The sequence below is a fragment of the Rattus norvegicus genome, chromosome 1 (assembly GCF_021556685.1).
Source record: "Rattus norvegicus strain SHRSP/BbbUtx chromosome 1, alternate assembly SHRSP_T2T, whole genome shotgun sequence".
Classification (NCBI taxonomy): domain Eukaryota; kingdom Metazoa; phylum Chordata; class Mammalia; order Rodentia; family Muridae; genus Rattus; species Rattus norvegicus.
In genome coordinates this window covers 105,717,630-105,837,500 of record NC_141534.1, presented here as the reverse complement: position 1 = coordinate 105,837,500, position 119,871 = coordinate 105,717,630, and the positions used below count along the sequence as shown (strand labels likewise).

At 48.1% G+C, this 119,871-nt stretch overlaps 3 protein-coding genes, 2 long non-coding RNA genes and 4 pseudogenes across 10 annotated transcripts; 2 read left to right on the top strand and 7 right to left on the bottom strand.

The window, feature by feature from the left end:
* Positions 1 to 19,490: 19,490 nt before the first annotated feature.
* On the bottom strand, positions 19,491 to 26,569 carry Klk5l-ps2 (kallikrein related-peptidase 5 like, pseudogene 2; annotated as a pseudogene).
* Positions 26,570 to 30,728: 4,159 nt separating this feature from the next.
* Klk1c9 (kallikrein 1-related peptidase C9) lies at positions 30,729 to 34,626 on the bottom strand. Its single transcript, NM_175759.3, has 5 exons — positions 34,539 to 34,626; positions 32,675 to 32,828; positions 31,528 to 31,814; positions 31,295 to 31,431; positions 30,729 to 30,930 (listed from the first exon to the last, which is right to left on the bottom strand). The coding sequence occupies exons 1-5, from the start codon at positions 34,582 to 34,584 to the stop codon at positions 30,775 to 30,777; spliced, it is 780 nt and encodes a 259-aa protein (NP_786935.1). The 5' UTR covers positions 34,585 to 34,626; the 3' UTR covers positions 30,729 to 30,774.
* On the top strand, positions 33,195 to 76,693 carry LOC147996793 (uncharacterized). The gene is made up of 4 exons (XR_015651120.1): positions 33,195 to 33,772; positions 44,948 to 45,173; positions 59,619 to 59,764; positions 76,303 to 76,693. It is a non-coding gene; the product is annotated as an uncharacterized LOC147996793 (long non-coding RNA).
* Positions 37,687 to 43,955, bottom strand: Klk15-ps2 (kallikrein-related peptidase 15, pseudogene 2; annotated as a pseudogene).
* Positions 63,007 to 74,007, bottom strand: Klk5l1 (kallikrein related-peptidase 5 like 1). The gene is made up of 5 exons (XM_087607187.1): positions 73,962 to 74,007; positions 73,196 to 73,333; positions 64,952 to 65,268; positions 64,723 to 64,845; positions 63,007 to 63,084 (listed from the first exon to the last, which is right to left on the bottom strand). The coding sequence occupies exons 1-5, from the start codon at positions 74,005 to 74,007 to the stop codon at positions 63,007 to 63,009; spliced, it is 702 nt and encodes a 233-aa protein (XP_087463313.1).
* A 175-nt stretch (positions 76,694 to 76,868) lies between the features above and the next one.
* Positions 76,869 to 84,971, top strand: LOC147996792 (uncharacterized). Of its 4 annotated transcripts, none has more exons than XR_015651094.1 (7): positions 76,869 to 77,083; positions 78,494 to 78,550; positions 79,041 to 79,120; positions 79,375 to 79,581; positions 80,284 to 80,315; positions 82,674 to 82,721; positions 84,274 to 84,971. It is a non-coding gene; the product is annotated as an uncharacterized LOC147996792 (long non-coding RNA). The 4 variants fall into 4 exon arrangements; XR_015651103.1 differs by having other exon boundaries at positions 76,869 to 77,053; positions 84,274 to 84,920; XR_015651098.1 differs by lacking the exon at positions 82,674 to 82,721 and having other exon boundaries at positions 79,378 to 79,581.
* Positions 80,345 to 84,225, bottom strand: Klk1c8 (kallikrein 1-related peptidase C8). 3 transcript variants are annotated; one of them, XM_087654487.1, is made up of 5 exons: positions 84,118 to 84,225; positions 82,374 to 82,570; positions 81,133 to 81,419; positions 80,908 to 81,044; positions 80,345 to 80,544 (listed from the first exon to the last, which is right to left on the bottom strand). In XM_087654487.1, the coding sequence occupies exons 1-5, from the start codon at positions 84,181 to 84,183 to the stop codon at positions 80,389 to 80,391; spliced, it is 843 nt and encodes a 280-aa protein (XP_087510613.1). In that variant the 5' UTR covers positions 84,184 to 84,225; the 3' UTR covers positions 80,345 to 80,388. The 3 variants fall into 3 exon arrangements, with proteins under 3 accessions (XP_087510613.1, NP_001013085.2, XP_087510620.1); NM_001013067.3 differs by having other exon boundaries at positions 82,374 to 82,533; positions 84,138 to 84,210; XM_087654494.1 differs by lacking the exon at positions 82,374 to 82,570 and having other exon boundaries at positions 84,138 to 84,225.
* A 1,219-nt stretch (positions 84,972 to 86,190) lies between the features above and the next one.
* Klk15-ps1 (kallikrein-related peptidase 15, pseudogene 1) lies at positions 86,191 to 98,091 on the bottom strand (annotated as a pseudogene).
* A 1,837-nt stretch (positions 98,092 to 99,928) lies between these two features.
* LOC120098457 (kallikrein-2-like) lies at positions 99,929 to 113,832 on the bottom strand (annotated as a pseudogene).
* Between the last annotated feature and the right edge of the window lie 6,039 nt (positions 113,833 to 119,871).

Sequence of the window (119,871 nt, the reverse complement as noted above, 5' to 3'; positions counted from 1 at the left end):
ACTATAGAGAGGACAGTTGTATAGCACGATGCTTGACTGAGAGATCTACTTTTACTGATCTGCCTTCTGTCTCCCGCAGGCTCCACCTGTTTTCCCTCCTGGTCACTATCTCTGGAGGGTCCTCTGTGCCTTCCAGAATTGACAGACCCCAGTGTTATTCAATAGCCTCTGGGTCCCTCTCTCATTCCTAAGGCCCTGGATCAGGACCTGATCCAGCTTCCCATGGGTCCTCTTTAATGTAGTACTCCTGTAGTCTTCCCAATGCACAAATCCCTAGAGAGCTTACCTCCCTCCTTCCCTTCTTTCTTCCCTCTCTTCTGTTTGAAACTGGATAACTGCACTGAGCCACACATACCACTTGCTCCTTCCTGGTGGATTCTAGAAATGCTCCCTACAACCAAGCTACATGCCCACCTCTCTTATTACTATTCATTTTGTTCCAGGTCTCACTAATTACCCAGGTTAGCCTTGAACTCTCCACCTTCATGCCTTAGATCTCAGGTGTTGAGTGACAGGCTTTCACTACCCCATCTGCCTTCTCCAGGGTCTTTCTACAGAAGAGATGAGCACTCCTTTCTCCTGTCAAGCCTCCCATGGACTTCTGATAGCCCCTAAATAAAGTCCCATGTCCTCAGCAGGAGTTAGAAAGGATGAACTTCCTCCTCCTCTTCCAACCTGCCCAGCTGGGTCTCTGTGACCTTGCCCTAGGCATAGCCAGTGCTGGACTTCAGCCTGCAGTTTCACACACAGACTGCTTATCTTGCCCCAATTCTTGACCTTCTCTTTCCCCCCCTCAATCCCCAGACTCTCTGTGGTGTCTCCTCATCAGACTGAGAACTCCTTCTAAACAGATGCCACCAGACTGACCCTACATTCCCAGGTTCCACACAGTGTTAGAGTCTGGCCCATGGATTGACCTCAGGAAGTTTGGGGAGTGAGTTCAAGTCCTTCTCATCTTGCTATTTCAACTCATCCTGAAAGACTATGCAAGCCTTGGAAGACCAAGACATGGTAATCCAGAGGCGATGTCATCAAGATTCTATGGCGTCTGTCCTGCCCCTGCATGGTAGCAGTGACTGCAGATACTGAGACCTGGATGCTCCCCACTGCTTATCCCTGAGGAGGATGGAGTCAGGTCAGACCCCCCAGTCCGCAGTCTGCCCAGCGTGGGACACATTAGGGAGGTGGTTCTGACCTGACTTGACCTGGATAACTGCTGACCATGTTCTTGGATCCATGGCAAGCACCTCCCAGTTTCCTCTGTCCTTCCTCCCACTTCAGCCTAGGCTTTTCTAGAAGATTCAAGACATTTTCTTGGTTCAAATTCAATTCGAAGTGACAGGAAAAGAACACAGACGACCCAAATTTCTTAACAACTGATCTCCAGAGTAGTATTTGCCTCCTGGACACCACGGCATTTTTAGGGTCCCCTGTGTGCTCCCACCCATTGTCCCATGTTATCTGTCAAAGATCTCACCCCTTACGGGTCTTCCAGTGACATCCAGGGCAGCTAGCATGCTAGAAGAAAAGCAGACATCCAACAGCTTGAATATAAGCTCCTAGCCCAGCCTGGGTCTCGGGGTGGGGCTGCGTAGAGTGGAGAATGAGAGGCAGTGGATGGTCAGGTTTACAGGCTGGACGCCATGGTGACTGGTGGGATGTGGGACTAGGTCCTTCTAATGAGCATTTATTAGTCTGAAGCCTTTTCTGTGTCTGTAATGAGAAATTCCACCCAGGGGCAGTTCCCTCAGAGGGAGGGGACAGGAGAGAAAGAGCAGAAACCAGAGGACAGTGTAGCACAGAGCCGGAACTTTTTGGTAGCTGTGGACGCTGACTGTTAACGTCGTGCTTCTCAGACCCGGGAGAGACTTTTGGAGTTTTGGTTCTTCCTGTTATTATGAGACGGGGTCTTGCTCATCTGAGTCTGGACTTGAGATCCTTCTGCCTCAGCCTCCCAAAGGCTGGGATGACAGGTGTGTGCCACCATGCCACCTTGCATGTGGATTTCTGTTAGCAAATGGTCTGGGAAGGTCTTTGATCCGGTTGTCATGAGATTATCTCTTCTTTGTCATATCTTCTTTTTATTCTTTTATTTTCACTAACCTCTTCCCTCTTGTGGTTCACCCAGCCCAGCCTTTTCCTGCTAGCCTCTCCCTTGGCCAGGTCCCCACATTTCTGCTCTCTCCATCTGGCTTCACATTCTAATCTTTTACTGCTGTCACTGCGCCCTCCTCCCTGCCTTCTCACCCTGCAGTCTGTCCACTCCGTTCATCCCCACTTGGTCACCACACCCCCCTGGGCTCACATCCCTTCTGTGATGTTTCTATCAGCTCTGGACAAGGGCCCTGACTTATAGTCTGGAGGTGCAGGCTTTGGAGGAGTCTCTGCTGGAGACAATACCTGTGAGTCCTGGTGCTCAGGGAAAGCAGATGTCTCAACTGAGGGAACCTGACCTCCCAACCCCCGCTCTTCACCTGTTCATTCAAGAATGCATTCAGAGATTCAACATGGAGTTCGAGCCTAGCTCAGCTTCCATCCTGTTAGCTTAGTTAGTTTCTAGTATCAGTGGTGTGTATGTATTGCAGGATATTTTATTGCATTGTGAACCCCAAGATTTTATTAGTTACTGAAAAGCCCTGATTCTAGTTGTGGTGCGGCTCAGCCCTCTGGCTGGAATTTAGACACACCCTTAATGCAAACTTGTAATCTCAAACAATGAAGTCAAGTGGATTTGTAGAAGGAAACACACATGTTTGAAAGGATGTCTAATTGAGTGGCAGACAAAGTGACCAGTCAGAGAAAGATTTGACAGAATAGGACTTCTCCAACTCTCAGAAGAAGAGAGAGTATAGGAAAGCTAATTAAGAGAACACACACACACACACACACACACACACACACACACACACAGAGAGAGAGAGAGAGAGAGAGAGAGAGAGAGAGAGAGAGAGAGAGAGAGATAGCAGACTTTTTAGTATGTAGAGGAATTTTGAGTCAGAACAGCTGAGTTGAACCAGCCAATCGGAGTTCAGCATGAACAAGAAAAAGTGAGCATTTTCAGCAGGAAGTCTCAGAGGCTGAAAACTTTCTAGACCTCGGTAAGATTGTATGGAGATTATAAGCTTGCAGGACTAGGGCTAAGTTAGGAGACTGAGGCAATAAACTTCAGTGACAACCATTACAACAGAAGAAAAGATTTATTTACACATGTGTGTGTCTATATGCATGTGCAAGAGTCTGTGTGTATGTTCATGTGAGTGTACTCATCTTTCCCTCTCTCCCTCCCTCTCTCCCTCCCTCCCTCCTTCCCTTCCTCCCTTCTTCCCTCTTATCCCTCTAAGTGTGTGTGTGTGTGTGTGTGTGTGTGTGCGCGCACGTGCGCGTGTCTGCATGCGTGCGAGTGCACAGATGGTAGTTTTTTTCTGAAACGCTAAGTAACATTTTGTTTGCATAACAAGTGACAGTGTTAGACTCATCATGCACAAACAGGCAGATCAGGAGAAGACTGGTCCAGTCTCCAAGCTATAGACAGAGGCTAAGATTTTGGTTCCAGGGTTGCTCCTTGGGTGTGAAGCAGTCTTGCTTGGCTGTGAGAGTCTTAGCTGGGCTGATGGGAAGGTACAGAACTCACTGGGGTACAGTGAGGTAATGTCTGTGAAGTATGTGTGAAAAACAGGCTAATGCTTAAAACCCAGCTAGGATACATGATTCAGGCATTTGATCTGGAACAAGGTGCTGAGTTTAAATCCTGCCCAGACAAATAATGCTTCCTGCCTTTGGGCATATCACTCAGTCTTTCTGTGCCGTGTTTTCCTCATTTAAGAGGCAGGAACAATAAGTCCCCTCTCCAGCAACATTGGTGGCTGGGTTCCTGCTGGCTGGGAGTCAGTGCTGAGTTACAGTATCTGGGCACAGAGCTCATGGGAGTGGAGTCAGTGGAAGAAGACATTTTGTTTTTGAGTCATACTTTCTTTTTGTTTTTTCCACACAAGGATGTTCTGTGTAGCCCTGGCTGTCCTGGAACTCAGTCTGTAGACCAGGCTGACCCCAACTCAGAAATCTGCCTCCCTCTCCCTGTCTCCCAAATGCTGGGATTAAAGATGCTCACCACCATCCCTGGCTGTTTCTTTTCAATCTGACAGACATGACATCCTGTTCTTTATCCCTAAAGCCTCTCGACCATAACCCTGTTTACAGTTGAGGAACTGGAGGGATGGGAGAAGTGAGTGAGTGTGGGAGGCCCCAGTGTGAAGCAGCACCACAGAGCCAAGAACAGGGCTTCTGTTGCACTATGCAAAGTGGAAAAAAGTCTGTTTTGTACTTAGAGGGATTAGCCACTAGGTGGCACCAGGGAGACTTTTCCTCTATCTGAGGGAAGAGGGAGCTGCTTTGACCCTTGTGTCAGAGGAACAAGTGTTGGAAATTGTCCTGTGTCTGAGGGAAATGGCTGAAGTCCGGTTCCATGATTCTCAGTAGTAGAACTGGGGTCTAGGTCTCTGGGTCTAAGGGATTAGGTATTGTGTGTGGACCCCTGGGATTGAGAGAGAGGATCCTGGGTCTGGAGTTTTGGTTCTGAGGGATTGAGGGCTGGGGTCTGCACTCCAGGGTTGCTGAAGGAAGGATAATCTTGTGCAAAAATTCGAAGAGCATTTGAAGGTGTAGGCTAGGTACAAGCGCCTGTCTGCCCCAGGATCCAAGACCATGGGCTCTTGTCTTCCCCAATGCTTCCCAGCAGTGAGGACTTCCTGCTGTGAGTGCCTTATGCCAGTATGCAGAGCCTGCTTTCTACTGCAGGAGCTGCAGTCCCCAGAGAGCATTCAGGAGGGGACATGTTTGAGGTGCGTGAGGTTCAAGCTGTCAAGGTCCAGGAGGTCACCTTCTAGACTGGGCATGGGACCCAGGGGCTACAGTCCTTAGAAATGTGTCACCATCCATGAGAGCAGGGTCCTCCTCAGCATTTCCCCTCTCCATGATCTGTCCTACAGGCATTGATGGCTTCTGTCCCCTCCTTTCCATACTGGCTAGTTTAACTTGACACAAACTGGGGTCATCTGAGAGGTTTGGTCGTGGTCTTTCATCACAGCCATAATAACTCTAACCAGGACAGCATGGCTGTGACCATAGGAGCTGAGGATCCATGGGCACAGCTAGCATATCACTGTGGATGACAGCTGTGCTCACAGTGTAGCTTCAATAACCACAACACGTATGTTCATATGCACATATTAATATGCAACATTGAGACATCTTTGGATGTAAAGTTAGATCTAACTCAGTCTCCAGTATAAACTTGGATGTCTCATGTCCCATAAGCAAATATTTGCACATAGAGTCTGGATGTGCAAGGAAAGAGTCTCAAAAAGTTTGCACGTGAAGGTGGGGGGATATGCTGACATATACTGAGGCCACAACTCTGTGTCTCAGAGTCAGTTGGAATGTGATCTAATGTGTCCTTAGATGTTGGATCTCTGGGGCTGAGTCTGCAATTCCAAATCTCCATGAAAGGGCTTTGTGGATCTCAAGAGCTTTGTGGGTGTGTGACAGAATTATTTATCAAAATATGGTCTGCCGCACAACAAGTTCATACCAATTTGACCCTCTGCCGTTCAACAGGTCATTTCTCATTCTTTGAAGAATTTCTTTGTTCACACTGTTCTACTTAATCTGTGAGATGCCCATTGTTTTTAAGGGTACAGGGAATTGTGTGTGAATGATAATCTCCAAAATACAGGAGCTCCTCTGTGAAAGTGATTATTTTTATCAAGGGAAAATTATATATTTAAGATTCATAGGGTTAGGGGTTGGGGATTTGGCTCAGTGGTAGAGCGCTTGCCTAGCAAGGGCAAGGCCCTGGGTTCAGTCGCCAGCTCCGGAAAAAAAAGATTCATAGGGTTAGTCACCGTGTGTGTGTGTGTGTGTGTGTGTGTGTGTGTGTGTGTGTGTGTGTGTATATGAGTGTGTATTTAGACATATTCACAGAGCTAGAAGAGAGAGTCCAGGTTCATCCAGTCATCTAAAAAAAAAAAACAAAAAAAAACAAAAACCAAAAAACAAACAAACCAAAAAAAAAAAAAAAACAAAAAAAAACCTCCAGTGTAGAGATTCAGAATTGCAGACCCAGACAGTAGAGACCCAATATTCATACACCAACCTGCTAGATCAGATTCTTTAGAAGGTGAGAGTTGGAGAAGATGTAAGACGAGAGTCAGGTGGAGGCTGAGACTCTCACTCACAGGACTGAACCTTAGAGACCGTGGCAGACAGTGATGGAGACAAGGGGCCAGGCAGAGAGGATCAGAGAAGGTTAATCTGTGTTCAGTGGTATCCTGGTGGGACCATCACAGAGTCTGACTCCAGACACCATGATGTTCATCTTCATTGGACAGGGCCTTCCTGTCTCCCTGTGTCTCTGGACACCCTGCATAGTTTCACAGCTCCTATTACCCCCTTTAGCCCAGACGCCCCATGTTTCTGCTGCTCTGTCTTGAATGGATCATTGTCCCTATTTGCTGCACACTGTCCTCATTGCTGTGAAGAGTACACCGAAAACATCTGGAAGATTCCAGTTTGCTGCTGGTATGACCATTGTCACAAGGATTTTCATGAAATTATGTGTCTGTGGAGGGTAGACTGTAATGGATGCTGATAGCCTGTGCCTGGTCAGTGTAACAGGTCAAGTATTTTCCAGGGATGGGGCCAGCTCACACATGGAGCTCCCTGGAGTGCCTTCTGATCTGAAATCAGACAGTTGCAAATAACCAATTGTGTGGCATTTCTTCTTTTCTTTCTTCCCTCTTTTCTGCTTCTCCCCCCTCCTGTCCCTCCTCCTGTCCTTCCTCCTTTCTCTCTGCTTTCTTCTCCTCCTCATTCCCCTTTCTTCTCTTCCCCCTCTTCTCTCTCTCTCTCTCTCTCTCTCTCTCTCTCTCTCTCTCTCTCTCTCTCTCTCTCTCTCTGTGTGTGTGTGTGTGTGTGTGAAAATCTCTCACTGATTCAGCCAGAGTGACTGGCTAACAAGCTCCAGGAATCTGTCTCCCAACCCCAGGAGACAGGCATTGTCCTACCTGGCTTTCATGTGCATTCTGGGGATGCCTACTCGGGTCCTTGCACTTGCACACTGATCACTTTAGTGACTGAGTCATTGATCTAGCCTAGATCTTCACATTCTGAAAATTTTCTTTCTTTAAGTGCATTCAAATCTTCCTCCCTAGTTTTTTTCCAGCCTTGCTTAATGCTTTCATGTTCAATATTGTTAATATCTTGCCTTATCTCCTTCAGTCTATTTATTAGCACATTCCTTTTTTAAAAAGATTTTTTTAAAAATGATTTATTTATTGTCATTTTAGGTGCATTGGTCTTTTTCCTGAATCTGTTTTGGATCCCCTGGAAGTGGAATTACAGGCAGTTGTGAGCTGACATGTAGGTGCTAGGAATTGAACCTAGGTCCTTTGGAAGAGCAACCAGTGATCTTAATGCTTAAGTCATCTCTCCAGCCCTTTAATAGAACATTTCTAACTCAACCTGGAATTCAACTTAAATATTTTTAGTCACCAAATGACCCTTCACATGCTTATGGTACAGTCATCAAGACCTGGTGCTGGATTCCCCCTGGCTCCCCATGCCCTGTGATCTCCATCAAAAATAATTCATCTGAGGAACAGAGAGCTTTATGTAGAAGACGGGAGCTTATTGCAGAGCAAAACACTCAAGGGTGAGCATGGACTATATCCTGGTCTACACTTTAGGCAGGCTTCACCCTACTCGCAAAGCCTCTAGAAGAGGCAGCCTTTCCTGTGGGACTTGGTTTTGTTGGTGTGACTCACAGGCCCATTTGGATGGGGGAGTGGAGCATCCATGTTGTTTCTCAGCCTCCTTGTAGGGTATGATCTCACCAGACTTCAGTTCCTGGAGTAGCTCAGGCACCACCTCCTATCCCAGGGCCATAGCCGTGACTCAGACCCTGTCCTCCTGACCAGTAATTAAAGTCCTGAAGCCCATGCACTGGGTTCCATAGGTTGCTGACTGTGAGGGAGGGATCCAGTTGCACTCTGTGTCCTCAACAACAGCCTCTGTCTCAAAGTCTGTCACCAGGAGGCCTCAAGGCCTCAGGGCCCCACCCTAAGGAAGGCTCTCAACCTAGCTTCTTTCTCCATCAGTGGGATCACCAGCAGTATCTCACAAAGTCCTCATATTCTGCCAGCTTTCGGGATGTTGATGCCACAATTCCATTCTCCCTAGGAGAACGGGAGTTCACTAAGCTGTGTCACTCCTCAGCTTGATTCTGCTTACAGTCCTGTGTGGTTCCATGTGCCCAGCCATGCCCTACTCCTCAGCTATGGTCTCTCTATATCCCTATGACACACTCTATGGTCTCCAATGTCCAATATGGAATGCTGGGTACCCCTGTATCCTTAGGACCTAGGGTGAGATTCTTTCTTGCACAAGGCTGGGAAGAAAAAGCAATGTAGTGACCACCAAGTCCCCAGTGAGTGTGGGTCTGTTCCCATACCTGCACTTTCTGTCTCGTTCTGAAGGACAGTCAACGAGGGTGCAGAGGGTACCTGGAAGAGATTGGGGGACAAGAGATGCAAAGGAGGACGCCAAGACAAGAGTCTGATCAAGGCGACAATTTTAGTTTTTCCCAAGGCTGAATTTATACCATAACAGGGGTAACAGAGGGAGGGGGGAGTGTGAAATATTTACACAGGCCAAGGACATAGTTCTTGTGGTCATCAATCCGCTGACGTCAACAGGATGTCAGAAAGGTCACTGGTTTGTCATATCATTAGTCAGCAGGATGTTTGTTTTTCAGAAGGGTTGCAGGTCATCACATTGGGCATCCTGATATCAGATATATTTCTCAGCAAGATCATAACTTTATATCATTATTCATCCTGACCACCAGATTTGTATTAGTCTTCTGCAGCTGGTTGGGAAATTTCCATGAACCCAGTCATATTTAACTCTAACTATACTATTAACATCTATAATGGAGGGTTTTAAGAGCATCGCTCCCAACATCTCCCCTTTCCTTTTAATCAAATAAAAAGGTGACCAAATGGCCATGCTGTCCTGGAATTAGCCCCTCGGGAACTGCTTCTGTCTTAGGTTGGTGCACATTTGTCACATGGCCAACAGAATCTCGTGGCCAGGGTCCATCATGGGATAAGGCAGCAGGTAATGGCAGCCCTCTTGTCTTAGGCCCTTTATTCATGAATATATCACTCTCTTACCCATCATTGACTGTCCAGTTTAGCATGCAGGGGTGAGGATTTGATGATGTTCCAGCAAAGGCATCAGGACAGCAGGCAGAAAAGAATGTTCTCCTCATTTGGCTGAAGGACAAAAAGGTCCTTGCCTGGGTTGGGAGGAGATGTGTAGGTGAGCTTGGCCATCATCAAAGGCATCCTCCATAGGTAGCCTATGATAATATACCAAAATAGGTTTTGCTGCTATATTATCTACCTGTTGTTTAATAAAGCTGTTTCAATAATTAAATGCCCGAGGGCCAAAAGATATAAGCAAAAGAAGGCCTACTAGGGGACCCAACAGGGAGGGAAGCAGGATGGACAACCAAGAGGAAGTGGAGAACCAATTTTGACACCAGCTCTCAGCCTTTTCTCTTTCTTGTTTTCTCTTTTCTAAGACTTCTCTGACCTTTTTCATGCTCTCTTTAACTATTCCTGTCTTATCAGCATAGAAGCAACATTCTTCTTTGAGTGCTGTACAGAGTCCTCCCTGTTGTAAAAAGAGTATATCAAGTCCTCTGAGATTCTGAAGGACCATTTCTGCGAGGGATGAGAGGGAGTCAGAGAGTTCATCAGCCCCTATTTGGAGCCTCTGGACATCAGCGTCAATGGTGGCACTAAGTTCTTGATATCTGGCGTTAGATAAGATCAGGGAAGAAATGCCTGTTCCTACACTCACCACCCCCAAACCGAGGAGTGCAGAGATGGTGAGCGCTGAGATGGGTTCTCTGTGCTGTCTAGTCAGCACAGTGGGTGGAGACTTGAATGACTGGTCCCACAAGTGGAAAAATTCTTCAGAATGATAATAATATGCAAGACAGGGAACCAATTGAACCAATACACAAAAATCAGAACTATCAGTGAAAAAAGCCTCAGTAGTCAAACGGGGTGAGACCATCAAGGCAAATCCACCAGGTATCAGTTTGAGGTAATAAATCCTGAGAATATTTATCAGGGGCTATGGTTTGATGACAAAGGTGGGAATACATAGTGCAGAGATGAGATCTCCCAACACTAAGCCCCAGTCCTGACACTTGGGACAGGGACAAACCATTCCATTCCCCTGGTTGCCATCTGCAATGGCAGGAATCATTTATGGGGATAACGTCTACAACCACAGCTATTCCTTCATGAAAAGGGGGTTGGGAGTGATAGCAAAGCCAACCATTTTCAACTAACTTAGGATCTGTAAGTTTTAAGATAAAAAAGTTTGATTGATCAAGGTGAAAATCAAGTTTTGGTATTGGGAGGGTTAATCTTTGGGGGACTAAGGGGGCCCGAGGGAAACAAACTGGGTGGACTGGAATCATTGTATATAATTGGGGCTATTGTGGGGCTCTGGAAAGTATTGGAGGGGCAGGAGGAACCAAGACTGGATTAGGGCCCAGGGGACTGGGGAGGAGGGATATAAGGCTCTTTTTAACAATTTTATGGTAAATATAATGCCTGTATTGGCACCTGATTGAAACATTCTAAGGAGCCAAGTATATCCTGGTGTCCAATCCTGGTTTCTACCTGCGGAGGTAAATTTAATATTTAGGGGGATGCACTATCCCCTTGTTTTAGAATTAGGACCTTCACAACGGGAATCTGGGACATGCATATTAGTGGGGGGGGGAGGTGTTATAAGTCACTGTGATAAAGTCCCAGGAAGAGGTGGGATGCCAGTAGGCATCACCAGTGGTCTCACAGCCCCATGAATGGCAGTAAAGATCATCAAGAACGCCACACTAATGCAAAAAGGAATGATCCCGATGAAGGCCAGGGCAAACATAAAAATCATGAGACCCCAGAATATTGCGCTGATAGCGATTATCCCAGCCCAGATCATAGAGTTTTGGAGCTCTCTGGGCCAGCCCCTAAGGGGACATGGCAGAAAAGGAAGTACTAGGTAGATTATCTTCAGGAGCCTGAGTCAAGCCAAACTTATCTTCCAAGCCCCAAGGGGCAGCCAAGCCCTGGGCAAGTGTGCACAAATCTGGGGTCAGATTGGGGAGGCCACCATGGTGTGGTGGAAATCTTAGAGGTGGTCCAAACTGGGTCATGTCTATCAGAAAGGACAACCCAGGTATAGTTCCAGGGGAAATGCCTACTGACAGTAGGCTTAGGGAGAGGCAATGATGGCTTGGTGGTCACGATAGTCCAGGCAGGGGTCATCAGGAGCAATTGGAGGAGCAACATCTGCAAGAGAAAAAGAAGTCTCAGGAGGAGATGACTGTTCCTTTCTGGACAAGGGTGGATTGATAACCCTCAAAAGCCTCTCTGGCAGCCATCTTGGACCAGCATTTTCTTTATCATAAACACAGGCAGATCCTCATCCCCAGATGAGGACAAGGTCTGGTCCTTTTCACTGTCCAGGGGATCCTTCCATCGCACTAATGCATGGGAATCTTGTGATCTAGGATACCACAAATGGTCAGCAGCAGACTGGCCCTCAAGATCTAGGGATAGGAAGTTAAGTACGAAGAGGGCATGACTGAGTCTATTTTGAGGTATCAAAGGAGAATAGGCATCTGTGACTGTTGTTAAATGTTGAAGCATGTTTTTCAAGGTCTGATGGGCTCGCTCTATTATGTCCTGGCCCTGAGGATTATATGGGATGCTGGTGACATGTTTAATATTAAATTGAGTACAAAAGTGTTGAAATTTAGCCCTAGTATATCCAGGGCCATTATCTGTTTTGATAACCTGTGGCTTTCCCATAGTGGACATACATTGTAAGGTGTGGGTAATGACATCTCGAGATGCCTCTCCTGTAAGGGGGGGTAGCATGAACAAATCCACTATAGGTATCAACAGTTACACGAATATATTTTGGCCTGCCAAAAGAAGGGAAATGAGTGACATCCATTTGCCATTGCTCATTAGGAACCAATCCACGTGGATTAACTCCTAGGTGAGGAGCTGGCAACAAGGTGACACATCTACCGCAGGACTTTACTATTTCTCTGGCTTGTTCCCTAGTAGTTTTAAACATTTGGTGTAAGGAGGAGTCATTTAAATGATGTAGGGCATGAGTCCACTTTGCCTGGTCTATAGGGCTCAGGAGAGTGGGGAGCACAACATGGGTGGCCTCATCTGCCAGGGCATTACCTTTTGACAAGGGGCCATCTAGGCCTGAATGGGCTCTCAAATGTCCTATAAAATGGCTCTGTCCTCTTTATAATAAGGGACTGAATTTCTGTAAATAATTTGGAGGCTGTGGAAGCAGGCTTAATACATGGGATTGTCTCTAGCATGGGGATGGAATGGGCCACATAGGCACTATCAGTGTAAAGATTAAAGGGGGTAGTTGCCAAAAGCTTAAAAACTTGTAATATTGCAAGTAATTCAACCAATTGGGCAGAGACATAAGGGGACTGAATGGTGGTGGCCTGATCCTGTATAACATAGGCAGCCTTACCAGTTGAAGAACCATCTGTAAAGACTAAAATGCCTTCCTTTAGAGGAACTCTAGAGGTAACCTCAGGGAAGGTTAATGACTGTATCTTAACAAATTGTATGAGAGGATCAATTGGATAATGATTACCTATAACGCCTGCAAAAGAGGCACAGGCTATGGCCCAATCATTACTAGTTTGGCATAACCAATCAACCTGCTCAGAGGTATAAGGTACTATAATAATATCTGGATCTTTTCCAAGATATTGTCTAGCCAGCTTTCTCCCCTTAAGTAAAAGGGCGGTGGCTAATGAATAATAAGTGGCCAGAACCTTGCTAGGACTGGAGGATAAATAAACCCAAAATAGAGGGTGGCCCTTCTCTCTGGGGGCCCGGGGTTGTTGCCAAAAACCTTCCACTGGAGTATGGGTGGTGGCACAAACTATAAAATATAAAGGGGAAGCATAGGATATCTGAAATGAGGTCTGAGAGGAAATGGCTTGACCTATCTGTTTTAAGGCCAAAGTAGCTTGAGAGGTAAGGCTCTGAGGTGACAAGGGATGAGAGTCACCCGAAAGAAGTTCATTAAGAGGAACTAAAGCTTCAGGGGGAATCTTAAGGGTGAATGAAGGTTTCCTAACAACCGTTGGAAATCATGTAAGGTTTTAAGAGATGACAGCTGTAATTCTATCTTAGGAGTACGAATTTGTCCTAAAGCCAGCTTGTAGCCCAAATAAGAATAGGGTTCACGTATCTGAAGTTTTTCAGGGGCAATCTTAAGATCCCGTGACTCAAGTGCTTCTCGAAGTTGTTGAAAGCAAGCAAAGGCATATGATTTCTCAGGGGCACCTAATAGAATATCATCCATATAATGTAGGAAATAAGCCTGCGACCAGGATCTCATTACAGGCAGTATCACCCAAACCACAAACTTTTGAGCCAGGGTGGGACTATTGGCCATACCCTGGGGTAAAACCTTCCAATGAAAATGATCCATGTGTCCTTGAAAATTGAACTGGGGAACACTAAAGGCAAGATGATAACAATCATCTGGATGTAGGGGAATAGTAAAAAAGCAGTCCTTTTAATCAATAATAATTTTAGCAAATTCAGCTGGGATAACTGTAGGGGAAGGGAGACCAGGTTGTAAGGCCCCCATTGGGACCATCACCTTATTCACTGCTCTGAGGTCTTTTTTTTTTTTTTTTTTTTTTTTGGAGCTGGGGACCGAACCCAGGGCCTTGCGCTTCCTAGGCAAGCGCTCTACCACTGAGCTAAATCCCCAATCCCTCTCTGAGGTCTTGTAACAGATTCCGTTTACCAGACTTTTTCCTTAATCACAAATATGGGTGTATTCCATGGAGACGAGGAAGGCTCAATATGTCCTCTTACCAGTTGTTCCTGCAGTAACTGTCTGGTGGCAGTCAATTTCTCCTGAGATAGCAGCCACTGATCATTCCAAACCGTGGACTCTGTTTTCCAAGATATCTTTTCTGTGTGGTAAGGGATCTGGGGAGCAGGCATGATTGTGGCTGCTAGGGAAAATATGGGGGCAAAGACCCCAAGCCTCTTCGGTCTAATTTTTGTGACACAGATAATGGTTCTTTAATGCCTTGGGCATGCCTGTCTAATCCTTGGCCTGGTAAAAATCCCTGGGCTAACATCTGTTTGGTAACTGCTACATTGGGGTTGCATATAATCACATTCATCTGGGAAGGAACATCTCTCCCCCAGAGATTAATAGGTAAATCTGGTATAACATAAGGAATGACAGTTCCTGAATTGCCTTCATAATCTGTCCAATTTAGGGTCTGAGCACTGACCTGAGGATTTTTAGAATGTCCTATGCCCTGGAGATGGGTGGCAGAATCAGTCAATGGCCATGTAACTGGCCAAAATTTGCTTGAAATGACCGTGGCATCGGCCCCAGAGTCTAACAGGCCTTAAAACGACTTTCCATTCAACTTAAGAATAAGCATGGGGCAAGAGGCAGAAATCCTTTGGGCCCAAAAATCCTCAGATATTCCATGTTTTTTTGGTTTTCTGGAATCTTTGTAATAGGGATTGTTAATGAAATTTTGGGAAGTAAAACTAAATGAGCAATGGCCTGTTGAGTGGATAGAAGGAGGCCCTGGCCAGGACCTGGATTTCCTCATTTTGTTCTGTGTCTATTATTCCTGGAGTAATCTGAAGCCCTTTAATGAAAGAAGCACGGCTCAATATCAGACCCAAAGTTCCTGGGGGTAAGGGACCGTAAACACTTGTTTGAAGAGTCTGAATGCCTTCCGCTTGTGGCCCACCAGAGATTGGCGATGGAGCGAACTGGGGAACATTGGAAACCTGAGGAACAAACTCTATTGCCCCGCGGCCTGTCTGTGGGAAGGTGCCGGAGGCTGCCCCGGTAGGAAGTTTCCCGACTGGCAAGGGAGCAGAGGGAGTCCCTGACTGTCAGTCTTGGTCCTGCATTCTTTTGCCCAGTGGCGTCCACAATAGCAATGGGGACATAGGGTTGTAGGGCTAGGGCGTGTGGATGGAGCAACGTCCATCTCTCTCTGTCCCATCAAATTAGTTTTTTCTCTTTGATTCATCTTGGGATAAGGGCATTCTTGAATGAAATGGCCCACCTGTTTACAATTAAAGCAGGTCTTGAGGGTGTTTGACACCACAGCCCGCTGTAGGGCAGCGCCAATTTCTAGTCCGATAGCATGACTAGTCCCCGTGCCAGCACATAGGTGAACATATTCAGCAAAGGGCTTAGAACGGTGGTGTTTTAAAACATCTTGGCAGGCTGGGTTGGCGTTCTCATAAGCAAGTTGTTTTATAAAGGGATTCTCAGGCTCTTGTATGCCAAACAGCCGTTCAGCCATTTCAGCCAGTCGGCTGATGAAGGCACTGTATGGCTCACCAGGTACCTGAAGGACCTTAGTCAAAATGGCAGAAGCGCCGTTCTTTGGAGGAAGTTTTTTCCAGGTAGCCAAACAGGCCTGACGGACCTGGGCTAACAGGCCTGAGGGGAACAACATTTGCGTCTCAAGGGTATGATATGGTGGTTCCCCTAAAAGTTTCGTTGCAGTCCAAGAATGGGAGCTGATGTGAGAGCGATTTTTGGTTTCGATTTCTTTGCTGCTTCGGCCATTTCAGATTTCCATAAAACAAAGTCTTCTCTGCTCAAGGTGGCTCTGGCTAATTGGGAAAATTTCCGTGGGGTGAGCCACCCTTCTGTACTGGACTCAAGCAAGGCCAAGGTAAAAGGAGTGACTGGTCCATAATTGGAAACAGCAGCCTCAAGTTTTTCTAAGACCTTAAGATCTAGGGTCCTATAAAGATAACCAGACAGGCCCTCTGGGGCCGGATCAGTGGTGGTGGCTTCCTCCACGGGGAAATTTTGGGTCTCAGGTTCTGGTTCTTCCTCAGAACCTTCCCCTGGCTCAGAAAGATTACTAGGTATAGCAGGGCGATTTGGAATGCACTAGCCACTATGTAGTGACAAAGGGAAGGCTAAAACGAGGAGACTAGGCTTTGGTTTCTGTTTTCTGGTGGCCGAGCCATGCGGAGGACCGGCGACTGGGAAGGAAAGATCAGACAATTCAGCCTCCAATTCCTGAAGATCCTGCAATAGTTGGACCTGTTCTTTCCTAGTCTAAACTGTATGTCGTACGGAAGTAACGTCCCTTGTCACTCGCTGCTGTGCCACGGCCATGGGAGGTGGGGCAAAGACTGAATCTAAAGCACCATATGGTGGGGGCGGAACAAAGGGAGTCAGAGGTTCACCACTCTTAAGTCTCAGGGCTGGGAGAGTTCTAGGAGGATTGGAATAATGATCTCTCTCATCGGCAGCTACCTCAGCTACCAAGTCAGCCTCCTCTCCTGGGGACAACAGACCATCACAGGGGGCTGTCAGGGATGGATATAAGGCCTCACAGAGAGGGGACGAGGGATACGAGGGGGGTTAGTTGGCAGTGTGTCAGGTTTATTAGAGCCACAATCTTTACCTCCTTCAAAAGTAGCCTTCCCCATCTCAATAACAACCGAGGTACATGAAGAAGGCTGAGGAGGCTCAGTCGTAGATGAGTGAGACGCCACCTGAGGGCTCTTTCTCTAGTCAGAAATAGATCTTGTAAATCTGGCCACTGTGGGGAGGTCCTAAGAACATCATTAATTAAGTACCAATAACAAAAGGCAGTAACAGGAACACTTTCAGTACCAAAAGTCTCATAATAATCTTTAAAACAATCACCAACTCTTCACCAGTGTTTTTCATCAATTGTACCCTCTAATGGGAACCAAGGGCAAGTATATCCTACAAATTCTATACATTTTCTAAGGTCTTTATGTTTAACCCGAATTCCTCGAGTCTTGAGAGATTCCTTAAGACCAGACACAAAAAGGTCCTGTGTTGAGAGTGCTTGTTACGTCACTCACCACTGAGATCTGTGTCTTCCGGGGAGAAACACACCAAGCAGATGAACCAAGGTCGGGTGGCCTACAGTAGAAAGGGAGGGAGCAAAGACTCTGAGGAAGAAGGAAGACAGGCCTGTCTGTTCAAGGGGGATGACATTCTCCACCAGGAGACTTCCAAACAGCCCCACGATGGGTGCCAGTTGTCTCGTCCTGCAGGACACTCAACAAGGGTGCAGAGGGTACCTGGAAGAGAATGGGGGACAAGAGACACAAAGGAGGATGCCAAGAGCCTGATCAAGGTGACAATTTTATTTTTTCCCAAAGCTGAATTTATACCATAACAGGGGTAACAGAGGGAAGGGGGAAGTGTGAAACATTTGTGCAGGCCAAGGACACAGATCTTGTGGTCAGGAAATCAGCTGACAACAACAGGATGTCAGTAAGGTCACAGGTTTGTCATATCTATTAGTCAGCAGGATGTTGGTTTTTCAGAAAGGTCACAGGTCATCACATTGGGCATCCTGACATCAGATGTATTTCTCAGCAAGGTCACAACTTTATCATATCATTATTCATCCTGACCACCAGATTTGTATTAATCTTCTGAAGCTGGCTGGGTATTTTCCATGAACCCAGTCATACTTAACTCTAACTATACTATTAACATCAATAATGGAGGGTTTTAAGAGCATCGCTCCCAACAACTTTCTTCTGCATGCCCCTCCATGGTCAACAGACCACAGGATATCACCAGGCCTGCTGTTTTCCTTAACCCTCCCCCTTCTCTTCCTTCCCACTGCTTTCTTTCCTCTCTCCTCTCCTTCCCCTCCTTTCCCCTCTCTCCTCCTCTTCCTCAGTCTTTCTTTCTTCATCTCTTGGACGGTAGGAGATTCCCTAGAAGGCAACGGCACTCAACCTTGAGAAAACACTGACTTGAGTCCCTCCTGGGACAATGTTGGATGCCTCAGACTTTCCTGACTGAGGGAGTCTCAGTCCACTGGAGGCCTGGACATCAGTAGCAGTTTGTGCTGAGAGCGTGGCTTTAAGTGTGAATGTGGATTTGGGTATCTGGTGTCCCGGGCTATGTCCTGCAGACACTGGAGATGGACAGCACATCAGTCATGTTACCCCTCTGAGTACAGAGCAGAGGAGACAGGGCCCAATGAGCACCCTGAGCACCAGGCTTGCTGAGCTGCTGTTGATGGAAGCCCTCTGGACGTGTCCTCACACACCGCTGCCCATAGGAGCCTCTGACAGGGGGTGGGAGTGGTAAGGTTTGCCTCTCCACCCCACAGGTCACCTGCGAGTCTGCCTCTGGATCCCTCTCTGCTCCCTGCCATGGTCTTCACCTGTAGGGAGTGGTGCGGCGAAGTAAAGATGGCGCCGTCCGAATGTGAATAACTTACCGCGCATGCGCAGACTTGCCCCCTTGTCAGGGCAGCTGTATGATAATGAGGTGAATCTGGCGCCCTCCTGTGGTGAGCAACAGTACTGCGCATGTGTGGGGTTTTGCACCTGACGTCAGCCTGGCTGGGGTGGTACTATGCTAATAGAAGTTCGTGCCGCGCCAATCTCTGGAGGACAAGTAGCTGGGATGACAGTGGGGTGACTCGTGCCCCACCAATCCCTGAAAGAATATTAGCATACTGTTGTGTATATAAGGCGAGCGGCTTTGCCGCTCGGAGCGGTAACATTTGAAGCTGTAACACTTGGAGCTGTAACACTTTTGGAGCTGTAACACTTAGGGCTGGCTGCTTCCGCCACCGCCTCCCTGTATCAAGAATGAAGGTGTCCTGCAGTAAAGGCTGTTGAGAAGAATCCAACTGTGTTGCGTCTTCCTTGCCGGCCGAGGTGGGCGCGACATTCACCCATGACACACCCTAGCTCCACATCAGTGACTGAAAGTCCCTCTGTTAATTGCAGCTTGTTGTCACCAACACCCACAAAGTGAATGAGCTTCCACACTCTGTTGTTTCCATCCCTTGCCCCAGCTTTGTGATATGGAGTGACCTCCTATCTCTGCACCGGTTTTCCTTAGGCATCCTGTCATTTCCAGGAAAAATGAGGGTGACATTTAGCACCATCCCACCATATACCCAGTTGCATGGGGCTTGGATTTTGCTCAGGGATCCATGGACTTGTCACTGTGTGCCTGTGTCCTGCCTCCCAGGTGACCCCCTTCCTTCATCTCTGCAACACAGATGCCAAGGCCACCACCACCTTCTTCTGCTTGAGCAGTTTGCAGACCTGCCATGCTTCTTAAGTTGGGAGAGGCATAGGGAACCCATCTGAGACCTCCAGAACCAAGTGTCTCTGCTCGTTCTTCCTGCTAAGCACCTGAGTTGGAAGATTCAGGAGGCTTTGTATTCTGCCAGCTGAGTCATAGGCCCTCCGATGCCTATAGGTCATAAAAAGGGAAATTGTAGAACATGAAATAGATGGTTGTCAGATTACTAGGGAAGGCTCGGGACCTCATGTGATCTGTAGGTTGGCCTTGATCCAGCTCATGCGTTTTGACACTTTGGTGAATATGCTAGGCTTCTTAGGATAGGCACAGGGGTTACCACCCCATGATGTAATCCCTTGGAGCATCCTATCACAGAGGAGTGTGGTTCCAGAGTCACCCTGAGAGAAGAAGGCACGGAGGCAGAGTGAGAGAACATCCCACTTTCTGTCTAGGTGCCCCACCTCTCATCCTTAGCCACCAACAGATTACTGATCGAAACTTTGCAGTTTGCCTGCCAGGAAAATGCAGGATAGCATCCCAAAGGGAACACAGCCTGAAGCCCCGGGCAGAGGGGAAGGCAAACAGATGCAGCTCCTGTACTGAAGGCAGTGTCTCCGTGTCAGTGTGGGGAACAGAAGGCAGGGTCCCCAGGTCAGCAGTAGGGGAACAGAGGTGACATTTCCTCCAGTGTCATCTGGCTTCATTCCCCTGAACTTTTTCTAAGACAGACACCTCATATCCAAGGGGCTGGGAAAGGCCAGCTCTGACACTAGAAGGGTAGTTTGGAGGTAATGCAGCAGGAGAGACTGTGGCAAACACCTGCGAGGGAGGGGGTGGGGTGAGATCAGATGAGGATAAAGATCTGGTTGGAGTCCTCATCCAGCTCAAGCCCTAGACAAGCCCTCCCCCTTCAGCCTTCCTGCAGCCTCATCTCATGACCACCAGAGGGCGCCTGAGAGCAGAGTCAGCTTGTCCCAGCTCAGTCCAGCACCACCCAGAGCCAGCTTCCAGCACACCAGAGAGTAAAGTGTCTCATGTGGCCCAGCTGAGGCCCTGCTGAAAGCAACCCCTCGTGTGCTCTGAGCCCCGTTCACACTCTGTCTGCTGACATTAATTTAGTCACAAGTTCCTTGGTTACCCCCAAGCCCTCTAGCTCCTCCCCTGGGGACCTGGTACCTGCCTCCCCCTCTGCTCCCTCCCTAGTTCCAAGTACCCTGCACCCTTGTGTCAGGTGCTGCCTCTTCTAACCTTGCACACAAAATCCCCTCCTACCACAGTGACCCTCCCAGCATCTCAGGCCTCTTGTCTGCCCCGTGACCCCACCACCTTATGACATTCTACCCCATCCGCCTGAGTTGTTCTTGGTGCTTATGGCTGCCCCCTTTTCTGGATCTGTGTTCTCCACATCCAAACCCCCCTCCTGGCATGAGCATGGGGATCAGGAGGCCCCTCAGGACAGGAGAGTCTTGAGGGGAACGGCTTGAGCTGTGCAGGCGACTCAGGAGATACAGCTTTCCTAAGAGCTATCCTGGGGCAGGCTCTTTGATGATGCAGTTGCCTTCCGTGCTCCTGAGGCTAATCTAACAACTCATGAGCTCGCCACGATGGATGACCTGGTGTGTTGTCTTCTCTGTCTGTGGAGTAGAAATGCTGGCCCAGGAAGAACAATGCAGCATTCCCCACACCCCACAACTGTGCTCTGGGTGGGTGGGGCTGCACTAGGCTCACTGTTGGCTGCCCAGGGTCTAGGATGGTCATAGGCACCATGGAGATCCATAAGAAAAGGTGTTCACAGACTGAGAAGCCTGGATGTGGAAGAGTCATAGACATAGGGTCACTTGGGAAGGAGAAGGGACAGGACTGGAGCAGAGGAGGGTGTGAGACACTGCAGGGCATGGTGCTGATGGGCTAAGGTGCCTAAGCATCTGAGGAGCTGCTGGCTGGGCCTCAGGCAAGAATCAGTTTCTTTCACTCTGGTTGTCTTCTTGTCTTGTCTCAGTGACCTGGGGTGTGGGGCTGCTCACTATGCAGGTATCTTTGCTGCCTTCCTGGTGTCCAGCACACAGCATGAGTTCTGTCACCCTCTGTGAATAAGCGTCCTTAGAGACATCAGTGGACATGAGGGTGAGGTCCACACACTGCAGCATCTTTGTACTTAGAGGTGTGGGCCGAGAGAACACAACCATGACAGCAACACAGGAGCTTAGTTGCCTGGCCTGTTCCTCCAGAACCGTACTTCCTGGTCCAGGTTACAGGATCTAACCCAGGCATACACTTATCTGGCCTGGTGCTGCCCCAGTCGGATGCCAGGCAGCGGCTCCCCAGCTTAGGATCTTCAGTGGGCAGACCCTTCACTCAGCTGAAGCAGCATCAGGTCGTGGCTGTTGTCAGCATCTGGACTGAGAAACATGGGCATTCGGAGGCTCATGTTGTAGAGTGGGTGTGGGTTGGAATGTCAGACAGGGACGTACTGGCCAGTGTCTTCATCAGCATTCAGGCTGTGTTGTCCCAGCCTTACCTTGCTTTTGCTAGGGAGGAAGCTGTGATGAGGGATAAGGAGTGGGCATGGGATCTGGACAGAAGGGAGAATGAGAGGAGAAATGGATGGGGAAAGAGAGTGTGGACAGCAGAGAGAGCAGGAAAGTACAGGAAGGAGAGGGAGTGAAGCCAGACAGAGAATGGAAAAGGCAGGGACAGCAGGGTGTGAGAAGGCTCAGTGGGTAACAAGCTTACTGCACTAGTGTGAGCACCTGACTTTGACCTTGGGAACTCAGATGCCAATCAGGCTGAAGGGCACATGCCTGAAATTCCTGGGCTGAGGACACAGGGACATGGTGATCTCTAGTGTTGCCTGGGACCCCGCTATGCTGAATATTTGAGCTCCTGTCTCAAAAAATATGGGCAGAAGATGGCTAGACAGATGGTGGCTCAGTGGTTAAGAGCACTGACTGCTTTTTCAGAGGACCTGGGTTCAATTCCCAGCACAAACCTGCTGGCTCACAAGTGTCTGTAACTCTAGTTCATAGTGCACAGACACACATAGAAGCAAAACACTCATATACAGGATTTTTTATTAAGGTGATTAAAGAATAAAGATACAGTCAGTGAAGCATCTCAGTTGGTAGGGGAATTTGCAGTCAAGCATCATGACCCGAGTTCAATTCCACGTCTTCCATGGTGGAGGGAGGGAACTTACTCTTGCAGGCTGTCTTGTGACCTACTAGCTCACGCACTGTCATACGTGCTCCAACAAACACACACACACACACTCACACATACAAAACAAATAAACTTGATCGTTAAAGTTACAAAACACAAGCTCGAGAGTGAGAGAGAGAGGAAGACAGCTGACATCTGCTCCTGACCTCCATACACACATGCCTGTGCACACACTCTCCAACGGTACGCACACATACACCACTCACATATGATTAAAACAAGAGAGCTACCAATTTAATGGAGGGAAGGGGCAGCATGGAGTGGCATGGGGAAGGCCGTGGGGAGCAGCAAGTACATGGGAGAGAAGAGACTGGGGATGGACGAAAGGCTGTGTCAAATAGAGGAAGTGGGCAGTGAGGCAGGAAGTAAAGAGAGAAGGGGAAATGGAACAGGGAAAGGGCAGGCCTGAGAGCCACTCAGGTGCACGGGGCTAGCCTGAGCTAGCCTGGCTCCCAAGACACGGTCACAGCTGAAGCTTTGAGCCCACTTCCTCCCAGTACCCTGCCCTCTCTCTGTACCCATCCAGCTGCCCTGTCCCAGCCCAGCCCATCCTCTCATTGTGTGCCCCCCAGAGTGGACATGATCCTACAATGCCAGGTTGATCTGGAGAGGCTGAGGACTTCCCTCACACGTGCATATGGACCCCCTTCCTGCTTACTAGGGTCCAGAGAACCCAGTTCTTCAGTGTGTTCAGTAGAGATGGGGGATGGAGAGAGAGACCCAGACCCAGAGAGAGTTGGACAGAGATCTGGACGGGGGGACCAAGAGTGACAGATGGTCATAGAGGCACCCAAAGGAGGACAGAGATAGGACAGATGCATAGGCATGGAGTCAGGGAAAGAGGAGAGACAAAAATACAGTTTCACAAAGTCACACAAAGAGCAGGATCGCAAAGACAGTGAGACAGGAACATGGGGAGACACGAGGAGAGACTCAGGTGCTCATGGCCCACTCACCACTCTGCCCTTCTGACCCAGTGCCAACCTTCATCCCTTAGACCTATACCTCCCATGAGGTCTTCCAAGGAAGAGGGTGTCATGTTTTTCCTTGAAGAAGAGGAGCTTCCTCACCCCAATTGTCCTCCTACTAATGTGATTGGGAGGTGGATCCCAGGGACCCTAGCTTGTCAGGCAAGTGCTCTGGCCACTGCTACCCTTAAGCCCATCCTACCTGGGATGCACTGGGCAATTGTGAGTCCCCACCTGGGTAGGACCAGGATGCCCCCCGTCCCTGACAGCCTTGTCACGGTGATACACAGGCACCTGCTAGGTTTGGGAATGTCTCTCACACTCCTAGCCTCCAATGATCCTGGACTGGACGAGGGGAAATGTTCCTCAATTCCAGATTGTAGAGGGCAGAGCTATTGCTGGTCTTGACTAGATCTCTTAGTCATATGATAGAACAGGGTGTGTCATGGGAATCTATGTTCCCAGCAAAAGAAGTGGGAGACAGAAGTCACAGTGGAGGGCCAAGGGTGATAGTTGAGTGTGTGTGAGAATGACAAGAATGTTCTGGTTAAGCTAAGGGGTGCTGGAAGGCAGAGTGATGTTTTTTAGTGAAGAATTCTGAATCCAGCCACGACAGACAGAGATGACCCAGGATCTGTGCCTGAGGTAAATTGGCTGGAGGCAGGGTGTGGACTAAAAGAGATGTTCTAGGACGTCAATGTAGAGAAAAGGAGCAGGAACATCTATGCAGCATGGTAGGGCTGAGAAAGGGTGTCAGGGTGGCACCACAAGAAATAAAAACACCCTTTCCTCATCCTAGGAACACCATGGGGTGGAGAATGATACTGTGAGAGGGAAGACTTATGGGAAATAAGGGAGGAGTCTGGTCCCCTTTTCTTCCTGTGGAACTCTCAACTTCTTACCATATTCCCCTAGAGACAGCATGAGGCACAGAACCAGGAACCACATGGCAGCAGGGTGTTAGCTTTGAGCTGAGGTCTCTTGGTCTCTCTACAAGGCCTTAGAAAGCCTTCACCCCTTCACAATCCTGCCCCGCCTGCCGGCACACAGGAGATATATGATTCAAGCCTCTTAGTCTGTGAGCTGTACACTTGCACTAAGCACAGTGGCTGAGCATGAGAACCCATATCTTCTAGTTCTGCGGACACTGGATGGATTCCTGGGGACTGGGATCTAATTTGGGAAGGGCCCATGGGCAGGGCAGCTTGATCAAAGAAGCTGAAAGTTCAGGAAAGGGTGACAAGAACAGGGGTATGACTGGCACTCAATCAAAGTTTCCTTATCTAGACCCCAATAAAAACCTCACTTCCAAGTCTCAGTGGTCAATACAATCTATGCCAATGGTCCCTTTGCCGCTCTGAGGTCAAGACCATCTCTCTAACAACTCTGAATATTTACGTGTTTTTTTTTAGTCTCTCTCTCTCTCTCTCTCTCTCTCTCTCTCTCTCTCTCTCTCTGTGTGTGTGTGTGTGTGTGTGTGTGTGTGAATGTATCTGCTGGTACAGGCATCTGTGTCAGGCATGGAGGGCAGGGGAGGACAGGATGTCCCCCACTGTCAGTGTCCCCCTTACTCTTTTGAGACAAGGTCTCTCTGAATCAGGAGCTCAGATGGTGGTCAGCAAGCCTAAGCAACCATGCTGTCCTCACACCACTCATCAATGGTGGTTTCAGGTGTGTGTGTGTGACAGGTGGAGTTCTTAGGATTGGGACTCAGATCTTTCTGCTTGCGTCCCCAGCACTTTCCTCACAGCCCGAGTCCAGGCTCTAATGAAGCTGAAACGGTCTCAGCACTCAGAACCTCTGACTCCACCCTCACACATGCAGATGTGCACTCCCTTGTCACAGGGCTGCTCCTCATGGCTCACAGATGCTCCTGTCCAGCACCCTCCCATCAGGAGAAGGACCCTCCATGACTGAGCCTGTAGCATGTGAGAGTGCAGCTCCTGTGGAGGATGTGGGGTTCACTGAGTTCCCTAAGCACCCTCCGTTCCCATGCATTCTCCACAGATGGCCATATTCTCTCAGGCCAAGAGAGAATACCAAATATAGGAAACCCCGTGTCTTCTCAAAGACCTGGAGCTCATATGTGGTTGGATTGAAAATTGCATTGATGTCTCACAGGAGAATCAGAGCGAAAGCCTGGCCACTGACCGGGTGAGCTCTCCCCAACTGTGCCCTAGTCCTCCATTCTCTCTGATCTCCATCCTCTGTGCTCAGTATTTGAACTGCTCAGAGGAACGCCAAACCAGCATATCCTGATGCTCAAATGGACCCCACATTTGTCACCTGAGTCCCTCTCAGTTAGGACTGCAGAGGAGTCCCTGCCCCCAACTCCACTCTGACACATAAGTTCCTGTGTGCCAAGCGCCCTGACTAGTCCTTATTCTAGACATGGCTGAGGTCCTTGGTTATCAGCACAGTTCAACATCTCTCAGTGACCTGAAAGGCCAGTGGAAGGAGACGATGCCTCTAAAGGCAGGCCTTTCCTGATACTACCCAGTAGCCATCACTGAAAGCCTGGCCTACCTCATCCTCCTTTCAACCAGCTTCCCTTGCCTCACAGGATGCTCGTCTGACCCAGGTTCCAGGGAGCATCACACAAGCTGTCCCTAGAAATGGACATGAGTGAGCACACAGTGTGACCCTGGCCTGGGAACTGGGTGAAGGTCATGGCATGGCAGATCATGGCAGTAGACTTCAGATCCTGGTTTCTGGGTGAGGTGAGATAACCCCGCAAACCCCTAGGGCTTCTCAAAAGGCTCACTGTGCTATCTCTGGAGCACCCTGCAGAGGCATGGGAAGAAGAAGAGACCATGGCAGGGGCAGAACATCTTTCTCCATCTCTTTGGAAACCTGGAGGTCCCATGCTCTTCCCTGACAACCTGGACCAATTGTCCCTGCCTCTAAGGGACATGTTGCTCCCAGACACACACAACTGGAACTCAGCCTCTTGGCTTCCAGATTTTCCTCCAAGGATATGGGACTCCTGGACACCATGTGACATTCCCATCTCAGTATTGATGAGATGGTGTCTCTCCAGTCTGCCCCTCAGGAGCCTCAGGGGCCAGACCTAAGCCCTCCTCACCCAAGCCCAACCTCACCCTCTTCCTCTTCCAGAACCCAGCCATCCCGCCCTTCCACTCCCACCCAGGGTCTCCACTCAGCCAATCCCCACAGACTCTAACCCTGCCTTTCTTCTCTACTGACAGCAGGCTGCTGAAGACAGTGAGGACCTGGACCTGCAGCGTTGGCTGCCAAGGAGATGAGGAATGTAGCTGACAGTATTTCCTGACACACTGCTGAGGTGCCCTGCAGCTGGGAGAGGCCAGAGCAACACTGTGAGGAGACACGAGTCTGCTGTGTCTCTTCCAGCCAGGCCCTCTCTCCTGTCCCTTCCCAGGCTGCCCTTCATGGATGTTTGCCCAGCAGGCAGCCTGGGGAGATGGCATCTCTGGAGATCTGCTTTGCTTGCTGTCCTAGCAGTGAATGTACTGTCCCTCTTTGCAACCAACTTCTTTACTGCTTAGGACAGTAAATAAAAAGTCTGTGGTTGTGGACCTGTTTCAGCCTAGGCTAATAAAAATAACATGGCCACAGAAACAAAGACTGTTCTTCCACAGGACCCCTATGTGTACTTAGGAGTATTGTTTTTATTTTAGGGTTTGGACTGGGAGAGTTCATTCAGCATGGGTTGTTACAGAGAAGAAGAAATACTTAGCCTTTGATACCTAGCTGCTGTTGCAGGTTTCAGACTGACCCCCTGTCATTGAGCATCTAGACTATTTCAACTGTCATGGCAACTATCACATTTGACCTGGGTGTATGCATGTGTGCATTATAAGCTCCAACATAGGCAGGCTAGTCCGAATCCAGGCTAACTGAGGAGGTGATCATTTATCCACCAAGTTCTCCTTGTGTCCTAGGCCTCTGTGCCCATGTTGTTCTGGAAACTACACTGTTCTTTGCTCTAAAGGATGAGACAGGAAGCATGCATTCGTGCACTCGTGAGTTCATTCATGTACTCATCCAGTCATGCATGCATCATCAGTCAGCTGGAGTTTGAGATAGGTGTACTGTGTCACAGGAGGCCAGTGGGAATGGGAAGAGTTGACCTGGTGTTGGAGATGAGCTGCAGACACTTCCCCAGGGAACTGGTTGTAGATGAGAGGGTGGAATGGAAATGAGGATGAGGATGAAGGTTGGCAGTGAGAGCTTGGAGAGAAGACCCAGGTCCCTAGAACTTTCTCCCTCCCCAGCTGACCTGCTCTGTTCCTTGGTGGAGGACCAAAATTTGGTTCTACAGGCCTGGTCCCTCGTCTTCATCTTCCTCAAAACTTTGTCGGTGTTCAGTGTGGTGGATGGTCCGATGGTCTATGTGTATTGTCCATACACTGGCTTCATCAGCTTCTGGATTGACTACAGGAGGCCAACGTGGGCCAATTCACTGGTCAGTGTATACATAGACTGTGGGTCCTGATAATGGGTGCTAGAGGTGACTATGGGGTGGGCCATGTGCGCTTTCCCAGGAGTCTCTTTTGGGGAGTAGGTAAGAGCTCACAGTAGGGGCACTGTTGGTGGTGGTATGTAACTCTGTGAGTGGTAGTAGGATTACTTTAGACATTCTACATAGTCATTTTGGTAATGTGAGTGGAGGTGACGCTTTTTCTTCTTTTTGGGGGTGGGATCGGTGTTTGCTGAAGTTAGAACCCAGAGCCTTACACTCCACAGTGGCTCTACCACTGAGCCATGTCCTCAGAACAACCTCATTGGAGGATTCTAGGCAGGTGCTCTACCTCTGAAGTAAGCCCCAGACCCTCACTGGCTGATTCTAGACAGGTGCTGAGCTATATTCCCATTCTCTGCCTTTTTTGGGACAGGGTCTCATGTAGCCCAGGCTGGCCTCCAGGCCAATGAGTAGCTGTGGCTAACCTTGAATTTCTGATCCTCCTTCCAAGGGCGGGGATCCCCTGAGTGTGCTACCACCTCAGTTCAGCACAGTGCTGAGGCTGGAGTGTAGGACTTCACACATGCTAGGCAAGCATTCCACCAATGAAGCCACAGCCCCAGGACTCCTGGACTGCTTATACTTTGTATTCTGAGACAGATAAGGTCTAGGTGTCTCTAAACTACTCAGGCTGGCCTTGAGATGGCTCTCCATCCCCGCTGCTGGAGTAATTAGGTTGGATTCCTTATGGTGTGAGAAGAAGGACAGACAACTCCCCTCCCATACACAAGCGTGCGCACACACACACACAGAGAAACAGAGACAGAAAGAGAGACAGAGACAGAGACAGAGAGACAGAGAGCAACAATGAGGAGGGGGTAACTGTAGCCATCTCTCTGAGTCTCCTCCACACTGTACATTCACATGAGCAAGCGCTTCATATTTCTGGCCCTGGCACTATGCCTCATTCTCCTGTCCACCATGTTCCTTTCCTCCTGACCAGTCTGCCCCTGACTGAACAAGATAGACTTCATGTTCAGTTTCCTCAGCATTGGCATCGGTAAGAGTTGGCAAGGAGAGGGGTGACTGGGATTCCCCACCCAAGCCCAGAGATGCCTCCTACCCAGAGGTGTGGCTAGATTTGCATTTCTGCTGCTCTTAGAAAGTCTCTGTGACTTTCTAAGGCTTTCTTTGTCGCTCACACTGGCTGTGGTCTCATTCTATTCTATGCTGGCTGTGAATATACCATTGTCTTGCCTCAGCATCGTAAGTAGCTGGGATTAAAAGCCTATGCCCACTAGTTGTCACTGATGGTTTTTTCTCCCATTTTCTTTTCCCCTCTTAGTATGTATCCATTTGTACTGCGTGTGTGTGTGTTTGTGTGTGTGTATTTGTGTGTGTGTGTTTGTGTGTGTCCACTTATAGCGTGTCAGGGTGGTTGTCTCCATTTATCTCCATTTGGGGTGTGGGGTGGTGTTCCCTGTCTAGCTTTCTGTGCTTCTCCAGCCCCACCCCAGTGTAGAGCTGCTGATTCTCCTCAACCTGAATTTCTTTGTCTTCAACTGCAACAGGCTGTGCCCAATGCCACAGGTATCCTACCAGCTGGCCTTCTCCCTGTGCTGGTGCACCAAAGACTTGATACTGTGGACTTGTGATGGCTGGGTCTCACAGGGAAGGGCGAGGCCAGGGTAGGGCAGAGCAGGAGCCCAGGAAAGGGGGTCAAGCCTCCAGGACCGAGTTGGGGCTTGGGGTGGGGCTCTGAGTCGAGTGCCCACGGGGTCCCTTCCCACAAGGACTTTATCCTTCCTCAACCAAGTGCGGATGTGGAGCTACAGTACGCCTTTCATGGAGCGGAGGCTCAGCTACTTCCGTTGGGCCTCTCGACACCACTCCTTACACTTGCAGCAGCTGTCCATTTCGGCCAGAAGCTTGGCGCCCGCCCAGAAGCTGTCTACTGCAAGCAGCTTTGTGAAATACCTCGAGCCTCCCCAACAGAGGGACGACGCAACTTCTCAGGACACTGATGAGTCCCCGCAGCCTGATGCCTCTACCTCGGTCCCTGTGGCTCAGTTTCCATCAGACCTCCCTTGAGGTCCCATACTTCCTCTGAGAGCAGGTAGCACCCTGGGGACACAGGTGGCAAGCCCCATTCCCAGCTCTAGGACCCACTCCTTACTGCCTGAGTCTTGGCAGGGACCCTCCTCTGAAAGTCCTCCAATACTCTCATCTGCGGCTATGTCCCTCTGCGCACACACTGGTTTGTGGTCTAAGGCAAAGGGAGCAATGTGGCCCTTTTCCCAAGCCGGGCGATGCTCTGCCCCACAGGGCATGCCCCTAAGCCACTCTTCATCCTTTGTTACTACTAGAGACATACCCTCCATGGGTTTCAGGGGGATACTCTGTAGCCTAGCCTTGGGGGCAGAACCTACCCTTCTGTGGACCCTCCCCAGGAAGAAAAGGCTTAATTAATATAACATCCCCGCCACTCTCCTGGCTTCCAAGACTCAATAAAACCAGACCAGCAGGCTAAGTATTCAGTGTCTGACTGCTTGTCATCTCTTCTGCCTCCAGTGTAGGGTCGGGCCTAGATGGAGTTGACCTTTCAGTTGTGTCTAACTTTACTAAACTTTGAGATCTGAACATGTTCCTTGCCAGAAGAGACCCCTGTGCCATCGCTGACTTGGTCTGAGCCTTTTGTCTGCTTTTGTCTCAAGGCCATCCCTTAAGCCAACTGTACATGGACCCCTATCCCTTGTCGACCTGCTTTGGGAGTCCTGACCTTAGCTGGGTGGACTCCCAGCTCCAGACTCCAGAAGGTGAGAGAGAATCAGAACTTGAACATGTGTGCTGCATGGTGGGTTTTATTGAGACCAGGGCACAGTGTGACACTCAGGGGTTTTCCTTCATAACTTTTTTTATCCAGGAGGTGAACTTAATAAGTTTGGCATAGATTGCCGGTGTTTTGGGTTTAGCGCATGGGGTAGCGCCCCCCGATGTGAGGCCCTGGAGCACACCATCACAGATGAGGGGGCCTCCTGAGTCACCCTGAAAGAAGGAGAGGGACAGGAGTAAGGAAGGAGTTGGGAGTTGGGTTCTACTTGACATCTTGGAACTGATTTCAGAAGGAGGAAGGCAGGGGGCGTCTAAGAGGCAGCTCTGGCCCGTAGGGGACAGAACCCTGTTCTTTGGAGGACATCTCTTACAAGGAGTGAGGGGTGGACAGGCCAGTCCCTGAAGCCAAGTCAATGAGGAGGAATAGTACCAGCTGCAGGATCCTCCCCTCCCAGCTCACATCACTTCCATAGGAAGGAAACCAAGCATCTGCTTAGACAGGGTGTGGAAGTGGGAATTGAGAACCTCAGTTCCCTCTCTCAGCCCTTCACCTCACCGCAGGGAGGGGCTGTCTCACCGTGCAAGTGTCTTTGCCCCCATCCATCTCTCCTGCACACAGCGTGACATCTGTCTCAATGTTTTTGTAGGTTTCGATGCACTTCTCATTAGACAGAAGGTGGATGTTCACACACTGGAGATCATGACTTAATTTCACTGTAGATCAGGAGGCAAGAGGGTCATGAGCAGACCCCAGCCACATCGTGTCTGCCTCTCCCTCACACCCAGCTGTGTTTCCTGGCTTAGACTTACTCTCAGAGGGGTTGGTCATGCCCCAGCCTGAGGCAAGGCAGATGCTCCCCACTTTGGGCTCCTCAGTGGGCAGATCGATGACCTTCACACCACCTGTGATGTCAGCAGGCTTGCTGAGGTGGAGCAGCATCAGGTCATTGTTGTGGTCATACGCACGTTGTCGGGTGTGGTTCCTCATGAAGACTGGGATGTAGTCAGGGTGTTGGAAGCTTTGGCTGACAAGCCGGCGCTGAGCAAAGGGTTCATCTTTAACTAGGTTGTTTCGGCCCAGCAAAACACGATAATTCCTGAGGGCAGGGAAGGAGATGGATTGAATGAGAAGAGGCAATCAGGGAGATTGGGCAGAGTACAGGGAAAGGGGGAGGAGTGAGGGAGGAAAGAAGAGAGTCAGACAGAAACACACACACACACACACACACACACACACACACACACACATTTAGAGAAATAGAGACAGAGACAGAGGACAAGGGAAGAGGGGACAGGGAGGAAGGGGAAGGCCTGAGAGCTGCTCAGGTGCAGCTGAAACAGGGCTGAACTTCCCCAGTAGGTAAGGCCTGGCCCACAGCCCAAGTCTGAGCTCCCCTCCCCTAACTCCCCTCCCCCACTGCGAGCATCCTGCTCTCCCTCTGTACTCAGTTACCTCACCCAGCTCCAGCTCTGACCAGCCCTTCCCTATGTCCTGTGAATGGACAGAAGTTCCTAAAGGCCGAGCTTCTCTGACGAGAGTGAGGAATTCTCTCACATCCTACATTCAGGCTCACCCTACATTCAGGGACATGACTTTGTATCCTCAGGGGCCTTTAGGCCTGTTCTCCAGTATTGTCAGTAGTAATAAAAGAGGACACATGAGACCCAGACCCAGACTGAGATGGGCCGAGACCCAAGGAGGAATCACAGAGTGACAGACGGCCACAGAGACATTCAGATGTGAATATAGGCAGGAGACATGAAAAATAAGACAGAAAAGAAAGAGCCAGGACTCGAACACAAGCATGGAGAGAGGAGCAAAGAGACCTAGGAGGTCATGGACAGACCATGGGTCCAGCCCTGTTGGACCTCTTTAGACTTTGAGCCCGTCTCACCCTCCTGTTCTTCAGTACCCCAGCCTGGCCATGTAGTCATTCCTGTCCCCTCCCTTACTCACTTGCTATAGCAGTGGGCAGCTGTGATCACCCAGCTGGGGTCTATCAGGACACCCCCGCAGAAAGTTGTACCAATGACAGCCACTTGCCAGGGTTGGGAATTCGTCTCACAGTTATATCCTCCAACAACCCGAGACTGGCCAGGAGGTGCAGCATCTGTAACAGGTACACGGGGGTGGGGTTATGGTTGGAACAGATAGGGGGTATGGATGTAGTGTTGGGGGACACAGTTAGGCAGGGCTGGGACATGGCCAGAAGATGTGGGGAAGGGACTCAAGTATGGCTGATCTTTGTAGGGAGATCAATGTTGTGGCGACAGAAATAACTCCTGAAGGAGAAATCAGGTTACAGGATGGCAGGCAATGAGAGAGAGAGAGAGAGAGAGAGAGAGAGAGAGAGAGAGAGAGAGAGAGAGAGAGAGAGAGAGATGGGATTACAGTCCATTCTCAGTCCTGTTAGGGTCTATGGTGGAGATGATACCTATGAGGGTGGGGCTCCCTAAGAACAGAGTTTGAGCCTGGACAAGCAGTCGGAGAAGGAGACTCTGGGGGATGTGAGGGAACGGTTCTGCTTCCCACGGAGTGGGCAGGGGCAAATGGTCAGGGTGTTGGTGAGGTTCAGGGTTCTCTTGGAGGCAGCCTGAAGACAGCACAGGGGTGGAAAAGGAGGTAAACAAGTCATACCACTGTTAGGGAGAGAGGAGGACACAGTTGGTGTGGGGTGTTAGGGTTAGGTGTTCAGTCTTGGGATGTCCTGCACAGAATGGGAACTAGAGCTGTGCAGTGGGGTTCCAGCGAGACAGGACAGGAGTTGGTGGGGCTGGAAAGAACAAGGGGCCTGTGGCTGAGGGTGGGCTGCAGAGAAGGGAAGAGCAGGTCAAAGCACAGAGTTAGGAAACAGGGAATCTTGGGAATTATATATCTGTAATCCCAGCACACAGAAGGCAGAGGCAGGAGAGTGGCCACGGACCAGAGAAAAGCCTGAGTTACACCATGAGACACTAGCTCAGTGCTTATTCCCAAGAGCTGGGCAGATGGATTGGTTGCTACAGTATTGGCTGTGCAAGCATTAGGACCCGAGCTGAACTCCCCAGAACCCAGGTAAGAGGTCAGGTGTGGCAGTGTGCACCTGTAACACCAGAGGTGGAAGCAGTAGGAGTCCCCTGAGGCCTTCCAGACAGTCAATTTAGTCTAAATGGAAAATCCGCATTCAGTGAGACCCTATCCAAGTGATCATTGAAGATACTTGATGTCTATGTCTGGTTTCTGAGAACTGACTCCTCCTCCCAAAACAAGACAACCAAAAAGCCATTGAGAAGGGACATAGACTGATTCCCCACACCAGGAAGGGTCGGGGGACTTATCTGATGTCAGAAGCCAATTTGCGAAGTGAAACTGTCAATAGAAACTGAGCACCTTGAGAAGATGGGAGACCAGGATGTGGAGAGCGCAGCTGAAGGCTGACAGCTGCTGGACAGCCAAGGGCTCTAGTGTGGGATTTGGGGAAGCTCCTGACTCAGGGGTTGGAATCTTAGGCTCTAGGTAAAACAGCAAAATAGAGAGACAAGCAAGGTCCTAAGGTTCATCGGGGTTTGGAAAGATTCCTTGGAGAGACAGGAGAAGCCCAGAGATGATGAGGTGGCTAAGGAAGGAGAAAGTTCTGGAAAATGGGAGGGAACAGGTGCCTGGCATGGGAGAAAGGACTGTGAGGGACTTGGCAGGGTGCAGGGGAAGAGAAGGAGGAGCAGGTGGTGCTTTAGAATGTAGGTGGGGCGAGGGGAGAGGGGAGAGGAGAAAGGGATGTCCAGGGCCAAAAGCAGCATAACAGTCAGGGCTGTGACCCCACCAGCTTCCCACCCTGTCTCACCAATCTGTCCCAGGGACAGGGCGAGGAACAGGATCAGGAACCACATGATATCGTGTGTCCAGTAGCAGCAGGTGGTGATCTTGGAGCTGAGGAGCCTCCTTGGGGAGCCTTTAAAACTCCTAGTTCTCCCTCAGCCCCGCCCCTGCCCTGTTGGCACCCAGATGCTGGCCAAGGCCCTGCCCTTGCTGACTGAGGTGGATTCCCTGCTTTCACCCTCATGGCTGGGGGAGGGGAGGGCCCTGTTGCACCAGCTTTCCAGTAGATCCTAGGTCACCCTGAATATCTTCACTTGGCTGATATTTGGTGGGGCAGGGCCTGCTGCTCCTGGACCTGTACATGTCCTGTGGACCAAGCGAGATGGCAGGGCCAGGGGTGAGAGTGAAGGGGTATGATAGGTATGTGTTGGAGCAAGTGACCCCCAAAACACAGCTCTAAGGAAGATCTTGTACCTCAAGACCAAGAAGATCCTCAGAAGTCAGCCATTAGAACAAATTCTTTGCAATTTGACAGTCAAGAAATCTGCAAGCTCCCCACAGATACAAGTTTTCTTTTTTTGAGAATGCCAAAAATCTTGCCTTCTTTGACTTGGACTACGGATCACTGATTTTATTGTTCCTATTAGAAGTTTGGGAGCTGGGTAATGGTGAACATCTTTAATCCTAGAACTTTGAAGCCAGAGGCAGGCGGATCTCTGTGATTTTACACTCTAATAATCTGTGATGTAGACCAACCTGGTCTACATAGTGAATTCCAGGACAGCCAGGATTATATATAAAGTTGTCTCAAAACAAACCAATAAAATAAAATAAGATAAATAGAAGTTATGGTGCACATTACCACGGCCTGACCACTCTTTGGTTCTAGAATATGAGAATTCAGGTTATTCCTGGGTAGTGTCACAGGCCCTGAACTGTGTTGGAGTCACAATGACTTCTTCTTGTTTCCTATGTAAGGGGACTCAAGGTCCCATCCTTCAAAAGCCCAAAGATCTGAACTAATCACCTTCCCTGGGCAAGATTTTGCCCACAGGGCCTGCATGGTGGTCACACCTGTTACCTCAGCACTTGGGAAGTGGAGGCAGGAGGATCAGAAGTTCAAGGTCAGCTCAGCTACAGAACAAGTTCTAGGTCAGGCTACATGAGACCTTGTCTTCTTAAGGAAGTGTGTGTGGGGATGGGTGGGATTGGGATGCAGGCCAAGTGGTGGACTCATTGCCTAGAATGCAGGAAGCCTTGGGTTTGAGCCACAGTGCTGTGTATAATCAGGTGAGGTGGTGCATGCTTGTAGAACTAACATGTGTGATGTGGAGGCAGGAGGATCAGAAGTTCAAGGTCATCCTTGACTGACAGGAGGGAATAAATATATAAGTAAATATTTAGAGGCTGTCAAGGTGGCTCAGTGGGTAAGGTGTCTGCTACCAAGCCTGACGTCCTTTATATTCAATCCTGAGTGGTTGAAGGAAGCCAACTCTTGAAACATGTCCTGTGACAGCCACTCTCACCCACACAATAAAGACCTGCAATAAAAATATTATCTGAAATCTGTTGATTTCAATGATCAAAATCAAGGGTTTCAACATTCAGTGATCCTAAGAATCACAGGTTGGGCGTTGGGGATATAGCTCAGTGGTAGAGCACTTGCCTAGCAAGCACAAGGCCGTGGGTTCGATCCCCAGCTCCGAAAAAAGAAAAGAAAAGAAAAAAAAAAGAATGTATTTGTTAAAGAATCACAGGTTGGGGTCTCAGAAGAGAATCAGAAACTTGATTCCTGTATCTTTGATGATAAAGCCACAGTTTCCAACCCTGAGACCTGGATGCAATCAGCAAGGCAGCTCACCATGTCCAAGCCTGTATTGTGTGTCACCAACGCAGACAAGGCAAAGAGAACATTTCCCTTACTGGCTTGGCCACCGAGAATCCTAGAACTAATGGTGGATCTTGGAAATCTAGATTTAGGTCCTCTTACTGAGGTGCACAGCTCATGAGTGTGGACGTAGTGCCAGACACAGTTCTGATCCGCTAAGATGCACAGCTCATTTAATCCTCACAGACACCCTAGGAGACATGTGTTGTGGTCACTTAGGTCACAGATGGGAAAACCAAGGATGAGTGAGGTCATACCCCTGATCCCTGATTCCACATTGAATTCAAAAGAGCAAAGCCATATCTGAAGCCGTGTACCATCTTCCAAGGAAGGGGTCTTTGGGTAACATGCAACAGGAGACTTTGTAGCCTAGTCCTCCAGACATTTCCCATTATGCCCTGTAGGGTTTTGGCTTACTGCTGCTTATATTCAATGCTAAATTCTGTACCCCAAGACCTGGTTGATTCAAGACCAGTAGATCCTCATGTACCAACTTTTGTTGTACAAACCTTGTCCCCAAGTTATCCTTGGTTGGTTAATAAAGATGCCTACAGCCTATAGGCAGAATAGAGATAGGCAGGCCTGGAAAATCCTCGGCTTGGAGTCTCAGGCAGAGACCATGAGAAGAAAAGGGTATGGGAGAAGGAAGAAGTAGTCACTGGGTAGGTGGTTCATGATCACATGTCCACGAGGGCTAGTCCCTTGCACTAGGAGCGGTCAAGGTGGAATATGGAGCGTCACACTTTGGGGTCATTGACAGGGAGGTAGACAAAAGAGCATAGAGGGCTGATGTCTGCCCAGCGTAGTGCTTTCAGGCGTATTGTAAATATCAATGTTTTGAGACTTTTATTTGGGAACTAAATGGTCTAAGGTGATGTAGAAATCCCCAAATATTATTTACCACAATACCCTAAAGAAAGAAAGTCACACCCTTACAGAGAAAATTGGATCAGCAGTACAGATCAACACTATTTTTTTTTTCTTTTTTAACACAAGGTTTCTCTGTGTAGCCCTGGCTATCCTGGAACACTTTGTAGTCCAGGTTGGCCTCAAAGTCAGAGATCTACTTGCCTCTGATTCTTGAGTGCTGGGATCAAAGACCCACGCTACCACCCTACCAACAGTGTTTTCTTCATGCTAAGCAGGTGATACCAGGAGGGAAGAAGCCCTGGATAACAGTGTATGTTGATATGCAGAGGGACTCAGCTTTCTCAGTAGGAATGAGGGAGATTCTTAGTCAGTGTCCCAGGTGGTCCTTGAGGGACATAGGTGGTGAGCCAATGAGTCAGTTCCTTCTCATATTTTTCCATATCCACTCCATGTAGCTGCAAACTTTTGTGTAGACTCCAGGCTTGGTGGTAGTATGACAGGGGACATCACCCCAGGATACAATGCCCTGCAGGCTCCGTTGCAGATCAAGTGTCCTCCAGATTTACTCTGTGTACATGGGGAGGGGTTTTCCTCAATATTTCATTCCATGTAGTGAGAGGATGCACACCTGCTCCTCCTGTCTCAACCTCCTGAGCGCTGGGGCGACAGGTGTGCGCCGCCCTGCCTGTTGTCTGTGGTGCTGGAGATGGAGGCCAGGTAACTCTACCAACAACTGAGTTACACCCAACCCACTGTCCCCCTTACTCTAACCAACCACGACTTTTCATCAATGAAATCTTGAGTCAATTCAACCCAGGAAACTCAAACATTAGCCCAAACCACTCCTAGTATCCTCGGATTCAACACAACCCAAGAGAACTCGGTCCCCCATGTTCAGTACCCAGCCCAACTTGGTTCAAGTCAGATGCCCTCCAAAATCTAAATATCATCCTCATCCAAAGCCAAACTAAAGTTGTGTTCTTTAAACACAACCCAACTCTGATCATTGCTTATTTTTTACCCATTCCACAAATCTATGACATCCAATGCCAACCACAATATCCTCCCCATCCTGAATCAAAATAAACTCCCTGCCTCCATGCCTTCCCAGACAACAAAATCTATTCCATGCCCACATCTCTAAGCCTACTTTCAACCTCACCACGATTCTAACTGATCCTGGAACTTCATGCATAGCTAAATACAGCATTGTCTCTGTCCCAAAGCAAAGAAAATTCAAGTAACCCTACTTGTCCTATTCTGTCTGAATACAGCTTCTAAGGTGACACAGCCTAGGATTGTCTGAGGCGTCTCAATTGAGAGGTTGCCCAGATCGTGTGTGTGGGAAGTTGTCTTGATTGCTGGTCAAATGTCAGAGGATCCAGCCCACTGTGGGCACCATCCCTAGACAAATTGGCCTTGGCCATGTAAGAAATTGAGAGATGTCTCACTGATTAAGAGCACTGGGTGTTCTTGTCTAGGAACCAGGTTTGGTTCCCAGCACCCACAAAAGGTTCAGACCATCTGCAATTTCAATCTCAAGGCCATTTTCTGACCTTCATGTGCAGTATACACTTGTGATGCACAGACAGACATACATGCAGGGGAAGCACTCATTAACATTAGAGAGAGAGGGAGAGGGAGAGGGAGGGAGGAAGGAAGGGAGAGAGAGAGAGAGAGAGAGAGAGAGAGAGAGAGAGAGAGAGAGAGAGAGAGAAGAAAGACAGAGAGACAGATGTGGGGCTAGCTGAACAGGAGTCAGTGAGCAAGCCAGCGATGGTTTCTGCTGTGGTTCACCCTTGATTTTCTGCCCTGACTTCCCTCAATGTCAAAGTATAAGGTGTAATCTAAATATATTCCTTCCTCCCCAAGATGCTTTTGGTCAGAGTATTTTATCACAGCAATAGCGAATCAAGCTAGGATACATCCCATTCTCTCCTTTTACCCAGTAGTCTGTGCTACCAACCCCAACAAAGTCACACACAATGGAGGGCAGCAGGCAACCTGGGTAGTCCTTGTTGTAAGATGCCTCAGAGATAATGATGATGGTGGCACAATGCAATGTATCAGGGAGTTTCACTGAGGAGAACATTCAATCCCTTTGTTCCTTGTCCTCTCCATTCAAGAACCCCAGAGGACAGCATTGCTGGAATCCCTACACCCAGTCTCATCTTTCCACTCGCCTTGTGACTTGTGACTCCCTGTGGTTCCAGGGTTGTTGTCTGATAACAGGCCCTATCACCTGACACCGCGCAGACCTCACCAGTGAAGGGGCAACATGTGGGCAGAGCCACAGGACTCACCTGGGGTGTTAGTCCAGAGGGCTGGAAAAGTCCCAACATCATGATGCCAAGCCGATGGGTGCGAGCTGTTGTGAGAGACAGAGCACAGTTGTTCTGGGACATTGAACTTTCGAAGGTTGTGCTCGCCCATGCGCACTCTCATGAAGCTGGGTGTGAGAATAAGAGTAGACAAAGTGGTCAGAGTGGATATCCTGGGATTTCCTGAGAACTTTTTTGTTTTCTCAAGTCCTTGAAGCCAATGGCGCCAACCATGACCCTTTCAGAGCCCAGGAGTTTCTGCATGTGATGGTTCATATTTTAAACCCAACACTTCGGAGGCAGAGGCAGGTCGATTTCTCTAAATTGTGGACCAGCCTGGTCTACACTGCATTCTAGAGCAAATGAGGTTACACAGTGAGACTCTGTCTCAAAAAACCAACCAACAAACAAAATCAAAACAATGAAAGAAAGAAAACCAGGAGTCCCACATGTGGTACAAAAGTGGAACTTAGGCTCCAGGTTTGGCCCCTTTCCTTCCTTCAGAATAGAAAGTGCTCACTGCCTAGAACACTTTTCAGTCAGGGGTCCAAAAGATGGGGCATTTGCAGCCTTCTCTTTCTCCTTTAGGAACCCACAGGTGCAGAATCCACTCCCTCCCCACCCAGGGCCTTCACCTCCAGCCTATCCATCCTTCAGAATCCAAGAACTTGGGTTACTTCTCCACCAAAGCCGCAGTCTATGCATCCCAAACCTAGAAGTTTCCAGTTGTCCTCACACACCCCGGCCTCCATACCCTTCCTTTATACCGGGTTTGGCAGTGGGCAGCAGTCAACACCCAGTGTGGGGAGATGAGGAAGGTACCACAACTGAAGCGGCCGCGTTCGAAGAGGGCAACTTGCCATGGCTGCGAATGAGGGACACACTCCTCACCTTCTAGCACCTTGTCACCATCCTGCGCTGTGGAGAGATACAGGTAGAAGATCTCTCCTCATCCCTGGGCTTTTCAGGATTCCTGCCTCCTCCTCACCCTATCCTCACAGGCTTCGCCCAGGTCATTTGTTCATTAAGAAATCGCTGGGTGTGTCAGAGCTCCTGCTAGTCAAAAAAAAAAAAAAATGAAAAAATGAAAAAAAGAAAACAAAATCCCTGCTTAGATTGGCAGATGGCTCCTAAGTTAGGTGCTTGCTGACTGAAGACCAATTTTGGGTGCCTAGCAACCTGTGCGGACACATGCGCCTATGAGGTCAGAGGACAATCTCAGTGTCATTCTCAAGAACTGGGATAGATTACTCTCAGTGAACCTGTGCTCACTGACTGTGCTAGGCTGGCGGGACAGTGACCCTCAGGAACCCACTGGGTCTACCACCCCGCACCCAGTGCTGCATTATGGCTTCTGACAGGTTCTGAGGGTCAAATCCAGATCCACAAACCTGTACAGTAAGCAGCTCACTGACTGGACTCTCACTGACTGACCTGTCTCCCCAGCCAGATGTTGGACTCTTGGAGCTCGTTTTTCTCAATACTAACACGTGGGTACGGTCATGAAAATCAGAAGGGGCCTACGGGTGTCTGTGTGTGGTGAATTGTGCCTGAAGCATTCTAAGTCCTTGAAGCACTATGAATTGATTTATTCATACAGTGTTTTGAGGCAAGGTCTCACTCTGTTGCACAGCCTGGATTAAAACTTGTAACATAATTGGGGCAGTCTGAACGCCTGATAGTCTTCTCTATTCGGTCTCTCAGGTTCTGGGATTACACTTGTTACTTTAACATTTATTTATGGGGTTGTCCATGAGGATATTCAGGTTGGTGATGGTACGTATGGCTGAAGTATGACAGACATCTGTGCAGATCTAGTTACAGCATCAAACCACAATTTAAAATCTGAGGACACGACTCAGTGGGTAAAGTCCTTGCCTTCCAACCACGAGGACCCAGGTTAAATCTCTAGTAAAAAGTCAGGCATTGTGGTGCGTGCTTTTAACCCCATAAGCTACACTGCCTGAAGGCAATCAGATCCCTGGAGCTCCCTGGGCTAACTAGTGAGCATTGTGCCTCTGGCAAGGTCTGTGTCAAAATACTGAGGTGGGGCTGGAGCAATGGCTCACAGGTTAAGAGCACAGGCTGCTCTCACAGAGGATCCAGTGTCAACTTCCAGAAACCACATGGTAGCCCATGACTATCTGGAGTTCCAGTTCCAGGGGATCTGATGGCCTTTTCTGACCTCTGAGGACACCAGGCACAGACATGGTGCACATACATGAATGCCAACAAAACATTCCCACACATAAAATAATGAAATAAAACAAAGCAGGCAATGCCTGACATGCATGTGCACATACTGGGTGTGTATACATGTGCACACAAAGAAAAAAATGTGTTTTACTCACAAGTCTTTTTGTAGAACTCAGGGACCCAGATACTCACCATAGGGGGAATACTCATGTATGGACAGTTCTCCACCAACCCAGATCACATACAGATACCACCAGATACAGAGCTGAGATTTCAAGTTCCAAGACAACTAGCAGCATAGCACCGATGGGGGAATAGGACCGCTAATGTTTAAGGAAACTCTTTGAGGTTCATAAGGGGTGGGGCGACCTTGCTCCTGCCTCTGGACAGCAACACACACACACACACACACACACACACACACACACACACACACACACACACACACACACACACAGAGAGAGAGAGAGAGAGAGAGAGAGAGAGAGAGAGAGAGAGAGAGAGCCAGACACAGTTCAGATGCACAACTCATTAAATCTCACAGACACCCTAGGAGACATGTGCTATGGACACTTAGTTCACAGATGGGAAAACCAAGGATGAGTGAGAGACAGGGAGACAGAGAGAGAGACAGACTAACAGAGAGACAGAGAGAGAGACAGAGAGAGAGACGGACAGCCATAGAGACTAATATAATCAAGACACTACAGCAATGTTCTTGCCCCACTCCTCAAAGGTCAAGATCATGACAGACACCTACTCCTATGCTGGACTGATACAACCAAGCCATCTCTCTACACTCTGCCCTCTACCTTCCAAGGTCAGGAATAGAGCCAACGACCTGAGAAGCTGTAGGAGTGCTGATGTGGCAGTTGAGGGGCTTAAAGAGGAAGGGTGAGGTCGCCCTGTGGAGGAGGGCACTGGCTGAACAGCTGGGCATTGAGCTGCACCCAGCCGGTCCCAGCTGGAGGAGGGTGGAGGCTCTGGCTGGGTGCAGCACACAGCTGAGGCAGAGCCTAGGGAGAGCCCTAGGGGAGGCTTGGCCACCATGGGGGAAGGCTGAGAGCACTGGGCAGAGGTCATGTTGTGAACAGGAGGATCGTTAATGGACACCCCTCCAGATTTCTGCAGGGCAGAAAGCATCAGGTTACATTGACAATTTCCACAAGATGTGATAGTGGTTGGTCTGTGGTTGGACTGTCACCCAGGATGACCTTGCTTTAATGGCCATCCCTGCTACCAACCTGCTCCTTAGTAAATGAAGGCAATAGTGATTGTCCTTCCACAGTGTGGTTCCCAAACTCCATTATTCAGGCCTGACAGCAGGTACAATCTGTGTCATCTCAAAAGTTCTGACCTTATTTTTGGGGACAGGTTTTCTCACTAAACATGGAGCTTAGAGTTTGGCTGGACTGGATGGCCAGCAAGCACCAGTCTCCGCCTCCCAGCTCTGGAGTTTACAGGCATGCAGCTGGGCTTTCCATGTGGGTATTGGGGATGTAAACTCAGACACTCATGCTTACACAGCAAATGCTTACACAGCAAGTGCTGTATTCACTGGGCTTGCCCCAAGCCCTCTGCCTTACATGGTTGATGTGTGGGAATAGCTGTCCCTGCAGTGTCCAAATTGTCCCATCATGTTCACACACCTCATAGAGAACTACACTGGATACTTAGGGAGGATACTTGGCTCCTTCCTAGGGTAGAGAAGCTAGATTTGCAGTTTTAGGAAACTGGTAGTCCCAGGATTCAAACCTATATCCTGAGCTCTTGGTGTCTCAACCATCCTTATTGCTTATCCCATGTGTCACCTACATAATGTGATTGGGACGTCAAAATGACTGTCATAGCTATAAAGCTCTTGAGGCCCAGAGAGGTAAAAGAGTTTTCCCAAGGATACACAGCAAGAAAGATCATCCTGGGAACTCAGGTTCAAGGGCTCAGGTGGCCTAGAACTTCTGTTGACTCAGGATTGAGGATTCAGGGATATTTAACTGGTGGCTCAGAAGGAAATGAGAATAGGGGTCTGTGGGTAAGGTATGAGCTGACAGGTTCTAGGGTGCAGATACTCTGGGGAAAGGGGCACCCTCTTTCATCAGACTAGTACCTGACTTTGGTGCCCCTCACCTGCAGACACCAGCAAGATGAAAGCAAGGAGAAGTCACATTGTAGAGGAAGGTCCAGGTCTTAGAGATCTGAGGGTCATGACAAAAACTGCGGAAAGGCTGGATCCATCTGTCCTCATCACCCTTCTGTAGACAGAAGTGTATCCCCTGTGTAGACACACTTTTCTTTTGTCTTTTGTCACAATGTTTTTCTACATGTCCCAGGCTGGCCTCAAACTCATGATCCTCCAGCCTCAGCCTCCTGACTATAGAGAGGACAGTTGTATAGCACGATGCTTGACTGAGAGATCTACTTTTACTGATCTGCCTTCTGTCTCCCGCAGCCTCCACCTGTTTTCCCTCCTGGTCCCTATCTCTGGAGGGGCCTCTGTGCCTTCCAGAATTGGCAGAACACAGTGTTATTCAATAGCCTCTGTGTCTCTCTCTCATTCCCATGGCCCTTGATCAGGACTCTATCCAGTTTCCCATGAGTCCCGTTTAGTCTAATACTCTGTAGTCTGCCTCATACACAAATCCCCAGAGATCTTACCTCTCTCCTTCCCTTCTTTCTTTCCTCTCTTCTGCTCTAAACTAGGCAACTGAAATGAGCCTCACACACTCCTTGCCCCTTACTGGTGGATTCTAGAAATGCTCCCTACAACCAAGCTGCATCCCCAACTCTCTTTTTACTATTCATTTTTCTCTAGGTCTCACTAAGTTACCCAGATTAGCCTTGAACTCTCCACCTTCATGCCTTAGGCTCTCAGGTGTTGAATGACTTTCACTAGCCCATCTGCCTTTCTACAGCAGAGATGAGCAATCCTTTCTCCCATCAAGCCTCCCATGAACTTCTGATAGCCCCTAAATAAAGTCCCATGTCCTCAGCAGGAGTTAGAAAGGCTGAACTTCCTCCTCCTCTTCCAACCTGCCCAGCTGGGTCTCTGTGACCTTGCCCTAGGCATGGCCAGTGCTGGACTTCAGCCTGCAGTTTCACACCCAGACAACACAGCTTGTCCCAACTCTTGACCTTCTCTGTCACCTCTTCCCTCCCCAGACTCTCTGTTGTGTCTCCTCATCAGACTGAGAACTCCTTCTAAACAGATGCCACCAGAGTGACCCTGAATTCGAAGGTACCACCCAGTGCTGGTGTCTGGCCCATGGAGAGACCTCAGGAAGTTTGGGGGAGTGAATTCAAGTCCTTCTCATCTTGCTACTTCCTCTTTCAACTCATCCTGAAAGACTATGCACGCATTGGAAGACCAAGACATGGTAATCCAGAGGTAATGTCATCAAGATTCTATGGCGTCTGTCCTGCCCCTGCATGGTAGCAGTGACTGCAGATACTGAGACCTGGCTGCTCCCCTCTCCTTATTCCTGAGGAGGATGGAGTCAGGTCAGACCCCCCAGTCCGCAGTCTGCCCAGCGTGGGACACATTAGGGAGGTTGTTCTGAACTGACTTGACCTGGATAACTGCTGACCATGTTCTTGGATCCATGGCAAGCACCTCCCAGTTCACCCTGTCCCTTCCTTCCCCCTCAGCCTAGGCTTTTCTAGAAGCTTCAAGACATTTTCTTGGTTCAAATTCAACTTAAAGAGACAGGAAAAGAACACAGAGGACACAAATCCCGTGACAACTGGTCATCCAGGGTAGTATTTGCCTCCTGGACACCAAAGCATTTATAGGGTCCCCTCTCTGCTCACACCCACTTTTCCAAGTTTCTCAAAAACTCTCACCCCCACTGGGTCCTCCAGCGATATCCAGGGCAGCTGGGATTCCAGAAGGGGAGCAGTCAACCGAAAGCCTGCATTTATAAGCTCCTAGCCCAGCCTGGGTCTCGGGGTGGGGCTGCGTAGAGTGGAGAATGAGAGGCAGTGGATGGTCAGGTTTACAGGCTGGACGCCATGGTGACTGGTGGGATGTGGGACTAGGTCCTTCTAATGAGCATTTATTAGTCTGAAGCCTTTTCTGTGTCTGCAAGGAGAAATTCCACCCAGGGGCAGATCCCTCAGAGGGAGGGGACAGGAAAGAAAGAGTAGAAACCAGAGGACAGTGTAGCACAGAGCCGGAACTTTTTGGTAGCTGTGGAAGCTGACTGTTAACGTCATGCTTCTCAGTCCCGGGAGAGACTTTTTGAGCTTTGGTTCTTTCTATTGTTATGAGACGGGTCTTCGTGATCTGAGTCTGGACTTGAGATCCTTCTGCCTCAGCCTCCCAAAGGCTGGAAAGACACGTATCTGCACCATGCCACCGTGCATGTGGATTTATGTTAGCATATGTACTGGGAAAGTCTTGGATCTGGTTGTCATGACCTGAAGTCTCCAGTGTGAGTTTAATTCTTTTGTTTTGTTTTCAAGACAGGGTTTGTCTGTGTAGCCCTGGCTGCCCTGAAACTCACTCTGTAGACCAGGCCTGCCTCAGACTCAGAGATCTGCCTGCTTCTGCCTCGCATGTGCTAGGATTAAAGGTGTGCACCACCACCATCTGGTTGACCTTTTTCACTTTTATTCATTAAAACATATTAAATTTTCACACACACATGTCCATGTGTATGTTGAGGCCAGATATCAAGTGTGGGTTTCTCCCAAGAGTGACTTATGGAGGTTTATTCATTTTATTTTTATATTTTATGTGTTGCTTGCATATGTGAACTTGTGAACCAGTGCAGGTGCCCCTCAGGCTAGAGGCATTGGATCCCTAAGAACTAGAGTTACAGCAGGTTGTGCTGGTTGCTACCTGGTATGGGTGCTGGGAACCAGACTTAGGCTCCCTGGAAGAGCAGCTTGGATTCTGAACTTCTGAGCTTTCTCTCCAGCCTCGCCACCTTGTCTTTTGAGCAGAGTCTTTATGTCAGTGGGGCTTGGAGCTTCCTGATAGACCCAGGCTATCTGGGCAGTCAGCTCCAGAGACCCACCTGTCCCATCTTCCCAGTGCTGGATGACACTGAGCTCAGGTCCTCAGGCTTGCATGACAGGCACTTTGTTCACTGAGCCTTGTCCCTATGACAGTCTACTTTTGAAGTCTGAGGTCCAGTGCCTACAGACAGCTGCAGCCTGGGCTCAGAACTATGAATAACTTTTGCTGTCCCAGGCTTGTATTCTGCACCTTTTCCTTCTTCTGGTGTTATCTCCATGTTTTTCCTCCTCTCCTTCCTCCTCCCTCTCTTCACCCTCCTCCCCCTCTTGCACTTGATTCCATCTCTAGCACCACATAAAGCAGATAGGATAGGACAAGCCTGCAATCGCAGCTCTTTAGCTCTTTAGTGTCGCAGGAGGATCAGAAGTTCAGGACATGTTTGCCTACTTATGTGAGCTTGAAGATAGCCTAGGATACCTGAGACTTGTTTAAGATAACAACAGCAAAACAAAACAAAACAAAACAAAACAAAACAAAAATAAAACATCCCCCCTTCCAAAGAAACAAAAACCAAACCAAACAAAAAACCCCCAAAGAACAGAGTTTGCATGAGCCAGGCCGGGTATCACAAACCTTTTCTTTTTTTTTTAATTTATTTAATACTTAATAATAATTCTTTGGTTTCCGGGCAAACATCCCCCTCCCCCCTCCCCTTCCTTATGGGTGTTCCCCTCCCAACCCTCCCCCCATTGCCGCCCTCCCCCCAACAGTCTAGTTCACTGGGGGTTCAGTCTTAGCAGGACCCAGGGCTTCCCCTTCCACTGGTGCTCTTACTAGGATATTCATTGCTACCTATGAGGTCAGAGTCCAGGGTCAGTCCATGTATAGTCTTTAGGTAGTGGCTTAGTCCCTAGAAGCTCTGGTTGCTTGGCATTGTTGTACATATGGGGTCTCGAGCCCCTTCAAGCTCTTCCAGTTCTTTCTCTGATTCCTTCAACGGGGGTCCTATTCTCAGTTCAGTGGTTTGCTGCTGGCATTCGCCTCTGTATTTGCTGTATTCTGGCTGTGTCTCTCAGGAGCGATCTACATCCGGCTCCTGTCGGTCTGCACTTCTTTGCTTCATCCATCTTGTCTAATTGGGTGGCTGTATATGTATGGGCCACATGTGGGGCAGGCTCTGAATGGGTGTTCCTTCAGTCTCTGTTTTAATCTTTGCCTCTCTCTTCCCTGCCAAGGGTATTCTTGTTCCCCTTTTAGAGAAGGAGTGAAGCATTCACATTTTGATCATCCGTCTTGAGTTTCATTTGTTCTAGGCATCTAGGGTAATTCAAGCATTTGGGCTAATAGCCACTTATCAGTGAGTGCATACCATGTATGTCTTTCTGTGATTGGGTTAGCTCACTCAGGATGATATTTTCCAGTTCCAACCATTTGCCTACGAATTTCATAAAGCCGTTTTTTTTGATAGCTGAGTAATATTCCATTGTGTAGATGTACCACATTTTCTGTATCCATTCCTCTGTTGAAGGGCATCTGGGTTCTTTCCTGCTTCTGGCTATTATAAATAAGGCTGCGATGAACATAGTGGAGCACGTGTCTTTTTTATATGTTGGGGCATCTTTTGGGTATATGCCCAAGAGAGGTATAGCTGGATCCTCAGGCAGTTCAATGTCCAATTTTCTGAGGAACCTCCAGACTGATTTCCAGAATGGTTGTACCAGTCTGCAATCCCACCAACAATGGAGGAGTGTTCCTCTTTCTCTGCATCCTCGCCAGCATCTGCTGTCACCTGAGTTTTTGATCTTAGCCATTCTCACTGGTGTGAGGTGAAATCTCAGGGTTGTTTTGATTTGCATTTCCCTTATGACTAAAGATGTTGAACATTTCTTTAGGTGTTCCTCAGCCATTCAGCATTCCTCAGCTGTGAATTCTTTGTTTAGCTCTGAACCCCATTTTTTAGTAGGGTTATTTGTCTCCCTGCGGTCTAACATCTTGAGTTCTTTGTATATTTTGTATATAAGGCCTCTATCTGTTGTAAGATTGGTAAAGATCTTTTCCCAATCTGTTGGTTGCCGATTTGTCCTAACCATAGTGTCCTTTGCCTTACAGAAGCTTCGCAGTTTTATGAGATCCCATTTGTTGATTCTTGATCTTAGAGCATAAGCCATTGGTGTTTTGTTCAGGAAATTTTTTTCCAGTGCCCATGTGTTCCAGATGCTTCCCTAGTTTTTCTTCTATTAGTTTGAGTGTGTCTGGTTTGATGTGGAGGTCCTTGATCCACTTGGACTTAAGCTTTGTACAGGGTGATAAGCATGGATCGATCTGCATTCTTCTACATGTTGACCTCCAGTTGAACCAGCACCATTTGCTGAAAATGCTATCTTTTTTCCATTGGATGGTTTGGCTCCTTTGTTAAAAATCAAGTGACCATAGGTGTGTGGGTTCATTTCTGGGTCTTCAATTCTATTCCATTGGTCTATCTGTCTGTCTCTGTACCAATACCATGCAGTTTTTATCACTATTGCTCTGTAATACTGCCTGAGTTCAGGGATAGTGATTCCCCCTGAAGTCCTTTTATTGTTGAGGATAGTTTTAGCTATCCTGGGTTTTTTGTTATTCCAGATGAATTTGCAAATTGTTCTGTCTAACTCTTTGAAGAATTGGATTGTTATTTTGATGGGGATTGCATTGAATCTGTAGATCGCTTTTGGTAAAATGGCCATTTTTACTATATTAATCCCGCCAATCCATGAGCATGGGAGATCTTTCCATCTTCTGAGGTCTTCTTCAATTTCTTTCTTCAGTGTCTTGAAGTTCTTATTGTACAGATCTTTTACTTGCTTGGTTAAAGTCACACCGAGGTACTTTATATTATTTGGGTCTATTATGAAGGGTGTCGTTTCCCTAATTTCTTTCTCGGCTTGTTTCTCTTTTGTGTAGAGGAAGGCTACTGATTTATTTGAGTTAATTTTATACCCAGCCACTTTGTTGAAGTTGTTTATCAGCTTTAGTAGTTCTCTGGTGGAACTTTTGGGATCACTTAAATAAACTATCATATCATCTGCAAATAGTGATATTTTGACTTCTTCTTTTCTGATCTGTATCCCCTTGACCTCCTTTTGTTGTCTGATTGCTCTGGCTAGAACTTCAAGAACTATATTGAATAAGTAGGGAGAGAGTGGGCAGCCTTGTCTAGTCCCTGATTTTAGTGGGATTGCTTCAAGTTTCTCTCCATTTAGTTTAATGTTAGCAACTGGTTTGCTGTATATGGCTTTTACTATGTTTAGGTATGGCTCTTGAATTCCTATTCTTTCCAGGACTTTTATCATGAAGGGGTGTTGAATTTTGTCAAATGCTTTCTCAGCATCTAATGAAATGATCATGTGGTTTTGTTCTTTCAGTTTGTTTATATAATGGATCACGTTGATGGTTTTCCGTATATTAAACCATCCCTGCATGCCTGGGATGAAGCCTACTTGATCATGGTGGATGATTGTTTTGATGTGCTCTTGGATTCGGTTTGCCAGAATTTTATTGAGTATTTTTGCGTCGATATTCATAAGGGAAATTGGTCTGAAGTTCTCTTTCTTTGTTGGGTCTTTGTGTGGTTTAGGTATAAGAGTAATTGTGGCTTCATAGAAGGAATTCGGGAGTGATCCATCTGTTTCAATTTTGTGGAATAGTTTGGATAATATTGGTATGAGGTCTTCTATGAAGGTTTGATAGAATTCTGCACTAAACCCATCTGGACCTGGGCTCTTTTTGGTTGGGAGACCTTTAATGACTGCTTCTATTTCCTTAGGAGTTATGGGGTCGTTTAACTGGTTTATCTGTTCCTGATTTAACTTCGGTACCTGGTATCTGTCTAGGAAATTGTCCATTTCCTGTAGATTTTCAAGTTTTGTTGAATATAGGCTTTTATAGTAAGATCTGATGATTTTTTGAATTTCCTCTGAATCTGTAGTTATGTGTCCCTTTTCATTTCTGATTTTGTTAATTTGGACACACTCTCTGGGTCCTCTCGTTAGTCTGGCTAAGGGTTTATCTATCTTGTTGATTTTCTCCAAGAACCAACTTTTGGTTCTGTTGATTCTTTCTATGGTCCTTTTTGTTTCTACTTGGTTGATTTCAGCTCTGAGTTTGATTATTTCCTGCCTTCTACTCCTCCTGGGTGTATTTGCTTCTTTTTGTTCTAGAGCTTTTAGGTGTGCTGTCAAGCTGCTGACATATGCTCTTTCCTGTTTCTTTCTGCAGGCACTCAGCGCTATGAGTTTTCCTCTTAGCACAGCTTTCATTGTGTCCCATAAGTTTGGGTATGTTGTACCTTCATTTTCATTAAATTCTAAAAAGTTTTTAATTTCTTTCTTTATTTCTTCCTTGACCAGGTTATCATTGAGTAGAGCATTGTTCAATTTCCAAGCATATGTGGGCATTCTTCCTTGATTGTTTTGAAGACCAGTTTTAGGCCGTGGTGGTCCGATAGCACGCATGGGATTATTTCTATCTTTCTGTACCTGTTGAAGCCCGGTTTTTGACCAATTATATGGTCAATTTTGGAGAAAGTACCATGAGGAGCTGAGAAGAAGGTATATCCTTTTGCTTTAGGATACAATGTTCTATAAATATCCGTTAAGTCCATTTGGCTCATGACTTCTTAGTCTGTCTACGTCTCTGTTTAATTTCTGTTTCCATGATCTGTCCATTGATGAGAGTGGGGTGTTGAAATCTCCCACTATTATTGTGTGAGGTGCAATGTGTGTTTTGAGCTTTAGTAAGGTTTCTTTTACATATGTAGGTGCCCTTGTATTTGGGGCATAGATATTTAGGATTGAGAGTTCATCTTGGTGGTTTTTTCCTTTGATGAATATGAAGTGTCCTTCCTTATCTTTTTTGATGACTTTTAATTGAAAATTGATTTTATTTGATATTAGAATGGCTACTCCAGCTTGCTTCTTCTGACCATTTGCTTGGAAAATTGTTTTCCAGCCTTTCACTCTGAGGTAATATCTGTCTTTGTCTCTGAGGTGTGTTTCCTGTAGGCAGCAGAATGCAGGGTCCTCGTTGCGTATCCAGTTTGTTAATCTATGTCTTTTTATTGGGGAGTTGAGGCCATTGATGTTGAGAGATATTAAGGAATAGTGATTATTGCTTCCTGTTATATTCATATTTGGATGTGAGGTTATGTTTGTGTGCTTTCATTCTCTTTGTTTTGTTGCCAAGACGATTAGTTTCTTGCTTCTTCTAGGGTATAGCTTGCCTCCTTATGTTGGGCTTTACCATTTATTATCCTTTGTAGTGCTGGATTTGTAGAAAGATATTGTGTAAATTTGGTTTTGTCATGGAATATCTTGGTTTCTCCATCTATGTTAATTGAGAGTTTTGCAGGATACAGTAACCTGGGCTGACATTTGTGTTCTCTTAGGGTCTGTATGACATCAGTCCAGGATCTTCTGGCCTTCATAGTTTCTCGAGAGAAGTCTGGTGTGATTCTGATAGGTCTGCCTTTATATGTTACTTGACTTTTTTCCCTTACTGCTTTTAATATTCTTTCTTTATTTTGTGCATTTGGTGTTTTGACTATTATGTGACGGGAGGTGTTTCTTTTCTGGTCCAATCTATTTGGAGTTCTGTAGGCTTCTTGTATGCCTATGGGTATCTCTTTTTTTAGATTAGGGAAGTTTTCTTCTATGATTTTGTTGAAGATATTTACTGGTCCTTTGAGCTGGGAGTCTTCACTCTCTTCTATACCTATTATCCTTAGGTTTGATCTTCTCATTGAGTCCTGGATTTCCTGTATGTTTTGGACCAGTAGCTTTTTCTGCTTTACATTATCTTTGACAGTTGAGTCAATGATTTCTATGGAATCTTCTGCTCCTGAGATTCTCTCTTCCATCTCTTGTATTCTGTTGGTGAAGCTTGTATCTACAGCTCCTTGTCTCTTCTTTTGGTTTTCTATATCCAGGGTTGTTTCCATGTGTTCTTTCTTGATTGCTTCTATTTCCATTTTTAATTCCTTCAACTGTTTGATTGTGTTTTCCTGGAATTCTTTCAGGGATTTTTGCGATTCCTCTCTGTAGGCTTCTACTTGTTTATTAATGTTTTCCTGTGTTTCCCTAAGGGAGTTCTTCACGTCTTTCTTGAAGTCCTCCAGCATCATGATCAAATATGATTTTGAAACTAGATCTTGCTTTTCTGGTGTGTTTGGATATTCCATGTTTGTTTTTGGTGGGAGAATTGGGCTCCGATGATGCCATGTAGTCTTGGTTTCTGTTGCTTGGGTTCCTGCGCTTGCCTCTTGCCATCAGATTATCTCTAGTGTTACTTTGTTCTGCTATTTCTGACAGTGGCTAGACTGTCCTATAAGCCTGTGTGTCAGGAGTGCTGTAGACCTGTTTTCCTGTTTTCTTTCAGCCTGTTATGGGGACAGAGTGTTCTGCTTTCGGGCGTGTAGTTTTTCCTCTCTACAGGTCTTCAGCTGTTCCTGTGGGCCTGTGTCTTGAGTTCACCAGGCAGGTCATTTGCAGCAGAAAAGTTGGTCCTACCTATGGTCCCGAGGCTCAAGTTTGCTCGCAGGGTGCTGCCCACGAGCTCTCTGTGGCGGCAGCAACCAGGAAGATCTGCGCCACTCTTTCCGGGAGCTTCCGTGCACCAGGGTTCCAGATGGCGTTTGGTGTTTTCCTCTGGCGTCCGAGATGTGTGTGCAGAGTGCAGTCTCTTCTGGTTTCCGAGGCATGTCTGCCTCTCTGAAGGTTTAGCTCTCCCTCCCACGGGATTTGGGTGCAGAGAACTGTTTATCCGGTCTGTTTCCTTCAGGTTCCGGCGGTGTCTCAGGCGTAGGGGTCCTGCCGCTCCTGGGCCCTCCCCTACGGGAACCCAGAGGCCTTATACAGTTTCCTCTTGGGCCAGGGATGTGGGCAGGGGTGGGCAGTGTTGGTGGTCTCCTCCGCTCTGCAGCCTCGGGAGTGCCCACCTGACCAGGCGGTGAGGTCTCTCTCCCACGGGGTTTGGGAGCAGAGAGCTGCTGCCAAGCCTTTTCACTGTAATCCCAGCACTTAGGAAGTAGGGATGGGAAGGGATAGAAGGTTTGAGATCAGCCTGGGCTGTCCAGGCTGAAGCATGGTGAAAAGCTATCTCAGGTCAGCTTGACTTCTGACTGTGGATCACTGCAATGTAGGCTGTGGAGCACGCACTGAACAATTAGGTTTCAGGGTCTTGTTCTTTGGATTATGAGGTGGTCCTGGGATCTGGAGCTTGGCCTCTAGATTCTGTGTTTGGGTCAGGAGACATCATACAGATGATCCAAGGCTTCTGGTATTTGTGTCTGGCTCCTGGTGTCTCAGAACCCTCAGAGGGCCTTGAACAATTGCCTAGAATTCCATAATGAGAAGGTCCCTTGAGCATGTGGTACTGAGCTGAGGTCACCCAGCCAATCAGGACATCAGTTACAAGCTCTGTCCTTACCTAGGTCTGGTAAGCTGTTGGCTTTATGGGACAAACCTGTAGGGCTGGCTCAGTCCCCCTGGACATATAGGACACAAATCTTTAGATTCCAGCTTTCAAACTTTAGGATATTTTTCTACCTGTGTCCTCAGAAACCCGGGAGCCCAAGGTGTTAGAGTTGTCTGGAATTACTCTGGTACTTAAAATTGCAGGCACAAAACCCCCATTTCAGCTCTCCATCCTAGACCTACAGACACTCTGGACCCCCAAGGCTAAGTTGTTCGAGAAGTCTCCCATGTCCACTTGTCTCTTTGTCTCACGCTGAGATGTGCTTCATGTGGGTCATTTTTCTGTGGGACTCAGGCTGCTATTCCCTGCTGCCTGTCCTCAGATCCCTGTGTCTTCTTGGGAGATGGTGCCTGGGCTTCCTTAATAGAGAGAAAATGAAGCCCCAATAGGGGCAAAAGCTATGCAGAAGGCCAAGGGGAGGGAGTCCACAGTTCACATTCCCAGCTTCCAGATACCTCTTTGGAACACCCTGGTGTCCAGTAGAACACATTACTGTGAGCTGCACAGGCACATACTGCCTCTAAGACACACAAAGGGACAACCTAGGAGCTCTCACATCTTGCCAAGTACAGTCCAGGATGTGGGCTTCAGGAGTGTGATTGCCACGCCCCCTAGAGGTGATGTCATCTGCATGTCCTTCTGCCTGCCCAAAGCTGGTTGTAGCTATCCTCTTGGGAACCTTGGCCAATCCAGAAGTCCTTGAGCCTTAGGCTGGGTGTGTTGTTTTTCCTCCACCCCTGGCTCTCAAACCTGGAGTGAGAATTAATGTATCCAAGCTGATGCTGGCTGTCAGGTTTTCCTCAGGTGCCTCTCAGGTCCTGCCTATTATAGGGTCCTCAAAGCTGGAGTACCCTGCCCTTTTTCCCTATATAACCTCAGCCATTCTGGTTACCATTTTTTCACCCACTTGGCCTTTGGCTCCTGGCTCTCACCTCTCTCCTTCTCCATCTCCTCAAATGTCCCGGCTCAGTCTGCCAGCTCTGTCCTCTCTGAATCTTATGGTCCCTCATATCTACAATAAACCTTCTCTTCCACCACACTTAGGATCAATCATGCCTTTCTTTTATTTCTTTTTTCATTCACTAACTTCTTCCCCTTTGTGGTTCCCCCACCACAACCACTTACTGTTAGCTTCTCCCTCGGACAGGTCCCCACATTTCTGCTTTCTCCATCTGGCTTCACATTATAATCTTTTACTGCTCTGTAAAGATTCACCCCAGCCTTCTCTCTGCCTTCTCACTCTGCAGTCTGTCCACTCTGTTCATCACTACTTGGTCTTCATACACTCCCAGGCTCACAGCCCTTCTGTGATGTTTCTATCATCCCTGAACAAGGGCCCTGACTTATAGTTGGAGGTGCAGGCTTTGGAGGAGTCTCTGCTGGAGACAATGCCTGTGAGTCCTGGTGCTCAGGGAAAGCAGATGTCTCATTTGAGGGAACCTGACCTCCCAACCCCCGCTCTTCACCTGTTCATTCAAAGATGCATTCAGAGACTCTACCTGGATTCACAGAGCCCAGTTCAGACTCCATCCTATTAACTTAATTAGTTTCTAATATCATGGTGTGTATGTATTGCAGGATATTTGATTACACTGTGAACCCCACGATTTTATTTTTTACTGAAAATCCCTGTTTCTAGTTGTCGTGTGGCTCGGCTGTCTACTTGGAATTTAGACACACCCTTAATACAAACTTTTAATCCCAAACAATGAAGATCTAGTTAGTTTGTAGAAGGAAACACACATGTTTGAAAGGATGTCGAATAGTGTGGCAGACAAAGTGAACAGTCAGAGAAAGATTTGACAGAATAGGACGTGTCCAACTCTCACAAGAAGAGAGACTGTAGGAAAGCTAATTAAGAGAACACACAGACACACACACAGACACACACACAGACACACACACACACAGAGAGAGAGAGAGGGAGAGGGAGAGAGAGAGAGAGAGAGAGAGAGAGAGAGAGAGAGAGAGAACAGATTGGTTAGTATGGAGAGGAATTTTGAGTCAGAACAGCTGAGTTGAACCAGGCAATCAGAGTTGAGAGTGAACAAGAAAGAGTGAGCGTTTTCAGCAGGAAGTCTCAGAGGCTGAAAACATTGTAGACCTCGGTAAGATTTTATGGAGTTTAGAATCCTTCAGGACTAGGGCTAGGTTAGGAGACTGAGGCAATAAACTTTAGTGACAACAGTTACAACAGGGGAAGAAAAGATTTATTTACACATGTGTGTGTCTATATGCATGTTCGAGAGTCTGTTTGTATGTTTGTGTGTGTGTGCACTCATCTTTCCCTCCTTCCCTCCACCCTCTCTCTTTCTCTCTCTCTCCCTCTACCTCTCTCCCTCTCTCCTTCTCCCCCCTCTGTGTGTGTGTGTGTGTGTTTGTGTGTGTTTATGTGAGCATTTTTGTGCATGAGAGTGCATAGAGGGTAGTTTTTTCTGAAACGCTAAGTAACATTTCGTCTGCATAGCAAGTGACAGTGTTAGACTCATTACACACAAACAGGTGGATCAGGAGAAGACTGGTCCAGTCTCCATGCTATAGACAGAGGATAAGATATTAGTTCCAGGGTTGCTCCTTGGGTGTGAAGCAGTCTTGCTTGGCTGACAGAGACTTAGGTTGGGCTGATGGGAAGGTACGGATCTCGCTGGGGTACAGTGAGGTAATGTCTGTGAAGTATGTGTGCAAATTAGGCTAACTGTTTTTTTTTTTTTTTTTGGTTCTTTTTTTCGGAGCTGGGGACCGAACCCAGGGCCTTGCGCTTCCTAGGCAAGCGCTCTACCACTGAGCTAAATCCCCAACCCCTAGGCTAACTGTTAAAAACCAGCTTTGATATGGGATTCAGGCATTTGATCTAGAGCAAAGTACTGAGCTCAAATCCTGCCCAGACACAAAATGCTTCCTGCCTTTGGGCATATCACTCAGTGTTTCTGTGCCGTGTTTTCCTCATTTAAGAGGCAGGAACAATAAGTCCCCTCTCCAGCAACATTGGTGGCTGGGTTCCTGCTGGCTGGGAGTCAGTGCTGAGTTACAGTATCTGGGTACAGAGCTCATGGGAGTGGATAGAGTCAGTGGAAGAAGACATTTTGTTTTTGATTCTTACTTTCTTTTTTTTTTTCCGCACAAGGATTTTCTGTGTAGTCCTGGCTGTCCTGGAACTCAGTCTGTAGACCAGGCTGATGCCAACCTCAGAAATCTGCCTCCCTCTCCCTCCCTTCCAAGTGCTAGGATTAAAGATGCTCACCACCATCCCTGGCTGTTTCTTTTTAATCTGACAGACATGCCATCCTGTTCTGTATCCCTAAAGCCCCTCGACCACAACCCTGTTTACAGTTGAGGAACTAGAGGCATGGGAGAGGTGAGTGAGTGTGGGAGGTCCCAGTGTGAAGCAGCACCACAGAGCCAAGAACAGGGGTCCTATTGTGCTATGCAAAGAGGAAAAGTTGGTTTTGTACTTAGAGGGATTAACCACTAGGTGGCACCAGGAAGTCTTTTTCTCTATCTGAGGGAAGAGGGAACTGCCTTGACCCTTGTTTTTCAGGAATAAGTGCTGGAAATTGTCCTGTGTCTGAGGGAATAGGCTGACCTCTGGGTTCGTGGTTCTTGGTAGGAGAGCTGGGGTTTTGGTACCTGGGTCTAAGGGATGAGGGCTTGTGTGTGGACCCCTGGGATTGAGAGAGAGGATTCTGGGCCTGGAGCTTTGGGTGTGAGTGATGGAGGACTGGGGTCTGGACTATAGGGTTGCTGAAAGAAGGATAATCTTGTGCAAAAATAGAACATTTGAAGGTGTAGGTTGGGTACAGGCGCCTGTCTTCCCCAGGATCTAGGACTGTGGGCTCTTGTCTTCCCCAACGCTTCCCCAGCAGTAAGGATTTCCTGCTCAGAGCGCTTTATGCCAGGATGTAGAGCCTGACTTTCTACTGGAGCAACTTCAGTCCCCAGAGAGCATTCAGTAGGGGGACATGTTTGAGGTGAGTGTGGGAGTCAATCTGCCAAGGTCCAGTAGGTCACCTTCTAGGCTGGGCATGGGACCCTGGGGTTACAGTCCTCAGAAGCGTCATCATCCATGAGAACAGGGTCCTCCTTAGCATTTCCACTCTCCATGGTCTGTCCTACAGGCATTGATGACTTCTGTCCCATCCTCTCCATGCTGTCTAGTTTTAACTTGACACAAGCTAGGGTCATCTGAGAGGCTTGGTGGTGGTTTGGCCATAATAATCCTAACCAGTACAGCATGGCTGTGACCATAGCAGCTGAGGAGCCATGGGCACAGCTAGCGTACCACTGTGGACGACAACTGTGCCTCACAACTTCAAAAACCACAACATGCATATTCGTATGCACATATTAATATGCAACACTGAGACATCCTTGGATGTAAAATTGGATCTAATTCAGTCTCCAGTTTAAATTTGGATGTCTCATGTCCCATAAGCAAATATTTGCACACAGAGTCTGGATGTGCAGGGAGGGAGTCTTAAAAAGTTTGCACATGAAGTGGGGGGGGGGATGCTGACATATACTGAAGCCTCAACTCTTTGTCTCAGAGTTGGTTGGAATGTGATCTAATGTGTCCTTAGATTTTGGATCTCTGGTGCTGAGTCTGAAATTCCAAATCTCCATGAAAGGGCTTTTTGGGTGAGTGACAGAATTACTTATCAGCATGTGGGTCTGCAGCACATCAAGTCCATGCCAATCTGACCTTCTGGCATTCAACAGGTCATTTCTCACTCTTCGAAGAATTTCTTTGGCCATACTGTTCTAATTAATCTGTGAGACGACCATTGTTCTGTGTTAGTGTGTGAATGATAAAGCCTGAAATATAGGACCTCCTCTGTGAAAGTGATTATTTTTATCAAGGGAACAGGATATATTTAAAATTCATAGGGTTAGTCACTGTGTGTGTGTGTGTGTTTGTGTGTGTGTGATTCAGACATATTCACAGAGCTAGATAGAGTCCAGGGTCATCCGGTTATCCACCTCACCCCACCAAAAAGACCTTCCATTGTAGAGATTCAGAATTGCAGACCAAAACATTAGAAACCCAATATTCAAATACCAACCTGCTAGATCAGATTCCAGGAACTCTTAGTGTCATTAGAAGGTGAGAGTTGGAGAAGGTGTAATACAAGAGTCCGGTGGAGGCTGAGACTCTCACTCACAGGCTGTGGCAGACAGTGATGGAACAATGGACCACAGAGGATCAGAGAGAAGGTCAATCTGTGTTCAGTGGGATCCTGATAGGACCACCACAGAGCCCCACCCCAGACACCATGATGTTCATCTTCATTGGAGAGGGCCTTCCTGTCTCCCTGTGTCTCTGGACACCCTGCATAGCCTCACAGCTCCTCTTACTCCCTTTAGCCCAGACTCCCCATGTTTCTGCTGCTCTGTCTTGATGGTTCACAGTCCTGGGTCACTGCACACTGTCCTCATTGCTGTGAAGACCACACCACTGTCTGTGCTGTTCTCCTGGGATGAACATTATGGAAGATTCCTGTTTGCTTCAGGTATGGACCTTGTCACAGGATTTTCATGAAAACATGTGTCTGTGGAGTGTAGACTGTAAAGGATGTTGACAGTCTGTGCCTGGTCAATGTAACAAATCAAGTGTTTTGCAGGAATGGGGACAGTTCACACATGGAGCGCCTGGAGAGCCTTCTGATCTAAAATCAGACAGTTGGCATCCTACCTAGTCCATTGCAAATAACTAATTGTGTGGTATTTCTCCTCTTCTTTTATTCCCTCTTTTCTGCTTCTCCCACCTCCTCTCCTTCTTCACCCTCCTCCTCTCCCCCCTCCTCACCCTCCTCCTCTGCCTCCTCCTATCCTTCTTCCTTTCTCTCTGCATTCTTCTCCTCTTCCTTCCCCTGTTTTTTCCCCCTCTTCTTTTTGTGTGTGTTTGGGGTGGCAGGGGGCAACGTCTCTCACTGATTCAGCTAGACTGATTGGATAACAAGCACCAGGAATCTGTCTCCCATCTCCAGGAGACAGACATTGTCCTAGCCGGCTTTTAGGTGCATGCTGGGGACTCCTACTCGGGTCCTCGCACTTGCACACTGATCACTTTACTGAACAGGTCATTGATCTAGCCTAGATCCTGACAATTTCCTTTTTTAAGTATATTCAAATTTTCATCCCTAGTTTTTTTCCTGCTTTGCTTAAGGCTTTCATGTTCAATACTGTTATAATCTTGCCTTATCTTCTTCAGTATATGTATGAGGAAATTACCTTTTAAAAAGATTTTAAAAAAATTACTTATTATTATTTTAGGTTCATTGGTATTTTTCCTGTATGTGTGTCATATCCCCCGAAAATGGAATTACAGGCAGTTGTGAGCTGCCGTGTAGGTGCTGGGAATTGAACCTAGGTCCTCTGGAAGAGCAGCTAGTGATCTAACTGGCTAGGCTACAGCTCCAGGCGTTTATTAGGACATTTCTGACTCAACCTGGGATCCAGCTTAAATAGTTTAAGTCACCAAATGACTGTTCACATACTTATGGTTCAGTGACCAAAAGCTTGTGCTGAATTCCCCCTGGCTCCCCATGCCCTGTGATCTCCATTAAATAGAATTCATTTGAGGAGCAGAGAGCTTTGTTTAGAAGATGGGAGCTTATTGGAGAGTGAGGCACTCAAGGGGGAGCATGGACTATGTCCTGGTCTACACTTTAGGCAGGCTTCACCCTATTACCAAAGCCTCTAGGGCAGGCAGCTTTTCCATTGGGACTTGGTTTTGTTGGTGTGACTCACAGGCCCAGTTGGATGGGGGAGTGGAGCATCCATGTTGTGTCTCAGCTTCCTTGTAGGGTATGATCTCACCGGACTTCAGCTCCTGGAGTAGCTCAGGCACCACCTCCTCTCCCAGGGCCATAACCGTGACTCAGACCCTGTCCTCCTGACCAATAATTAAAGTTCTGAAGCCCATGCACTGGGTTTCATAGGTTGCTGACTGTGAGGGAGGGATCCAGTAGCACCCAGTGTCCTCACCAGCAGCTTCTGTCTCAAAGTCTGTCACCAGGAGGCCTCAGAGGCCTCAGAGCCCCACCCTAAGGAAGGCTCTCAACCTAGCTTCTTTCTCCATCAGTGGCCCCACCAGCAGTATCTCACAAAGTTCTCATATCCTGCCAGCCTTTGTGATGTTGATGCCACAATTCCATTCTCCCTAGCAGAACTGGAGTTCACTAAGCTGTGTCACTCCTCAGCCTGGTTCTGCTTATAGTCTTGTGTGATCCCATGTGCCCACCCATGCCCTACTCCTCAGCTATGGTCTCTCTCTATCTTTATGGTCTCTCATGTCCAGTATGAAATGCTGGGTATCCCTTTACCCTGCAGATCTAGGGTGAGATTCTTTTTTGTACAAGGGTGGGAAGAAAAAGCAATGGAGTGACCACCATGTGCCCAATGAGTATGAATTTGTCCCCATACATGCACTTTCTTCTGCATGACCTCTCCCTGGTCAACAGATCACAGGATGTCACCAGGGCTGCTGTTTTCCTAAACCCTCCCCCTTCTTTTCTTCCCCACTCCTTTCTTTCCTCTCTCCTCCCCATCCCCCCTTTCCTCTCTCCTCCTCTTCCTCAGTCTTTCTTCCTTCATCTTCTGCATGTGTGAAGATTCCCTAGAGTCAATGGCACTCAACCTTGAGAAAACGCTGACTTGAGTGCCTCCTGGGACAATTCTGAATGCCTGAGACTTTCCTGTCTGGGTAGGGTCTCAGTCCACTGGAGCCCTGGACATCAGTAGCAGTTTGTGCTGACGGCGTGATTGTAAGTGTGAATGTGGATTTTGGGTATCTGGTGTCCTGGGCTACACCCTGCAGACCCTGAAGCTGGACAGTGTGCAGTCATGTGACTCCTTTGAGTACAGAATACAGGAGACAGAGCCCAGTGAGCCCCCTGCACACAAGATTTGCTGAGCTGCAGTCGATGGAAGCCCTCTGGACATGGCCTCAAACACTGTTGTACATAGGAACCTCTGACAGGGTGTGGGAGTGGTAAGGTTTGTCTCTCCACCCCACAGGTTTCCTCTGAGTTTGACTCTGGGTCCCTCTCTGCTCCCTGTCATGGTCACCCATGGCACCCCCTAGCTCCACATCTGTGACTGAGAGTCCCTCTGTTAATTGCGGCTTGTTGTCACCAACACCCACAAAGTGAATAAGCTTCCCCACTCAGTGGTCACCCTCCTTTTCCCCAGCCTTAAGACATGCAGTGACCTCCTTCCTCTGCTCAGAAATTCCTTAGGCATCCTGTCATCTCCAGGAAAAACGAGGGTGACATTTTAGCACCACCCCACCATGTACCCAGGTGCATGGGGCATGGATCTTCCTCAGGGCTCCATGGACTTGTCACTGTGTGCCTCTGTCCTGTCTTCCCGGGTGACACCCTTCCTTCATCTCTGCAACACACACATGCCAAGGCCACCACCACCTCCTTCTGCTTGAGCAGTTTGCAGACCTGCCATGCTCTTAAGTTGGGAGAGGCATAGGGAACCCCTCTGAGACTTCCAGGACCAAGTGTCTCTGCTTGTTCTTCCTGCTAAGCACCTGAGTTGGAAGAGTCAGGAGGTTTTGGATTCTGCCAGCTGAGTCGTGGGATCCCAGATGCCTAGAGCCCATACAAAGGGATGGCGTGGACCATGAAATAGATGGTTGTCAGTTTACTAGGGAAGGCTCAGGACATCATGGCATGATCTGTATGTTGGCCTTGATCCAGCTCATGTATTTAGACACTGGTAATACTCTAGACTTCTTAGGTTAGGCACAGGGGTTACCACCCCATGATGTAATCCCTTGGAGCATCCTATCACAGATGAGTGTGGTTCCAGAGTCACCCTGAGAGAAGAAGGCACGGAGGTAGAGCGAGAGAACATCCCACTCTCTGTCTGGGTGTCCCACCTCTCATACTTAACCACCAACAGATTACTGATCGAAACTTTGCAGTTTGCCTGCCAGGAAAATGCAGGATAGCATCCCAAAGGGAACACAGCCTGAAGCCCTGGGCAGAGGGGAAGGCAAACAGATGCAGCTCCTGTACTGAAGGCAGTGTCTCCGTGTCAGTGTGGGGAACAGAAGGCAGGGTCCCCAGGTCAGCAGTAGGGGAACAGAGGTGACACTGCCTGTGGGGTCATCTCCTGACCCCATTCCCACGAACATTTTCTAGGGCAGACACCTCATAGTCAAGGGTGAGCAGGGGCTGGGAAAGGCCAGCTCTGACACTAGAAGGGTAGTTTGGAGTTAATGCAGCAGGAGAGACTGTGGAAACACCTTTCAGGAAGGGGGTGGGGTGAGACCAGATGAGGATAAAGATCTGGTTGAAGTCCTCACCCAGCTCAAGTCCTAGACAAGCCCTCCCCCTTCAGCCTTCCTGCAGCCTGATCTCATGAACACCAGAGGGCGCCGGAGAGCAGAGTCAGCTTGTTCCTGCTCAGTCCAGCACCACCCAGAGCCAGCTTCCAGCACACCAGAGAGTAAATGTATCCCCTGTCACCCTAGTGATGCCCTGCAGAAAGCAAACTCCTGTGCGCTCTGAGCCCAGATCACAGTCTGTTTGCTGACACTAATTTACTCGCAAGCTCCTTTTTCGTCCCACAAGTCCTCTAGCCCTTCTCCACTTGGGACTTGGGACCTGTTTTCCCCTCTGCTTCTTCCCTAGTTCCAAGTGCCCTGCACCCCTGTGTCAGGTGCTGCCTCTTCTGACCTTGCACACAGCATTCCCTCCTACCACAGTGACCCTCCCAGTCTCAGGCCTCTCGTCTGCCCCGTGACTCCACCACCTTACATTCTACCTCATCACTCCTGAGTTGTGCTCGGTGCTTATGGCTGCCCCTTTTTCTGGATCTGTGTTCTCCACATCCAAATCCCCCTCCTGGTGTGAGCATGGGGCTTCAGGAGGCCCCTCAGGACAGGAGAGTCTTGAGGGGAACGGCTTGAGTTGTGCAGGAGACTCAGGAGGCACAGCTTTCCTAAGTGCTATCCTGGGGCAGGCTCTTTGATAATGTAGCTGCCTTCCGTGCTCCTGAGGCTAATCTAACAACTCATGAGCTCGCCAAGATGGATGAACTGGTGTGTTGTCTTCTCTGTCTGTGGTGAGTAGAAATGTTGCCTTAAGGAAAAGCCATGCAGCATTCCCCACACCCCCATGATGTTGCTCTGGGAGGGAGGGGCTGCACTTGGCTCACTGTTGGCTGCCCAGGGTCTAGGATGGTCATAGGCACCATGGAGATCCATAAGAAAAGGTGTTCACAGGCTGAGAAGACTGGATGAGGAAAAGTGAGAGACATAGGGTGGCTTGGGAAGAGAGGGACAGGACTTGAGCAGAGGAGGCTGTGACACACTGTGGGGCAGGGTGCTGAAGGGCTATGGTGCCTGAGCATCTGAGGAGATGCTGCTGGGCCTCAGGTAAGAATCAGTTTCCTTCACTCTGGTCGTCTCCATGTCTTGTCTCAGCGACCTGGGGTTGGGGCTGCTCACCATGCAGGTGTCTCTGCTGCCTTCCTGGTGTCCAGCACACAGCATGGATTCTGTCACCCTCTGTGAATAGGCGTATGTACAGACATCACTGGACATGAGGGTGAGGTCCACACACTGCAGCATCTTTGCACTTAGAGCTGTGTTCAGAGAGAACACAGCCATGACAGGAATACAGGAGCTCAGTTGCCCGGCCTGTTCCTCCAGAACCGCACTTCCTGCTCCAGGATACAGGGTCTGACCCAGGCATACACTTATCTGGCCTGGTGCTGCCCCAGCCGGATGCCAGGCAGCGGCTCCCCAGCTTAGCCTCCTCAGTGGGCTCCTCAGTCACCCTCACAGCCTCAGTGGTGTTGGCTGGCTCCCTCAGCTGACGCAGCATCAGGTTGTGGCTGTTGTCAGCATCCGGGCTGAGAAACGTGGGCATTTGGAGGCTCCTGTTGTAGAGTGGGTGTGGGATGGAATGTCGGACAGGGACGTCCTGGCCAGTGTCTCCATCAGCGTCCAGGCTGTGCTGACCCAGCCTCACCTTGTTATGCGAGGGAGAAGCAGAGATGAGGGAGAAGGATCAAGCAGGGGATCTGGGCAGAAGGGAGAATGAGAGGAGAAATGGATGGGGAAAGAGAGTGTGGACAGCAGAGAGAGCAGGAAAGTACTGGCAGGAGAGAGAGGGAGACGCAGACACAGAATGGGAAAGGCAGGGACACCAGAGTGTGAGACGGCTCAGCAGGTAACAAGTTTACTGCACTAGTGTGAGCACCTGACTTTGGACCTTCACAATCGAGATGCCAATCATGTTGAGTGGCACGTGCCTGAAATTCCCAGCTGAGGACACAGGGACATGATGATCTCTAGTGCTGCCCGGGACCCAGCTATGCTGAATATTTGAGCTGCTGTCTCAAAACATAGGGGCAGAAGATGGCTAGACAGATGGTGCTCTTACTAGGCTATTCATTGCTACCAATGTAGTTGGAGCCCAGGGTCAGTCCATGTATAGTTTTTGGGTAGTGGCTTAGTCCCTGGAAGCTCTGGTTGGTTGACATTGTTGTTCATATGGGGTCTCGAGCCCCTTCAACCTCTTCTAGTCCTTTCTCTAAACCTTTCAATGGGGGTCCTGTTCTCAGTTCAGTGGTTTAATGATGGCATTTGCCTATGTATTTGCCGTATTCTGGCTGTGTCTCTCAGGAGAGGTCTACATCCAGTTCCTGTCAGCCTGCACTTCTTTCCTTCATCGATCTTATCTAGTTTGGTGGCTGTATATCTATGGGCAACATGTGGGGCAGGCTCTGAATGGATGTTCCTTCAGCCTCTGTTCTAAACTTTGCCTCCCTATCCCCTCCTAAGGGTATTCTTGTTCCCCTTTTAAAGAAAGAATGAAGCATTCACATTTTGGTCATTCTTCTTGAGTTTCATGTGTTCTGTGCATTTAAGGTAATTAGAGCACTTGGGCTAATATCCACTCATCAATGAGTGCATACCATGTGTGTTTTTCTGTGATTGGGTTACCTCAGTCAGGATGATATTTTCCAGTTCCAACCATTTGCCTACGAATTTCATAAAGTCATTGTTTTTGATAGCTGAGTAGTATTCCATTGTGTAGATGTACCCCATTTTCTGTACCCATTCCTCTGTTGAAGGGCATCTGGGTTCTTTCCTGCTTCTGGCTATTATAAATAAGGCTGCTATGAACATAGTGGAGTATGTGTCTTCATTATATGTTGGGGCATCTTTTGGGTATATGCCCAAGAGAGGTATAGCTGGGTCCTCAGGTAGTTCAATGTCCAATTTTCTGAGGAACCTCCAGACTGATTTCCAGAATGGTTGTACCAGTCTGCAATCCCACCAACAATGGAGGAGTGTTCCTCTTTCTCCGCATCCTCTCGAGCATTTGCTGTCACCTGAGTTTTTGATCTTAGCCATTCTGACTGGTGTGAGGTGAAATCTCAGGGTTGTTTTGATTTGTATTTCCCTTATGACTAAAGATGTTGAACATTTCTTTAGGTGCTTCTCAGCCATTCGGCATTCCTCAGCTGTGAACTCTTTGTTTAGCTCTGAACCCCATCTTTTAATAGGGTTATTTGTCTCCCTGCAGTCTAACTTCGTGAGTTCTTTGTATATTTTGGATATAAGCCCTCTGTCAGTTGTAGGATTGGTAAAGATCTTTTCCCAATCTGTTGGTTGCCGTTTTGTCCTAACAACAGTGTCCTTTGCCTTACAGAAGCTTTGCAGTTTTATGAGATCCCATTTGTCGATTGATCTTAGAGCATAAGCCATTGGTGTTTTGTTCAGGAAATTTTCTCCAGTGCCCATGTGTTCTTCCCCACTTTTTCTTCTATTAGTTTGAGTGTATCTGGTTTGATGTGGAGGTCCTTGAACCACTTGGACTTAAGCTTTGTACAGGGTGATAAGAATGGGTCGATCTGGGGGCTGGGGATTTAGCTCAGTGGTAGAGCGCTTACCTAGGAAGCGCAAGGCCCTGGGTTCGGTCCCCAGCTCCGAAAAAAAGAACCAAAAAAAAAAAAAAAAGAATGGGTCGATCTGCATTCTTCTACATGCTGACCTCCAGTTGAACCAGCACCATTTGCTGAAAATGCTATCTTTTTTCCGTAGGATGGTTTTGGCTCCTTTGTCAAAAATCAAGTGACCATAGGTGTGTGGGTTCATTTCTAGGTCTTCAATTCTATTCCATTGGTCTATCTGTCTGTCTCTGTACCAATACCATGCAGTTTTTATCGCTATTGCTCTGTAATACTGCTTGAGTTCAGGGATAGTGATTCCCCCGAAAGTCCTTTTATTGTTGAGGATAGTTTTAGCTATCCTGGGTTTTTTGTTATTCCAGATGAATTTGCAAATTGTTCTGTCTAACTCTCTGAAGAATTGGGTTGGAATTTTGATGGGGATTGCATTGAATCTGTAGATCGCTTTTGGTAAAATGACCATTTTTACTATATTAATCCTTCCAATCCATGAACATGGCATTTTCTGAGATGTTTTTCAATTTCTTTCTTCAGAGGCTTGAAGTTCTTATCATACAGATCTTTCACTTCCTTGATTAAAGTCACACCAAGGTATGTTATATTATTTGGGACTATTATGAAGGGTGTTATTTCCCTTATTTCTTTCTCAGCTTGTTTCTCTTTTGTGTAGAGGAAGGCTACTGATTTATTTGAGTTAATTTTATACCCAACCACTTTGCTGAAGCTGTTTATCAGGTTTAGCAGTTCTCTGATGGAATGTTTGGGATCACTTACGTATACAATCATATCGTCTACAAATAGTGATATTTTGACTTCTTCCTTTCCAATCTGTATCCCTTTGATCTCCTTTTGTTGTCTGATTGCTCTGTCTAGGACTTCAAGAACTATATTGAATAAGTAGTGAGAGAGTGGGCAGCCTTGTCTAGTCCCTGATTTTAGTGGGATTGCTTCAAGTTTCTCTCCATTTAGTTTAATATTAGCTACTGGTTTGCTGTATATGGCTTTTACTAAGTTTAGGTATGGGCCTTGAATTCTTGTTCTTTCTAGGACTTTTATCATGAAAGGGTGTTGAATTTTGTCAAATGCTTTCTCAGCATCTAATGAAATAATCATGTGATTTTGTTCTTCAGCTTGTTTATATAGTGGATTATGTTGATGGTTTTCTGTATATTAAACCATCGCTGCATCCCTGGAATGAAGCCTACTTGATAATGGTGGATGTTTGTTTTGATGTGCTCTTGGATTCGGTTTGCAAGAATTTTATTGAGTATCCTTGTGTCAATATTCATCAGGGGAATTGGTCTGAAGTTTTCTTTCTTTGTCAGGTCTTTGTGTGGTTTAGGTATAAGAGTAATTGTGGCTTACTTAATCGTAGCAGGAATTTGGTAGCGCTCCATCTGTTTCAATTTCGTGGAATAGTTTGGATAGTATTGGTGTGAGGTCTTCTATGAAGGTCTGATAGAATTCTGCACTGAACCCATGTGGGCCTGGGCTCTTTTTGGTTGGGAGACTTTTAATGACTGCTTCTATTTCTTTAGGAGGTATGGGGTTGTTTAAATGGTTTATTTGTTCCTGATTTAACGTTGGTACCTGATATCTGTCTAGGAAATTGTCCATTTCCTCCAGAATTTCAAGTTTTGTTGAATATAGGCTTTTGTAGTGGGATCTGATGATTTTTTTGAATTTCCTCTGACTCTGTTGTTATGTTTCCCTTTTCATTTCTGATTTTGTTAATTTGGACACACTCTCTGTGTCCTATGGTTAGTCTGGCTAAGGGTTTATCTATCCTGTTGATATTCTCAAAGAACCAGTTTTTGGTTCTGTTGATTTTTTGTATAGTCCTTTTTGTTTCTACTTGGTTGATTTCAGCTCTGCATTTTATTGTTTCCTACCTTCTACTCCTCCTGGGTGTGTTTGCTTCTTTTTGTTCTAGAGCTTTTAGGTGTGCTGTCAAGCTGCTGATAGATGCTCTCTCCTGTTTCTTTCTGCAGGCACTCAGAGCTATGAGTTTTCCTCTTAGCAAAGCTTTCATTGTGTCCCATGAACAATGAAAGGTACGTTAAACCTTCATTTTCATGAAATTATAAGAAGTCTTTAATTTCTTTCTTTATTTCTTCCTTGACCAGGTTATCATTGAGTAGAGCATTGTTCAAGTTTCATTTATATGTGGGCATTCTTTCCTTATTGTTATTGAAGACCAGCTTTATCCCGTGGTGGTCTGATAGGACGCATGGGATTATTTCTATCTTTTTGTATCTGCTGAGGCCTGTTTTATGACCGATTATATGGTCAATTTTGGAGAAAGTACCATGAGGTGGTGAGAAGAAGTTATATCCTTTTGTTTAAGGATAGAACGTTTTATAAATATCTGTTAAATCCTTTTGGTTCATGACTTCTGTTAGTCTGTCTATGTCTCTGTTTAATTTCTGTTTCCATGATCTGTCCATTGATGAGAGTGGGGTGTTGAAATCTCCTACTATTATTGTGTGAGGCGCAATGTGTGTTTTGAGCTTTAGTAAGGTTTCTTTTATGTATGTAGGTGCCCTTGCATTTGGAGCATAGATATTTTGGATTGAGAGTTCATCTTGGTGGTTTTTTCCTTTGATGAATATGAAGTGTCCTTCCTTTTCTTTTTTGATGACTTTTAGTTGAAAATTGATTTTATTCGATATTAGAATGGCTACTCCAGCTTGCTTCTTCAGACCATTTGCTTGGAAATTTTTTTCCAGACTTTTACTCTGATGTAGCGTTTGTCTTTGTCTCTGAAGTGTGTTTCCTGTAGACAGCAAAATGTTGGGTCCTCATTGCATATCCTGTTTGTTAATCTGTGTCTTTTTATTGGGGCATTGAGTCCATTGATGTTGCTAGATATTAAGGAATAGTGATTGTTGCCTCCTGTTATATTTGTGTTTGGATGTGAAATTGTGTTTGTGTGCTTGTCTTCTCTTTGTTTTGTTGCAAATCAATTAGTTTCTTGCTTTTTCTAGCTTGCCTCCTTGTCTTGGGCTTTACCATTTATTATTATTTGTAGCGCTGGATTTGTAGAAAGATATTGTGTAAATTTCGTTTTGTCATGGAATATCTTGGTTTCTTCACCTATGTTAATTGACAGTTTTTCTGGATACAGTAACCTGGGCTGGCATTTGTGTTCTCTTAGGGTCTGTATACCATCTGTCTAGGATCTTCTGGCTTTCATAGTCTCTGGTGAGAAGTCTGGTGTAATTCTGATAGGTCTGCCTTTATAAGTTACTTGACTTTTCCCCTTACTGCTTTTAATATTCTTTCTTTGTTGTGTGCATTTGGTGTTTTGACTATTATGTGACGGGAGGTGTTTCTTTTCTGGTCCAATCTATTTAGAGTTCTGTAGGCTTCTTGTATGTTTATGGGCATCTCTTTCTTTAGGTTAGGGAAGTTTTCTTCTATGATTTTGTTGAAGATATTTACTGATCCTTTGAGTTGGGAGTCTTCACTCTCTTCTATACCTATTATCCTTAGGTTTGATCTTCCCATTGTGTCCTGTATTTCCTGTATGTTTTGGACCAGTAGCTTTTTCCGTTTTACATTATCTTTGACAGTTGTGTCGATGATTTCTATGGAATCTTCTGCTCCTTAGATTCTCTCTTCTATCTCTTGCATTCTGTTGGTGATGCTTGTATCTACAACTCCTTGTCTCTTCCTTGGGTTTTCTATATCCAGGGTTGTCTCTCTTTGTGCTTTCTTTATTGCTTCTATTTCCGTTTTTCAATCCTCACCTGTTTGATTGTGTTTTTCTGTAATTCTTTCAGGGATTTTTACATTTCCTCTCTATAGGCTTCTGCTTGTTTATTTGTGTTTTCCTGCGTTTCTCTAAGGGATTTCTTTATGTCTTTCTTGAAGTCCTCCATCACCATGATCAAATGTAATTTTAAATCTAGATCTTGCTTTTCTGGTATGTTTGGATATTCATTGTTTGCTTTCGTGGGAGAATTGGGCTCAGATGATGCCATGTAGTCTTTGTTTCTGTTGCTTGGCTTCCTGCGCTTGCCTCTCGCCATCACGTTGTCTCTGGTGTTACCTTGTTCTGCTATTTCTGACAGTGGTTAGACCATCCTATAGGCCTGTGTGTCAGGAGTGCTGTAGACCTGTTTTCCTGTTCTCTTTCAGCCAGTTATGGGAACAGGGTGTTCTGCTTTCGGGATTGTAGTTGGTCCTGTCTACTGGTCTTCAGGTGTTGCTGTGGGCATGTGTCCTGAGGCCACCAGGCAGGTCACTTGGAGTAGAAAAGTTGGTCTTATCTCTGGTCTCAGGCCTGGAGTTGCTCCTCAGAGCTGGGTTTCAGCTCTCCGTGAGGGCAGCAACCAAAAGGGCCTGACCCGCCTGCACAGGGGGCCCAGATGGCACTAGGCGTTTTCCTCTAGAGTCAGAAATGTGGGCAGAGAGTAGTCTCCTCTGGGTTCCCAGGCGTGTCTGGCCCTCTGAAGGTCTAGCTATCCCTCCCACGGGATTTGGGTGCAGGAAGCTGTTTGACCGGGTCCCTTCAGATATGGGCAGTGTCTGGACCACAGCGTTGAGTGCCCCTAGCTTCCTGTTTCCAGAGACCCTATACAGTTTCCTCTTGTACCAGGGACGTGGGCAAGGGTGGGCAGTACTGGAGGTCTCTCCTGCCCTGTAGTCTCAGGAGTGTCCACCTGTCTGGGCAGTGAGCTCTCTCTCCCATGGGGTTTGGGAGCAGGGAGCTGTGGGCCTAGAATATTTTTTATTAAGGCGATTAAAAGAAAGAGATGCAGGCAGTGAAGTGGCTCAGTTGGTAGGGGCTCATGCAGCCAAGCATTGTGACCTGAGTTCAGTCCCAAGTCCTCCATGGCAGAGGGTTGGAACTGACTGCAACAGGCTGTCTCTCGACCTCCAAGCTCATGCAGTGTCATACATGCTTGTACATACACACACTCATACACTCACACACGCACACCCACAAGCTCATCCACACTCATCAACAGCATGCACACATCCACCACACACACATGTTTAAATCAAGAGAACTACAAAGGTAACAGATAGAAGGGGCAGCGTGGAGCCCCGTGGGAAGGCACGTGGGGACACGTGGGAACAGCAAGTATATGGGAGAGCAGACGGTACTGGGACAGATGAGAGGCTGAGGCAATTAGAGAAAGTGGGCAATGAGGCAGGAAGTAGAGAGAGAAGGAGAAATGGAATAGAGAAAGGGTAGGTTGAGAGCCACTCAGGTGCACTGGGTTAGCTTGAGTTTGCGTGACCCCTGCCACACACTCACAGCCCAAGCTTTGTGCCCAACTCCTCCCAGTACTCTGCCCTCTCTCTGTACTCGTCCAGCTATCTTTACCCAGCTGAGCCCATCCTCTCCCTGTGTGTCCCCCAGAGTGGACATGAGCCTAAAATGCCAGGTTGGTCTGGAGAAGCTGAGGACTCCCTCACATGTGTGTATGGGGCCACCCCTTCCTGCTTACTAGGGCCCAGCAAATCCTGTTCTTCAGTGTGATCAGTAGGGATGGGGGATGGAGAGTGAGACCCAGATCCAGAGAGGGATGGGGAGGGATCTAGAGGGGGAGACACACACTGAAAGATGATCACAGAGGAACCCAGAGGAGGACAGAGATGGGGAGGTGCACAGACATGGATTCAGGAAAGGAGGAGAAACAAACACAGTTTTACGTAGTCACACAGAGAGCAGGATCCCAAGAGACAGCAAGACAGGAAAATAGGGAGACATGAGGAGAGACTCACGTGGTCATGGCCCACCCACCACTCTGCCCTTCTGACCCAGCACCAACCTTCATCCCTGCAACATAATCCTCCCATGAGGTCCTCTAAGGAAGAGGATGACATATTCTTCCTTGAAGAAGAGGAGCTTCCCTCACCCCAATTGTCCTCTGACTAATGTGTTTGGGAGGTGGATCCCAGGGATGCTAGCATGTCAGTCACATGCTCTGGCCACAGCCACACCAGAGCTCATCCAAACTGCTGATGCAGGGGGCAGCTGTGAGTGCTCATTGTGGTTGGAGATGGATGCCACCCCCACCCCACAGCCTTGTCATAGTGATACATAGCCACCTGCCAGGGTTGGGAATGTCTCTCACCCTTGCAGCCTCTATGGATCCTGGACTGGATGAGGGGAAAGGCACCTGCTGAAAAGAGTGCTGGGTAGGGCCCACTGTTGGCATGGAAAAGGGATTGGGAAGAAAAACTTTCCTGTGGATGTGAAGGGACATGGGGCAGAGGACCAGGAGGGTGGTCAGGTTAACAGGTGCTAGAATCTTCCAGTAGACCTCTCAGTTATATGATAAAGCAGGGTGTGTCCTGTGATCTGTGTTCCCAGTAAAAGAACTGGGTAATAGAAGTCAAAGTGGAGGGCTTAGGGTAACAATCGAGGCTGAGTGATAATGACAGATATGTTGTGATATGGCTAACGATTTTGGAAAGGTGAGATATGTCCTCCATTGAAGAATTAGGAATCCCACCAGATGACATAGGATCTGCACCTGAGGTAAAGTGGCTGAAGGTAGGGAGTGGACTAGAAGAGATCTTCTATGACATCATGGGAGAAGAAAAGTAGAGGGAAGGTCTATTCAGCATGGAAGGGGTGAGATAGGGTGTCAGGGTGGCACCACAAGAAATAAGAACCCCAGTCCCTGGTCCTAGGAATGCCATGGGCTGGAGAATGAAGCTGGGCTTCTGTGAGAGGGAAGACTTATGGGAATGAAGGGAGGAGTCTGGTTCCCTTTTCTTTCTGTGGAATCCTCAACTTCTTACCATAGTCCCCCAGAGACAGGATGAGGCACAGAACCAGGAACCGCATGGCAGCAGTGGGTGGGCTTAGAGCTCTGGTCTCTTGGTCTCTCTGCAGGACCTAATAAACCTTCACCCCTCCAAACTCCCAGCTGGCTCTGCTGGCACATGGGAGATGTCTGAGCCATGCCTCTAAGTTTGTGAGCTGTACACTTGCACCAAGGACAGTGGCTGAGCATGAGAATCCGTATCTCCTAGTTCTATGGACTCTGGACGGATTGCTGTGGTCTGAAACCTAATGGGGAAAGGACCCATGGGCAGGGCTGCTTGATCAAAGAAGCTAAAAGTTCAGGAAAGTGTGAGAAGAACAGGGGTTTGACTGGCACTCAATCAAAGTCTCCTTGCCTAGACACCATGAAAATCCTTGCTGCCAAGTCTCAGTGGTCAGAACAATCTATGCCAACTACCCCATTGCCACACTGAGGCCAAATCTAACTCTCCAGTGCCTCTGAATATTTACGTGTTTTTATAGTGTGTGTGCGCGCGCGCGCGCGCGCGTGTGTGTGTGTGTGTGTGTGTGTGTGTGTGTGTGTGTGAATGTTTCTGCTGGTACAGGTATCTGTGTCTGGCATGGAGGCCAGTGGAGGACAGGAAGGTCCCTTACTATCACTGTCTGCCTTACTCCCTTGAGACAGGTCTCTCTGAAGCAGGAGCTCAGCTGGTGATCAGCAAGCCCCAGTGACCATCCTGTCCTCACACCACTCATCAATGGGGAACTCAAGTGTGTGTGTGAGGCAGGGATCATTTAAAAAGGGGTGCATGGTGGAGTTCTTAAGATTGGAACTCAGATCTTCCTGCTTGCGTCCCCAGCACTTTCCTCACAGCCCGAGTCCAGGCTCTAATGAAGCTGAAACGGTCTCAGCACTCAGAACCTCTGACTCCACCCTCACATGTGCAGATGTGCACTCCCTTGTCACAGGGCTGCTCCTCATGGCTCACAGATGCTCCTGTCCAGCACCCTCCAATCAGGAGAAGGACCCTCCATGACTGAGCCTGTAGCATGTGAGAGTGCAGCTCCTGTGGAGGATGTGGGGTTCACTGACTTCTCTAAGCACCCTCCGTTCCCATGCATTCTCCACAGATGGCCATATTCTCTCAGGCCAAGAGAGAATACCAAATGTCAGAAACCCCGTGTCTTCTCAGCACATCACAAAGACCTGGAGGTCATATTTGATTGGATTGAGAATTGCATTGATGGGTCACAGGAGAATCAGAGCGAAAGCCTGGCCAACAGCCTGGTGAACTCTCCCCAACTGTGCCCTAGTTTCCTCCATTTTCTCTGATCTTCATCCCCTGCCCTCAACCCACTCAGTATTTGAACTGCTTAGAGGAACCCCAAACCAGCACATCCTGATGCTCAAATGGACCCCACATTTGTCACCTGAGTCCCTCTCAGTTAGTACTGCAGAGGAGTCCCCGCCCCCAACTCCACTCTGACACATAAGTTCCTGTGTGCCAAGCGCCCTGACTAGTCCTTGTTCTAGACATGGCTGAGGTCCTTGGTTATCAGCACAGTCCAACATCTCTCAGAGACCTGGAAGGCCAGTGGAAGTAGATGATGCCCCTAAAGGCAGGCTTTTCCTGCTTCCACCCAGAAGCCATCACCGAAAGCCTGGCCTCCCTTAGCTCCCTTTCAACCAGCTTCCCTTGCCTCACAGGATGCTTGTCTAACCCAGTTTCCAGGAAGCATCACACAAGCTGTCCCTAGAAATGGACATGAGTGAGCACACAGTGTGACCCTGGCCTGGGAACTGGGTGAAGGTCATGACATGGCAGATCATGGCAGTAGACTTCAGAGCCTGGTTTCTGGGTGAGGTGGGATAAACGCCAAACACCTAGGACTTCTCACGAGGCTCACTGTGCTATCTCTGGAGCACCCTTGCAGAGGCATGGGAAGAAGAAGAGACCATGGCAGGGGAAGAAGTTCTTTCTCTATCTCTTTGGAAACCTGGAGGTCCCATGCTCTTTCCTGACAACCTGGACCAATTGTCCCTGCCCCTCTGGGACATGGAGATCCCAGTCACACAACTGGAACTCAGCCCCTTGGCTTCCAGATTTTCCTCCAAGGATATGGGACTCCTGGACAGCATGTGACATTCCCATCTCAGTATTGATGAGATGGTGTCTCTCCCCTCTGCCCCTCAGGAGCCTCAGGGGCCAGACCTAAGCCCTCCTCACCCAAGCCCAACCTCACCCTCTTCCTCTTCCAGAACCCAGCCTTCCTGCCCTTCCACTCCCACCCAGGGTCTCCACTCAGCCAAGTCGCACAGACTCTAACCCTGTCTTTCTTCTCTACTGACATCAGGCTGCTGAAGACAGTGAGGACCTGGACCTGCAGCGTTGGCTGCCAAGGAGATGAGGAATGTAGCTGACAGTATTTCCTGACACACTGCTGAGGTGCCCTGCAGCTGGGAGAGGCCAGAGCAACACTGTGAGGAGACACGAGTCTGCTGTGTCTCTTCCAGCCAGGCCCTCTCTCCTGTCCCTTCCCAGGCTGCCCTTCATGGATGTTTGCCCAGCAGGCAGCCTGGGGAGATGGCGTCTCTGGAGATCTGCTTTGCTTGCTGTCCTAGCAGTGAATGTACTGTCCCTCTTGCAACCAACTTCTTTACTGCTTAGGACAGTAAATAAAAAGTCTGTGGTTGTGGACCTGTTTCAGCCTAGGCTAATAAAAATAACATGGCCACAGAAACAAAGACTGTTCTTCCACAGGACCCCTATGTGTACTTAGGAATATTGTTTTTATTTTAGGGTTTGGGTGGGAGAGTTCATTCAGCATGGGTTGTTACAGAGAAGAAGAAATACTTAGCCTTTGACACCTAGCTGCTGTTGCAGGTTTCAGACTGACGCCCTGTCATTGAGCATCTAGACTATTTCAACTCTCATGGCAATGATCCCATTTGACCTGGGTGTATGCTTGTGTGCAGTATAAACTCCAAGAGTCCATGCTAGCCCAAATCCAGGCTAACTGAGGAGATGATCAGTTAACCTCCTCTGCGTCCTAGGCCTCTGTGCCTAAGTTGTTCTGGAAACTACACCGTTCTTTGCTCTAAAGGGTGAGACAGGAAGCATGCATTCGTGCACTCGTGAGTTCATTCATGTACTCATCCAGTCATGCATTCATCATCAGTCAGCTGGAGTTTGAGATAGGTGTACTGCGTCACAGGAGGCCAGTGGGAATGGGAAGAGTTGACCTGGTGTTGGAGATGAGCTGCAAACACTTCCCCAGGGAACTGGTTGTAGATGAGAGGGTGGAATGGAAATGAGGATGAGGATGAAGGTTGGCAGTGAGAGCTTGGAGAGAAGACCCAGGTCCCCAGAACTTTCTCCCTCCCCAGCTGACCTGATGTGTTCCTGGGAGGAGGACAGAAAGTGGGTCCTACGTGGCTGGTCCTTCATCTTCATCTTCCTGGACACTTGGTTGGTGTTCAGCATGGTAGATGGTCGGATGGCCTATGTGCATAGTGCAAGGACTGGTTTCATCGGCCTCTAGATTGACTGAAGGAGGCATAAGGGTGGCATTGTGGGCCAATTCACTGGTCAGTGTATATATAGACTGTGGGTCCTGATAATGGGTGCTAGAGGTGACTGTGGGATGTGCCTCATGCACTCTCCCAGGAGTCTCTGTGCTGAAGTAGGTTAGGACTCACAGTGGGGGCACTGTTGTTGGTGGTGGGTAATTCTGTGAGTGGTAGTAGAATTATTTTAGACTTTCTAAGTAGTGTTTCTCGTAATGTGAGTGGAAATGATGCCTTTTTAAATTTTTTTTGGGGGGGCGGTTTTTGCTGAAGTTAGAACCCAGAGCATTACACTCCACAGTGGCTCTACCCCTGAGCCATGTCCTCAGAACAACCTCATTGGAGGATTCTAGGCAGGCGCTCTACCTCTGAAGTAAGCCCCAGACCCTCACTGGGGGATTCTAGACAGGCGCTGAGCTATATTCCCATCCTCTGCCTAGTTTGGGACAGGGTCTCATGTAGCCCAGGCTGGCCTCCAGGCCAATGAGTAGCTGTGGCTAACCTTGAATTTCTGATCCTCCTTCCAAGGGCGGGGATCCCCTGAGTGTGCTACCACCTCAGTTCAGCACAGTGCTGAGGCTGGAGTACAGGACTTCACACATGCTAGGCAAGCATTCCACCAATGAAGCCACAACCCCAGGCCCCCTGGACTGCTTATATTTTATATTGTGAGACAGATAAGGTCTAGGTGTCTCTAAACTGCTCAGGCTGGCCTTGAGATGGCACTCCTCCCCAGCCTCTGGAGTACTTAGGTTGGATTCCTTATGGTGTAAGAGGAAGAAGAGAGAGAGAGAGAGAGAGAGAGAGAGAGAGAGAGAGAGAGAGAGAGAGAGAGAGAGAGAGAGGTGGGGAGGTAACTGTAGTCATGTCTCTGACTCGCCTCCCTAGTTTACATTCTCAAGAGCAAGGGCTTCATATTTCTGGGCCTGGTGCTATGCCTCTTCCTCCTGCCCACCATGTTCCTCTCCTTCCGACCAGTCTGCCGACGCCTGAACAAGATAGACTTCATCTTCAGTTTCCTCAGCATTGGCATTGGTAAGTGTCGGCAAGGACAGGGATGACTGAAGATTTCCCCACCCAAGCCCAGAGCTGCCTCCTACCCAGAGGTGTGGCTAGATTTCCAATTCTGCTGCTCTGAAGGAGATGGGTGTCTCTGTGTCTTTCTAGGGCTTTCTCTGTGGCTCACACTGGCTGTGGTCTCACTCTAGTCCATGCTGGCTTTGAATATGCCATTCTCTTGCCTCAGCATCATAAGTAGCTGGGATTAAAAGTCTATGCCCACTAGTTATGACTGATGTCTTTGTCTCCCATTTCCCTTTCCCCTCTGAGTATGTATCCATTTGTCCTGTGTGTGTGTGTGTGCATGTGCCCACTTGTGGCATGACAAGGTGGTTGTCTCTATTTCTCTCCTTTTGGGTTGTGGGGTGGTGTTCCCTGTCTAGCCTTCTGTCATTCTCTGGCCCCACCCTACTGCAAGGCTGCTGATTCTCCTCAGACTGAAGCTCTTTGTCCTCAACTGCAATAGGCTGCACCTGAAGACACGGGTATCCTGCCAGCTGGCCTTCTACCTGTGCTGGTGTGCCAGAGTCTTGATGCTGTGAACCGGTGAGGGCAGGGCCTTGGATTGAAGGGCAGGGCCTCCACAGGGCAGGGGTGGAGCCCAGGAAAGGGAGTTTAGCCTCCAGAACCAAGGTGGGACTTGGGGCGGGCCTCTGAGTAGAGTGCCCACAGCGTCCCTTCCCACAAGGACTTTGTCCTTCTTCAACCAAATGGGGATGTGGAGTTACAGTGTGCCTTTCATGGAGCAGAGGCTCAGCTACTTCTGTTGGGCCTCGTGACACTACTCATTACACTTGCAGCAGCTGTCCATTTTGGACAGAAGCTTGGAGCCCACCCAGAGTGTCTACTGCAAGCAGCTTTGTGAACTACCATGGGCCTTCCCAACAGAGGGACGCTGCAACTTCTCAGGACACTGATGAGTCCCCACAGCCAGATGCCTCTACCTCAGTCTCTGTGGCTGTTTCCATCAGACCTCCCTTGAGGTCCCATGCTTCTCCTAAGAGCAGGTAGCACACTGGGGACACAGGTGGCAAGCCCCACTCCCAGCTCCAGGGCCTATTCCTTACTGCCTGAGTCTTGGCAGGGACCCTCCTCTGAAAGTTCTACAATACTCTCAGCTGTGGCTATATCCCTCCGAGAAGACACTGGATTTTGGTCCCAAGCAGTGGGAGTAATGTGGCCCTTTTCCCAAGCCGGGTGATGATCTGCCCCGCAGGGAATGCCCCTAAGCTACTGTTCATCCTTTGTTCCAGCCCTACTAGAGATATACCCTCCAGGGGATCCAGGGGGATACTCTGTAGCCTAGCTTTGGGGACAGTCCCTATCCTTTTGTGGACAGATTCCTCCCCAGGAAGAAAAGGCTTAATTAATATAACATCCCTGCCTCTCTCCTGGCTTCTGCTTCTCAAAACAAACAAACAAACAAACAAACAAACAAACAGGCCAGCAGTCTAATTATTCAGTGTCCAACTGCTTGTCAACTCTTCCACTTTTGGTGTAGGGTTGGGTCTAGATGGTGTTGACCTTTCAGGTGTGTCTAACTTTACTAAACTTTGAGATCTGCACATGTTCAGTGCCAGAGTAGACCCCTGTGCCGTTCCCGACTTGGTCTGAGCCTTTCGTCTTTCTTTGTCTCAACCCCATCCCTTTATCCAACCGTGCATGGATCCCTATCCCTTGCTGATCTGCTTTGGAAATCCTGACCTTAGCTGGGTGGACTCCCAGCTCCAGATTCCACAAGGTAAGAGAGAATCAGAACTTGAACAAGAGTGCTGCATGGTGGGTTTTACTGAGACCAGGGGACAGTGTGACACTCAAGGGTTTTCCTTCATAACTTTTTTTATCCAGGAGGTGAACTTTATAAGTTTGGTGTAGACTGATGGCTTATTGGGTTCACCACATGGCATAGAACCCCATGACGTGATGCCTTGGAGCACACCATCACAAATGAGGGGGCCTCCTGAGTCACCCTGAAAGAAGGAGAGGGAAAAGAGTAAGAAGGAGTTGGCAGTTGGACTCTACTCGTCAACCTGGAACTGACCTCAGAGGGAGGAGGACAGGGAGACTCTAAGAGGCAGCTCTGGCTAGTAGGGTAGGTTACCTAGCTTCTGGGAGGCCATCTCTTACAGGGAGTGAGGGGTGGACAGGCCAGTCCCTGAAGCCACTCAAAGAGGAGGAATAGTACCAGCTGCAGGATCCTCCCCTCCCAGCTCTCATCACTTCCATAAGGAAGGAAGTGAAGCATCTGCTTAGACAGGGTGCAGAATTGGGAATAGAGAACCTCAGTTCCCTCTCTTAGCCCTTCACCTCACCACCGGGAGGGGCTGTCTCACCTTGCATATATCTTTGCCCCCATCCATCTCTCCTGCACATAGCATGACATCTGTCACCTCATCATTGTAGGCTTTGATGCACTTCTCATTAGACAGTAGGTGGATATTCACACACTGGAGATCATCAGGAAATTCCCCTGTGGACCAGGAGGCAAGAGGGTGGTGAGCAGACACCAGCCATGTCCTCTCTGCCTCACCCAGCTATGTTGTCTGACCCAGACTTACATTTGAGGGGTGTGATGCTGCCCCAGCCCGAGGTAAGGCAGGTGCTCCCCACCTTGGGCTCCTCAGTGGGCAGATCAATGACCTTCACACCATCTGTGATGTCAGCAGGCGTTTTAAGGTGTAGCAGCATCAGGTCATTGCTGTAGTCATTCCCAGGTTTTCGGGTGTGGTTCTTTATGATGTCCAGGTTAAAGCCAGGGTGAGGGAAGCTTTGACTCACAAGCCGGTGCTGAGCAAAGGGTTCATCTTCTAATAGGTTGTTTCGGCCCAGCCAAACCTGGTAATTGCTGAGGGAAGGGAAGGAGGTGGATTGAATGGGAAGAGGCAACCAGGGAGATTGAGCAGAATACAGGGAAAGAGGGAGGAGTGAGGGTAAAAGATAAGAGTCAGACAGAAACACACACACACACACACACACACACACACACACACACACACACGGGGGGAGAGAGAGAGAGAGAGGGAAAGAGAGAGAGAGAGAGAGAGAGAGAGAGAGAGAGAGAGAGAGAGAGAGAGAGAAAGGCACACACACACATTTAGAGACAGAGAGACAGATACAGAAGACAAGGGAAGAGGGGGGAGGGAGGAGGAGGGCCTGAGAGCTGCTCAGGTGCAGCTGGAACTGGGCTGAACTTCCCCAGTAGGTAAGGCCTGGCCCACAGCCCAAGTCTGAGCTCCCCTTCCCTAACTCCCCTCCCCCATACTAGCATCCTGCTCTCCCTCTGTACTCAGTTACCTCACCCAGATCCAGCTCTGACCAGCCCTTCCCTGTGTCCTGTGAGTGGACAGAAGGTCCTAAAGGCCAAGCTGGTCTGAGGAGAGTGAGGAATTCTCTCACATCCTACATTCAGGGACACCTTACATTCAGGAACATGACTTTGTATCCTCAGGGACCTTTAGACCTGTTCTCCAGTACTGTCAGTAGTAATAAAAGAGGACACATGAGACCCAGACCCAGACTGAGATGGGCTGAGACCCAGGGAAGAGTCACACAGTGACAGATGGCCACAGAGACACTCAGATGTGAATACAGGCAGGAGACACATGAACAATAAGACAGAAAAGAAAGAGCCAGGACTCGAACACAAGCCTGGAGAGAGGAGCAAAGAGACCCAGGAGGTCATGGACAGACCATGGGTCCTGCTCACCTGGACTTCTTTTGATTTTTAGCCAGTCCCACCATCCTGCCCTTCAGTAACCCAGCCTGTCCTGGAGTCATTCCTGTCCCCTCCATTACTCACACACTATAGCAGTGGGCAGCCGTGATCACCCAGCTGGGGTGTATCAGGACACCCCCACATTGCGGTTCATTAAAGTGGTACACAGCCACTTGCCAGGGTTGGGAATTCTTCTCACAGTTAAATCCTCCAATAATCCGAGACTGACCAGGAGGTGCAGCATCTGTAACAGGTGCACAGGGGGTGGGGTATGGTTGGAACTGATAGGGGGTATTGTTGTAGTGATGGGGTACACAGTTAGGCAGGGCTGGGACATAGCCACAGGATGTGGGGAAGGGACTCAAGTATGGCTGATCTTTGTAGGGAGATCAATGCTGTGGGGACAGAGATAACTCCTGAAGCAGAAATCAGGTACGCGTTAAGGGATGGTAGGCAGAGAGAGAGAGGTGGGGGGGGGGGATTCCAGTCCATTCTTAGTCCAATGAGAGTGAAATCAGAGGCCAAGAGGCTTTGGCATTTAAAGACTCCAAGGCTTGAGAAGATATTAAGGCTTTGGTTGGGTTTGGGAATTCTGGAAAGAGTGAGGCCCCTGATAACTAGATTTGAGCAAATAAGTGAATCCAGAACGGGAACTTGGGGATGACTTGGGGTTTCCTGGATTGGGCATGAAGCAGCCAGGTGGGATAGGAGAGGATGAGGGGTTTCCAGATCAAAGGGGCAGGGTCAAGGCTTGGATGTGGGCTCCAGTTATGGTCTGTGGTGGAGATGATACCTAAGAGGGGTGGGGCTCCTTAAGTACATAGTTTGAGACTGGACAAGCAGTGGGAGAAGGAGACTCTGGGGAATGTGAGGGAACTGTCCTTCTCATAAAGTAGGCGGGGGGCAAAAGTCAGCATGTTGGTGAGGTTCAGGGTTCTCTTGGAAGCAGCCTCAAGACAGCACAGGGTTGAAAAGGAGTTAAACAAGTCAGACAACTGTGAGGCAAAGAGGAGGAACGAGTTGGTGTGGGGTGCTAGGGTTAGGTGTTGGTTCTTGGGATGTCCTGCACAGAATGGGAACTAGAGCTGTGCAGTGGGATTCCAGAGAGACAGGACAGGAGCTGGTGGGGCTAAAAAGAACAAGAGGCCTATGGCTGAGGGTGGGGGGCTAGGGAGGGAAGAGGAGGCCAAAGCACTGTGTTTGGATACAGGGAAGCTTGGCAAGCACTTATCTGTAGTCCTAGCACACAGAAGGCTGAGGGAGGAGGATTGCCACAGACCTGAAACAATAGCTCAGCACTTATTCCCAAGAGCTGTGCAGTTGGTTTGCTTGCTACAGTATTAGGACCTGAGCTGAACTCCCCAGAACCCAGGTAAGAGGTCAGGTGTGGCAGTGTGCACCTGTAACACCAGAGATGGAAGCAGTAGGAGTCCCCTGAGGCCTTCCGGACAGCCAATTTATGTAAAGGAAACTGCCCATAGTGTGGGATTTGGGCAACCTCCTGACTCAGGGGTTGGATTCTTAGGCTCTAGGGAAAAGAACAAAATAGAGAGAGAACCGAGGTCCTAAGGTTTATCAGGCGTTGGAAAGATTTCTTGGAGAGACTGGAGAAGCTCAGAGATATCAGGTGGCTAAGGAAGGAGCAAGTTCTGGAATATGGGAGGGAACAGGGGCCTGGCATGGGAGAGAGGACTGTGAGGGACTTGGCAGTGTGCAGGGGGAGAGAGGGAGGAAGCAGGTGGTGCTTTAGAATGTAGCTGGGGACGAGGGAGAGGAGAAAGGGATATCAGGGCCAAAGGCAGCATGAGAGTCAGGGCCCTGACCCTACCTGCTTCACCCCCGTCTCACCATTCCATCCCAGGGACAGGATGAGGAACAGGATCAGGAGCCACATGGTATCAGGTGTCCAGGGGCAGCAGGTGGTGATCTTGGAGCTGAGTAGTGTCCTTGGGGAGCCTTTAAAAACTCTTCTTTCTCCCCCCAGCCCCGCCCCTGCCCTGTTGGCACCCAGATGCTGGCCAAGGCCCTGCCCTTGCTGACGGAGGTGGATTCCCTGCTCTCATCCTCTTGGCTGTGGAAGGGGAGGGCCCTGTTGCACCTGCCGTTCAGTAGACCCTAGTTCACCGTGGATACCTTCCCAGGGCTGAGATTGGGTGTGGCAGGGCCTGCTGCTCCTGGACCTGTTCGTGTTCTGGGGACCCAAGTCAGATGGCAAGGTCAGGGGTGATAGTGAAGAGGTGCAATGGGGGGTTGAAGAGCAAGTGACCCCCAACACACAGCTCTAAGGAAGGTCCTGCACTTCAAGACCAAGAATACCCTCAGTAACCAGCCATTAGAACAATCCTTTGCACCAGTGATAGACTAGAAGGCTACAAGCTCCCCTCAGATACGTCCTTTTTGTTGAGAATGCCAAAATTCTTTTCTTTTTGGACTTAGACTCTGGATCACTGATTTTATTGTTCCTATTAGAAGTATGGAAACTGGGTATAGTGGAGCACTCCTTCAATCCCAGCACTTTGAAGCCTCAGGCAGGCAGATCTCTGTGATTTTAGGCCCTAATAATCTGATGTAGACCAACCAGGTCTACATGGTGATTTTCTGGACAGCCAGGGTTATATAAAGAGCTGTCTCAAAACAAACCAATAAAATAAAATAAGATAAATAGAAGTTATGGTGCACATTACCACTCCTGTCCACTCTTTGGTTCAAGAATATGAGAATTTGGGTTATTCCTGGGGAGTGTCACATGCCCTGAACAGTGTTGGAGTCACAATGACTTTTTCTTGTTTACTAGGTAAGGATACTCAAGGTCCCATCCTTCAAAGTCCCAAAGATCAGGACTAACTGCCTTCCCTGGGCAAGATTTTCCCCACAGGGACTGTATGGTGGTCACACCTGTAACCTCAGCACTTGGGAAGTGGAGGCAGGAGGATCAGAAGTTCAAGGTCAGCTCAGCTACAGAACAAGTTCTAGGTCAGGCTACATGAGACCTTGTCTTCAAAAAGAAGTGTGTGTGGGACTGGGTGGGATTGGGATGCAGGCTAAGTGCCCTATAGGGGGTTGGTTTTGTGCTGCTTATATTCAGTGCTAAATTCTGTACCCCAAGATCCTGTTGCTTCAAGACCAGTAGATCCTCATGTACCAGGTTTTGTTGTGCAAATCTTGCCCCCAAGTTTTCTGCCATTGGTTACTAAAGATGCCTACAGCTAATAGGCAGAAGAGAGATAGGCAGACCTTGAAGTTCCTGGGCTTGGGGGTCTCAGGCACGGACCATGAGAAGAAAAGGATATGGGAGGAGGAAGAAGTTATCATTGGGTAGGTGGTTTATGAGTGCATTTCCATGAGGGCCAGCCCCTTGCAGTAGGAGCGGCCCAAGTGGAACATGGAGAGTCTCATCTTGGGGATATTGACAAGGAAGTAGACAAAAGAGCACAGAAGGCTGATATCTGCCCACCTTAGTGCTTTAAGGCTTATTATAAATATAAATGTTTTGAGTCTTTTATTTGGGGACTAAATGATCTAAGGTGAGGTAGAAACTCCCCAATATTATTTAACATAAAAATATCCTAAACATAGAAGTCACACCCTTATTGAGAAGGTTGCATTGACACTATTTTCTTTTTTCTTTTTTTAACAGAAGGTTTCTCTGTGTAGCCCTGGCTATCCTGGAACACACTTTGCAGTCCAGGCTGGCCTCAAAGTCAGAGATCTACATGCCTTTGATTCTTGAGTGCTAGGATCAAAGACCAACCCCACCACCCTACCAACACTGTTTTCTTCATGTGAAACAGGTGACAGCAGAAGGGGAGAGGCCCTGGCTAACAGTGTATGTTGATATGCAGAGGAGCTCAGCTTTCTCAGGAAAGAATGCGGCTGCTGGCCAGCAATGGGGGATTCTTAGTCAGAACCCAGGTTGTCCTTGAGGGACATAGGTGGTGGGCCACATAGGTGGTGGGCCAATGAGGCAGTTCCTTCTCATATTTTTCAGAATCCATTCCCACGTAGCTGCAGACCTTTGTGTAGGCTCTAGGCTTGGTGGTAGTATCTCAGGGGACATCACCCCAGGATACCAAGGGTCCTCTAGAGTCACCCTGTGGACACAGGGTATGGGTTTTCCTCAATATTTTATTCTAGGGAGTGAGAGGATGCACACCAACTCCTCCTGTCTCAACCTTCCAAGTTCTGGGTGACAGGTGTGCACCGCCCTGCCTGTTCTTCCTGGTGTTGGAGATGGAAGTCAGGTCACACTACCAACCAACCGAGTTACACCCCAACACACTGTCGCCCTTACTCTAACCAACCACTACTTTTCATCAATGAAATCTTGAAACAACCCAGCCCAGGAAACTCAAACACTAACCCAAACCTGATTCAACACAACCCAAGAGAACTCAGTCCCCCATGTTCAGTACCCAGCCCCCCTCAGTTCAAGTCAGATGCCCTCTGAAATCTAAATATCATCCTCATCTAAAGCCAAACTAAAGCTGTGCTCTTTAAACACAAACCAACTCTGGTCTTTGCTTATTTTTTACCCCTGTCACAAACCCACACCATCCAATGCCAACCAAAATATCCTCCCCATCCTGAGTCAAAACAAACTCCCTCCATGCCTTCCCAGACCATATAATCTGTTCCATGCCCCCATCTCTATCCCTCTTTCAACCTCACCATGATTCTAACTGATCCTGGAACTTCATCCACACTCAAACACAGAATTGTCTCTGCTCCAAAGCGAAGAAAATTCAAGGAACCCTCCTTGTCCTATTCTGTCTGAATTCAGTTTCCAACTTGACACAGACCAGGATCATCTGAGGCGTCTCAATTGAGAGGTTGCCCAGAGCGTGTCTGTGGGAAGTTGTCTTGATCGCTGGTCCAATAGTTTCCAACCCACTGTGGGCACCATCCCTAGGCAAATGGGACTTGGCTGTGTAAGAAATTGAGAGATGTCTCACTGATTAAGAGCACTGGCTACTCTTGCATAGGACTCAGGTTTGATTCCCAGCACCCACAAGGCAGTTCAGAACTATCTGTAATTTCAATCTCAAGGCCATCTTCTGACCTTCCTGTGCACTACAGACTTGTGATGCACAGACATACATACATGCAGGGGAAATACTCATACATGAGAGGGGGGTCTAGCTGAACAGGAGTCAGTGAGCAAGCCAGCGATGGTTTCTGCTGTGGTTCACCCTTGATTTCCTGCCCTGACTTCCCTCAATGGCAAAGAATAAGGTGTAAGCTAAATGATTTCCTTCCTACCCAAGATGCTTTTGGTCAGAGTATTTTATCACAGCAACAGCAAATTAAGCTAGGATACATCCCATTCCCTCCTTTACCCAGGAGTCTGTGCCACCGCCCTCAACACAGTCACAGAAAATGGTGGGCAACAGGCAACCAACCGGGGTAGTACTCATTGCAAGATGCCTCAGAGATAATGCTGATGTTGGCACAATGCAATGTATCAGGGAGTCTCACTGAAGAGAACAGATGGCTTAGAGTATATTCAATCCCTTTGCTCCTTGTCCCCTCCATTCAAGAACCCCAGAGGACAGCATTGCTGGAATTCCTACACCCAGCCCCATCCATCCACTGACCTTGTGACCTGTGACTCCCTGTGGCTCCAGGTTTGTTGTATGATAACAGGCCCCACCACCTGACACCACACAGTCCTCACCTATGAGGGAGCAACATGTGGACAGAGCCACTGGGCACAGCTTGGGTGTTAGACTGGCAGGCTGGAAAAGTCCCAACAGCATGATGCCATGCCAGTGGGTGCGAGCCTTGTAGCTTGGATGTGGGATGATGCGAGAGACAGAGCACAGTTGTTCTGGGGCATCGAACTTTCGAAGGTCGTGCTCTCCCAGGTGCACTCTCATGAAGCTGTGTGAGAGAGTAAGAGTAGACAAAGTGGTCAGAGTGGATGATCTGGGATTTTCTGAGAACTTTTTTGTTTTCTCAAGTCCTTGAAGCCAGTGGCTACAACCGGGACCCCTTCAGAGACCAGGAGTTTCTGGGTGTGATGTTTCATGCTTTTAACCCCAACACTTGGGAGTCAGAGGCAGGTGGATTTTTCTAAGCCTGGTCTACACAGTGAGTTCTAGAGAAAACTGGGTTTCACAGTGAGACTCTGTCTCAAGAGCAAACAAAGAAACAAATAAACAAAATCAAAACAATGAAAAAAAGAAAACCAGGAGTCCCAAATGAGGTAAACAAGTAGAATTTAGGCTCCAGGTTGGGCCCCTTTCCTTCCTTCAGAATAGAAAATGCTCACTGCCCTGACCCCTTCTGCATCAGGGGTCCAAAAGATGGGGCATTTACCATCTTCTCTTTCTCCTTTAGGAATGCACAGCAGTTGAATCCACTCCCTCCCCACCCAGGGCCTTCACCTCCAGCCTACCCATCTTTCAGAAACCAAGAACTTGGGTTACTTCCCCACCAAAGCCACAGTCTATGATCACAAACCTAGAAGTTTCCAGTTGTCGTCACACACCCCGGCCCCCATACCCTTCCTTTATACCGAGTTTGGCAGTGGGCAGCAGTCAACACCCAGTGTGGGGAGATGAGGAATGCACCACAATTGAAGCAGCCACAAGAGGGCCACTTGCCATGGCTGTGAATGAAGCACACACTCCTCTTCTAACACCTTGTCACCATCCTGTGCTGTGGAGAGATACAGGTAGAAGATCTCTCCCCATCTCTGGCTTTTCAGGATTCCTGCCTCCTCCTCACCCTATCCTCACAGGCTTCACCCAAGTCATTTGTTTATTAAGAAATTGCTGGGTGTGTCATTGCTCCTCCTAGCCAAAAAAATAAAAAAAAAGAAAAATCCCTGCTAGGTTTGGGGATGGCTCCTGGGTAAGGCACTTGCTGCCTGAAGACCCAGTTTGGATCCCCAGCACCCACATGAACAGTCAGGTGTTGCAGCACAAGCCTGCAACCCTACTGCTGGAGCCTGGGGGAGGGAGACAGTTGGATCCCAGGGCTGGCTGACCAACTAGTGTAAAGGTCTGTGAGAAACCCTGTCTCAAACAAAAGAAAGGAAAAGAAAAAAATGGAGGGCTAAAGAGATGGCTCTTGGGTTAAGAACCCAGATTACTTTGCTGAAGGCCTGATTAAAGTTCCTAGCACCAAAATGATGGTTCACAACTTGTAACTCTAGTTTTAGGGGATTTGACACTTTCTTTTGGTATACAGGAACACCTACAAACACACATGTGCACATGTGCATGCACATTTTTGAATGCCTGCATTCCTATGAACACGTGTGATTAAAAAGGAAATAAATTCTTAAAACAAAGAGAAATAAATAAGAAGTGACAGAGGCTCTGGCCTCCACACACACTGCACCTATGAGTATACATGCGTATCACACGCACACACACACACACACACACTCAGACACACACATACACACACACATACACACACACACAGGCAAACACACACACACATGCATACACAAACATACTTCCACTTGTCTTGAAGTTCTATATTCTGGTTTTGACAGTTGCTTCCTGTACTTGCAGTGAGGACTTGACTCCTATGTTTGCATGTGCGCATGTCCATGGGAGTACACATGTGCCTATGAGGTCAGAGGACAACCTCAGTGTCATTCTTCAGGCAGATGTACCTCGAGTACTGGGATAGATTACTCTCACTGAACCTGTGCTCATTGACTGTGTTAGGCTGGCTGTCCAGTGACCCTCGGGAACCCACTGGGTCTATGCCTACTACCCAGGGCTGCATTATGGCTTATGACAGGTTCCGAGGGTCAAACACAGATCTGCAAACCTGTACAGTAAGCAGCTCACTGACTGGACTCTCACTGACTGACCTGTCTCCCCAGCCGGACTTTGGACTCTTGGGGTTTGTTTTTCTCAATACTAAAAAGTGGGTACGGTCATGAAACTCAGAAGGGGCCTATGGGTGTCTGTGTGTGGTGATTTGTGCCTGAAGCATTCTAAGTCCTTGAAACACTATGAATTGATTTATTCATTCAGTGTTTTGAGGCAAGGTCTCACACTGTTGCACAGCCTGGCTTAAAACTTGTAACTGGGGCAGTCTGAACCAATGAGTCTTCTCTATTTGGTTCCTTAGGTTCTGGGATTATACTTGCTACTTTAAACAAAGGACACCCGTTTATTTATGGAGGTGTCCATGAGGATTTTCAGGTTGGTGATGGTAGGTATGGCTGAAGTATGACAGACATATGTGCAGATCTAGTTACAACATCAAATCCACAATTTAAAGGCTGGGGACATGAAATAGTAACTGGGAATGTCCTTGCCTTGCAAGCACAAGGAATCCAGTAAAAAGTCTGGCTTGGTGGTGCATGCTTATAACTCCATAAGCTACAGTGCCTGAAGGCAATCAGATCCCTGGAGCTCACCTGGGCTAACCAGTGAGCAATGCACCTCTTACAAACTCTGCATTAAAAAACAAAGGTGGTGCTGGAGAAATGGCTCACTGGTTAAGAGCACAGGCTGCTCTCACAGAGGATCCAGTGTCAATTTCCAGAAACCACATGTTGCCCATGACTCTCTGTAATCCCTGTTCCAGGGGATCTGATGGCCTTTTCTGACCAATGAGGGCACCAGGCACACACACTGTGCACATATATGAATACAGACAAAACATTCCTTCAGATAAAATAATAAAATGATGCAAGGCAGGCAGTTCCTGACATTTATGTGCACATACTGGATGTATAGACATTTGCACACAAAGAAAAAATGTATTTTAAACACAAGCCATTTTGAAGAACTCAGGGACTCATACACTCACATGTAGAGTGAGTACTCAGATATCCCCATTCCTCCACCAACCCAGACCACATACAGATACCACCAGATACAGAGCTGCGATGTTAAGGTCAAGAAAACTAGCAGGAGAGCACAGACAGGGCAACAGGACAACTAATGTTTAAGGACACTCTTTGAAGTTCACAAGGGGTGGGGGGACCTTGTTCTTGCCTCCTAACAGGAACACACACACACACACACACACACACACACACACACACACACACACACAGAGAGAGAAAGACAGAAACAGAGACAGAGAGAGACAGAGAGACAGAATGAGAAGAAGAAGAGAGAGAGAGCTAAAGAGAGACAGAAAGAGACAGAGAGAGGCAGAGAGACAGAGACAGACAAACACACAGATAGAGACAGAGACAGACACACATAGAGACTAATATAATCAGGACACTACAGCAATGTTCTTGCCCCACTCTTCCAAGGTCAAGATCATGACAGACACCTACACCTGTCCTGGACTATTACAACCAAGCCATCTGTCTACACTGTGCCCTCTACCTTCCAAGGTCAGGATTACAGGCAAGGACCTGAGAGGCTGTGGGAGTGCTGATGTGGCAGTTGAGGGGCTTAACAGAAGAAGGGTGAGGTTGCCCTGTGGAGGAGGGAACTGGCTGAACAGTTGGGCATTGAGCTGCACCTAGCCGGTCCCAGCTGGAGGAGGGTGGAGGCTCTGGCTGGGTGCAGCAGACAGCTGAGGCAGAGCCCAAGGAGAGCCCAAGGGGAGGCTTGGCCACCATGGGGGAAGGCTGAGAAGCCTATGCAGAGGTCATGTGGGGAATAGGAGGATCGTTAATGGACACTGCTTACAGATTTCTGCAGGGCAGAAAGCATTAGGTTACATTGAAAATTTCCACAAGAAGTGTGATAGAGTTTGGTCTGTGGTTGGACTGTCACCCAGGGTGACCTTGGTTTATGTGCCATCCCTGATTCCAACCAGCTCCTTAGTAAATGAAGGCAATAGTCATCCTTCCACAATGTGAGTCCCAAACTCCATTATTCAGGCCTGATAGCAGGTATCATCTGTGTCATCTCACATGTTCTGAACTTATTTTGGGGGAAAGGTTTTCTCACTAAACATTGAGCTTAGAGACTGGCTGGACTGGGTGGCCAGCAAGCCCCAGGGTTCCCCTGTCTCCACCTCCCTTCTCTGGAGTTTTACCAGCATGCAGCAGGGCTTTCCATGTGGGTACTGGGGATCTAAACTCAGACACTCATGCTTACACAGTAAGTGCTGTATCCACTGGGTTTTTCCCAAATCCTCTCCCTTACACGATCACTGTGTCCTCTTGGGAGATGGTGCTTGGGCTTCCTTAATAGAGAGAAAATTAAGCTCAGATAGGGGCAAAAGCTATGTAGAAGGCCATGGTGAGGAGAGTCTAGAGTTCACATTCCCAGCTTCCAGCCACCTCTTTGGAACACGATAGTGCCAGGAGAATTTATTATAACTGGGGCATACTGAGGGCTCCTGATGGATCTTGGGGAGGAGTTTGAACTAAGTTTTCCAGTAGGACATATTATTATATGCTGCCCAGGCACATACTGCCTCTAAGACACACAAAGTGACAACCTAGGAGCTCTCACACCCTGCCAAGTATTGTCCAGGGTTTGGGCTTTGGGAGTGTGCCTTCCCCACCCATTAGCATTGATATCATCTGCATGTCCTCTTGCCTGCACCAAGCTGGTTGCAGTTATCCTCTTGGGCCAACAGAGTAGAGGCAAAAATGTAGGTTAGCCAGTTCAGTGACTCTGTTCCAGGAACTTGACTGATATAGAACTGATGATTACACCAGCCGGTTCAGCAACTCTCTCCCAGGAACTAGCTGATCATAAAGTTAGATTGCAATCTTGAAAACAATCTTGAGAAACATGAAGCATCTCCTTGTGATTTTTCACGTATTCTTGACATTTTCCAATGATGCTATCCCTACCCGCTTGGGTTGTGGCTTCTTCCTTTAAATACCCCTTCCCCCAGCTACTCAGGGTCGAACTCCTCTACCTCTGCATGGGATATGAGTCTCGACCCTAGTGCACTGGTTCCTATCAATAAACCTCATGGGATTACAAAAGGACGGTCTCTCATGAGTTCTTGGGGGTGTGGGGTTGTGTCATCCCGAGATTTGAGTGAGGGTCTCCCTGCTCCGGGAGTCTTTCACAGGGTTGCTCCTTGGGTGTGAAGCAGTCTTGGTTGACTGTGAGATTCTTAGGCTGGGCTGATGGGAAGGTACAGACCATGCTGTGGTACAGTGAGGTAATGCCTGTGAAGTATGTGTGCAAATCATAAAATCAGGCTAATGGGTAAAAACCAATTAAGATACATGGTTACGACATTTGCTCTGGAGCAAGGTGGACTGAGTTTAAATCCTGTTCAGACACATAATACTTCGTGCCTTTGAGCATATCACTCAGTCTTTCTGTGCCGTGTTTTCCTCATTTAAGAGGCAGGAATGGTAAGTCCCCTCTACAGCAACATTGGTGGCTGGGGTTCCTGCTGCCTGGAAGTCAGTGCTGAGTTACAGTATCTGGGCACAGAACTCATGGGAATAAATAAAGTCAATGGAAGAAGATACTTTGTTTTTGAGTCATACTTTCTTTTTGTTTTTCCGCCCAAGGATTTTCTGTGTAGCACTGGCTGTCCTGGAACTCAGTCTGTAGACCAGGCTGACCCCAACTCAGAAATCTCCCTGCCTCTCCCTGCCTCCCAAGTGCTGGGATTAAAGATGCTCACCACCATCCCTGGCTGTTTCTTTTTAATCTGACAGACATGACATCCTGTTCTGTATCCCTAAAGCCCCTCGACCACAACCCTGTTTACAGTTGAGGGACTGGAGGGATGGGAGAGGTGAGTGAGTGTGGGAGGCCCCAGTGTGAAGCAGCACCACAGAGCCAGGAACAGGGGTTCTGTTGTGCTGTGCAAAGTGAATAAAAGTCGGTTTTGCACTTAGAGGAATTAGCCACTAGGTGGCACCAGGAAGTCTTTTTCTCTATCTGAGGGAAGAGGGAGCTGTCTTGATCCTTGTGTCAGAGGAACAAGTGTGGGAAATTGTCCTGTGTTTGAGGGAAAAGGCTGAACTCTGGCCCCGTGGTTCTCGGTAGGAGAGCTTGGGTCTGGGTCCCTGGGTCTAAGGGATGAGGGCTTGTGTGTGGACCCCTGGGATTAAGAAAGGGGGATCCTGGTCCTAGAGCTTTGGGTCTGAGTGATTGAGGGCTGGGGTCTGAACTAAAGCAGAACCTCTGGAGTCTGCACTCCAGGGTTGCTTTAGGAAGGATAGTCTTGCACAAAAATATGAAGAGCATTTGAAAGTGTAGGCTGAGTACAGGCGCCTGTCTGCCCCAGGATCTAGGACCGTGTACTCTTGTCTTCCCCAACGTTTCCCAGGCAGTGAGGACTTTCTGCTCTGAGTGCCTTAAGCCAAGTTGTGGAGCCTGCTTTCTATTAAAGGAACTGCAATCTGTTGATGCCCACACCGACAGGGCACTGAGTACTGGGCATAAGCCTGCGGGATTAAAAAACACACACATGCAGGTTATTCCTGTTAAGAAAGAATGTCCTTCTGTAGCTTTATTTACTAAATATATACCCCAAGTTGACCAGGTGGAAAAACCCGGGAAGCACAATGGGAAACCCAGGCTCAAGACTTCTGTAACAAAAGAATGAATACGTGCCCCAAATTTACTGGGGAGAAATCTAGGAAGACCAGCCTAGATCCCAAAAACAAAAGACTGGGAAGACAAAAGGCATGAACCAATTGACCATTGCCCAGATGTGTGGATACCAGGCCAGGCTGTTCCTTTGTTAGGAACAAAAGGCTTCAACATGCATCATCAGGGCTCAGCAGGGGTCAAACCCTGCAAGGGACCCAGAAGGGTCTGACAAGGGGGTGAAACACTGCAGGGCACCCCGTAGGCTGTGACAGCTGTCCCCAGAGAGCATTCAGTAGGGGGACATGTTTGAGATGAGTGTGGGATTCAATCTGCCAAGGTCCACGAGTCACCTTCTAGGCTGGGCATGAGACCCAGTGGCTACAGCCCTCAGAAGGGTGTCACCATCCATGAGAGCAGAGTCGTCCTCAGCATTTCCCCTCTCCATGGTCTGTCCTACAGGCATTGATGGCTTCTGTCCCCTCCTCTCCATGCTGGCTAGTTTAACTTGACACAAGCTAGAGTCATCTGAGAGGTTTGGTGGTGGTCTTACATCACAGCCATAATAACTCTAACCAGGACAGCATGGCTGTGAGCATAGCAGCTGCGGAGCCATGGGCACAGCTAGCGTACCACTGTGGATGACAGCTGTGCTCACAGTGTAGCTTCAATAACCACAACACGCATGTTCGTATGCATATACTAATATGCAACATTGAGACATCTTTGGATGTAAAATTAGATCTAATTCAGCCTCCAGTGTAAATCTGGATGTCTCATGTCCCATGAGCAAATATTTGCACATAGAGTCTGGATGTGCAAGGAGGGAGTCCCAAAAAGTTTGCCCTCGAAGGAGGGGAAAATGCTGACATATACTGAGGCCACAACTCTGTGCCTCAGAGTTGGTTGGAATCTGATCTAATGTGTCCTTAGATGTTGGATCTCTGGGGCTGAGTCTGCAATTCCAAATCTCCACGAAAGGGCTTTGTGGGCCCCAAGAGCTTTGTGAGTGAGAGACAGAATTAGTCTTTGTTCTACTTAATCTGTGAGACATCCATTGTTTTTAAGGGTACATGGAAGTTCTGTGTTTGCGTGTGAATGATAATGCCCGAAATACAGGACCTCCTCTGTGAAAGTGATTTTTTCCTCAAGGGAACATGGTATATTTAAGATTCATAGGATTAGTCACCGTGTGTGTGTGTGTGTGTGTGTGTGTGTGTGTGTGTGTGTGTGTGTGTGTATACTGAGACATATTCACAGAGCTAAACAAAGAGAGTACAGGGTCATCCAGTCATCCACCCCAAAACCCTCCACTGTAGAGATTCAGAACTGCAGACCCAGACTGTAGAGACCCAATATTCATACACCAACCTGCTAGATCAGATTCCAGGAACCCTCAGTGTCCTTAGAAGGTGAGAGCTGGAGAAGATGTAAGACAAGAGTCAGGTGGAGGCTGAGACTCTCACTCACAGGACTGAACCTTAGAGACTGTGGCAGACAGTGATGGAGGCAAGGGGCCTGGCAGAGAGGATCGGAGAGAAGGTTAAACTGTGTTCAGTGGGATCCTGGTAGGTCCAGCACAGAGCCCTACCCCAGACACCATGATGTTCATCTTCATTGGAGAGGGCCTTCCTGTCTCCCTGTGTCTCTGGACACCCTGTATGGCCTCACAGCTCCTCTTACCCCCTTTACCCCGGACTCCCCATGTTTCTGCTGCTCTGTCTTGATGGTTCACAGTCCTGGGTCACTGCACACTGTCCTCATTGCTGTGAAGACCACGCCACTGCCTGTGCTGTTCTCCTGGGATGAACATTCTGGAAGATTCCTGTTTGCAGGTATGGCCCTTGTCACAGGATTTTCATGAAAATGTGTGTCTGTGGAGTGTAGACTGTAATGGATGCTGACAGCCTGTGCCTGGTCAGTGTAGTCAAGTATTTTCCAGGGATGGGGCCAGCTCACACATGGAGCTCCCTAGGGAGCCTTCTGATCTAAAATTAGACAGTTGACATCCTACCTAGTCCATTGCAAATAACCAATTACATGGTATTTCTCCTTTTCTTTTCCCCCTCTTTTTTGCCTCTCCCTCCTCATTTCTTTCCCCCTCTCCCCCCTTCTCTCCTTCCTGCTGTCCTTCCTCCTCTCCCTTCTTCTCTCCTTCCTCCTTTCTCTCCTCATTTCTCTCTGCTTTCTTCTCCTCCTCCTTCCCCTCTTTATTCCCCCTCTTATTTTTCTATGTTTTTTTTGGGGGGGTGCAAAGTCTCTCACTGATTCAGCTAGACTGCTTGGCTAACAAGCAGGAATCTGTCTCCCCTCTCCAGGAGACAAACGTTGTCATTCCTGGCTTTTATGTGCATGCTGGGGATGCCTACTCAGGTCCTTGCACTTGCACAGGGATCACCTTATTGACCGAGTCACTGACCTTGCCTAGATCCTCTAATCTTCACAATTTTCATTTTTAATTTTATTCAAATCTTCCTCCACAGTTGTTTTTCCGGCCTTGCTTAATGCTTACATGTTAGATATTATTGATATCTTCCCTTATCTCCATATATATATATATATATATATATATATATATATATATATATTAGGCATTCTTTCTTTTTTTTATCGTGTCAAGCCAGGAGAGGAAGAGAGGAAGAGAGAGAGAGAGAGAGAGAGAGAGAGAGAGAGAGAGAGAGGAGAAAGAGGAGAAAGAAGAGAGTCAGAGAGAGAGAGGAAGGAGGAGATTAGGCATTCTTTCTAAAAAGATTTTTAAAAATGATTTATTTATTATTATTTTAGGTGTATTGGTGTCTTTCCTGTATGTGTTTCAAATGCCCTGGAAGTGGAGTTAGAGGCAGTTGTGAGCCCCCTGTAGGTGCTGGGAATTGAACCTAGGTCCTCTGGAAGAGCAGCCAGTGGTCTTAACGGCTAAGCCATCTCTTGAGCCCCTTATTAGGACATTTCTAACCCAAAGTGGAATCCACCAAATGACCCTTCACATGCTTATGGTACACTCACCAAGACCTTTTCCTGGATTGTCCCTGGCTCCCCATGCCCTGTGATCTCCATCAAAAAGAATTCACCTGAGGTGCAGAGAGCTTTGTGTAGAAGATGGGAGTTTATTGCAGAGTGAGGCACTCAAGGGGGAGCATGGACTATGTCCTGGTCTACACTTTAGGCAGGCTTCACCCTATTCCCAAAGCCTCTAGGGCAGGCAGCTTTTCCTGGAGGACTTGGTTTTGTTGGTGTGACTCACAGGCCCAGTTGGATGGGGGAGTGGAGCATCCATGTTGTTTCTCAGCCTCCTTGTAGGGTATGATCTCACTGGACTTCAGCTCCTGGAGTAGCTCAGGCACCATCTCCTATCCCAGGGCCATAGCTGTGACTCAGACCCTGTCCTCCTGACCAGTAATACAGTCCCGAAGCCCATGCACTGGGTTCCATAGGTTGCTGACTGTGAGGGAGGGACCCAGTCGCACCCAGTGTCCTCCACAACAGCTTCTGTCTCAAAGTCTGTCACGAGGAGGCCTCAGAGGCCTCAGAGGAAGGCCACCCTGAGGTAGGCCCTCAACCTAGCTTCTTTCTCCATCAGTGGCCCCACCAGCAGTATCTCACAAAGTCCTCATATCCTGCCAGCCTTCCGGATGTTGATGCCACAATTCCATTCTCCTTAGGAGAACTGCAGTTCACTAAACTGCGTCACTCCTCAGCCTCATTCTACTTACAGTGGTGTGGTCCCATGTGCCCAGCCATGCCCTACTACTCAGCTGTGGTCTCTCTCTATCCCTATGACACACTCTATGGCCTCTCATGTCCAGTATGTAAGGCTGGGTATCCCTGTACCATGTGGATTTAGGGTGAGATTCTTTCTTGCACGAGGATGGGAAGAAAAAGCAATGGAGTGACCACCATGTCCCCAGTGAGTGTGGATCTGTCCCTACACATGCACTTTCTTCTGCATTCCCCCTCCGTGGTCAACAGATCACAGGATGTCACCAGGGCTGCTGTTTTCCTCAACCCTCCCTCTTCTCTTCCTCCCCACTCCTTTCTTTCCTTTCTCCTCTCCTTCCCCTCCTTTCCTCTCCCCTCCTCTTCCTCAGTCTTTCTTTCTTCATCTCCTGGATGGGAGAAGATTCCCAGAGGCAATGACACTCAACCTTGAGAAAACGCTGACTTGAGTTCCTTCTAGTACAATTTTGGGTGCCTGAGACTTTCCTGTCTGAGTGGGATCTCAGTCCAGTGGAGCCCTGGACATCAGTAGCAGTTTGTGGTGACAGCATGATTGTAAGTGTGAATGCGGATTTGGGTATCTGGGGTCCTGCTCTATGCCCTGCAGACCCTGGAGATGGACAGCATGTCAGTAGAGTGACCCTTTTGAGTACCGAGTAGAGGAAACAGAGCCCAGTGAGCATCCTGAACACCAGGTTTGCTGAGCTGCTGTTGATGGAATCCCTCTGGACTTGTCTTCGTGCACTGCTGTCTAAAGGAGCTTCTGACAGAGGGTGGGAATGGTAAGGTTTGCCTCTCCACTTCACAGTTCCCCTGAGAGTTTGCCTCTGGGTCCCTCTCTGCTCCCTGCCATGGTCTTCACCCATGGCACACCCTAGCTCCACATCTGTGACTGAGAGTCGCTCTGTTAATTGCGGCTCATTGTCACCAACACCCACTTAGAGAATAAGCTTCTCCACTCTGTTGTCACCCTCCTTTTCCCCAGCCTTGTGCCATGCAGTGACCTCCTTCCTCTGCTCAGAAATTCCTTAGGTATCTGTCATCTCCCGAAAAAATGGAGGGTGACATTTTAGCAACACCCTACTATGTACCCTGTTGCATGGCACTTGGATCTTGCTCAGGGATTCAAGGACTTGTCACTGTGTGCTTCTGTCCTATCTCCTGGGTACCCCCTTCCTCCATCTCTGCAACACACACATGCCTAGGCCACCACCACCTCCTTCTGCTTGAACAGTTTGCAGACCTGCCATGCTCTTAAGATGGGAGAGGCATAGGGAACCCCTCTGAGACCTCCAGAACCAAGTGTCTCTGCTCCTTTCTTCCTGCTAAGCACCTGAGTTGGAAGAGTTAGGAAGTTTTGTATTTTGCCAGCTAAGTCATAGGCCCTCTGATGCCTATAAGCTATAAAAAGGGATGGCACGGACCATGAAATAGGTGGTTGTCAGTTTATGAGGGAAGGCAGGGTCCTCATGGGGTGATCTGTAGGTTGGCCTTGATCCAGCTCATGTGTTTTGACACTTTGGTGAATATGCTAGGCTTCTTAGGATAGGCACAGGGGTTACCACCCCATGATGTAATCCCTTGGAGCATCCTATCACAGAGGAGTGTGGTTCCAGAGTCACCCTGAGAGAAGAAGGCACAGAGGTAGAGCGAGAGAACATCTCACTTTCTGTCTGGGGTGCACCACCTCTCATCCTTAACCACCAACAGATTACTGATCGAAACTTTGCAGTTTGGCTCCCAGGAAAATGCAGGATAGCATCCCAAAGGGAACACAGCCTGAAGCAGAGGGGAAGGCAAACAGATGCAGCTCCTGTACTGAAGGCAGTGTCTCTGTGTCCATAAGGGGGAACAGAAGGCAGCGTCCCCAGGTCAGCAGTAGGGGAACAAAGGTGACACTGCTTGTGAGGTCATCTCCTGGCCCCATTCCCATGAATATTTTATAGGGTAGGCACCTCATAGACAAAGGGTGAGCAGGGGTTGGGAAAGGCCAGTTCTGACTTATAAGGGCTGTTTGGAGTTAATGCAGCAGGAGAGACTGTGGTAAACACCAGCGAGGGAGGGGTGTTTGTGACAGCAGATGAAGATAAAAGATCTGGTTGGAGTCTTCAGCTCAAGCCTGACACAAGCCCTTGCCCTTCAGTCTTCCTGCAACCTGATCTCATAAACACCAGAGGGAGTCTGAGAGCAGAGTCAGCTTGTCCCTGCTCAGTCTAGAACCAACCAGAGCCAGCTTCCAGCACACCAGAGAGTAAATGTATCCCCTGTGGCCCAGTTGAGGCCCTGCAGAAAGCAACCACTCCTGTGTGCTCTGAGCCCAGTTCACAGTCCGTCTGCTTACCTTTACTTAGTGGCAAGCTCCTTCATTGCCCCCCAAGCCTTCTAACTCCTCTCCCCTGGGGACCTTGTATCTGCTTTCCCCTCTGCTCCCCACTAGTTCCAAGTGCCCTGCACCCCTGTGTCAGGTGCTGCCTCTTCTGACCTTGCACACAACATTCCCTCCTACCACAGTGACTCTCCCAGCGTCTCAGGCCTCTTGTCTGCCCCGTGGCTCCACCACCTTACATTCTACCCCATCTCGCCTGCGTTGTGCTTGGTGTTTATGGCTGCCCCTTTTCCTGGATGTGTGTTCTCCACATCCAAATCCCCCTCCTGGTGTGAACATGGGGCTTCAGGAGGCCCCTCAGGACAGGAGAGTCTTGAGGGGAACGGCTTGAGTTGTGCAGGAGACTCAGGAGGTGCAGCTTTCCTAAGTGCTATCCTGGGGCAGGCTCTTTGATGATGCAGTTGCCTTCCATGCTCCTGAGGCTAATCTAACAACTCATGAGCTCGCCAAGATGGATGACCTGGTGTGTTGTCTTCTCTGTCTCTGGTGAGTAGAAATGTTGGCCCAGGAAAAGCCATGCAGCATCCCCCCCACCCCCCCGACACGCAATGGTGCTCTGGGAGGGAGGAGCTGTGCTATGCTAACTGTCAGCTGCCAGGTTCTAGGATGGTCATAGACACCATGGAGATCCATAAGAAAAAGTGTTCATAGGCTAAAAAGCCTGGATATGGAAGAGTGAGTTGTAGAGGGCCGCAATAACATTCACCACCAGAAGATGGCGCTGGCTTCCACTGCGCCCCATGTGGAAGGCCAGGATAGCTTTCGCCATTACTTGATGGTGCTGGTCTCTGCCGCGCCAGCCGACTTCCTTTCAGGAAGTTAACTGTGTGCGCATGTGCAAGAGTGCCTTCGTGCCAGGTCTTTGCCCACTCCGGGGCGTGCCTAATGAGATCATGGGTAAGCAACCAATCAGGTGTGGATGTGCCGTGCTAGGGTTTATATAAGCCGCGCCATGCTGGCGTCCAGCCGCCGCCCTCTCTATTATTAATAAATATAAGCATTTGGCTACAGAAGGATTCATGTGTTCCCGCATATTCTTGCTGGCGAGAGGTTGCGCGGGACATCTGGTGCCGGAAACCTGGGAGAAACGCCACACCATCGCCAGGTGCCAAGAGGGGGTCTTCAGTCTGCGGAAGGAATCCAGAACTGTAGTGTTTAAAAGGTAAGATCCTGAGAGACAATGCTTAGCCTTGACCTGTTCCACTTCACTCCCCTGCTAGATGCGGCGGAAGTTCTTATTATCGTTCTGGCAGCTCTCGGGCTTTCTCTATTGGCCTTTGAGTTTCTAGCTACTGCCAGACTGCCTCAGAGGTCGCATGGGAGCCGCCCAGCTGTAATAGCAAAGCAAGGAGCGCTGGAGGAGGGGCAAGGCGGCATGTCAGAAACAGGATGGGATAAAAAATTAAAGAGCTCAAAGAAAAAAGAAAACAAGCAGACAGTCCCCTCTGCGGAGGTGAGAGATTGGGGAAAAAAACGCCCTGGGAGAGATAAAACAGAGAAGGGAGAAAAAAGTCTTGAAAAGGAGAAGTCTTTATCCGGTAAAGGATTTAAAGACTTCAGAGCTTGATAGCTCAGAGACAGACGAGCTTAGCTCCTCTGAGGAAGAGGATTTAGAAGATGAGGCAGCTCGCTATGAAGAAGAGCTTCACAGAGTCATACTGATCAGACTTGATAGAGGTAGACTGCCTGAAAATTTATTCAGGAGAATCAAACAAAAGGACATCTCAATGCCCATGCACAGCTTGATGGAGTTAATGTAATTGGGTTATGAGTGGAAATATTCAGGACTGTGTTTCACTTCCATACCATTTGTGAATGTCAGTCATGCTGATCAGATAATATATCTCAGTATCTTACAGGAATTGGGTTTCAACACGTTGATGGACTAGTCTAGGAATTGAGACAATCCATCGTCCATATCAACTCCATTCGAGTGGATAGTCACCATGAAAGTGGTGGGAAAGGATAAATCCTACCTCTCTGCTGACACCATCTGTTTTTTCCCTCTTTGTCTATTGTCTGTCCTTAGTGCACCAAGCTGTCCCTATATGTCAGTTTATGTCTGTGTTGTTTTTTTTTTGTTTCTTGTTGCTTAAATGTTTTATGTTTCATGTTCAAAAGGAAAAATGGTAAAAACTTTATCTGCTGGTCGTTCACATCTTGATTTGGTTTTAACTCATTTCAAAAAGGAACAAATGAATAAAAAACAGTTTCAAGCAGGCCTTTAGAGCCCTGTACCTAAAGCCAGGAGTCTAGGTCAGCTGGAGAAGCTGCCTAGGGGCTAAGCGTCTACACGAGCTGATCTTAAAGGCGCCAGAAGCTCCTCAGCTTCATCCCTGACTTATTATTTGACTCAACAGGTGACAAGGTGCTTCTCTTAAAATCATAGCTAAAAAGGTAAAAATGGCGTTTGGTCTAAATATTAAGATATGTGTAGCCACTTCAATTTTGTTTCTCAGTGGTTTTAAATGTATATATATGCTCTACTTGCCTTGGTCATGGATTGTTGGCCTTCAAGTTATTGGATATGGTTAAAAAGGTATAATATTGGGAACAGAAAGTTGACATAAAGCTGGTAATTTGGATCGAGTCAATCTAGACAACATGTGGCATGAGCTAACCCAGGGAAACAAGTCTAAATTGAGGTAATATTTTTATGGAACTCTTATTCTAAAAACCAGGCTTCTACATCAAAACAATCATCCACCATGATCAAGTAGGCTTCATCCCAGGCATGCAGGGATGGTTTAATATACGGAAAACCATTAACGTGATCCATTATATAAACAAACTGAAAGAACAAAACCACATGATCATTTCATTAGATGCTGAGAAAGCATTTGACAAAATTCAACACCCCTTCATGATAAAAGTCCTGGAAAGAATAGGAATTCAAGGCCCATACCTAAACATAGTAAAAGCCATATACAGCAAACCAGTTGCTAACATTAAACTAAATGGAGAGAAACTTGAAGCAATCCCACTAAAATCAGGGACTAGACAAGGCTGCCCACTCTCTCCCTACTTATTCAATATAGTTCTTGAAGTTCTAGCCAGAGCAATCAGACAACAAAAGGAGGTCAAGGGGATACAGATCGGAAAAGAAGAAGTCAAAATATCACTATTTGCAGATGATATGATAGTATATTTAAGTGATCCCAAAAGTTCCACCAGAGAACTCCTAAAGCTGATAAACAACTTCAGCAAAGTGGCTGGGTATAAAATTAACTCAAATAAATCAGTAGCCTTCCTCTACACAAAAGAGAAACAAGCCGAGAAAGAAATTAGGGAAACGACACCCTTCATAATAGACCCAAATAATATAAAGTACCTCGGTGTGACTTTAACCAAGCAAGTAAAAGATCTGTACAATAAGAACTTCAAGACACTGAAGAAAGAAATTGAAGAAGACCTTAGAAGATGGAAAGATCTCCCATGCTCATGGATTGGCAGGATCAATATAGTAAAAATGGCCATTTTACCAAAAGCGATCTACAGATTCAATGCAATCCCCATCAAAATACCAATCCAATTCTTCAAAGAGTTAGACAGAACAATTTGCAAATTCATCTGGAATAACAAAAAACCCAGGATAGCTAAAACTATCCTCAACAATAAAAGGACTTCAGGGGGAATTACTATCCCTGAACTCAAGCAGTATTATAGAGCAATAGTGATAAAAACTGCATGTTATTGGTACAGAGACAGACAGATAGACCAATGGAATAGAATTGAAGACCCAGAAATGAACCCACACACCTATGGTCACTTGATTTTTGACAAAGGAGCCAAAACCATCCAATGGAAAAAAGATAGCATTTTCAGCAAATGGTGCTGGTTCAACTGGAGGTCAGCATGTAGAAGAATGCAGATCGATCCATGCTTATCACCCTGTACAAAGCTTAAGTCCAAGTGGATCAAGGACCTCCACATCAAACCAGACACACTCAAACTAATAGAATAAAAACTAGGGAAGCATCTGGAACACATGGGCACTGGAAAAAATTTCCTGAACAAAACACCAATGGCTTATGCTCTAAGATCAAGAATCAACAAATGGGATCTCATAAAACTGCAAAGCTTCTGTAAGGCAAAGGACACTGTGGTTAGGACAAAATGGCAACCAACAGATTGGGAAAAGATCTTTACCAATCCTACAACAGATAGAGGCCTTATATCCAAAATATACAAAGAACTCAGGAAGTTAGACCGCAGGGAGACAAATAACCCTATTAAAAATGGGGTTCAGAGCTAAACAAAGAATTCACAGCTGAGGAATGCCGAATGGCTGAGAAACACCTAAAGAAATGTTCAACATCTTTAGTCATAAGGGAAATGCAAATCAAAACAACCCTGAGATTTCACCTCACACCAGTGAGAATGGCTAATTTCAAAAACTCAGGTGACAGCAGATGCTGGCGAGGATGCGGAGAAAGAGGAACACTCCTCCATTGTTGGTGGGATTGCAGACTGGTACAACCATTCTGGAAATCAGTCTGGAGGTTCCTCAGAAAATTGGATATTGAACTGCCTGAGGATCCAGCTATACCTCTTTTGGGCATATACCCAAAAGATGTCCCAACATATAAAAGAGACACGTGCTCCACTATGTTCATCGCAGCCTTATTTATAATAGCCAGAAGCTGGAAAGAACCCAGATGCCCTTCAACAGAGGAATGGATACAGAAAATGTGGTACATCTACACAATGGAATATTACTCAGCTATCAAAAACAACGAGTTTATGAAATTCGTAGGCAAATGGTTGGAACTGGAAAATATTATCCTGAGTGAGCTAACCCAATCACAGAAAGACATACATGGTATGCACTCACTGATAAGTGGCTATTAGCCCAAATGCTTGGATTACCCTAGATGCCTAGAACAAATGAAACTCAAGACGGATGATCAAAATGTGAATGTTTCACGCCTTCTTTAAAAGGGGAACAAGAATACCCTTGGCAGGGAAGAGAGAGGCAAAGATTAAAACAGAGACTGAAGGAACACCCATTCAGAGCCTGCCCCACATGTGGCCCATACATATACAGCCACCCAATTAGACAAGATGGATGAAGCAAAGAAGTGCAGACCGACAGGAGCCGGATGTAGATCGCTCCTGAGAGACACAGCCAGAATACAGCAAATATAGAGGCGAATGCCAGCAGCAAACCACTGAACTGAGAATAGGCCCCCGTTGAAGGAATCAGAGAAAGAACTGGAAGAGCTTGAAGGGGCTCGAGACCCCATATGTACAACAATGCCAACCAACCAGAGCTTCCAGGGACTAAGCCACTACCTAAAGACTATACATGGACTGACCCTGGACTCTGACCTCATAGGTAGCAGTGAATATCCTAGTAAGAGCACCAGTGGAAGGAGAAGCCCTGGGTCCTGCTAAGACTGAACCCCCAGTGAACTAGACTGGTGGGGGGAGGGCGGCAATGGGGGGAGGGTTGGGAGGGGGACACCCATAAGGAAGGGGAGGGGGGCAGGGGGAGGGGGATTTTTGCCCGGCAACCGGGAAAGGGAATAACACTCGAAATGTATATAAGAAATAATCAAGTTAATAAAAAAACAATAAAAAAACAAAAAAAAAAAAAAACAAAAAAAAAACAGGCTTCTAAAAGCATTTAGGACAATGTCTCTTGGTTGAGGTACTGGAGACTACACCATCGTGCGTTCATATGTAGGAATTGACAGTCAAACTTTGTACTAGATTGTTGGAGGTCGAGTTTTGCTTTCCAAAGTTGTGGTTTGCCCTGAAGTTATCTGTATTTTGATGCTAATTCCACTGCCCCAAGAACAGCTGCCTAGTCAGTGCTCAGAACTCAGGTGACTTTCCAAAGTTGTGGCTGTGCTCTGGTGTTACAAGGAGAACTGAAGGATTGTGATTAAGGATCGCCAGTGTTACATTGACTAACTCAAACTTATTTGTAATTAAGAAAAATCAAACAGGTAGAGATTGTTACAGGATTTACAAAGGATTGATGAGGTTTTGGAACTTGTGAGAGCACTACAGCCAGTCTGTTTACTCCAACTGCCACTTCAAGATAGATTTAGAGGATTGATTGTGAGTTTTCATTTCGTGAGCTTGCTTATAATTTTAGAGATCCCATAAAGTGATATCATTAAGAATGGCTAACAGCCTTATATTATGTAATTTTGTTGCTTCTTCAATGTAAGAAGTTTTAAATCTTTCAGTGTATATGAAAATTTTTACTACAAACTTTTGCTCTCAAAATGAGCTTTAATATTTGGGGAGTAGCTGTTGCACTACTCCAAAAAAGAATATTTGAAACTAGTTTTAAGCTTCTAAGGATATGTTAATTGGCTAAGTACCTCACCTTGCCAGAGGACTTAGGTCTTTTTTATCCATATTGGAGATAAAGCTTCAGTTGTGTTAATACAAAATTGTAGGCTAGAGTCATGGAAGTATTTTAAAAAGAAACCTGGTGAAACATACCTTATTCCAAACAACAGTTAATTGGTTATTACAAAATACTGATATTTGGCCTATTACATATACAAATTTTTCAGGCAAAATTGATAATTTTACTCTTTATATGCTTTTGTACTTACTATAAACTTGTACATGCAACCCATAGGAAATGCGCTTACTATATTTATAGGTGGTTCATCTAATGAAAAGGCTACATATATGATTGAATCACTTGTTTATTCTCTTGAGTTTCTGTTGCTTCAACACAGATTATTAAATTCCGTGGTTTAGCCACTGTTTTTAAATCAAGCTTTCAGTTCACATATTGATAGCCAATGTGTGGCTTGTGGTTTACAATTGATTTCAATTACTTAATGCTTTATTAGAGACAGGTTTTCTACTTAAAATCAATGAGTGATTTCAGTGTGAATTGTCTGACAACTCACTGTCCTTTCAGTGCTCTGGCTCAGACAACTAAATTAAACCTTAGACTCATACCTAACTTTGAAAATGGTAATAGAGTTGATATGAAAAGAAGAAGACTCCATTTGCTTACTTTCAATTCCCAGCCTCACCCTGCCAGCTCAGGGATTTCTAGTAAGACTGAAATTAGACAATATTTATAGGATTTGACATTTCTAATTAATGCTTATGTTTAGGTAAATAAAGTTTGTGAGGGGCTGGAGAGATGGCTTAGTGGTTAAGAGCACTAAGTACTGTTCCTTTATAGGACATTTAAGAACTCAAACCGGATTGCCTGGGTTCCTTAACAAGGGAGGACAATGATACCAGACAGATTATAGGCCTTACATAGGAACAATTAGTCAAAAAATCTCATTTTTTATATATCCAAAACAATAATGCTGGAGACAATAATTTGGTATACAAGTCAATTTATAAATACAAGTGCTCAGTGTCCTCAATTTAATCCTCAAGGACTTACCTTAATAAATAATATCTTTACTATATCTTAATAAATAAAAAGGGGGAGTTATCCCTGTATGCTAAATAAAGCTCCTTTTATTTCAATTTTAAAATTTGGATGCCAAAGTTTATGGCACCCTGCAACTAAGCATACTTCTGCCTAGGTAAAATAAAAAGATCCACATATTGGCATGATCCTGTCCAGATATTTTATATGGGGAAGAGGGCATGTTTGTGTTTTTCCTACAGGATGCTACAAGAGTGTGCCAGCTGCCTGAGTGGCTGGTGAGACTGGCTGATCCTGGTTACATAAAGATTCAGCTCTCCTGGTTTGGGTCCCTGGAGTCATTCCTCTGCCCTGAGAGGAAGATAGAAGATTCCCCCCTCATCTTTTGTCATCACAGAGATTTTGCCGTTGCTACAGTCGGTGTTACTGCTGCGTGTGTCCCGTCCCATTGTGGCCCGTTCTCTTACCCTCTGTGCACTGCTGCTTTCTGGAGAAGACTGGACTCCAGCCGTTGCTGCCCCCCTCATTTCCCTGGTGACTCTTGCTGCTTTAACTGGTGTTGTCATTTTACAGACTGTAGCTTCACAGAAATGCCACCTGCGTGAAGCTGCTGTGGACTGGGGAACTCTGTCCTGGTTGTACAGATCTCAGACATGGTTCCATTGCCTGCTGGTTGTTCCAGAGATCCTGAACTGTCCTGGAAAAGACCTTGACACTTTTGCTGCTATTGTAGCAGCCATTACTGCTGCAGACATTGTGTCTGCAGTGTCTGGAGTTATCCTCCCCCAATCTATTGTTAGGCAAGCACAGTGGGTGAACTTTCTGGAATAGTTGCTAACAATTGGGAATTCTAAATTTTATTATAGGAGCGGCTTGACTATGGCCCTTGGTGGTAACAGCTGAGGTGAACCAGATGAGGTGCCCACTACTTATCTGGAGTGGCTCTGTTTGGTGCAGCCCTATGCTGTGGATTAGTGTTCATGCTATGGTTGGTTTACAAACTCAGATCTCAACAGAAACGTGACAAGGCCGTTATCACTCAAGCACTTGTGGCCAGTGAACAAGGGGCCTCCCCTAAAATTTGGTTATCTATCTTCAAAAATTAGTCGGTATCTGAATTCTCTGCTCTTGCACCCCATGGATCTGTGGATCCATTGCACTGGGATGAGAGAGACTCAATGATCCTTTGATCAGCCCTTCCACATCGCTGAGGTTTCCTCATTGCACGCGATAGGGTGATCATGATTGTTATAAATAAAATAATAAGGGGGAGATGTAGAGGGCCGCAATAACATTCGCCACCAGAAGATGGCGCTGGCTTCCACTGCGTCCCACGTGGAAGGCCAGGATAGCTTTCGCCATTACATGATGGCGCTGGTCTCCGCTGCGCCAGCCGACTTCCTTTCAGGAAGTTAACTGTGTGCGCATGTGCAAGAGTGCCTTCGTGCCAGGTCTTTGCCCACTCTGGGGTGTGCCTAATGAGATCATGGGTAAGCAACCAATCAGGTGTGGATGTGCCGCGCTAGGGTGTATATAAGCCGCGCCATGCTGGCGTCCAGCCGCCGCCCTCTCTATTATTAATAAATATAAGCATTTGGCTACAGAAGGATTCGTGTGTTCCCACATATTCTTGCTGGCGAGAGGTCGCGCGGGACAGTGAGTGACAAGGGTTGCTTGGGAAGGAGAGGGGACAGGACTGGAGTAGAGGAGGCTGTGACACACTGCAGGGCAGGGCACTGAACGGCTATGGAGCCTAAGAATCTGAGGAGATTCTGGTTGGGCCTCAGGCCAGAATCAGTTTCCTTCACTCTGGTGGTCTCCATGTCTTGTCTCAGCGACCTCCGGGTTGGAGCTATTCAGGTATCTTTGCTGCCTTCCTGGTGTCCAGCACACAGCATGAATTCTGTCACCCTTTGTGAATAAGCGTATGTACAGACATCACTGGCCATGAGGGTGAGGTCCACACACTGCAGTATCTTTGCACTTAGAGCTGTGGGCCAAGAGAACACAACCATGACAGGAACACAGAAGCTCAGTTGCCTGGCCTGTTCTTCCAGAACCGAACTTCCTGCTCCAGGATACAGGGTCTGACCCAGGCATACACTTATCTGGCCTGGTGCTGCCCCAGCCGGATGCCAGGCAGCGGCTCCCCAGCTTAGCCTCCTCAGTGGGCTCCTCAGTCACCCTCACAGCCTCTGTGGTGTTGGCTGGCTCCCTCAGCTGAAGCAGCATCAGGTCCTGGCTGTTGTCAGCATCTGGGCTGAGAAACGTGGGCATCCGGAGGCTCCTGTTACAGAGTGGGTGTGGGACAGAATGTCGACAGGGACATACTGGCCAGTGTCTCCATCATCATCCAGGCTGTGTTGACCCAGCCTCACCTTGCTTTTGCTAGGGAGGAAGCAGAGATGAGCGAGAAGGGGCACGCAGGGCATCTGGGCAGAAGGGAAATTGAGAGGAGAGATGGATGGGGAAAGAGAGAGTGGACAGCAGAGAGAGCAGAAAAGTACTGGCAGGAGAGGGAGGGAGACACAGACACAGAATGGGAAAGGCAGGGACACCAGGGTGTGAGACGGCTCAGCGGGTAACAAGCTTACTGCACTAGTGTGAGCACCTGACTTTGACCTTAGGAACTGAGATGCCAATCAGGTTGAGTGGCATGTGCCTGCAATTCTGAGCTGAGGACACAGGGACATGATGATCTCCAGTGCTCCCTGGAACCCAGCTATGCTGAATATTTCAGCTCCTAGCTCAAAAAATAGGGGCACAATTTGGCTAGAGAGATCGTGCCTCAGTGGATAAGAGCACTGACTGCTTTTTCAGAGGACCTGGGGTCATTCCCAGCACAAACCTGCTGACCCACAAGTGTCTGCACCTCTAATTCATAGTGCACAGACACATATACAAGCAAATCACTGATATACAGGATTTTTTTATTAAGTTGATTAAAGAAGAAGGGTACAGGCAGCAAAGCGGCTCAGTTGGTAGGGGCTCCGGCAGCCAAGCATCGTGCCTCAAGTTCAATCCCAAGACTGCCATGGTGGAGGGAGGGAACTGACTCCTACAGGCTGTCTCTCGATCTCCACGCTCATGCAGTGTCATACATGCTTGCACATGGACACACTCACACACTCACACATATAGAACAAATAAAAGGGATAAATCAACTTAGAAAACACAAGCTGCTCCTGGAACTCCATACACACAATCACACTCATACACACCTGCACACCTGCACCACACACACACACCACACACACACACCACACACACACACACACACACACACACTCATGATTAAATCAAGAGAACTAGAAAGGTAAGTAGGGAAGGGGCAGGGTGAGACACTGTGGGAAAGCAGGTGGGAACACGCAGGAGCAGTAAGTACATGAGAGAGAAGAAGGGACTGGGGACAGATGAGAGGCAGAGACAAACAGAGGAAGTGGGCAATGAGGCAGGAAGTAAAGAGAGAAGGGGACATGGAACAGGGAAAGGGCAGACCTGAAAGCTACTCAGGTGCACTGGGCTAGCCTGAGCTTGCCTGGCAACTGCGATATGGTCACAGCCCAAGCTTTGCGCCCACTTCCTCCCAGTACCCTGCCCTCTCTCTGTGCTCATCCAGTTGCCCTGACCCAACTCTGTTCAGCCTCTCCCTGTATGTCCCCCAGCATTGACATGATCCTAGAGTGCCAGGTTGGTCTGGAGAAGCTGAGGACTTCCCTCACATTGGCTTATGGGCCCCCCAATGCCTGCCTCTTAGGGTGCAGTGAATCCTGTTCTTCACTGTGGTCAGTAGTGATGGGGATGGAGAGTGGGACCCAGACCCAGAGAGAGTTGAGTAAAGATCTGGAAGTGGGGACCAATGGAGACAGATGGACAGAGAGGCACCCAGAAGAGGACAGAGATAGGACAGATGCACAGACATGGATTCAGGGAAAGAGGAGAGAGAAAAACACAGTTTCTCATAGTCACACAAAGAGTAGGATCACACAAGACAGCGGGACAGGAAAAGAGGGAGACATGAGGTGAGACTCAGGTCCTCATGGCCCACCAACCACTCTGCCCTTCTGACCCTGAACCAACCTTCATCCCTCAGACCTCTACCTCCCATGAGGTCCCCAAGTAAGAGTGTGGCATAGTCTTCCTTGAAGGAGAGGAGCTTCCTTCACCCCAATTTTTCCTCCTACTAATGTGTTTGGGAGGTGGATCCCAGGGACCCTAGCTTGTCAGGCAAGTGCTCCGGCCACAGCCACACCTGAACCCATCCTACCTGGGATGCAGTGGGCAGCTGTGAGTTCCCACTGCGGTTGGACCAGGACACACACCACCCCTGACAGCCCTGACATAGTGATACACAGCCACCTGCCAGGGTTGGGAATGTCTCTCCCACTCCCAACCTCCAATGGTACTGGACTGGATGAGGGGAAAGGCACCTGCAGAAAGGAATTCTGGGTAGGGCCCAGCCTTGGCATGGAAAAGGGATTGAGAAGAAAAACTTTCGTGTGGATATGAAGGGACATGGGACAGAGGACCAGGAGGGTGGTCAGGTTAAGGGGTGCTAGAGTGGACTGGATTTCAGGACCCACACCTGCCTTGCTCGATGGTAGTTTGCTTTATCTAGGGAGACATAGACTCTTGAGTACAAAGCTGACCCTAGACAGCAGACTGGGAGACAGCAGATGAGGCAATGTCTGGAGTTGCATAGGCTCCGGGGGATTTGGAGTAAACAGGCCATGGGGTGAGGATGGTGGAAACTGTGTTCTCAGGGAGAGAGTGTCCAAAATGGAGATGGGCTCCCATGGAAGAGGTCTGTTTCTTGAAAAAGCATCCTGTGTAGGGTTAAGGGATCAGAGTGGGAAAGGGTAGGGACAGATTAGACTCCAAAGATGACCCAGGATGCGGTTCTAGATGAGCCCCTGCAACCCTCTCAGACAGGTAAGGAGGAAAGCAGAAAAAGAAGAAAATTTAAAAAACCCCAACTCCAGACTGTAGAGGGCATAGCTATTGCTAGTCTTTGACTAGATCTCTTGTTCTATGATAGAACACTGTGTGTGATTGGATTCTAGAATCTTCCACGATACCTCTTAGTTATATGATAGAACAGGGTGTGTCCTAGGATCTGTGTTCCCAGAAAAGAAGTGTGGGACAGAAGTCAAGGTGGAGGGCCTAGGGTGATAGTTGAGTCTGTGTGAGAATGACAGGAGTGTTGTGGTTAGGCTAAGGAGTGCTGGAAGGCAGAGTGATGTCTTCCAGTGAACAATTCTGAATCTCACCATGACAGACAGAGGTGACCCAGGATCTGCACCTGAGGTAAATTGGCTGGAGGCAGGGTGTGGACTAGAAGAGATTTTCTAGGACATCAAGGTAGACAAAAGGAAGAAGAAGGTCTATGCAGCATGGTAGGGCTGAGATAGGGTGGTAGAGTGTCACCATGACAAATAAAACACCCATCTCTGGTCTAGGAACTCCATGGTCTGGAGAATGACACTGTGCTGCTGTGAGAGGGAAGACTTATGGGAAAGAAGGGAGGAGTCTGGTCCCCTTTTCTTCCTGTGAAACCCTCAACTTCTTACCATATTCCCCCAGAGACAGCATGAGGCACAGAACCAGAAACCACATGGCAGTAAGGGGTGAGCGTGGAGCTGAGGTCTCTTCATCTCTCTGCAAGGCCTTAGAAAGCCTTCACCCCTCCACACTCCAGCGCTGCCCTGCAGACACATGTGAGATGTCTGAGCCTCACCTCTTAGTCTGTGAGCTGTACACTTGCACCAAGGACAGTAGCTGAGCATGAGAACCCATATGTCCTAGTTCTGTGGACACTGGATGAATTTTGGGGTCTGAGAGATAAGTGGGAATGGGCCCATGGGCAGGGCAGCTTGATCAAAGAAGCTGAAGGTTCTGGAATGCGTGACAAGGGCAGGGATGTGACTGGCCCTCAAAGTTTCCTTATCTAGACCCCAATAAAAACCTCACTTCCCAGTCTCAGTGGTCAGTACAATCTATGCCAATGGCCCCTTTGCTGCTGTGAGGACATGACTCTCTGTCTAACAACTGTGAATATTTATGTCCCTTTTGCAGTGTGAGTGAGTGTGTGTGTGTGTGTGTGTGTGTGTGTGTGTGTGTGTGTGTGTATCTGCAGGTACAGGCATCTGAGTCGGGCATGGAGGCCAGGGGAGGACAGGATGTCCCCCACTGTCAGTGTCTGCCTTACTCCTTTGAGACAAGTTCTCTCTGAAGCAGGAGTTCAGCTGGTGGTCAGCAGCCTCAGCAACCATTCTGTCCTCACACCAGTCATCAGTGGGGGTCCCGTGTGTGTGTGTGTGTGTGTGTGTGTGTGTGTGTGTGTGTGTGTGCGCGCGCGTGTGTGACAGGGCTCATTTAGAAAGGGGTGCATGGTGGAGTTCTTAGGATTGGGACTCAGATCTTCCTGCTTGCGTCCCCAGCACTTTCCTCACAGCCCGAGTCCAAGCTCTAATGAAGCTGAAACGGTCTCAGCACTCAGAACCTCTGACTCCACCCTCACACGTGCAGATGTGCACTCCCTTGTCACAGGGCTGCTCCTCATGGCTCACAGATGCTCCTGTCCAGCATCCTCCCATCAGAAGAAGGACCCTCCATGACTGAGCCTGTAGCATGTCAGAGTGCTTCTCTGTGTTCCGTTTCCATGCATTCTCCACAGATGGCCATATTCTCTCAGGCCAAGAGAGAATACCAAATGTGGGAAACCCCGTGTCTTCTCAGTACATCACAAAGACCTGGAGCTCATATTTGGTTGGACTGAAAATTGCATTGAGCTGTTTCTAGCTGGGGCCCGAACCTCACTGATCCTGACCCACAGCTCCCTGTTCCCAAATCCCATTGAAGAGAGAGCTCAAAGCCCAGACAGGTGGGTACTCCTGAGACTGTAGGGCAGGAGAAACTTCCAGTACTGCCCACCCTTGCCCACATCCCTGACCCAAGAGGAAACTGTATAGGGCCTCTGAGAACAGAAGTTTAGGGGTACTCAATGCTGTGGTCCAGACACCACCCTGATCTGAAGAGACCTGGTCAAACAGCTTCCTGCACCCAAATTCTGTGGGAGGGAGAGCTAGACCTTCAGAAGGGAAGACACGCCTGGGAAGCCAGATAAAACAAATCCTGCCCTCATTTCTGACTCCAGAGGAAACCGCCTGGAGCTATCTGGGCCCCCTGTGCACAGGGTCCTGAACAAAGGTCGGGCAGGCCCTTCTGGTTGCCAATCTCACGGAAGGCTGACACCCAGCTCTGAAGAGCGACTTTAGGCCCAAGAGCATAGGTAAGACCAACTTTTCTGCTCCAAGTAACCTGCCTGATGGACTCAGGACACACGCCTACAGGAACACCTGAAGACCAGTACACAGGAAAGACTACATGCCTGAAAGCAGAACACTCTGTTCCCATAATTGGTGGAAAGAGAACAGGAAAACAGGTCTACAGCACTCCTGACACAGGCCTATAGGAAGGACTAACCACTGTCAGAAATAGCAGAACAAGGTAACACCAGAGACAACGTATGGCAAGAAGCAAGTGCAGGAACCCAAGCAACAGAAACCAAGACTACATGGCATCATCGGAGCCCAATTCTCCCACCAAAGCAAACACTGAATATCCAAACACACCAGAAAAAGCAAGATCTAGATTTAAAATCACATTTGATCATGATGATGGAGGACTCTTTAAAAGGGAAACATGAATACCTTTGGGAGGGAATAGGGAACAAAGTTTAGAACAGAGGCAGAAGGAACACCCATTAAGAGCCTGCCCCACATGTTGCCCATACATATACAGCCACCAAACTAGATAAGATGGGTGAAGCAAAGAAGTGCAGGCCGACAGGAGCCGGATGTAGATTTCTCCTGAAAGACACAGCCAGAATACAGCAGATACATAGGCGAATGCCATCATCAAACCACTAAACTGAGAACAGGACCCCCGTTGAAGGAATCAGAGAAAGGACTGAAAGAGCTTAAAGGGGCTCGAGACCCCATATGTACAACAATGCCAACCAACCAGAGCTTCCAGGGACTAAGCCACTACCTAAAGACTATACATGGACTGACCCTGGACTCTGACCTCATAGGTAGCAATGAATATCCTAGTAAGAGCACCAGTGGAAGGGGAAGCCCTGGGTCCTGCCAACCCTGAACCCCCAGTGAACATGATTTTTGGGGGGAGGGCAGTAATGGGGGGAGGATAGAGAGGGGAACATTCATATAGAAGGGAAGGGGGAGGGGATAGGGGGATGGAGGGTCAGAAACAGGGAAAGGGAATAACAATTGACATGTAAATAGAAATATCCAAGTTAATAAAGATGAAAAAAAATAAAATCACATTTGATCATGATGATGGAGGACTTCAAGAAAGACATAAAGAACTCCCTTAGAGAAATGCAGGAAACCACAAATAAACAACCTGAAGCCCCATGCTCACACCAGGAAGGGAAGTTTGTATGTGGAGAACACAGATCTAGAAAAAGGCAGCAGCCATAAGCACTAAGCACAACTCAGGCGTGATGGGGTAGAATGTAAGGTGGTGGAGACATGGGGCAGACGAGAGGCCTGAGACTGGGAGGGTCACTGTGGTAGGAGGGAATGCTGTGTGCAGGGTCAGAAGAGGCAGCACCTGACACAGGAGTGCAGGATAGGAGGATCTAGGGGAGGAGCAGAGGGGGAGGCAGGTACTAAGTCCCAAGTGGAGAAGGGCTAGAGGACTTGTGGGACAACCAAGGAGCTTGCGAGTAAATTAGTGTCAGCAAACAGACTGTGATCTGGGCTCAGAGCGCACAGGAGTTTGCTTTCTGCAGGGCCTCAGCTGGGCCACATGGGATACATTTACTCTCTGGTGTGCTGGAAGCTGGCTCTGGGTGGTGCTGGACTGAGCAGGAACAAGCTGACTCTGCTCTCCGGCGCCCTCTGGTGTTCATGAGATGAGGCTGCAGGAAGGCTGAAGGAGGAGGGCTTGTCTAGGGCTTGAGCTGGGTGAGGAAGCCAACCAGATCTTTATCCTCATCTGGTCTCACCCCACCCCCTTCCTGAAAGGTGTTTGCCACAGTCTCTCCTGCTGCATTGCCTCCAAACTACCCTTCTAGTGTCAGAGCTGGTCTCTCTCAGGCCCTGTTCACCCTTGGCTATGAGGTGTCTATCCTAGAAAATGTTCGTGGGAATGGGGTCAGGAGATGACCTCACAGGCAGTGTCACCTCTGTTCCCCTACTGCTGACCTGGGGACCCTGCCTTCTGTTCCCCACACTGACACGGAGACACTGCCTTCAGTACAGGAGATGCATCTGTTTGCCTTCCCCTCTGCCCAGGGCTTCAGGCTGTGTTCCCTTTGGGATGCTATCCTGCATTTTCCTGGGAGGCAAACTGCAAAGTTTCGATCAGTAATCTGTTGGTGGCTAAGGATGAGAGGTGGGGCACCCAGACAGAAAGTGGGATGTTCTCTCGCTCTACCTCCGTGCCTTCTTCTCTCAGGGTGACTCTGGAACCACACTCATCTGTGATAGGATGCTCCAAGGGATTACATCATGGGGTGGTAACCCCTGTGCCTATCCTAAGAAGCCTAGCATATTCACCAAAGTGTCAAAACGCATGAACTGGATCAAGGCCAACCTGCAGATCACCCCATGATGTCCTGAGCCTTCCCTAGTAAACTGACAACCATCAATTTCATGGTCCACGCATTCCCTTTGTATGGGTTCTAGGCATCTGGGGGCCCACGACTCAGCTGGCAGAATACAAAACCTCCTGACTCTTCCAACTCTGGTGCTTAGCAGGAAGAACGAGCAGAGACACTTGGTCCTGGAGGTCTCAGAGGGGTTCCCTATGCCTCTCCCAACTTAAGAGCATGGCAGGTCTGCAAACTGCTCAAGCAGAAGGAGGTGGTGGTGGCCTTGGCATGTGTGTGTTGCAGAGATGGAGGAAGGAGGTCACCCAGGAGACAGGAAAGAGGCACACAGTGACAAGTCCATGGAGCCCTGAGCAAGATCCAAGCCCCATGCACCTGGGTACATGGTGGGGTTGTGCTAAAATGTCACTCTCAATTTTCCTGGAGATTACAGGATGCCTAAGGAAATTCTGAGCAGAGGAAGGAGGTCACTCCATGCCACATGGCTAGGGAAAAGCAGAGGGACCACAGAGTGGGGAAACTTATTCAATTTGTGGGTGATGGTGACAACAAGCCACAATTAACAGAGGGACTCTCAGTCACAGATGTGGAGCTAGGGTGTGCCATGGGTGAAGACCATGACGGGGAGCAGAGAGGGATCCAGAGGCAAACTCGCAGGTGACCTGTGGGGTGGAGAGACAAACCTTACCACTCCCACCCCTGTCAGAGGCTCCTATGGACAGGAGTGTGTGAGTCCATGTCCAGAGGGCTTCCATCGACAGCAGCTCAGCCACCCTGGAATGCAGGGTGCCTACTGGGCTCTGGATGCTCTACTCTGTACTCAGAGTGGTAACATGACTGATGTGCTGTCCAGCTCCAGTGTCTGCAGGACATCGGCCAGGACCCCAGATACCCAAATCCGCATTCACACTTACAATCATGCTGTCAGCATAAACTGCTACTGATGCCCAGGGCTCCAGTGGACTGAGACCCCACTCAGGCATCCAAAATTGTCCCAGGAGGGACTTAGTCAACGTTTTCTCAAGGTTGAGTGCCTTTGCCTCTAGGGAATCTTCTCCCATCCAGAAGATGAAGGAAGAAAGACGGAGGAAGAGGAGGAGAGAGGAAAGAAAAGAGTGGGGAGGAAGAGAAAGGGGAGGGCTGAGGAAAACAGCAGCCCTGGTGACATCCTGTGATCTGTTGACCAGGGAGGGGGCATGCAGAAGAAAGTGCAGGTATGGGACAGACCCACACTCATTGGGTACATGATGGTCACTCCATTGCTTTTTCTTCCTACCGTTGTGCAAGAAATAATCTCACCCTAGGTCCACATGGTAGAGGGGTACCCAGTCTTCCATACTGGACATGAGAGACCATAGAGTGAGTCGTAGGGATATGAAGAAACCGTAACTGAGGAGTAGGGCATGGCTGGGCACATGGGACCACACAGGAGTGTAAGCAGAATCAGGCTGAGGAGTGACACAGCTTAGTGAACTCCATTTCTCCTAGGGAGAATGGAATTGTGACATCAACATCCGGAAGGCTGGCAGGATATGAGGACTTTGTGAGATACTGCTGGTGGGGCCACTGATGGAGAAAGCAGCTAGGTTGAGGGCCTTCCTCAGGGTGGGGCTCTGAGGGCTCTGAGGCCTCCTGGTGACAGACTTTGAGACAGAAGCTGCTGGTGAGGACACTGGGTGTGACTGGGTCCCTCCCTCACAGTCAGCAACCTATGGAACCCAGTGCATGGGCTTCAGGACTGTATTACTGGTCAGGAGGACAGGGTCTGAATCACAGCTATGGCCCTGCGATAGGAGGGGGTGACTGAGCTACTCCAGGAGCTGAAGTCCGGTGAGATCATACCCTACAAGGAGGCTGAGAAACAACATGGATGCTCCACTCCCCCATCCAACTGGGCCTGTGAGGCACTCCGACAAAACCAAGTCCCCAGGAAAAGCTGCCTGAAAAAGAGGAAAAGAGGCTTTGGGAATAGGGTGAAGCCTGCCTATAGTGTACACCAGGACATAGTCCATGCT

What these genes read in the sequence shown, in the direction of transcription:
- Klk1c9 (NM_175759.3), bottom strand. Translation starts at nt 34,584, where the DNA reads ATGTGGTTCCTGATCCTGTTCCTCGCCCTGTCCCTGGGACAGATTG. An exon ending in CATGACCAACCCCTCTGAGA is followed by an intron (nt 31,432 to 31,527) that starts GTAAGTCTAAGC and finishes CCTGATCTACAG; the next exon opens with TGAAATTAAGTCATGATCTC. An exon ending in GGGGCAAAGACACTTGCACG is followed by an intron (nt 30,931 to 31,294) that starts GTGAGACAGCCC and finishes TCCTTCTTTCAG; the next exon opens with GGTGACTCAGGAGGCCCCCT.
- Klk5l1 (XM_087607187.1), bottom strand. Translation starts at nt 74,007, where the DNA reads ATGCGGTTCCTGGTTCTGTGCCTCATCCTGTCTCTGGGGGACTATG. An exon ending in ATCTCCAACCACAATGAGCA is followed by an intron (nt 65,269 to 73,195) that starts CTCACAGCTGCC and finishes CCCTCATCTCTG; the next exon opens with CTTCTCCCTCGCATAACAAG. An exon ending in GCAGCAGAGACACCTGCATG is followed by an intron (nt 63,085 to 64,722) that starts GTGAGCAGCCCC and finishes TTCTTCTCTCAG; the next exon opens with GGTGACTCTGGAACCACACT.
- Klk1c8 (XM_087654487.1), bottom strand. Translation starts at nt 84,183, where the DNA reads ATGTGGCTCCTGATCCTGTTCCTCATCCTGTCCCTGGGATGGAATGGT. An exon ending in GCTGCCCACTGCTATAGTGT is followed by an intron (nt 81,420 to 82,373) that starts GTGAGTAATGGA and finishes CCCTTCCCTCAG; the next exon opens with CAATTACCAGGTTTGGCTGG. An exon ending in GGGGCAAAGATATATGCAAG is followed by an intron (nt 80,545 to 80,907) that starts GTGAGACAGCCC and finishes TCCTTCTTTCAG; the next exon opens with GGTGACTCAGGAGGCCCCCT.